This window comes from Ochotona princeps, chromosome 17, assembly GCF_030435755.1.
Source record: "Ochotona princeps isolate mOchPri1 chromosome 17, mOchPri1.hap1, whole genome shotgun sequence".
NCBI lineage: Eukaryota > Metazoa > Chordata > Mammalia > Lagomorpha > Ochotonidae > Ochotona > Ochotona princeps.
In genome coordinates this window covers 40692828-40836499 of record NC_080848.1, presented here as the reverse complement: position 1 = coordinate 40836499, position 143672 = coordinate 40692828, and the positions used below count along the sequence as shown (strand labels likewise).

Sequence of the window (143672 nt, the reverse complement as noted above, 5' to 3'; positions counted from 1 at the left end):
TATGGTTGCGTCCCATTTCTGTGATTCAAGGTGTTGTTGGATAATCACCCTTGACCTCTGCTACCACCTAGTGGGTGGACTGAGGTCTTGCTGGTCTAGGTTTTTGTTTTCCTTCTGGACCAGGAAGTTTTTATTTTTGTTGCCCTTCTGGGCTACAGGTTACAGTGCCTCAGGTTTCAGTGCAGAATTTGGCCGCAGTGTAGTTCCAACCCGTGCGCCTAGGTGTCTGGGTCTCGTCTCTTGGGTTTTTTTTAGTGTTTTTTGTTTTGTTTTCTTTTGTTTTGTTTTTTTGTCTGAGGCGCAGGATCTGGCAGCCCCCGTTCCACTGTCTCTTTTGCCTGGACTGGGTTGGCCCCAAATTTAGATTAGCTGTGATCCTGGGGATTTTACCGTCACCACAGCAGCCTCCGGCTACTGCATTTCAGGGTCCTAACGCCCTACCGGTACTGAGGCGTTTCGTTATGGGGGAGTGTGTGTTGGGTAGCCGTCCCTGTCTTTGCCTGGGTCCCCCCAAGGTTATTAATATCGCCACCAGTGCTAGGGGTTTCAGCGCTTCTGCAGTTTCTAGCCACCCCTGAAGGGGTTTTTTGTAAAGATTTCCAGCAGTTGCCTGTATTTCCTCTGGTTAAAATTCCCTCCGGCCTTTCTGGCAGCCTTTCCCCTGCTGGTATCGTGACTCACCCTTTTCGAGCTTCCGAGAGCTGCCGTGGCTTTTTGTTGTTGTTGTTGTTTTTGTTTTTGGTTGATTCTTCAGGTTGCATGGATCTTGTTGATTCCGCAGTGTCCTGGGAGGTTCGCACTCCTGTTTATACTATTTTTAACTATCCTTGCTCCTTCTTCTGGCACTTTTTGGCCCTCTCTTTCTGCCTTCCCCCTTACATCAACCCTCTCTGGTTGGCCATTTTTTCTCCTCCCGAAAGTCTGGTATCTTATTGTCAAGATATATTTCACAGCTTTCCGGTGACTGTATCGTGACACTATCATCTAGTCTGTGAAACTCACTAAATTAAATATGCATGATATTAAACAGTTGGATATTAGCTTGACTTTGAGATTCTACATTATATATGCATTTGCAAAACACCATCTCTAATAGCTATATTTAATTTAGCTCATTTGTGATATGCAAATATTTCAATTGATTTAAAAAGTTCCAATATGTTAATAAAAAGTGTTTTAAAAAATCCTGTGTTTCACTACATTTTCACCAGATTCTCACCTGCTATACAGCCATACCCATGTAAACCTCAGTCCCATACACTCAAGATTACCTCCTGGCTCCTCTGAGATCAACATTTTCCATGCCAGGCCCTGTGGGGAGAAAACACCAAGGAGAGCAGAGCTTGAGCCTCTCACCCTTTTTCTCTGTTATAGGAGCTCTTCTGTAAGCATGGATTCTTCTAGAATGCTAAGGCTGCAAAATTCTGAGGCATTATGACCATACATCTGCTGATTGGACAGTTTGTATGGCCATGAAGGTCCTGTGATGTCAAAAAGACACAGCCTACCAGAATATTCCCTGTCACCGTTACAGGCAAAATGTGATATGTGAGTGAAACAAGAGTGAGGGCGGAGTCAGGAGCTCAGGTTCAGAACATGTACCTCCTCCTGCTTGGTCCCAGCACTCCCAAGTTGATGTGCTGCCACCTTCCTATTGATCCCAACCATCAGTGATCCTCATACCCAACTGCGATCTGCAGCCTGACAGAATCTGTGGCAGTTAAGTTGCAATCCTCTAAGTGATGATTGTTTTAATGAATATTTACTAATATCACATTCATCCTTCCTCTTGATGTTCTTGCTCTTGTTGGAGTGTGGGTAAAATGTTATTATTGGACAGAATGAGGTTTCTTTGTGTGGAGAAAACTGCTACTTTGCTAGGCTAGGAGGCACCTGGACTTTGGGAGGATTCCACTTTAGTGATAAATCTGTTCTTTGTTGTCCTGTAACTTTGTGAATCCAGGTGTAGGGGGGAAGGTCACAATTCTTCTCCAGTCCCAGGAACAGGAGGAAGATAAGGGTATGAGAATGGGATGAGCCATACAGATAATGGGTATGGGAACAGAACAGGCTGCCTGTGCCTGAAGGCCATAAAAATTAACATGACTAAGAGTGTTACTTTTGATGTATTTCCCAGCCCAAAAGGCCTATATAAGCTTCTGTCACGCTGTTCCAGGTCCGACCACTCTGCTTGGCTGGCCTGTGTGCCCCAAGTGCGGTCTGGCCACAGCATGCTGGCACAATAAACTCTGTTTGCTGTTTACTGCAGGCCCCGGTCTCCCAAGGATTAACTCCACAGCTTAGCTTGTTTCTCAGAGCATAACAGGATTGGTAATTTTGGCCTGATACATATAGCCACTGGCTTAACCGCAAGTTCCTGCTTCCTATTTGTCAAGTTATCTGCCAGGGGATTGGATAAAACTCAAGGGATTTAGGGTGGCCACTAGAGGATTGGATAAACACTGGGAGGAACTGAAGGGATTTAGGGTGGCCACTACTGGGAGGAGCTAAGCAGAGTATAAAAGAAAGTCTGGAGTTGCAATAAAGATCAATCAATCTGTCATCGATCGGCATTCGGTGTACTGCGTGTTGCCTTGTCTTGTCTCTCTGCGTTGTCTGCGTTGCAACCCTAGTCCCTCCGCTCAGCTCGGATTACGTGGCGACGCGGGCGTTGCCAACATCTGGAGGTTCCCACCGAGATTGAGAAAGAGAGGATACGACGAAGGGTCGTCCCAAGAGGCTGGCCAGCTGATCCAGGTAAGTGGGACGTATTGTAAGTCTCTGCTAAACTGGTAGGAGAGGGAGTTTCATTTTGAAATAGAGTCAGGTTTTAGTCTTATTTTGAAATATAGTTAGGTTTTAGACTTATTTTGAAATATAACTAGGTTTTGGATTTATTTTGTAAGTTTTCGATTAATTTAGAAGTATAGTCAGGTTTTAGATTTATTTTGAAGTATAGTGAGGTCTTGGTGTTTAATTTATCCGTTGAAAAGGACGATAAAATGGGTTCTGCCTTCTCGCGGAATAAATTGGCCACCGAGCTTGAAGAACTTCTACGTCAACTGGGGATGCCAGTTAAATTTAAAATGATTAGAAATTTTGTTAAAGCCATTCAATCTAGCAGTCCTTGGTTTATTGTTTCAGGCAACTTCAATATTCCCGATTGGGAACAGGTTAAGGCCAATTTACAATCCTGTTTACAAAAAGACCCAGATAATTTCCCCATTGTTAACTTTTCTTTGTGGCGCTTAGTCCGTGATTCATTATTTACTGATAAAGTGAAAGTTGAGAGACAGTTAAGAGAAGTACAGACTACTTTTGAAGCAATCCAGGGGTGGGAAGTTCTACGGTCCTTGGAAGCCTGGAACGAGGCGGCCTCGAGTGAAACCACCCCGAGTGAGACCTCTTCTTTAGAGGAGAGTGAGGTCTCTTCTTTAGAGGAGAGTGAAGCCTCTTCTTCAGATGAGAACGAGGCCTCTTCCTCGGAAGAGAGTGAGGACAAACGAGATGAGGAGGTTTTCTTAAAGCGGAAAATTAAGGATAAGCAGAAGGTTTTCTTAAAGCGGGAAATTAGGGACATTAAAAGAAAGTTAAAGAAAGCAGGAATAGGTGCATGTTCCTCTGGCAAACTGTCCAGTTCCAGACCACCACCATATGTCCCTAATTTTGTGACCCCTACCGCTCCTCCTGAGGAGGAAACCGCAGGCCATTCACGCAATAATTACCCCACGCGGCCATGGAGTGACGGCCTCACTGATCAGCCGGTGGGTGGGGTTCGATGCTTCCCTGTAATAGAGGTCCCAGTTCGAGGGGGTCCCCCTCGCCGGGAGCATCAGCCCCTTCAATTTAAAGACCTCAAAAATGTAAAGCAGGCTGTTAAAGATTATGGTGCCCAGGCACCCTTTACTCTTGCACTCATAGAATCCTTTTTGAGTTTGAATCTTACTCCTAGTGATTGGATGCAATTGTGCCGCTCTGCTCTCGATGGTGGTGACTTTCTCCTATGGAAAGGGGATTTTCAAGATAGGTGCAGATTTTTTGCTGAGCAGAACGCGGCTGGGGGACACGCAGATCGAAGCCTTGAAATGCTTACTGGCACTGGACCTTTTGAGGGCATCCAACAACAAGTTAATTATGACCTAGGAGTTTATGCACAGATAGCAAATGCAACCCTTGGAGCCTGGAAGGCCTTGCCTAATGCTAATACAGGAGACCAGCTTTCCAAGGTCTTGCAAGGCCCTACAGAACCTTTTCAAGAATTTGTGGACCGTATTATGCAGGTTGCTACTAAGATCTTTGGTAACGTGGAACCAGCAATGCCAGTAATTAAGCATATAGCCTTTGAGAATGCTAATAAATATTGTCAGGATGCTCTCAGGTTCCACAGAGATAAGTCCCTGCATGATTATCTCAAAATCTGCAGACATATTGACTCCACCCATGCCCTTGGGCAAGTGATAGCAGCAGCTGTTCAACACCCTCAGCCCCACCCTAGGGCGCCTCCCAAAACCTGTTTCAGATGTGGACAGCCTGGACATTTTAAAAAACAGTGCCCCAAAATTCTGCGACAAGGAAGATCACCCCCACAATCCTTGCAGGCCCCAGATCTTTGTCCAAGATGCCATAAAGGCTATCATTGGAGCAGTGATTGTAGGTCCAGATATGATGCCCAAGGCAATCCCCTATCGGGAAACGGGGTCAGGGGCCCGCTCCGGGCCCCCCAACCTCAGGTGTACGGAGCCCAGCAGACACCTGTAACTTCCGGAACAGCGCAGACTCCTTCCAGAGTCCCTCTCCCACGGCGAGGAGCACAGATATTTCAACCCTCCTCAGAGCAACACCAGGTAGCGCAGGACTGGACCTCTGTGCCACCTCTGGAGAGGTATTGACCCCGCTCCTGGGACCCCAACGGATAAAAACAGGAGTCAGGGGCCCCTTACCTAAGAATACCTTGGGCCTGATCCTAGGAAGAAGTAGTGCTACTATGGATGGAATCAGGGTACTACCAGGAGTGATAGATGAGGATACCCCTGCAGAAATAGAAGTCATGGCAGAATCAGCCAAAGGCACTATAATCATTCCACCAGGAGCTAGATTTGCCCAGCTGATCTTGATCCCCAAGGTTCCAACTGACAACCCCATTCTTAAGAGAGATAGACAAGGAGGATTTGGACATTCTGGCCCCTTGGCATGTTGGGTCTCCGACATGCAAACCCGACCCACCTTACAGTTAGAGATAGAAGGGAGAAAATTCACAGGTTTACTTGATACCGGAGCTGACAGTACAGTTATATCCCAGGCACAGTGGCCAAGTTCCTGGCCATTAGAGGCCACCCCAACCGTTCTCCAAGGGATAGGAACTTCTCAGCCACAGAAAAGTGCCAGGTTGTTAAGGTGGAAGGATCAAGAAGGGCATTCAGGAGTTTTCCAGCCGTATGTCTTACCACATATTCCTATCAACCTGTGGGGACGAGATTTGTTGAGTGCCATGAATGTTGTATTGACCTCTCAGCCTGTGCCAAATATGCTTAATAGACAGGGATACTTTCCTGGAAAAGGTTTGGGCAGACATCTTCAAGGTGACCCCCAACCAGTCTGTGACAGGGTTAAAAATTAGAGGCTGCAATTGAATTGGTAAAGGAACAGCTTGAGAGAAATTAAAAGAAGCCCATTGTTTACAGGCCTTTGCCTATATTTTAATATAACTCACAAAACAGGCATTCCTTATAATCCTCAGGGTCAAGCCATTGTCGAACGTGCCCTGGAAAGTTCAGCTTGCTCAGCTGACCCTTCAACTCCTGTGTGTCTGTGAAGTCAGTTTAAAGATAACTGGGGAATGCTCATCTTTCATTCGCCTTTTATGTAGCTCCTACAGAGCGCCATTGGCTTCGCCCTGCTAATGAGAATAAAGGCCAAGTAAAATGGAAAGATCTGGCCACAAATAAATGGCGAGGACCAGATCCAGTACTAACGTGGGGGCGAGGCTCTGTTTGTGTTTTTCCCCAGGATGAAGAAACACCTAGATGGGTTCCCGAGAGACTTACACGGCAAATCTCCTTGGCTCCAACTCAACATGATCCCACTCCTAATGATGTTCTTGCAGGATAGGAGACCCTGACAGCAGTGGTGCAACTTCCTGATATCCTGCCCATGGGATCTCCAGCTGCTCCCCGATTTACCATCATATATGTGTTACCCCTGTGAAATGGCATTTAACTGGCAGCATGGATGTTTTAGGAACAAAGCGGAATCTTGGCCATGAGGCTGATGGTCATAGCCATGATTGCAGTACTGTTTAGTCTTCTTTGCCGCCTATGCAGGCAACAAGCCTGGGAGCAGGTCATTATTTGACAAACCATGATGGTTTTGGCTGTGGAAAACCCTAACGCTCAAGTTTGGTGAACTTGGTGTGATGGGCAGCCAGAGACGGGTAAGATCTGGCAGCGCTGATGACCAACCTAAGACAGGGATTCCCCAGGTGGGGCTCCCCATGACGGGTAAGGCGTCAACTGACTGCTAGACAACCTAAGACAGGCGTCCATTAAAAAAACAAAAAAAGGGGGACATGCAGGCCCCGGTCTCCCAAGGATTAACTCCACAGCTTAGCTTGTTTCTCAGAGCATAACAGGATTGGTAATTTTGGCCTGATACATATAGCCACTGGCTTAACCGCAAGTTCCTGCTTCCTATTTGTCAAGTTATCTGCCAGGGGATTGGATAAAACTCAAGGGATTTAGGGTGGCCACTAGAGGATTGGATAAACACTGGGAGGAACTGAAGGGATTTAGGGTGGCCACTACTGGGAGGAGCTAAGCAGAGTATAAAAGAAAGTCTGGAGTTGCAATAAAGATCAATCAATCTGTCATCGATCGGCATTCGGTGTACTGCGTGTTGCCTTGTCTTGTCTCTCTGCGTTGTCTGCGTTGCAACCCTAGTCCCTCCGCTCAGCTCGGATTACGTGGCGACGCGGGCGTTGCCAACAGTTTACATTACCAGTGAGACTCTTTGTCATTCTCTGGGGGTTGACTAGCTCGCACCCTGATATCCGGGGGCTTTAATCCGGACTCATCCCTTAGTTGTTAAAAAATCATCTTGTGCTTGCTTTCTGGTGCTATGTGACCATTCTGTGGATTTTATTTATAACTCTTGGATCTGGGAAAGTCCTCTGCTGCATTTAAGTTTGGATTATATTGATATACTTTGCATGGAATATTGTGTGAGTTATATCTAACATATATTACATAATATATAGTAGTACATAGACATTGTGTATTATACATGTGCAATATACATGTGTAATGTATGTATATTATGTATTTATACCACATATACTGGAATAATGATCATTATATACATGATACACTACATATTGAATAATGTGTATTTATTTTTAAATTTTACTTCTTTTTATTATTATTATTTTATGATACAGTTCCATAGGCGCTGTGACTTTCCTTATCCCGTTCCAAATTACCTTCTCCCTCACTGAGTTTCCCTATATCAGTACTATAGTGTATATAGTTCTTCATACACAGTCATATGTCCATCATTGCAGGCATGCACAATGACATATAGTAAACAGTTTCATTGGGAATCCAACTTTAGTCTGGAAGCAGAGATGCATATTGTATTTTATCCTCACATCTGGATATGATACTCTCCATTATACAGTTACTGTATATCCCCTTAAATAAAGAGCCACAATACAAAACCAACAACAGGAAGAAAAAGAGAAATTTACAACGCCATGAAGTTAAATAACTTGCTGCTAGATATGATAGTCTCCATTACAGTTACTTAAATCCCCTTAAATGAAAAGCCACAAAACAAAATAAACAGCAGGAATAAGAAAGGAAATTAACAACACCATGAAGTTAAATAACATGCTACTGAATGACTCATCTGTCACAAAAGAAAAAATCAAGAACCTTCTTGAAGAAAGTAATACTACTGTATGATCTTACGTAATTGAAGAATCTAATAAGAAAGTGTTTTGAAGAGATGAAACTAACAAAACAAAATCAAAATCCACAAGATAATGTTTCTGATGATCTTTGTTGGTGAAGTATGTCTCCTGCAGGCAACAAATAGATGGGTTTTGTTTTTCAATCCAGTCTACTACCTATGATGCTTTAATGAAGAGTTTAAGTCATTTACATTCAGAGTTAATATATATGGGTGGCAAATTGTTCCTGTCATTTTAGCAATGGGTTGTTCATTCATCCAGTCTTCTGTTGTTATTTTACTGGGATGTTATTCATATTTGCCTTTCATTTTGATGGGTGCTATTCCTTTACTCTGTCAAGAGAACATCTTGAAGTATCATTTGTAGGGCAGTTGTGGAAGAGGCATATTCTTTGAAATTTTCTTTACTGTGGGAGAATTTTATTTCATTTTCATAGATAAAGAAAAACTTTACTGGGTATGTTATCCTGGGTCGACAATCTTTGCTTTTAGAACCAGGAATATGTTGCTCCATTCTCTTCTTGCCTGTAGAGTTTCCTATGAGAGGTCTCCTGTGATTTTGTCATTCCTTTATATGTCAGTTGATTTTTGTTTCATGTGAACATTTAAGCATCTTTACCTTATGTTTGATGAAGAACACTTGATTATCATATGTCTTGGTGAAGATCGCTTTTGGTCCTATTATGAGTTCTGTTCCATTCCTAGATGTTGTTTCCCAATTCTTTCTCTAGATTAGGGAACTTTTCCCTTATCATTTCATTAAATACATTTTAAACCCAGCTTCTCTTTCTGCACCTTCTGGGACTCCCATAACTCTTCTATTTGGCCTTTTATTACTATCTTTCAGATCTTGTATACATTTTGGCGTGATTCAGCTCTGCTTCCAGCTCTTTGTCCCCCCCTGGTGACAGGGATATCTTCTAATTTTGAGATTCTTTCTTCTGCTTCCTTCATTCTATTTTGCAGACTCTCCACTGTACTTTTAGTTTGCTCCACCATATTCTTCATTTCTGATATATCAGCTTTCACTGGATTAATTTCCAGTGTGACATATTGCTCGAATGCCTACTTTAGGTGCTGCACATTGTTGATAAGTTTTATACCAAGCATTTTGAATTCTGTGTCCCCCATTTTCTTGATGTCTTCTTCAGTGAAATCTGAGGGTGGCAAAGTGTTTTGCTGCTTTGCAGGGGAGTCTTCAGTACTATTCATTGTGCATTTGTCTCTTCTTTTGCTCTTGTTCATTTTACTTCTAATTATCACATTCTTTTTCTTGGGGCAGATAAATAGGCTGTTACACCCACAGGTCTACAGATTGATTTTACTTATTGCAGTTGGTACATGGCTCTTTGTTTGCAGTTGTTTGCCACTCCCTCCAGCAAGTTCCAGGTCTGGGTTCTAATTTTAGATTTCCACCATGGTTTCCATAGCCCCATCTCCTGACTCACAAATCTTCACCTCCTGTGATAATGTGCTGAGGCTGCAACATTGTCTGTACAACCTTTCTCCCACTTGTGGTTGGAGCAGGTCCCAGGTTTAGCAAGACACCAGGTATTCTATTAGCTAGGTTGTTGGTGGTATTGATCTTGCTGAAACCTGTTGGCCATTCGGTCTGTGGTCCACAAAAAACAGTACAATGTCATAGCCGGTATTGTTTTCCTTTGGAGCCAACACAACACATTGAGCTCAGTCAGTTCTTGCAAGCTCAGCACTTGCGCAGCTCACTGTATTCCCTGTAGTCTTAATGCTTTTCCACACTGTAAGAAATGTCACCTGATGTGCCACTACTAAGTTCTTGATCTTCTGGTTTTCAGGTCCTAGGGCTCCCCCTACCTATCTTGGATGGAACCTGAAGGATGCCATGCTGCTGCAGTTTGCTGAGTCAGAAATGACTTCACACCCAGCTCAGTGCAGGTGCAGTATTGCTCCATAATCCTTGCCTCTTTAAACAAAATGGTGCCCAACACAGCTCTAGGAGTAGGCGTGGGTTATGAAATCCACCCTGTTCCTGAACTGCCTGCCTTGGATCTGCTGTTCGTCTCTGCTCCTGGTCAAATCATACAGACTAGCAGAACAAGCAGTTCTTTGTCTGGGTTCACCTCTGAATATTCCGGGTAACGTCCCTTCCCACATTGTTGCTGGTGGAGTTCCTGCTGCCAGTGTAGTTCAGATCGCCAATTGCTGAATGCTGCTGGGGTATTAGTCACTGCAATATCACAGCATTGTGTCTGCTGCTTTCGTGTGTCTGTCCAGATACTTCTCTGCTGTTCTGTCATCTCGTATTTCCTGGAATGTGCTCTCTCTGCTTCACACTGTCAAATATTTCCCTGTCTGCTTAAATGTGTCCTTACCCTATTCCACCACCTTAATTCTCTGTATAATGCATATTTATTTATAATTACCATATATACATATATGCAATATATAGTGTATATGTGGCATATGATATGTGGCATGTGGTATATAATATATGATACGTGATATATGATTTAGGCCGTGGGTTTTGTTTCTTGATTGCTACTGTGACCACATTTCCACAATCAAAATGGAGATTGGACATAAGAAGTACCAGTTTTTCTGGGTCCATCTCATGGAAAACCTTTTCAGTAATCCGGTGTTAATTTGTGCTGTACATTGTTGGCTTATTTTAGACAGTCTGCATCATATTAAGGAAGTTACTTTTTATTTTTTCTGTTCAGTGTGTTCTATAGGTAAATATTAGAATTTATTAGATACTTCATGATATTTCTTAATTTTTCATGACAGTTTTCCATAGATACAAAGATTCTCCCTTTCCTTCCCTAATCTCCCACACCCCTACCACCCCAGCACTGGTTTTCCCCATATTGTTACAGTGCCTAGTCCTTCACACAGATGCATACGATTGCTGTTAAGTGTATAATGGCATTGTAGGCATAAAAATGATTTTTTAAAAATATAGTATCCTCTTCTTGAGAGATATTTAATGATTTCCTTGGGAGTCCTCCTTTTTTTTAGAATAGTGATGCATACTGAAGTGTATCTTCATTTCCCAGTATGTCAGTCTCCATTCTACAGTTTAGCTATGAGAATATATTTATATACATGTTAATCTATATATTTACCTTTTATTTTGCATGAAGCTTGTCTTGTAGCTAAGGAATATATGGCATTGGCTTCTTGGAGGTACATTTTTGCTTGTTATTACCTTATATTTTATTCTCTTTTTAAAGTTTTATTTATTCTTATCATTAAGTCATATATACAGAAGGGAGGAGAGAGAATGGAAGATCCTCTGTCTGATGACTCACTCCTCACATGGTTGCAATGGTCAGAGTTGAGCTAATCAGAAATCAGGGACCCAGAGCCTCCTCTGTGTCTCCCTCATGGGCGCAGGGTACCAAGACCTTGGACCACCCTCAATTGGCCTTCCAGGCCATGAGCAGGGAGTGGACAATAAGTAAGCCCACAGGGATTAGAAATGGCACCCATATGGGATCCCAGTATGCCCAAGGCGAGAATTTTAGTTGCTAAATTGCTTCATCAGGCCCTTATTATCCTTTTCTAGGAATGATTTAGGAAAATTTTAAAACATCAATTATAGGAAACCTTGTTTTTAGCCAATTCATTTTTTTTTCTCTTTTTAAAATGTAAATACACTATAAATAAATTGAAGGCTATTTTGGGTTATTTAAATAAGTAACCCTTACTCACCCTTCTCTCCTAAATTTTGTTGATAAGGGAATTATTAATGGAAGAATCAGTTAGGAGCGAAAAGAAAATGCAGTTGCCTATGCTACTGGTTTGTGAAAGAAGCAAATTCAGGGACTTATCTAAACCTTAGTCATGTCAGTTACTCAAATAAAGGACTAACAGGCTACCTTCCAAGACTTTGACAAATGTGTCAGCAGGCAAAGCAGACCATATTAACGCAATCCCAATCAAATTGCCCAAAACATTCTTCATGGAACTGGAAACAATGATCCAAAGGTTCATCTGGAAGCACAAAAAACCACGGATAGCTAGAACTATCCTGAAGAACAGGAAGTTAGCAGGGGGAATCACAGTTCCGGACCTCTGGACATACTATAGGGCAGTGGTTATCAAAACAGCGTGGTACTGGCACAAAGATAGAGAGGAAGATCAATGGAGCAGAATAGAAACGCCAGAAGGAAACCCACACAGATACAGCCAAATAATCTTTGACAAAAAGACAAACGACAACCCAGGCAAATGGGAAGGTCTGTTCAATAAATCCTGTTGGGACAACTGGTTGATAGCCTGCAGAAACAAAAAAATAGATCCACATCTCTCACCATATACTAAGATCAGATCTAAATGGATAACAGATCTAAACCTACATCCAGAAACCTTCAAACTTTTGGAAGAAAATGTTGGAAACACACTGCAACACTTAGGGGTAGGCCCTCACTTCCTAAAAAAGACTCCAAAAGCAGTAGATATCAAGACCAAAATAAACAATTGGGACCTCATCAAACTAAGAAGCTTCTGTACAGCTAGAGAAACAATCAACAAAGTAAAAAGGCAACCCACAGAATGGGAGAAGATCTTCGCACACGACATAGGTGATAGAGGGCTAATATCCAGAATATACAAAGAGCTACAAAACAACCAAAATGTCAAAACAAGCAACCCACTCAAGAAATGGGCACGGGAAATGGGCAGACACTTCACAAAGGAACAAACCCAAATGGCAAATAAACATATGAAAAAATGCTCAAGTTCCCTGGCAATAAGGGAAATCCAAATTAAAACATCAATGAGGTACCACCTAACACCAGTAAGACTGGCCCACATGAATAAAAGCACCAACGACACTTGTTGGCGAGGTTGCGGGGAAAAGGGAACCCTACTCCACTGCTGGTGGGGCTGCAGGCTGGTACAGCCTCTATGGAAATCAGTATGGAGAATATTCAAACAACTCAAATTCAACATACCGTATGATCCAGCAATAGCACTCCTAGGAATATATCCAGAACACTTGTTCTATGAGAAACCAACATGCACTCCTATGTTCATAGCAGCACAATCAGTAATTGCAAAAACATGGAAACAACCAAAATGCCCATCAACAGAGGATTGGATAAGAAAGCTATGGTTCATCTACTCCATGGAATACTACTCAGCTATTAAAGGAAACAAAAGGCAGTTCTTTGTGGCCAAATGGGCCAAACTGGAAACCATAATGCTAAGGGAAATGAGCCAATCCCAAAAGGTTAAATACCACATGTTTGCCTTAATTTAAGATGATATGATGTTATGTATAACATGTTATGTTTTGAATGTTATATGTTGTGTATAAACTAAAATTGAAGTATAGGTGAGGTGGTCACAGAAGGTGGCTGGGAACCCGCATTTACTTTTAACATATTGGTTACTCATTACTATGTCAATTAATTCCATAATGATGGAAATTTTTGCTGATGGTATGTTGGAGCTTTCAATTGACTGGGATGATACTCTGCTGGCTCTGTCATCAGACCAGAGAGGGTATACCTAAGAAGCCGTTGAACTTGACGGGACAATAAGATGCTGGACTCTATGTTTGGTATACGCTTGCAATGGGGAAATCTCAACTGAACTTGAGCTGTGGTTATGCAATAAGGTGGAGGAATCCACCATGCTGGGAGGGTTTGGGGAGGGGTGGGGAGAATCCAAGTATCTATGTAACTGTGTCACATAATACAATGTAATTACTGAAGTTAAATAATAAATAATTAAAAAATAAAAAAAATAAAAAAAATAAAAACAGGTGGTCCCAACTAGAAACCATTATGCTCAGTGAAATGAGTCAATCATAAAAGAACAAATACCACATATTCTCTCTCATATAAGGAAGCCAACATGGAAAGGGTAACTCCAACAGTCCAATCTATACTGTTTTTTGAGTGTCTGTTTGCTCTTTTGGCTGTATCTCATACGTTTTGATGTTTTTATGTTGGTTTGCTTGCTTCCAAATAATCTCTTTTCTCTTAATAGAATTCATCAAATGCCCATGAAGTATACGATGACATCATAGTTCCTAAGAGACTTCTGTGTTTCCTTTTAGTTAAGCATGTGTTGATTACTGAGTGGCACATTATTTTATCAGGGTGCTACAATTTGTTCTTGATGTTGTTGTTGTTGTTATTGTTGCTGTGATTGATGTGCCTGATATGAAATGATGTCAATCCAAAAAATAGTAAAAAAAAAAAAAAGTAATTTTCTTTGATGGTTTAATCATATTATGTCCCATTAATAGGAGTATTTTCTTTTTTAAAAATGATGTGTTCAACTTGTATGAAAGGCCCTTTCTTTGATGATGATGCTCATGGTTTTTGTTTGCCAATTTGTTATGATAATATTTTTGTTGATTAGATAGGTATTATAAGATGAACTAACCTTCCATTCAAGGGATATAAAATACATTGTCTTGATGTATTATCATTTTAAGTTTTCCCAGGCAAGACTTAACAACATTTTGTAAAGAATCTTTCTATCTTTATTTATGTGTTAAGCTGCTTTATAAGTTTACTTTGTATGTTGCTTCTATCATTTTTGGTATTTGAGGCATAATAATAAAATATGTTAAATAAAAAAAAAGAAACTAAAGTGGAATTAAAAACAAATTGCAGTTTTGTGAGCAAAATATGTAATGCCCACAGACACTTGCAGACGTCTAAGATATTTTTCAAAAACAGTATCTGTGACATCTTGAAGATTTAAAAACTCTGAAACTTAACAAACATTTCAACAAGATCTGTGTTTGAATAAATGAATACGCATTTTCCTTATTGTGAGGATGATTTAAATTCATCATTTTTCTACTTAGCATCTTTACTGAATGTGCTACGTGTCTGGCAAATTTTGAATTAAAAACAATTATCTGGCAGTATAATGTTTATCTAAAAGTGGAACTATTTCTATAAGATTTAATTCATTGTGATGAGGTGCCTAAATGGATAGGAATTAGTTTTCTGAAAAACATGTGCCCAAATGTTTTTTAAAATGGCATTAGAGGGCACTATTGTATGCTGTATAGAATTTGCAAGCTTGAATGTATAGTCAGGGTAAGAGATAATACCCTAAAAAACTACTTCTGCAGCGAGTCTTGACATCTTAAACCAAGTAGCATACAAAATTAGAGAAGAGAAGGAAGGTAAAGAGATGAAGGGAAGGCAAGTCAAGAACTGGGTTGACTAACCCTTCAAAACTGAGGAAGATAAAAGAAAACTAGATGTATAATTCAAAAGCATACACTTTAGAAATATCAAAATGTCTAAGAAATGAAATTTAAGATGGAGAGAAAATGTCATAGACTCACTCTCTCTCTTAAGATAATCTGCTTTGGATTAGAATCGGAATGTTCCATGCAGGGTGAGTCAATCCCTGTCAAATGATCTCCTTGAATCTGCAGAAACAACAGAGGCTTATAAAGGAACCTGTGTACCATTCATTAAGAAAAATATTAACTCACATATTTAGTCAGGCAGCATTTACATATTTACGTGGTATTATACTAGATGTAGAGAGATTTTAAGTTTCATAGCTCTTGGACCCAGCCTTTAAAGCAAATAGATCTTTTTTGTTCATTTGTTCACTTAGGATTATTAATTAGAACAACTGCAAGAAACAATCAGGCTAGTGTGTACAATTTTCTCTATTAAATAAATACATATACTTTGATAATGAGTACAATCTTTAAAGCTGTGTAATGTGATAGTGTTCCTAAAGAGCAGTAGCAAGTAGAATTTTCTTGTAGAGGTTTAGGTAAAGTTTCACTTTTCTGCTTTTTCAGAGCAAAGTTACATAACTATAATCTTATCAAGAAAACATTGAAATGCAATCTATAATACTGTAAATAGATTAAGTATATACAAGAAAAACATGGAAAAGTGACAACTTAAGTGTTTCTATCACAGAGTCACTCCATGGATGGTACAACTTAGTAATTTATCCATAGATGTCACCTGCTGATCTACCAAGCCTCTTTTTTGTAGAGAGATGCACCTTTGATTAAAATACACCTTTTAAATATAATTCTAATTATTGAAAAAAATAGAAAAGAGAGAAAGAAAGAACTAAAAAAAAGAAAGAAAAAAACCATTGGACAAGTGTAGAGACGGATGGAATTAAGATTCCTTAGGAAGGATTATGCCACTGCAGTAAAATGGGAAAAATCTGTGCGGGGTGGGAGTTGGGGGGTGGGGAAGAAAACAAGAAAGTCAGTTAACATTGAACATCCAAATGGGGTGGGAGGAGAAGCGGTGCAGAAATGGCAAGGAGGGAGCCAAGAGAGCGGGGGGGGGGGGGGGGGTGGGGGAGGGAAGGTAAGTTTGAGGAAGACTGAGAGGATACAGAAAACAAATAGGTAAACAGTGACACCTGGTGGCAAATGGCGCATGTCAATTGCAGCCAGACAGCTGGTCGACCACTGCCCAGACTCTAAGTGCAATCCAGCAACTGGTCGACTGCCCTCCTTGGAAAAGAAAGGGTTAGGGTGGGAAGGAGAGAGAGAAGTAGGGATGGAGGCAAGGAGGGAGAGGGAGAAAGAGGGGAGAGAGAGAGGGGGGGAGGTAGGGAAGAAAGAAGGGAGCGAGAGAGAGAGAGAGAGAGAGAGAGAATCTTCCACCACTTCACCAGTCAGTTCAGGACATTTTTCCCCAAATGCAGGCCTAAAAATCTCAGAACGTTGGTGAACACAACATTCCAGAAAGTCTGGAATCCTGGTTCTCAGTGCCACACAACTCTGTTTAGGATACAAACAGGTTTTTCAACAGCTTTTGCCTCAAACCTGTGTCAGTGCGTGTGTGTGTGTGTGTGTGTGTGTGTGTGTGTGTGTGAAAACCTGAGCGTTTCTGACTTAATGTGCACAAAACCTCAACATCAACAACTAAACCAATGGGCATCGAAGTCTCATCCAGAGGTGTTCGCATGGCATTTTGACAAGATACTGAGCCAAAGCTCAGAGAGAGAAGTGAGGAGAAAATAAAAAAGTACATAAATGAATAAAAAAATAATACAAACCTAGGTGTAGGAAATCACGAATGTAAATTCGAATGATCTGTATTTTGGGAGTGAGTGGAATTTACCAAGAGTGTCTGGTACACCTGTATCAGGATGGACAATCATGGAGAGCAGTGGTGGTGGTGGTGATGGTGGAGGAGGGTGGGGGAGGGGGAGAAATGTCATTTCCAGTGTTCTCTAACCTATGGGAAGCTTGTAGGGAAAGTAGCATGCTCCCTAACACTAACCCTAACCCTAACCTAACCACTAACCCTAACACTAACTCTAACCCTAACACTAACTACTAATCCTACCATAACCCTAACCCTAACCCTACCCTAACCATAACCCCACCCTAAACCTAACCCTAAGCCTAAAACTAACCCTAACACCACCCTAACCCGTGAATTAACCCAAACCCTAACCCTAATCCCAGCCCCACCGTTTCTCCTGGATACCTTTTCTAGTTTGGGATGTGACGTGGCATACCTCACCGTCTAGGTGGTTTAGTGTTGGAATAATTAGCAAGCAGACCGGGTGGGGAAGAGCTGTGGGCAGCACTGTACTGCCCCAGGTGGGAAAGGCAGAAGCAGGCAATCACTCAACGTTGAGCCCAGCTTCCCATGGTGGAATGAGTGTTCCTTTCTCTCTGAAGCAATGGGAAACATAAATGTATAATTCAATGAAATACGAAATTTACAGTTCAAAAATTTTTAGAAAGGCTCCCCAAGAATAGAGAAAGAAGAAAGAAAGAAAGGAAGAAAGAGAGAAAGAAAGAACTAAAAAAAGAAAAAACTGTTGCACAAATGTAGAGACGGATGAAATTAAGATTCCTTAGGAAGGATTATACCACTGCAGTAAAATGGGAAAAATCTGTGCAGGGGTGGGAGTTGGGGGGTGGGGAAGAAAAGAAGAAAGTCAGTTAACATTGAACATCTGAACGGGGTGGGGAGGGAGAAGCGGTGCAGAGATGGCAAGGAGGGAGCAAAGGGAGAGGGGGGAGGGGTAGGAAAGGTAAGTTTGAGGAAGACTGAGAGGATACAGAAAACACATAGGTAAACAGTGACACCTGGTGGCAAATGGCGCGTGTCAACTGCCGCCAGACCGCTGGTCGACCACTGCCCAGACTCTAAGTGCAATCCAGCAACTGGTCGACTGCCCTCCTTGGAAAAGAAAGTTTTAGGGTGGGAAGGAGAGAGAGAAAGAGAGAGGGAGGGAGGAAAGAAGAGAGGGAGAGAGAGAGAGAGAGAGAATCTTCCACCACTTCACCAGTCAATTCAGGACATTTTTCCCCAAATGCAGGCCTAAAAATCTCAGAACGTTGGTGAATACAACATTCCAGAAAGTCTGGAATCCTGGTTCTCAGTGCCACACAACTCTGTTTAGGATACAAACAGGTTTTTCAACAGCTTTTGCCTCAAACCTGTGTCAGTGCGTGTGTGTGTGTGTGTGTGTGTGTGTGTGAAAACCTGAGCGTTTCTGACTTCATGTGCACAAAACCTCAACATCAACAACTAAACCAATGGGCATCGGAGTCTCATCCAGAGGTGTTCACATGGCATTTTGACAAGATATTGAGCCAAAGCTCAGAGAGAGAAGTGAGGAAAAAATAAAAAGTAAATAAATGAATAAAAAAATAATACAAACCTAGGTGTAGGAAATCACGAATGTAAATTCGAATGATCTGTATTTTTGGAGTGAGTGGAATTTACCAAGAGTGTCTGGTACACCTGTATCAGGATAGACAATCATGGAGAGCAGTGGTGGTGGTGGTGATGGTGGTGGGGGGTGGGGGGAGAAATGTCATTTCCAGTGTTCTCTAACCTATGGGAAGCTTGTAGGGAAAGTAGCATGCTCCCTAACCCTAATCCTAAACCTAACCCTAACCCTAACACCTAACACTAACCCTAACCCTACCCTAACCCTAACCCTAACCCTAACCCGAACCCGAACCCGAACCCTAACCCTCACTATAACCTACTTTCAGACTTTTCTGACTTCGCGAATGCAAATGTCCGGTCCACTCCGGTCCACTCCGGTCACCACCGGGCCTCATTGAATATGCAAATCAACATAAGACCGACCAGTCTGCAGTGTTGTGGGGGCAGGGCTATGCTAATGAGGTACAAATGAGGCCCCGCCTCCCCTGCAGGTTCTGCATCCCTAGGCAGGTTGGGTCGGGGGTCGCGGGGGTCACAGTGTCGCAGTGTTGGGGGTCAAGGGGAATGAGTGGGAGCTCTAGCCAGGGTGGGTGTGGCCAAGGCTGAAGGGGTTGACCAGGCCCTGTGGGGTGGAGCCTGCTCGCCCCTGCCCACTTGCGGTCAATCCCCTGCAAGACCCCGACAACCCTACATCCTGTCCGTCCCAGCATTGTTCCTTTTTTGCCACTTCCAGTCCATCCCCACACTTCCTGTTCACCTCTAACTTCCTGTTGGCTGCCCTGATGTCTCCACCTCCTGTGCATCCCCACTTCCTGTCCACTTTTCTACTTCCTCTTTGTTCCCACTTCCTGTCCTCCCACTTCCGGTCTGATGCCTGCTTCCTGCTTCCCCATATCTTCTTTGTCGCCACTTCCGGTCCATTCGGCAACTCCCTGTCAGTCAGCCTAATTTCTCCTGCACTTCCGGTCCGTCCCCACTTCCTGCCCCACACCCTGCCCCACACCCTGCCCCACTTCCGGCCCCACTTCTGGCCCTTTCCTGTCCTCCCCAGTACCCGGCCTACGCCTAAGAGCTGGTCGGCAGCTGGCTGCACCACCAGGTCATCCCTGCATAGCCCGTCAGCCACGGCCACCTGGCCGCAGACCCCGCCCACCTCCTGCCCGTGGCTCCACCTCCTCCCGCCCTGTTGTCGCCCACGTCACCTTATGCACCGCTGGCCCCACCCACCCACTTCCTTCTGGGGGGCGTTGCCACTTACCATGGACGCCTGTCCTTGGCCACGCCCCCACCACGCTCCCCCGCCCCTTGTGCTGGCCCAATCCCCGCTGGGCTTGGGCGGCCATGCCCACCTGCTCCCGCTGGCCCCGCCCCCCACGCAGAGCCCGCTGCTCCCAGTCTTACCCATGCAGCTGCTTACATCATGCTCACCCCCGACCTCACTCCGCTCGAGGTTGGCCCACCACCACCAAGACCAAGCGTGAGGAGGTGGTACGTCGGGGCGGGGTCAGGGTTCACGGGTGGGATCACAGGGTCAGGGGTCATGAGGAGTGGTGAGGGGGCAGGGACATGGAGTTGCAATCACAGTGTCATCGTAAGGGTCACGGGGTCACAGACAGGATCAGGGCAGTGGTGAGGGTCACGGGGTGGGGTCACAGCGTCACTCTTTTAGGTCATGGGCAGGGTCATGGGGTCAGGGGGTGGTGTCACAGAGCAGGCTCGGGGTCCAAGTCACGGAGTTAGTGTAAGTGTCACAGGGTCATGGGTCCTGGTCAGGGATGGGATCACAGGGTCACAGAGTTGGAGTCAAAGGGTCACAGGGTCAGGGTCACGGGGTCACGGGTCCAGGTCAGAGGCATGATCGGTGGGGGTTATGGGTCGGGGTTATGAAGTGATGGCTCGGGGTGACGCGGTCACGAGGTCACAGGGTCAGGGTGACGGAGTTACAGGTTGGGGTCACGGGGTCAAGTGTCAGGGTGGGGTCACAAACACAGGACGAACAGGAAGTGGGACTGGAAATGAAGACAAACAGTAAGTGCAAGGGCAGACAGGCGATGACATGAAGTGACGTTACGCGGCCCCACCCACCAGACTGACGAAGGTCTCCTCATGATCTCCAGGACTGAAGACCGCCTCGCCGGGCTCTGCCACCTGCTCGGCCATGCCCAAGCCCACGCCTGTGGCCCAGCCACTTCCCACGTAGTCCTGCCCCTCACACCTGGCCACGTCCCCTCCACGCACACGCAATAAAACTGAAAAAATATCACGACTTCCGTGTTTCTGTTGTCACTTACTGTAGACGCATCAGGACAAAGAGAAACCCAGGAAACGCGCACAGGAAGTAACCGTGCCCCTAGCGGAGACAGGAAGGAAGTGCCTCCAGACAGCTACTGGCCCTGTAATCCAAAGGAAGTGCCCTCAGAGTCACCGGAAGCTGCCCTCCATCAAGCAGTGTGTGGCCTCACCCCTAGCTGAGACAGGAAGTGCCACCTAAGCCACAGGAAGTGGCCCTGGAACCCACAGGAAGTGGTCCAGAAACAAACAGGAAGTGGCTGTTTCAATAACTGAGAAAGGAATTGCCTCTAATGCAGCCGGGAAGCAACCCTAGAGGAAGACAGGAAATAACCGTGCCCCTAGTGACACAGGAAGCTCCTCCCAAGACCACACAGGAAGTGTTCCTGGGACAGATAGGAAACGGTTTTTACTACAGGAAGTGGATGTGCCCTTAGAGACACAGGAAGTGGCCCCCAAAACGACACAGGAAGTGTTTTGAACAACAGGGAGTGCCTTGGCCCAGTTATGCCTAAGCAGGAAGTGTGTCTGCCTGCTGTACAGACAGGAAGCTCACATGTAACCACACAGGAAGCGCTCGCGTGCTCAGGTCAGAAATGACATCCCCCGAGGACCCACACAGGAAGGGTCTGATCCCCTAGCAGAGACAAGAACTGTGTCTCATGCCCATAGAAAGGGCTGTAAGTCCCCGTAGAGCAGACCAGACGTGCCTCTGAAACCCATACAGGAAGTGGCTGTGCCCGTAGTGGCCCACAGGAAGTGTCCACAGAGCCACAGGAAGTGGCCATGGAACCAACAGGAAGTGGCTGTAGAATCACAGAGGAAGTGTCTGTGCTCCTAACCGAGATAGGAAATGCTTGGAAGGGCAAAAGGAAGGGACCAATCCCCTCGTACAGACAGGAAGTGCCTCTGAAACCTACACTGGAATTGTCCCTGAGACACACAGGAAACAGTTCGAGCTACAGGAAGTGGCTTTGCCTCTTCTCCACCGGAAGTGTCCTCAAGCCCCACAGGAAGTGCTCATAAAATCCACACAGGAAGTGTGTCGAGTCACACGGGAAGCGACTCTGCCCCTACCAACACAGGAAGTGCCACTGATAAAGGCAGGAAGTGCATGTAGACCAAAACAGGAAGTGCCCGTGCCCCTAGCGACATGGGAACTGCCTCAAACGCTGCCCGGAAGTGCCTGTCAACCGAAACAGAGAATGACCTTGCACGTAGCGCCACAGGAAACGACTCTGGCAGCAACTGGAAGTGCTCGAGTCCGGACAGGAAGCGTGTCTGCCCCTAACCGGGACGGGAAGTGCGTGGGTCGCTTAAAATACAATAATCATGACATTTGCAAACCACGAATCAAATCACATGCAAAACACACTCATAAAATATGCAAAATGGAAACAAAATCACATGCAAATCATGATCTTAAATATTAAATATCGGACTTTAAACATCGGATATTAACCGAAGACCAAATATCGAATCTGGAGTATTAAATATAGAATATTAATCGAAGCTTAAACATCAAATATTCAATTTCATATTTTAAATAATCAAAGAATCCAACATAAATATTAAACATGGAACATCAAATGTCAAACATCAAACATTAAATAACGCAAATCGCTTAAAAAGGCGACATGCAAAAATACAAACAAAATTGGAAAACCGAATCTAAAAATAGAGAATCAATATCAAATATCAAACATAAAAACATATTAAAAATTCACATCAAATCAAATAAAATGACATCAATATAATAGAATAAAATAATAATAATAAAATTGATAAAACAGGAAACTTGATAAAAGCGAAACAAGAAAAATGTTAAAAAGGAGAATTAAAACAAATATTACAAAACAGATGGAAATTGTAGGAAATGCGCGTGAATCGAATACGAAAAACACGCAAAATATAAAAACGCAAAAACTGTGAATCGATAAATAAAATAAGAATAAACAAAGTAAAATGGAGATAAAATGGAAAGAAATTAAATCGAAAAATCAAAATCCAAACAAAGAAATAAGAAAAATTAAGGAAAGAAAGAAAATCAAAATAAAGAAATAAAATTAAAAGAAAAGGATTAAATAAATTCAGTCAAGATAAATAAAACTAAAAAAATTAATTTAAAAACTTAAATTAAATCAAAATAAATAAAATAATATAAGAAAATAATTAAAGAAATAAAATCAAATCAAAATAAATAAAATTGAAACAAATACATTAAATAAATCCAATCAAAATAAATTAAACTGAAAGAAATTAATTTTAAAAAGACAAACGACAACCCAGCCAAATGGGAAGGTCTGTTCAATAAATCTTGTTGGGACAACTGGTTGATAGCCTGTAGAAACAAAGATAGACCCACATCTCTCACCATATACTAAGATCAAATCCAAATTGATAAAAGATTTAAACCTACATCCAGAAACCTTCAAACTTTTGGAAGAAAATGTTGGAAACACACTGCAACACTTAGGGGTAGGCCCTCACTTCCTAAAAAAGACTCCAAAAGCAGTAGAAATTGAGACCAAAATAAACACTTGGGACCTCATCAAACTAAGAAGCTTCTGTACAGCTAGAGAAACAATCAACAAAGTAAAAAGGCAACCCACAGAATGGGAGAAGATCTTCGCACACGACATAGGTGATAGAGGGCTGATCTCCAGAATATACAAAGAGCTACAAAACAGCCAAAATGTCAAAACAAACAAGCCACTCAAGAAATGGGCATGGGAAATGGGCAAACACTTCACAAAGGAACAAACCCAAATGGCAAATAAACATATGAAAAAATGTTCAAGTTCCCTGGCAATAAGGGAAATCCAAATGAAGACAACAATGAGGTACCACCTAACGCCAGTAAGACTGGCCCACATGAATAAAAGCACCAACAGCACTTGGCGAGGTTGTGGGGAAAAGGGAACCCTACTCCACTGCTGGTGGGGCTGCAGGCTGGTACAGCTTCTATGGAAATCAATATGGAGAATATTCAAACAACTCAAATTCAACATACCGTATGATCCGGCAATAGCACTCCTAGGAATATATCCAGAACACTTGTTTTATGAGAAACCAACATGCACTCCTATGCTCATAGCAGCACAATCAGTAATTGCAAAAACATGGAAGCAGCCAAAATGCCCATCAACAGAGGATTGGATAAGAAAGCTATGGTTCATCTACTCCATGGAATACTACTCAGCTATTAAAAAAAACAAAATGCAGTTCTTTGTGGCCAAATGGGCCAAACTGGAAACCATAATGCTAAGGGAAATGAGCCAATCCCAAAAGGTTAAATACCACATGTTTGCCTTAATTTAAGATGACACGATGTTATGTATAACAAGTTATGTTATGAATGTTATATGTTGTGTATAAACTAAAATGGAAATGTCAATGAGGTGGTCACAGAAGGTGGTTAAGAACTCGCATTTACTTTTACCATATTGGTTACTCATTACTATGTCAATTAATTCCATAATGATGTAAATTTTTGCTGATGGTATGTTGGAGCTTTTAATTGATCGGGATGATACTCTGCTGGCTCTGTCATCAGACCAGAGAGGGTATACCTAAGAAGCCGTTGAACTTGACTAGATAATAAGATGCTGGACTCTATGTTTGGTATACGCTTGCAATGGAGGAATCTCAACTGAACTTGAGCTGTGGTTATGCAACAAGGTGGAGGAATCCACCATGGTGGGAGGTTGGGGGAGGGGTGGGGAGAACCCAAGTATCTATGAAACTGTGTCACATAATGCAATGTAATTAAAATAAAATTTAAAATAATTTAAATTTAAAATAAAATTTAAAAAAATCAAATCAAATCAAAAGGAATAAATGAGAAGAAATTACTTAAAGAAAATCAAATCAAAATAGTGAAATAAAATTAAAACAAATTCATTCAATAAACCAAAGTAAATAAAATAAGAGATTAAGTAAATAAATAAAATTAAATCAAAATAAATAAATTACAGCAAATACATTAAATAAATCCTTTCAAAATAAATAAAAGGAATTAATTAAATAAAACAATAAAATACAATCAAAATAAATGGATGAACTTAAATAAACAAGAAACAAAAGCGCAGCAAAAGAGGAAGAAAAAACAGCAACGAAAACCAAACGAAAATTAAACAAAAACCAAACATAAAATGTAATAAAAACAAAACGAAAATGAATCAAATCGAAATTAAAATGAGGCGAGTTTCCCTTTCTAGCCGATTAGACGGCGTGGTGGGATATGCTAATGAGCTCATGCATATGTGTCACGGGCTCCCCTTCCGACCAATGAAAATCACCAGGAATCGCTAAGAATCGTTGCTAATAACGACTAATAACCGCTAATAATCACTAATAGTAATCATAAAGATTGACTAAAAATTATTAATAATCATGGGTAATGACTAATAGTCACTAATAACTACTAATAACCGCTAATAATCACTAATAGTAATCATAAAGATTGACTTAGAATAACTAACAATCACCAAGAATCACTAATAATGATGACTAATAATCACTAATAGCCACTAATAACCACTAATAACCACAAATAATCACTTATAATCACCAATGGCAATCATAAGGGTTGACTAATGACTAATAATCGGTAATAATCATGGTTAATGACTGAGAATCACCAAGAATCACTAATAATAATGGCTAATAACCACTAATAGCCAGTAATAATCAGTAATAATCACTAATGGCAATCATAAAGATTTACTAATATCACTAAGAGTCGCTAATAATCACGATTACTGACTAATAATGACTAATAATCACTAATAATCATGGTAATGACTAATAGTCACTAATAACAACTAATAACCGCTATTAATCACTAATATTAATCATAAGGATTGACTGATAGTGACTAATAATCGCTAATAATCACGATGTCTGGCTAATGATCACTAATAATGTCTAATAATGACGGAGACCTACTAATTATAGTCCCTGTTTGCGCCTAATCATCCCTGACAGTGCCTGATGAGAGAAACTACAGTTCCCTCGAAGCATCGGGCGCACTTCCGCCATCCACTTCCTGTTTGGACCGCGTTCGTATCAACTACGTGTCCCAGCATGCTGATCGGGCACTTCTGCCGATAACTTCTTGTTGAGATCGCGATCCTGCAAACTAAACTTCCCAGGAGGCCGAGCGGCCACTTCCGACAGCCACTTCCTCTTTTGATAGCGTGGGTTAAATACTTCTTGTACCAGAATGCCTGCGGCAACTTCCCTCGTTCACTTCCGGTTCCACGCCCACAACTGAAGCTACACTTCCCAGGAGACACTGGGCGCACTTCCGTTTCCACTTCCTGTTTTGATCGCAACCGTGGAAACTACGCGTCCCAGTATGCCCAGCGGGCACTTCCGCCGTCCACTTCCTGTATGCGTTTGTTTCGATGCTGAACTACATTTCCCAGCAGTCCGCGCAAGACATCTGAGTCCAATTCCGTCGTCCACTTCCTGTGTGACGCCTACAAGCGAAACTATGCTTCGCAGCAGGCCGCGCGCTGTGCACTGGGTGGGAGGGACTTCCTGCTCCGGCTCCCTAGGGACGGTTCATCCTCCAATCGCGTCCCCGGAGGTGCTCGTGACGTCACTCCGCGCCGGAACAACGAATATTCATGACGCGGCTCACTTCCCCCCCCCCGGTTGTTTTTCCGGAAAAACTTTTTTAAAAAAATGATAAAAAAGTGGTATTATCTCTTATCAATTATCTATTATTTATAATCTATTATTGATCACTTGTAATTTATTATCTGTTATTTATTATTCATCATCTATTCTTTGTTATCATCTATTGTCTGTATTCACCATCTAGCATGTGTTTATCTTTTAATTATTATTTATATTATTTATCATTCTTCATTATTATTTATTTATTTATTATTTATTATCTTTCATCTATTCCTTTTGTATAATGTATTATTGCTCTTATTTTTTTATTCTTTATTTTCTGTTATTTTCTGTTTTGTGTTATTTTATAAACTAGTATTTATCGTCTATTATGTATCATCTGTTTATTATGTGTCTTGTATTATCTTTATTATCTATTAGTTATTCATTATCATCTATCATCTTTATTATTATCTATCATTTATTATTAATCATATCTTCATTGTGTTTTTAATTCTTACCTTTTATTTATTAATTTTCTGTTATGTATTATTTATAATCAATTATGTCTTATCTATTATTTCTTATCAATTCTTTCTTATAATCAATTATTTCTTATTAGTAATCACCTATCATCTTTATTCTCTAGGGTTTTAATTATTATGTATTATTTATTGCTTATTTTCTGTTATGTTACTTATAATCAATTATTTCTCATTAATTATTTCTTGTCAATTATTTCTTATCATCAGTTATTTATTATTTATAAGCAATTATTTCTTATCAATTATTTCTTATTGTTTTGAATCAATTATTTCTTTTCAATTATTTCTTATCAATTATTTCTTATTATTCATAATCAATTTCTCTTATCAATTATTTCTTATCAATTATTTCTAATAAGCAATTGTTTCTTATTATTTAAAAGCAATTACTTTGGGGCACAAGGAGTTAACCCGCAGCCCCGCCTATCACCGTCTCATTTGCATAGCGTGACGCGCTCTCGTTTGCATAACACAACATCATCTCGTTTGCAAAGTGCGCCCCTTCTCGGCCCCGCCCCCGCCCCGCCCCGCCCCACCGCGCGTGCTGGCCCCGCCCCCGCCCCGCCCCGCCCCACCGCGGCCCGCCGCCATGTTGAGGCCTGCGCTCGGGCCCACAAGCGCCGAATCCTAACCTGGGGCTGCAACCGAGCGCGGGCGCACCGCCCCCGCTGACTCCTGCGCGGTGAGTCCCCGGGCCTCTGCGGCCGTGTCCGCTCCTGGGCCTGCCTGCCGAGGGCCGCGGGGGTCCTCAGGGCCGCGGGTTCAGGGCGAGCTCAGGGCTCGGGGTTCCCCTCGGGGCTCTTGGCCACGGGTTCGGGGCTCCCCTCGAGGCTCAGGGGTCCGGGCCACGGGTTCAGGGCTCAGGGCTCCCCTCAGCGCTCAGGGTTCCCCTCGGGGCTCAGGGCTCAGGGTCACGGGTTCAGGGCTCAGGGCTCAGGGTCACGGGTTCAGGGCTCAGGTCTCAGGGCCGCGGGTTCGGGGCACCCCTCGGGGCCCAGGGCTCAGGGCCACGGGTTCGGGGCTCCCCTCGGGGCTCAGGGCCACGGGCTCGCGGCTCCCCTCGAAGCTCAGGGCTCAGGGCCACGGGTTCAGGGCTCCCCTCAGCGCTCAGGGCTCCCCTCGGGGCTCAGGGCTCAGGGTCACGGGTTCGGGGCTCAGGGCTCAGGGCTCAGGGCCACGGGTTCGGGGCACCCCTCGGGGCTCAGGGCTCAGGGCCACGGGTTCGGGGCTCCCCTCGGGGCTCAGGGCTCAGGGCCGCGGGTTCGGGGCTCCCCTCGGGGCTCAGGGCGCCCCTCAGCGCTCAGGTGCAGCTTTGGAAGGGAAAGCCAGGCCTGGGGACTGCAGGAGGCCAGTGCTTTGTCTGATTCACATCCTGGCCAAGGTTTCCGAACCTCGTTCCTTCGTTGCTTTCATCTTAGCAAACAAAAAAGGGCCAGATGAAAATATGAAACGCTGACCAAATGGTTGGTGGCGAAGCTAGATTTTTTTAAAGGGATGACACATCCCGTGATCAGAGTTCTTTGAGGAATCACTTTTGTACTACTTTCTAAGCAGGTGCGTGACCGCACTGAACTTTCTGTGGGATTCCACCCTCCTGAGAGCGATCGATGGGTCCACGGCCTGTTTGCTTTTCCATGTCTGCCTGTCCGTCTCTGGCCCCACTGCGATGGAAAATCCCTACATGCTCTGTAATCTTAAAAACTGTTCCCAGCAGAGCCAAAGAGATGAAGGCAATCCAGAGCTCACTTCTACTTCAGAAGCTTCTTTGGGCGACATCACTGTTTGTCTTGAACTCTCAGCATCTTGTAGAGGTGTCCAGGTCCGAGATGACAGTGTGACAGTCTCCTGATGCCAACGTAGTGTATCTAATGGTGAAAACTGTTCTTACACTTGAAAGTTTGTGGTTTGATGTCTTGCTGCTTGTGGAGATTTGTGTGACTTGTGGGAGCTTTCTGCATCTTGGGGAGTTGGCATAGATGAGAGCTGACTAGTCTCGCCCGCCTGGGCTTCAGTTCTTGGAGACTAGGGAAATAGCTCCGTGCTGTTCCCTTTTTTCTGACTTCTCCTTTTGTTTCTATCTCCACTGCTTCTTCCATCTAGACTACAGTACGCTGGAGACCCTGACAATAAATCCCTTTGGTTCTAGAAATGAACCTTTTTCTTCTCATTTCTGTGCATTTATTGGGCACCGACTGTGGTACTGGCTGTGCGTGCAGGTCCTGTGAACACGTCATTTCCCTTGCTTTCCCCCAGCATTTGATCATACTAGATGTGTTTCACCTCAGAGGTGTTTGCGGGAGAGTGGGAAGGCTGGGACGACCAGGTCACACAGCTAGTGTGGAGCACAAGCAGGGATCAAAGCAGCTCATATGGGTTAATGTTGCTTTTGCTTTTGGTTTTTCACTTTTTTAAATACTTGGTTATTTTATTGGAAAGTCAAATTTACACAGAGGAGACACAGAAAGATCTTCCGTCTGCTGGTTCACTCCCCAGGTGGCCACAAAGTCCAAAGCTGAGCTGATCTGAAGCCAGGAGCCAGGAGCCTCTTCTGGGTCTCCCACACGGGTGCAGAGTCCCAAGGCTTTGGGCTGTCCTCAACTGCTTTCCCAGGCCACAGCAGGGAGCTGGATGGGAGGTGGGGCCACTGGGATATGAACAAGTGCCTATGTTGGATCCTGGGGCATGCAAGGCAAGAACTTTAGCCACGAGGCTATCATTGCTAGCCCTGGTTTTCATTTTGTGAATCATTTTTGAGATGAAGGTCATGTGGTTTAGAGTAATCCAGCCGGAGCATGTGTTTGCCTCACACCCCCGCCTCAGGGGCCAGTGGACAGGCCTGGAGGTAGTGGTGGTTCCCATTTGGGCTGGAGTGGAAGCGATGAGGATGGTCAGCCTTACCCCTGCGAAGAATTGTCTGGCCCCAAATGGCCCACTCAGACGGGGCTGTGTAACTGCTTCAGAGCGCGCCAGCCTCCCGCCTCGCTTTCCACCTGCTGCCTCTGTTGTCTTCAAGTTCAGTCTCATTTTCCTATTATAGATACGTCATTATTTCAAGTGAGCTGGGGCGGGGGATTCATTTGCAAGATTAAGGAGTAAGCAAGTAATGTCTGGTAAAAGCATCCATTTTTTAAGGCAAAAGCAACAAGTCCTCCAGTGTTTTCAGAGCAGCCTAAAGGGCAGCAGGGAGCTTCAGCCTTCCTGAAACTTACAGGCTCGTCAGTAATAACAGCAGGTTCTGACATCATCTTCAACAGGGCTATTGCCAGGAGTAGCTGGGCCAGGACATTTCCTCTACTGTGGACAGATGGGATGAAATGGAGGGAAAGTTGATGCTTCGTTTATAGCTTTGTATAGTTGACCACATGTGTTTACAAGAATCAAATTAAAAAGCTACTGCTGTTGAACATAACATTCTTTTAATTTAGTCTGAGTAGGCCAAAGTTACACATGTGTTTTTTATCATAAAAATAAAAAACTGTATCATGTGATTTTTTTAAACGGCTTGAATAACCTTTGTGGAGTCTTCTAGACTAAGACCAGAACTTTCGAAAGATGGATGACCTCATCGTGGTGGTCGATGTATGTGTTGGGTGAACTTTGGGAGCGATTGAGAAAATGAGTCCAAAGGGTTGGATCTTTTGTCAGTAGCTTTGCACCGGGTTCTGTGCCCCTTCCCAGGAGTCATCTGCTTGAAGATCAGGGGTGCGCTGAGGAACCCACAAGTGACTGTACAGCCGGGGACTGGGTTGTTGTATCCTGGGAAGAGTTGAGAGGAGTTGGTGCCGGAGGAATCTCACTTGATCATTGGTTGACTTGCTACTCTTTATGAAATGAGGGGGTTGTACCTTATGATCTAGGAGATGGCGTGACCCCACAGGGAAGGCACGTCATTAGCGTCCATGTAGCTTTGCCCCAGGCGACTTGTTGGTTAAGCAGCAGGAGGAAATAAGCCAAACTAAAATAGGTTCAGTGTTTGCCCAGTGCATCTAGCTTGAAAGCTCTCTGGATAAAAATGTGTTCATCAAAACCGCACATTAAAAGACAGGGCTGTGACTAAGTAGGTCGTGTGAACTGAGAGCATTTTTTAAGAATTTGGGGAGGGGCAGGTAACTTACAAAATGCCCAAGGGAGTTTGGTGAGCAGTTATGCATATAAAAGGTCTGGATTCCTGAGGGAGGAGAGCCAGAGCCAGGAAGGTGTGTAGGCAGGGGAGGCTGGAGGCCATCCTAGCCTGGCGTTGCCAGGGAGCCCAGCGGTGCTTGGGCCGGTTAGATCACTTGGAGGAAAAACCTGTTTCCCAGCATAACTCTGATATTGCACATGTAGTGAAGGTGGGCGTTTCCGTGTTGTTTCTTCCATTGCTTTTTGTTACTTTTTGGCCATGGTGAATTTAGGCTCTCAGGCCATCCTAAAAATGTTACTGCTTCCCATGAACCTAGAGAGGATGACTAGATGCAAATGAATGGAAAGTAGCAGCTAGAATCTACATGGAACGGAGAGAAACAGGTGTGTGTATTGTGGAACCATATGGAAGTGACGCAGGCAGCCAGCGTTTGGCTCGCTTGAGCCGCTGCTTTAGACGGCCACAGCACCTGTCGGGGAGCCTGGGTTTCACCCTGGCTCCAGTGTCCATTGTGGCTGTGTGCTAATGGACACCCTGGGAGGCAGCAGGCGTTGGCTCAAGCAGTTGTTTCACTGTTAGTCACTCAGAGACCTGGAAGGAGTTGTGTACTCCTGGCTTCGGCTTTACCTGACTTGGCTAGGGCAGGCATTCAAGGAATGATCTAGCAGCTGGAAGATCTTTCTGACTTTCAAGAAAATGCAATTTTTAAAAAATAAAAGTAAAGCAAGCAGTCACGGTGGGTGGCCATGGACTTCATTCACTGTCTTGTTAGGCCTGATGAATCGCCTGTGTGTAATGGCATGGATAAATAAACAATATAGAACAACAGCATACAATCCACTCCATTGTCATGTTCTGTGAATCGAACTGATAATTTTGTGAAGATTCATTTGTTTTTATCGGAAAGTCAGATTTACAGAGTGAAGGAGAGACAGAGAGAAAGATCTTCCATCCACTGGTTCACTCCCCAAGTAACCACAACAGTTGGTGCTGAGCTGATCTGAAGCCAGGAGCCAGGAGCTTCTTCTGGGTCTCCCAAGGCCCTGGGCTGTCCTCTACTGCTTTCCCAGGCCACAAGCAGGGAGCTGCATGGGAAGCGGGGCTGCCAGGATAGGAACTGGTACCCATATGGGATCCTGGGCGTTGCAAGGCAAGGACTTTAGCCTTTAGGTTATTATGCCAGGAGCTGAGCTAATCATTTTGATTCCAAATTCTTGTGAATTGGATTAGGATTGGGGGTACAGAAGTTAAGGCAGGCTTCAGAGGCTTGTTCTCCTGAGTTACTGTGTTATCAGTGTTGCAAACTCTGTTTCAAGAACTTGGTGTGTAGAATTTTACCAGGGCTGTCTCAGTGACAGACAGCGTTGGGCTTCTAGTTGGGCAGTGCTCACTGATGTCTGTCCAGGTTGACATGTTTGAACATACACACGAAATGTTCTTGGAGGCCAGAACAGACCTGCGGGAGGACCACAGGCAGAGTATGTTCTGCGGCGAACTCTAGTAGTCCCCAAGGAAACTGTGAGGATTGTTGCGTTAGGGCAAACAGCTGCCACCCTCATCATACACAGTAACTATTGCAACAGTGGTTGATTTTTATCAGGGCAACCCAGTTTCACAAAGCTTTTAAGTCATCAACAAGAAGATGCTGCAGTCTAAATGGTAAAACTGAATTCCCTAAAGCCTGGTACCCTGCAAATGCCAAGTGTCTTTGTGTTGTCTTCAGATATTTAAAATAGCTTGGTTGACCTCTGACAGCTTGGTGCGATGCTCTGGCCCATCTCAGCCTGGTGTGGGAACTGCAGGATTAGAAGTGACTGTTTTCAGGTACAGGCAATGGACTGAGGAGATGGTGTTATCAGAGTCCCCTTTTCACCCTCCTCTCCCTCTCTTGATGTCTACAAGCTTTTCCTTTGGACCCTGGTTCCCCCAGAACTCACTGTGCGCTTTGCAGCTGCTAAGCTTTTGGTGGCTGCCGTAGGGGAGGGAGGAGAGGAGCAGGGAGTACCTTGAGGTTCCTTTGCAGACTGGCTCCTTGCTTGCCTGGGTGTTGTTCTGTGGCACCTGCTGGAGAGGAGCTCACAGGCAGGCCTGTCTCCGCAAGTGGCTGTGTGCTGCTCAGTTCTTCGGCAGTTCTCTCTCCTAGTGTTGGCTGCTCCTTGCTTGCCTGGGTGTGGAGTAGAGACAACACAGAGTTGACGTGTAGTGTTTAATTAGATGGGGGATGCAATAGCCCAATGGCTAAATCTTCCCCTTGCACGTACCTGGATCCCCTGTGCGCACCCATTCGTGTCCCAACTGCTCCACTTCCCAACCAGCTTCCACCTTGTGGTCTGGGAAAGCAATAGGGGACAGCCTTGGGATCCTGCACCCGCGTGGAAGATCCAGAAGAAGCTCCTGGCTCCTGGCTTTGGATCAGCTCAGCTCTGGTTATTATGGCCATTTAGGGAGTGAACCAGCAGGTAGATCTTTGTCTTTCTTTCTGTAAGTCTGACTTTCCAATAAAAATAAATGTTTAACAAAATAAACCTGGGGAAGTTATTTTATCTTTGTAAACCTCTGTTGAGTGATCAATAGGACATGGGTGGCAGTGGCTTGTGGATGGTTTAAGGTGCTGTATCCTCAGTCCCTAGGAGATACTCAGCCTATGGTGGCTGCTAATAATATAGTTGTGGCATGTGTTATTTGAGCAAGCAAGATGATGGCAATGGGTAGGAAGGGAGTAAACAACATTTGCTGGGTGGACAAATGAGGTGGGTTAAACACAAGGAGATTTTGGAAATATGGATGTAATTAACTTGGTATTACATATGGTTGAATTGGAAATGCTGTCAGGTTTCCATATGAACATAATTTAAAAGAAGTTGAAAAAAATTTTTTAAAGATTTATTTATTTTTCTTGCAAAGGCAGATTGATAGAGAAGAGACAGAGAGGAAGATCTTCCATCCACTGGTTCACTCCCCACGTGGCCACAACAGCCAGAGCTGAGCCGATCCGAAGCCAGGAACTACGAGCCACAGGCAGGGAGCCGGCTGGGATGTGGAGCAGCCAGGATACAAATTGGCACCCATATGGGGTCCTGGCACATGCGAAGTGAGGACTTTAGCCCCTAGGGTCTGCGCCAGGCCCAGAAGTTGACAATTCTTGCCTCAACCCAGGGTGTGAGAGGGTGGAGGTGGACTTTAGTAGTTAGGAAATCACTGGTTTTTATGGCTTAGGAAGCTGTCATTTGGGAAGAGGTATAAACTTCAGCCTTGCGAAATGCCTTCATTAAGAGCTCTTTAGGAAAGGGACCTGGCTGAGTTGAAGAAAGCTAAGGAGATGAGATGTGTGCCTTAGGACATTCAGATGAAAACTGAGAAGATGTTGGATTGCCCAGGAGGTGGTCCCCAAGTGACTTATGCTGATTTTCAAGGACACACATGGCCTGGGAACCCATATGTAGCAAGAGTGGAGTTTTAGGGCCCAGCCTGATGGTTCAATTGACTAATCAGTTCTCCCCTTGCAGGCACCAGAATCCCATTTGAGAGTAAATTCGTGTCCTTGGCAGCTTCACTTCCCATCCAGCTCCCTGCTTGTGGCCTGGGAAAGCAGTCGAGGGAGGCCCAAAGCCTTGGGACCCTGCACCCGTGTGGGAGACCTGGAAGAATCTCCTGGCTCCTGGCTGTGGGTCGGCTCAGCTTTGGCCCTTGTGGCCACCTGGGGAGTGAACCAGCAGATGCAAGATCTTTCTTTAGTTGTTTCCTCTCTATAAATCTGCTTTTCCAATAAAAGTAAATCTTTTAAAAAAGAGTGGAATTGCAATCAGGTATGAAGGCAGATGGAGAAAGGGGCAGCAGTGGGCAGAGTTGGGGCCCTGTGATGGGGTTCGGAAAGCTTCCAGTGAGAAGAAGTAGTTTAAAGACCTCATTATGGCAAACGGGCATGCTCGATGAGGTGGCAGCAACGTCTGAAGAGTAAGCTAAGCCTGCCAGCCCTCTCTGCTTGAAGAGGAGCTTCACCAGCAACGTTGCGTTTTGCTAGTTTGGCGAATTTTTCCAGCGTGTAATCCGTCATTTCTTCCATAATTTTTCTTTGCCGAACACCTCACCATGCTTGCCAGTATTCTTCTGCCTATTTCTTTACCTTTTAAATCGTCTTCCAGAGCGCAACCATGATGTGTCCTACTCTTAATTCCGCCAGAAGCATTTTAAATGCTTTTGAACGGTCAGTGCCTTATTACGAGTGTATTTATGCTTGGCCCTTGAATATGAAACAGAATAAAACAGAACGAAGCATTAACCTTACTTCCCTGAGTTAGCAGTTTGCTGTGGGTAAGGCTGTTTGTTCACTAAATTAACACAGCTTCCTGTCAAAATATAGTAATAATCTTACAGCCCAGAGGAAAAAAGAGGAAATAGTCGTGCCAAGTAGAAATGAAACATCTTGAGCATGTTATGAACTGTTCAGTTGAACCACATGTCACATAACAGTGATGCAAACCTGTGTCATAGATCGTTTCTTTTTACAATTTTACTTTTTTTTGGAAAGGCAGATGAGATTGTATCGAGAGAAGGAGAATCAAAGATCCTTTATCTGCTAGTTCACTCCCCAAGTGACCACAAACAGCCAGAGCTGAGCTGATCAGGAGCCAGGAACCTCTTCCGGGTCTCCCACGTGGGTGCAGGGTCCCAAGGCTTTGGGCCGTCCTCGACTGCTTTCCCAGGCCACAGGCAGGGAGCTGGATGGGAAGTGGAGCTGCCGGGATTAGAACCGGTGCCCATATGGGATCCTAGTGTGTGCAAAACAAGGATTTAGCCACTAGGCCATCTGCGCCAGGCTCTACTTTTTTGCTCTTATGAAAATAATGCAGCTATGAACATTCATGTATATCTTTTTGAAAGATTTATTTATATGAAGGAGCGACAGGGTGGTGTTTCATGTACTGGTTAGATGGCTGCAACAACCAGGGCTGTGCCAAGCCCGTTCCAGGGCCAGGAATTCCATCCTGGTCACCCACCTTAGTGGCAGGGGTCCAAGTACTTGGGCCGTCTCCCACCACTTCCCCAGATGACTTAACAGGAAGCTGGATCAGGAGTGAACTCGCAGGGACTCATTGCAGCACTGCCATGCGGGAAATACTTGATTTTATGCCGTGAATTAACTCTGATAAAACACACTTTAGTTTTCTTCTGCGGCTTGTGATGTAGGTATCACTGAACCTTTTAAAATTAACAAAGTTAATGAAAAACTGAAGTCGCTGTCTTTGAGGTCTGCTGGTATCAGTATTTGAATTTTAGAAAAAAGGCTTTTTCATCTCCAGTGCAGCAGGCGTCAGTCAAGCTAGGCTTTCAATGACAAATGAAGCTTTCAGAAACGCTTTCGATATTTTAAATTAAAAGCAGGGTTGCAACCAAAGCAGAATGCTGGCAGTTGAGCCTAATATTAACTTCTCCTTGGGTTTCTGGTAGACATCTCCTTTCCCCAGTGTGATTTCCGTGCGTGTGCTGTTTGCTTTCATCACATCGCGGTGTGGTCGTGTCGTCCCGTGTTTCCCCCGGGTTCTTGGGTCATTCAGAGACTCCCCTAGGCGTGATCCTCTGAGGGGGGAAGATGGCTTTTGTTTTGAGCTCCGTTTCTTTTTTTTTTTTTTTTTTTTTTACATTTTATTATTATTATCATTTTTTACATTGGTAATATAATATACATTTTTTTTCCCGTACACTCTTAAAGGGACTCTGCTCTTTTCCTAACCATTCTGTTCCCTCCTTCTCCCTATACCAACACAGCTGGTCACCATCTCCCCTTGAAGCATCCTTTTCCATGTTGAATGTTTCCAACATACCTAAGGTGCTAGATTTGCCAATTATCTCTATCTCATCACTCCACGCTCTGTGTGTTGAAATGTACAGCCATTAAATGTCAATTTAAAAAAAAGAAAAAATTAAGGCAGCCTCTTCTTCCAACCTCGTCACCCAGGTTTCTTTCCATCTCTGCCTGTCCCATCCTCTTTCATTGGCTCATCTGCATTCCAGCTACAGGAACTTAATGTCCAGTCCTCTTATATGCCTCGACTCAAGCTGATCTCATCCATCTCCTTAGTTTTAGAATCCTTTTCTACGTAGTAAGTTGTAAGTGATTTATCTGTACTAAGATTTCACATCTGAGCTTTGGACTTCTGTGTCCGAGAGCTTGCTTGGACACTTCTATCAGAAGTATGGACATGTCCAGAACTTACTGCCTCCATGTGTAACAACCCCTCATTCTCCCCCACCTGAGCCAGGACAGGCACCTATCTCTACCCTATTGCTCAATCCCCAAATCTGATAGCTATTCTTTTTTTCCTTTTTGAAAAAAAAAAAAGAGATTATACAGTTGTAATCAATGGATCCCCAAATCAAACATTTTGAGATGACATTTGGATAGAGTAAATTTATAATGTTGGAAGCTAGATGCATGTAGCGCTGATACAACATTATAAATTTACTCTATCCAAATGTCATCTCTTCCCCCGCTCTTGACCAGCCTTGGCATGCGTTGATCCCTCTTCCGGCTCCCTCCTCTTCTCTCCATTTTTCTCCTGCTCCCATTGAGTTTGGCTTTTGGTTAGACCACGTGCTTCCGGGGCCGGATTCCCCCCAGTGATGTCGGACATTGCTGAGCACTGTGCTCCAGGGCGCCTGCAGGTGCAGGAACGTAGTGTAACACAAGCCAGGTTCCCTCCAGCCTTGGACATTTTCCTCCACGGCAGCTCAGCAGATAAAATACTTGGCTAGTTGGCTTTTGATATAGGATCTTTGTTATACATATTTTTTTAAAAAGATTTTATTTTTATTACAAAGTCAGAGATACTGAGAGGAGGAGAGACAGAGAGGAAGATCTTCCGTCCAATGATTCACTCCCCAAGTGAGCCGCAACAGGCTGGTGCTGCACCGATCCGAAGCCAGGAACCAGGAACCTCTTCCAGGTCTCCCACGCGGGTGCAGTGTCCCAATGCATTGGGCCGTCCTCAACTGCTTTCCCAGGCCACAAGCAGGGAGCTGGATGGGAAGTGGAGCTTCCGGGATTAGAACCGGCGCCCATATGGGATCCCGGGGCGTTCAAGGCGAGGACTTTAGCCGCTAGGCCACGCTGCCGGGCCCTTGTTATACATATTTTTTTAAGATTTATTCATTTTTATTGGAAAGCCGGTTATACAGAGAGGAGGAGAGACAGAGAGGAAGATCTTCCATCCGATGATTCACTCCCCAAGTGAGCCGCAACGGCCGGTGCTGCACTGATCCGAAGCCAGGAACCAGGAACCTCTTCCGGGTCTCCCACGCGGGTGCAGGGTCCCAAAGCCCTGGGCCGTCCTCCTCTGCTTTCCCAGGGCACAAGCAGGGAGCTGGATGGGAAGTGGAGCTGCCGGGATTAGATCCGGCGCCCATATGGGATCCCTGTGTGTTCAAGGCGAGGACTTTAGCCGCCAGGCCACTTCTCTGGACACGATTCATAAAATTTTTAAGAAATACCTGGCTTAGCACTGATCTTTTGAGTGGGAGCTTTTATAAATCATCCCTTATCCCCCGTTTTCACTTAAAAAAAAAATCCACCGTTAAATTCTTGCAAAACTACATATTGTTTGCTCTGTCCATGCATGAAGTAATGTTGAAATGTCATCATGTGCAGCTAGCTTTAACAAAACCTGAATCTACGTCTTAGCACCTAGGATTCAGACTTGACTTGACTTTCTGCCAGTGTATACCATAGGAGGTAGAACCAATATTTCAAGTTGTAAACAAGTGAATTCTGCCTTTGTTTGAACTGGACAAAACAGTGTTGCAGATATTAATCTAACAGTAACTGTCGAATATCAATCGAAGATTCGATATCAAGTATTCAATTTCAGATTTTAAATCATTAAAGAATCCAATATAAATATTAAATATCGAATATAAAATATTAAATGTCCCTTAAAAAGGCGACACGTAAAAATACGAAAAATTGGAAAACACTGCAGTCTGGGCAGAGAATGAGCAGATGAAAGATACAATCTTGCTCTCCCTCTCAAATAAATCTAAGCAGCTTCATTTAAAGCATATAAAAATCTCCAGTAGCATTCGATGAAAACTCTCAGCAAAAATCATATGACAGATTCCAAGAACAGTTCAAATGCTTTAGTCGTTGTAGTAGAAAATCCACATGGGGTTACTACGTATCAAAAGCAATAATAATGTTCAACTAGTATTGATTTGTTCATATGCAATAAAGGTATTCATTTAAAGCTTACTTGTGAAAGAAAATTTGAATACCTTTTATTTTATTTTGACAATCTTTACATAGTTAATTACGGTAAAAAGGTTCAGGGGCTGTAGGAAAGTGGGTAAGACTATTATTTCCATATTGTTTCCTTCATGTTTAAAGGGGGATATTGAGGGAGAAGCCCCACCCAGTCTCCCGCCCACCCCAGTCCCGGATGTGGGGCATGCTCCGAGATACGTACACCATTTCTGAGTACCATGTATTTTCTAAACTCAAGGTCATCATTTTTTTAATACTTTATAATTAAAAACTCTGAATCAGAAATAAGATTTATCAAATCCATTTCTACAGTTAATAGTTTTGCTAGCAAATATCCCTTGGCTTTTTCTGTAACAACTCATGTCAGTAAGTCAGATGAAAAGACAGTTCAAAAAATAGCGTTCTTTTGTATTAAAGCAATGCTTCACAATAGGCATCCAAAAAACTATCACAAATGTAAAAAAATTAGAATTGTTTTATAGTTATATAATTACATGTTGAAATTTCTATATATTATACATGTGTTAATATACACCTATAAAAAAACATGTAATCACGAAACTGGAAAATGAACAAAAACTAGCTCTGTACAAAGAAGTCTTTTAAAGACTAAAACCAGTGGAAAACTTCAAAATTAAACAATGGAAGTTTCTAAACAAGGAGAAATGATTTTATTCACATGCAGAAAATGTAGGAGTACTATTTAAAAATACAGAACTCCTTAGTAATCTTATGGGCAATAAAATCAGAAAAAAATTAACATTCCATTCACCAGTATTTTCAAGTAAGAAATATGTATTAGTACATAAATTTGTAAATCTGAAGCTTATTCTGTAGTTTTTTGTGTAATCTATTAACTTTGGTAACTTTGTTAATGGATTGCTAAATTGGTGATTCATTTGGTGATCAATTTGTTAACCTCGTTATAGTTTTTAAAATTTTATTTCAGAACCACTGATGTAATTCTTATGGCCTTAAATCAATATAGAGCAACACAAAGAAAGGAAAAACTTTCACACTTAATATTTTACCACACCAGCAACAAAAAACCACACACAAAAGTTGGTCAAACATTTATACTTTGCCACTACCCTACAAAGACAAGAATAGGACAGTGTTGTCATTCATTCCCCCTTAGGGAAATTCTGCAGATGTAAAATATAGAAGCAAATTGAGCCACAGGTCTAGAAATAGGCATTAAAAAAAAAACTTCTCTTTAAGTCAATCATCTGCAATAGTGACGATTTGCTGGCTAAACATAAGATCAATATTTTTTCTTTTCTGAAATATACAGTTTTTCCAGTTGCTTGACACTCTATTCTTGAAGGATTGCATAGAGTAGCTTTAAGTCAACAGTTTTTCTGAAATAGTGACAAAATCAGTGGCACAGGTTTTTGCTGAAAAGCAGAAAAATGTCACACCATATTCATAGAACTCTGATGAGGATGATAATGGAGGCACCTAAAACAAAAGGCAGATTATTTTTTTAATGATATAAATCCTAAAGAACTTTTTGTTGTTCATGGCTCAAAACACTTATGAATTAATTTCAAAGGAAACACAAAACTAAGTAACTTTAGCTGATTAATTTTTATTAACTTAGCTTATTGATTTTTCCCTGATAACCAGTTTGCTAAGATTCCTAATGTTATCTTGATTTTTTTTGTGATTCATCATCTATTAAAATCATGTCTCTAAATGGCAATGTCCATGAATTTTCATGCATGAATATTTCATACGTTAATATCACATATTCCCATAAGATTAATTCGAGGCAAAACTGCATTTAACAAATACAATCAGCTATAGAAGCAATACATTACAAAAACATTTATTTTTCCCAGTAATTACTGCAAAATCAAAATAAGTTCACTTTTATAAAATTTATTGGTGAGGTCAAACATCATAAATGTTATGACAACATTTTAAAAGTGAACCGTGATGTTAATGTAGGGATTCTAACCGATAGTGTCCTCACAGATGTGACTTACTAGTGTAAACTGTTCATAGACTTGCATCAGGTCCTCCATTTTGTACTTTTCTAGCACCACAAAGTTTTCCAGATTTCAACTTATTTTTCGTGCACAGTCTTGGCAATGTACAGCATGGGTCTTTTGAGCATGGCTTTCATCAGTGACAAAAAGCAGATTAAACACTTCCACCTATTTTATAAGAGAAAAAGCACTGACCGTAAATGGCTGATTTCACACCACCATTTTAGTAAAACCATGAAAGAAAAGTTTGAATAAATGTAGTGTGACTGCTTAAAAAAAAAATCTGGGGCCCAGCAGCGTGGCCTAGCGGCTAAAGTCCTCGCCCTGAAAGCCCCGGGATCCCTTATGGGCGCCGGTTCTAATCCCGGAAGCTCCACTTCCCATCCAGCTCCCTGCTTGTGGCCTGGGAAAGCAGTTGAGGACGGCCCAATGCATTGGGACACTGCACCCACGTGGGAGACCCGGAAGAGGTTCCTGGCCTCAGCATCGGATCGGTGCGCATCAGCCCATTGCGGCTCACTTGGGGAGTGAATCATTGGACGGAAGATCTTCCTCTCTGTCTCTCCTCCTCTCTGTATATCTGGCTGTAATAAAAAAAATGAATAAATCTTTTAAAAAAAATCTGGAAACTGATATGAAATAAGAAAACTGTCCTATTTCAGGAACAAAAAAAAATGTAAGTATATTTATGAACATTAACCTAGTGACAAGCAGTAGGCACCTCCTATAAACAGAGAGATTGAAGAATTGCAAAATTCATGCAGGATTGTAGACACAACTGTAGAATATCCTAGGTACTTTTAAATATACACACACTTCTTTATAGCAGAATAACCTAATCAAAATCTATTTGATCTGATAGTAAAACATTCTCTTGAGTTCATATAATATCAAAACAGTGAACTTCAAAATTTATGATTAACATTTAATCTCTCAGTTAACGTTATCTAGCAATTTTTTATTTTGTCCAATATAATTATCTGAAGTTATCTGTGAACAGTGTCGTTAAACTACAGACTTCATAAGGTTTTCAATAATATTATAGTGAACAAAAAAATTAGGAGTTTTATGTTGCAGGCTAGAGTTGATTAGTACTCGCTAGTGTAGTGTTTAATTAAAATCTTTGAAGACTATTTGAGTAACATCTAAATCTAATTTTTCACTCCCATCACTAATTTAGATAAATCTCTTTCTCTTCCTTTAAAACCGTAAGTGTTTTTGGTTTTTAAGCATTCAGAATTTGGAGATATTTAAATGTATGTAATGAGAAATTCTGGGGGAAAGACCCAAATTTACACATGAGATTCACGTTTGTTTTATGTAAATGACCTACAATTTTAAACAATTTAAACAAGTGTTGCTTTGGCTACAATCTATGAGTGGAGATCACCTATGGAATTCTCCAGTTGTGACATCATGTAGCTGCTCAGTTTGATTTCAACATACTAGATTCAGAGAACATATACTCAGCAGTACATTATGAAATTAACTTAAACTGTTTAACATACTGATCCAGCTGGCCTCAAATAAGCTAAATAAAGTATGCTGGCATTTGTGTACACATGAAATTTTACTCACCTAAAATTAAAAATCATTATCATCTGGTAAAAATACACTACATGAAAACCTCCGTAATAAATTTCTGGTCTAACAGCAAAAAAACATTACAGAAATGAGCAAGTAAACTAATCGTAAAAAACTACCTCTCAGTAACAGTAGTTACTTGCCTCACAGATGCTGCAGTAATGAGCTGGTTTGTCATCTGTCCGCCTGTGCCGTTTAACCTCCTTTCCTGCTGCAGTAAGAGCTTCTCTCAACACCTGACATTGCTTTAAAACTTTCAGAAGACAGTATCTGTTGGGGAGGGGGGGAGAACTATGATAATTAAACTAGGCATTCCAAACATGAGAGATACATAATTATGACTGAGGGCCATATTCATAGTACAGTTAAATTGCAGCCTGAAAGGTGAACATGCGATATAATCTTGAGTCATCAGTGCCTCAGTTTCCATGCAGCACCCTACCAGGGCACCTGAAAGGAAGTGGAAAACAGCTCATGTCCTGGCATCCTTGTAAATTACGTTGGGAAACCGTGATAAAGTTCTAGGCTCCTGACTTCAACCTGGCCCTACCTCAGCCATTGTCACCATTTACAAAGTGGACAAGTAAATGCATTACCTCTTTGTTCGTCCCTCTTTTTAAGTCTATCCTTAACATAAACAGCCATTATTTTCTTTTTTAACAGAGAGCAATAACTTGGAATTAGCGCAAAGTGTCAATTGGTTAGACCCCTGGCTACAAGCACTGGGAACCCACATGGGCGCCAGTTCATGTCCCAGCTGCTCCACTTCCCATCCAGCTCCCTTGCTACCAGGAAAGCAGTCGAGGACAGCCCAAGTCCTTGGGACCCTGAACCCTCATGGGAGACCTGGAAGAGCTCCTGGCTCCTGGCTCTGGATTGGAGCAGCACCAGCCGTTGCGGTCACTTGGGGGAGTGAATGATTGAACTGAAGATCTTCCTCTCTGTCTTTCCTCCTCCTCTCTGTATATATTTAACTTAGTAATAAAAATAAATAAATCTTTAAAAAAATAAAGATTTTTCCTGTTTTTTCTTCCACTATTTTCCTTTTCCTAGAAGGCTAACTAGAACATTCATTCATTGAAAAGTTACAGTGGCAGAAACAGACAGCTGGTCAACTGCCCAAAAGTCTTTGTCACATTGGGTCGGGCTGAGGTCAGGAGCCAGAAACTTAAGCTCAGTGTCCAATAGGAGTGAGAGGTGTATGAGCAAAATGACTGTCATCTTCTGCTTTGCTCTGTACATTGGCGGGAAGCTGGAATAGAACCGCAGTACAGTAGTTCAAAGTAATAGATCCACCAACTACTCCTACACCAGAAGTAGTAACCTTTCTGATATTTGGCGGCTAAACTTATTGCATATAGATCAACCTAAAAGTAGAATTAAGAACCTGAAGGCTTTCTTACAAAAATTGAAGCAAGAGAAAAAAAAACATGCTTTACCCAAAAAATCTGATGACAAACTGCAATCAAACAATGGTTAACAAGAAGTAAAACAGGTTCATTCAAAGCAAACCATAATAATTTAAAAAAGGGCAAAAACAGTTTGAGACAGTCAAATCTTTTTGCTCTTGGCTTTATGGAGGATCAAAGAACGATGACATCTCATGATTCCAGCGTTCTGAAAAACTGAGCTGACATTTTATTCGTAGAAAAAGAAACGGGTCAGCACTGTGGAGAAGCAGCTTAAAGCACCCACCTGCAACAATGATATTCAATGTGGGTATTAATTCATGTTGAGCTTGCTGCACTTCTGATTCAATACCTGCTAATCTGTGTCAGCTTGTATTTCTGCACCAATTTTGTGGAATACTTGAATAAAGCTGAGACAGCACATCATTATTTCATGATAAAAAAAAAAATCACCTTAGGAAAGTGGGTATTGAAGGGGCAATAACAAACAAGGCAGTATGTGATAAACTCACAGTCGGCATTATACTGAATGGGGAAAAGTTGGAAGCATTGAAACTAAGATTCACAATGGACAAGCACAACACAGTCGTGGGAATTTTACATTGACCCATGTGGTGTGAAAAAACAAATCAAAAGTAAACAATTTGGATATAAGTAAATCAAATTATTATTGTAGATACTATGATTTAGATATAGGAAAACCTACAGACTCCACTAACAAACTACTAGAATTCACAAGAACTTCGTAAAGTTAGAGGATACAAGCTCAAGCTGCAAATATTAACAGCTTTTGTCTACACAAATAATTCCATGGCTGAGACGTAACTTGTAAGATCACTACTATTCACAACAGACACAAAAACTCTTAAGTACTTTAGGATAAATTTATGCAAGGATGTGCAATATTCCTACAATCAAAATTACAAATGTTAAAGAAATAGAAGATACACAAAAAAGGGAAGAACTAGTATTACAGTGTGCAAACTAAACAAAGCTAATTGCTGAATGAATGCAATCGCAATGAAGACATCAAGAACATTTTGCTTAAATCTGGAAAAAATGAATATAAAAGACACTGAATGGGCAAAGGAATCTTGAACAAAAAAAAGAGAGTGGCACCTCACTATCAAGATTTCAAAATACACAACAAGGCACTTTTTATTAACAGTCTGTCTGATACTGCTACACCAATAGAACAGGCTATAAATCCCATATGCCAATTCATTTGCAACCAACTAATCTTTGACAACAAAGCTCAAATTAATCCCCAGATAAAGGATGATCTCCAATAAATGGTGCTGGGAAAATTGGATCTGCATGTGTAGAAGTATTCTAAATTATTTACTACATTAGAATCTTCACCTTCCATCCATGAGGATCCCATATGGGCACCATTTTGTATCCCAGCGGCCCCGCTTCCCATCCAGCTCCCTGGCTTCGGATTGGCTCAGTTCTGACCACTTGGGAAGTGAATCAGTGGATAGATGATATTTCCCTCAGTATCTCTTGCTCTCCGTGAATCACCCCTTCCAACAAAAATACACAAACAAATAAGTAAAACTTTTTATTTGTTTTTGCGGGAAACTCAGATATACTGGGAAGGGCAGAGAAAGACCTTTCATCCGTTGATTCACTCCCCAAGTACCAGGCCAGACCCCAAAAGACATAAATCTTGAAAAAAAAAATCCCCTGCTGGGGGAAAGGGGGGCAAAAATAAACAAGTTTGCAGAGGTTAAAGATAACAATAGAAAACAAAAAAAGGAAAAGAAAAGAAGAACTCTAATGTAGACTGAAAACAAATATTAAACCAGGGACTGGCACTGTGGCAAAACAGATAAAAGCCACTGACTGTGATGCATGGTGCCAGTTCGGGATGCTGCAGTTGGAATCCAACTTTCTGCTAATGTGCCTGGAAAAGCAGTGAAGAGGACCACATTATTAGGGTCCTGTGCCCACATAGCAAACTTCTGAACCTTTAACTCATGCTTCAAATTCTCTCTGCTCCAGGCATTTGAAGGGTAAAATGATGGTAGAAGATCTTTCTTGCCCTTTCTCTATGTAATTGTGCTTTCAAATGAATGTCCAAATATCAATGTACACGAGACAAGATAGGAAATGAACCCCTATCTCCAACTGGTGATGAGTACAAATGAAAATATGCCATATATACTTCATGGACTGATACTCAGCCGTGAAAAACAATGAAACATTGCCTTTTTTTCAAAAAGATAAATATCATGTTTTCCCTGATACGTAGTAATTCATTTAGAATACAGAAAAACTAAAGGAATGAAACAGATATCTTGTGAAATAATTATCATTTTAGCTATTGTTCATACTCTTGTGGTTCTGTGGTCTTCCTAGTGTGGTGATTATTATGGCTGTGGTGAATTAAGCCTGTCATTACAGAGTACATAAAAGTTGATGAAAAGAAGGTAGGTAATGGACACAGACTTTGGGAGAGTGTTGGCAGGATAAGGAACTACACCAAGGAAATAAATGAAATCTATTCTGTTAATATTTGTAAGAACAAAAAAGAAAGCAGTTGCCCTCCCAAATATCACAGCTAGCCATTCTTAGTAAAAAGCAGAAAGCTTTTTTCATTTTTTTCCTTAAAATTAAGAGTCATCAAATTGAAATGAAAACTCAGTCAACAATAAAACAAATGCGTACATTACTCTCGTGAATATAAGCATATGAACATACATTATGTTTCACTGTAATTAATGATGGTGCACAATATAATATTACAAAGATTACAATTTTTTTTAAAAAATGCACAACTTAAAAAGATGAAAAATGTGAGTATGAAAATATCAAGGAAAAGTGTAGTAGCTTCACATTCCTCAAACAGGAAAGATTAAGTTCAAGATATTTTATGAATGGGAACCACAATGAAATTCCTAGCAGTAACATAAGCAAGATAAAGAAAATCAAATAACTTTAAAAAAAAAAGTAACAAAGTAAAAACAAATTCATACACTAAATATATTAAACTAGATAAGATATCTAAGCAAATAGGTCCCTGTGCAATGGCTCAGTGGCTAAATCCTCACCTTGCACATGTTGGGATCCCATATGGGCGCCGGTTCTAATCCCGGCAGCTCCACTTCCCATCCAGCTCCCTGCCTGTGGCCTGGGAAAGCAGTCGAGGATGGCCCAGAGCCTTGGGACCCTGCACCCATGTGAGAGACCCGAAAGACACCCCAGTCTCCTAGCTTCGTATTGGCGCAGCTCCAGTTGTTACAGCTGCTTGAAGAATGAATGATCTGATGGAAGATCTTCCTTCCTGTCTCTCCTCTCTGTAAACCTGCTTTCCAATAAAAATAAATATATTTTTTAAAAGATGACCATAATAATCAGAAGCTGAGCTGATCCAAAGCCAGGAGCCAGGAGCTTCTTCTGTCTCCCAAATGGGTTTAGAGTCCTAAGACCCTGGGCTGTCCCTGACTGCCACTGTCCCAGGCCACAAGCAGGGAGCTGGATGGGAAGTAGACAGCTGAGACAAACCAGCACCCATATGGGATTCTGACGCATGCAAGATGAGGAATTCAGCTGATGGCTTATTGCTCAGGACCCAAGAAAAATACATGTTTACAAAAAATAGTAAAGAAGTGGAAATTTAAATTGCTCAATTGCCAAGAATTTCCTTAAAAATAAATGCACTGGGCCCGGCTGCATGGCCTGGCGGCTAAAGTCTTCGCCTTGAACGCGCCGGGATCCCATGTGGGTGCCTGTTCTAATCCTGGCTGCTCCACTTCCCATCCAGCTCCCTGCTTGTGCTCTGGGAAAGCAGTCAAGGACGGCCCAAAGCTTTGGGACCCTGTACCCATGTGGGAGACCCGGAAGAGGTTCCTGGTTCCTGGCTCCAGATCAGCGCAGCACCGGCCGTTGCGGCTCACTTGGGGAGTGAATCATCGGATGGATAATCTTCCTCTCTGTCTCTTCTCCTCTTTGTATATCTGACTTTGTAATAAAACAAATAAATCTTTTTTAAAAAAATACATATAGCTGCTAATAGGAAGCACCTTGAAAAACATGAGAAATCCACATTATAAAAATATGTGTGGGGCCCGGCGGCGTGGCCTAGCTGCTTAAGTCCTCGCCTTGAAAGCCCCGGATCCCATATGGGCGTCGGTTCTAATCCTGGCAGCTCCACTTCCCGTCCGGCTCCCTGCTTGTGGCCTGGGAAAGCAGTTGAGGACGGCCCAAAGCTTTGGGACCCTGCACCCGTGTGGGAGACCCGGAGGAGGTTCCTGGTTCCCGGCTTCGGATCGGCGCGTACCGGCCCGTTGCGGCTCACTTGGGGAGTGAACCATCGGACAGAAGATCTTCCTCTCTGTCTCTCCTCCTCTCTGTATATATGACTTTGTAATAAAATAAATAAATCTTAAAAAAAAAAATTAGTTGAGTGACTAATGGGATTTTTTTTAAGGTTTATTTATTTGAAAGATTTCCCCAGACAGAGGAAGACTGGGGTGGGGGTATCTTTCCATGCACTGACCCACTCTCCCGTTGCCTGCATCTTCTGATCCCCCGTGTACAGGGCTCGCCTTCCGCCGATCGCCCAGGTGCACTCTTAGCCGGATGAGGAATGGAGCCGTCGAGTCTTGTACTGGTGCCCACATGGGATGCCAACGTTGCAGGCGGCCACTTCACCGACTGTGCCGCAACACCGTTTCCTGAACGAATGTTTCGACGTCACTGAGCATTTTTGACAGTCACTCAAGCTGGAGTAGAAAAGACTGCCTATAAAACATTTTCAGGTCCATTTTGAAAATAACATAGTCAATACCTTGATTCCTCTAACTTACCTTAAAAAGGTTCAAAAAATCGTACTGCTTTCAGGGAAGAGAAAGGAAATATTTTTAATGTCCTCTAGTTGTGGTTTTGTGAAATTACAGATTGAAGTTGGCTTTTTGTTAGCTTTCAGCGGCAAGAAAGATGGTTTGCGTACTAACTCTGCTCTTGGAATCAGAAGTATCCACGTGTATCTGTTTTTTAAGGTTTGTTTATTTTTACTTGAAAGTCAGAGCTTCCATGCACTGGTTCATTCTCCAGATAGCCATGACAGCCAGAGCTGAGCCGGTCCGAAGCCAGGAGCCAGGGGCTTCTAGATGTCCTTTGTAGGTGGGGGTCCAAGGATTGGGCCATCTTTTGCTGCTTTCCCAATTAGCAGGAAGCTGCATTGGAAATGGAGCAGCTGGGACACAAACCAACACCTTTATGGGATGCTGGCTCCACAGGCAGAAGATTAGCATGCTATGTTACCACACCGGCCCCCATTGATATTTGTTACATCCAGTGAATGCGGATGTGTTCCCAAACAGGACTGTCTAGGCGACCCTAAGCTGGTGATGGGAAATGTGAAGATTGTTTCCCATTGAGTACTACTTTTTTTTTTAAGGTTTTTTTTTATTATTGGAAAGTCAGATATACAGAGAGGAAGATCTTCCATCTGTTGATTCACTCCCCAAGTGGTCACAACGACCGGGTCTGAGCCAATCCGAAGCCGGGAACCAGGAACTTCCTCCAGATCTCCCACACGGGTGCAGGGTCCCAAGGCCCTGGGCCATCCTCGACTGCTTTCCCATGCCACAAGCAGGGAGCTGGATGGGAATCAGGGACGCTGAGATTAGAACTGGCGCCCATATGAGATCCCAGTACACGCAAGGTGAGGACTTTAGCTGCTTGGCTACCGTGCCAGGCCCAAGAGTACATCTTACATATCTTAAATTTGCTTGATTGCGATGACAAATTAGGAAATTCCACCTTCTTGAAAAAGTAACTATTCAAGCTTCATGGTAAAATTACACATCTTCTGGAATTCATAATATTTATTTAGTGGATGTGTATAGCCAGTAATTTGTTAGCAGGGTTTTATGGGCTGTGTTAATTTGTATGAACTAGCTTTTAAGTTGCAGAGTTCAAAAATTCAGTGGTAGACAATAAAACTGTCTGAGACTTATTAAAGTACTGAACTAAATGATAGAATTATGCACATTTGTTATACCCTCATGAAACAGCACAGAGCTTTTGTGTTAAAAGTTGTGTGGGAGGAGTAGCATTGGAAGGGGTTGCTAAGATATTCACTGTGATAACCATGCTGAGTATGATGTGCCGGATGATTATATTGTGTTAAAAGTTCCATTGTACCTTGGCACTAATTATAGCAGATACAAAATAATGTTGCTACTAAAGATTAAAAAGTCCGCGTCCTCATTGGTTGGTTTCAGTGGTTTCCCATCCAAACCCAGTCAGATCGTCACGTGCTTGTCTCTGGCTTTCGTGGTCCACAGTGCTGGTTTGTGTCCAGAGAAGAGCAAGCGGGCTTGTTCCTGTTCCTGGCAGTGTGCACCGCATGTAATGGCACCTTTTTGTTTTACAGGGTTCTGAAGTCAGCCCGTGAGTGTAACGATGGCAGGGAGATCGTCACTTTTTAAAGTCATTCTCCTTGGAGATGGTGGCGTTGGGAAGAGTTCTCTGATGAACAGATATGTAACTAATAAGTTTGATGCCCAGCTGTTCCATACAATAGGTGTGGAATTTTTAAATAAAGATTTGGAGGTGGATGGACATTTTGTTACCATGCAGATTTGGGACACAGCTGGCCAAGAGCGATTCCGGAGCCTGAGGACGCCATTTTACAGGGGTTCTGACTGTTGCCTGCTCACTTTCAGTGTCGATGATTCACAAAGCTTCCAGAACCTGAGTAACTGGAAGAAAGAATTCATATACTATGCAGACGTGAAAGAGCCAGAAAGCTTTCCTTTTGTGATTTTGGGCAACAAGATTGACATAAGTGAGCGACAGGTGTCCACACAAGAGGCCCAGGCCTGGTGCAGGGACAACGGTGACCATCCTTACTTTGAAACGAGTGCGAAAGATGCCACCAATGTCGCGGCCGCCTTCGAGGAAGCGGTTCGGAGAGTTCTTGCTACAGAGGATAGGTCGGATCACCTGATTCAGACAGACACAGTCAATCTCCACCGAAAGCCCACACCTAGCTCATCTTGCTGTTGACCGTACGGACGGTTGGTGCATTCTAACCCACTCACATGCATAACCACGAGAGTGGATAAGCAAATTAGTCTTCGCAGCGGTGAGCCATGGAGAGAGATCAGCAGACAGGACTCGCAGCTGCTCCGGGAGTCGGCGGGAGAAGGGATGTGTCCACTCTAGAGGAATCTGTTTAAGCAATAATGGCACTTGCATTTAGAAATTATAACGGTTGTCTAATGTTCCTTTAATTTAAGTACATAAGTTGGAACTAATAAATCAGATGACCAGGACTTTAATTATAATAAAATACTTGACTATTCTAGAAATTATACTTGGATTGTTCTTTCCCGCAAAAAAATGCAGAGTGGCTTTTTATATGTGTATATTTTTATGTAATTAGCATTCGTGGTTCAGGGAAAACATTTCCTAGAGCAATAATGTTAAATACTGAAGATTAATGTGTTTGTAATGCATTGTTGCTCAATTCCTCCTTTTAAAAACGATTTCAACCTTTCACAGTCTACATTTCATTAGTGTTGGAATCACTCCCCAGTTCCTGGTACTTTAATTGTATCACTCTGGATAGGAATCCCTAAGAAGGATTGCACTTGATTTGTTATCTCCTGTGTCACTGATAACTATTCCGTGATTGATTTCAAGGGCACTTGCTGTGATGAGCAGATTGAATAAAGCAAACGGTGGGGTTTGGTGGACTCTGTTCCGTCGGTGATCTAGCCCCGCGCTGCTTGTGCTGGGGCTGGCCAGCGACAAGCTGTGGTTGGGAGCGTGTCCCACAAGGAGGGGAAGGTTCTCACTCTAGCTGCCCACTGGGAACATCGGAAGGGACGTGACTTGAGCAAGCCAAGCCTTTGCCAAGCCTCATTTCCTGACCACAGGGGCAGTTCTGTCACCCAGGAACATTTTAACTTGGTCCGATTGAGTCATGTTCTCATTTTAAATATTTACAGTCAGATTCCTCCAAACTAACCCTCCATGAAAGAAAAAACACAAAAATCCATCATTACCAAACTGCTGTATTTTATGTAATCCTCCTTTTCTTTCGTCAGTGGGCTTGCTATAGGACTTGGTTGAAATCAAAAGTGTACCTGCTTTTACAAGTTGTCCTTTAATGGGTGTGGACATACTTCCGCTGTAGTAGACCTACCTCATTTATTAGGTGTGTAGATGTCTAACTATTTATTGATTTATTTTTAAAGATTTACTTATTTTTATTGTAAAGTCAGATACACAGAGGAGAGACAGAGAGGAAGATCTTCTGTCCGATGATTCACTTCCCAAGTGACTGCAACAGCCAGAGCTGAGCCGATCCGGAGCCAGGAACCAGGAACCTCTTCCGGGTCTCCCACACGGGTGCAGGGTCCCAAGGCTTTGGGCCGTCCTCTTCTGCTTTCCCAGACCACAGGCAGAGAGCTGGATGGGAAGTGGAGCAGCCGGGATTAGAACCGGCACCCACATGGGATCCTAGTGTGTTCAAGGCGAGGACCTTAGCCGCTAGGCCACGCCACCAGGGCCCGATGTCTAACAATTTATTCAAAACATTGTTGATACTGACCTAGCAGCAGTAGTGAGTCACAGTACCAGTTTCTTACACCCGGATCAACAATGGGCATTAGGAGTAATTTTTATTGTAGTTAATTTAACAGGTAATAGTCACACAATTCACAATCATAAAGCACAAGGACGAAATGTACCTTTGTCACTCAGAGCTTATCTCTGAGGCAACCATTTCTTAGTTTCCTAGGTATATTTAATAAAGGAAAGCATGCTGTATCCATTTACTAAAGCAGGCTCAACAAAAGGCAGACTGGGGAGCTTAGACACCAAGTTTCCCAGTTCTGGAGTTAGAAGTCCAATCAAGGTGTCAGCAGCTTTGCTCTTTCTGGAAACTCTCCTGGGCTCCCAGATAGCCATATCTCTTTAAAGACCCTGTCTCCACCTGGAAGAGGTTCCTGTTTCCTGGCATCGGATCGGCGCGCAGTGGCCCGTTGTGCTCACTTGGGGAGTGAAACATCGGATGGAAGATCTTCCTCTCTGTCTCTCCTCCTCTCTCTGTATATCCGGCTTTCCAATAAAAATAAATAAATCTTTAAAAAAAAAAAAAAAAAAGACCCTGTCTCCAAACACAGTTACATTGCTAGGGCTACAACATGACTGGGCTGGTTGTTTGCTGTTTGCTGCTTGGAATGGCAGATTTATAGAGAAAGATCTTTCATCCTCTGGCTCACCAAATAGCCACAAAAGCCAGAGCTGAGCTGATCCAAACCCAGAGCTGCTTCCAGGTCTGCCAAATGGGTGCAGGATCCCAAGGCTTGGGGCCATCCTCCACGGCTTTCCCAGGCCACAGGCAGGGAGTACATGGGATGTGGAAAATCTGGGATATAAACCAGCACCCATATGGGATCCCGGCACTTGCAAGGTGGAGGATTAGCCAACAGAGCCATCGCACCGGGCCCTACAACGTGAATTTTAGGGAGACACAGTTCATTCCATAATGTATGTGTGTGATCTTTATTGTTATTTGTTTAGATTTCCATTTCTTAGTAGCTACATTACTTTGAAGCATTTTTGATTAAACTTCTCAGTGATTGGATAGTTTTAACATCAAAGAAACGTGTCTGTATAAACAAAGGCTGAAGGAATGGAGAATATGCTTGCTCCGTACTTGGTCTCCAAGGGTTGTGGTGAATGTTGGCTAGTGTATCAAGAATTACACTGAAATATCAGAACCAAGAGAGGAATAAAACCTTATGGACTAGCTTTGGCCTTCAGTGAAACCGCAACTAGTTTTGGGGGAAAAGCTCTTCAGCCAGCAGCAAAAGGTAGCTGAAAAGCTGGCAGTTTGTTGTCTGAACAAAGTCAGAGGTGCTTTGATTGGCTGGTGTTCGCTAACGCACAGATGGGGAACGATGCAGTGGCCCCTGTGGCAGCCGGGAAGTGAGAAGCTGCTGCTGCGCCTCCAGGAAGCGAGCAAAAACCAGAGGAAGAATGGACTCGGGCCTGCCCACCAGGGGAGACGGCAGAGCCCTCCCGGTGCAGGTCACACCCCACAGTGACATCACGTGAGGCACACATCCAGTGAGGTTCGAGCTGCCATGAATGGAAAGCTGGGATAGTGCTCAATGTCAAGGCAAACTACATGGAAGACAAATGTGCAATTACAGTATGCTGAGTGCAAGGTGCAACATTCAAATTCTGTCCGTTTTTGTTGCTTTCTTTACCGTAGTTGAAACACTCAAAACCTTGAAGACATTCATTTGGCACAGCAGGTAAGGTGCTGCTTGGGCTACTTATAACCAAAGTCAGAGAACTAATGCACCCTGGGAAGCAGGTGAAGGCACAGGGATTTGCTCCCTGCCATCCACACGGGAGGCCTAGATTGGAATTCCCAGGCCTGGCTGTTGCAGGCACTTGGGGAGTGAAGCAGAGGATGGGAGATCTCTCAGAAGACCTGGTTTACATTTCTGTGTGAACTTGAGCTTTTACTTTAATAAGACACCATGATACAAGTTTTCACCCGATAGTAGCGTCTTATAGGGAAGTTAAATGTTAAATTGAAAACTGATAAATATGGCTACCCAGAAAAAGGTAGAGCCTGCAGTTTGTGGTTTGTTTGAGGGGCAGGCAGAGTTGGCGGACGTTTGTAGAAGGCGCATATCTAGGGAAACAGGGACACTGAAGCTCCCTAGGAAGGTTGCTATAGAATAAGGTCAAATTTGATGTGCACAGTATCTGCACAACTTTGGGAGCTCTTAACTTACAAACTCAGTGCTCAGTGGAGCCTGGTTTCGTTGACTGGTTTCACCCCCACTACTCTGTGTTCAGGCACTTGACTGCTTACCAAGTTTTGTGAGCTTAGCTTTCCCCTTCGACGCCAGGCCTATCCAGTCCTATCAGCTGTTGGTCCTGCGCACGTGTCCTGGTGCTTTCTTCCACACCTCCATTCCTGGTATGCTTCGCCGTACAGCTTATCTCTGAGGTAGGTCCCGTTCATTGCTGGATTGACCCTCAAGCTCCTTCACACAGCAGTGGCACACAAGCTGTGGTGCTTTAGTAATAAAGTGACACAAGGCATGGATAAGCAGTGTCTCCTCAGAAGCCTAGAGAAAAGCACGGCTGTTCATTCTTCCCAGCCCTGCTGGAATAGTCCCTGCTGCTCTGGGCTGCCCTGCATGAGCCCCTTTGCATGATCTGCTCCTGAGGGTGGAGCCACCTCCCGTATATACACATGGGGCTCCCTGTCAGCACGGATTGGGCTACTCCCCGATTGGTAGACAAGTAGCTCTTTCCTAAAGCTCAGGCAGGTATTCCTGGCAATCTGAGCACCAACAGGCCAAGACAGCATATTCATTTGCAGGCTTGCAATAGGGGAAAAAAGGACTCCAGTAGTGCTGGTGGTGGGCAGCACTTTAGAATTAGGTAATAGAGCTGAGTGTTGGCCCGGCAGTCAGGACACAGGTCAAGGTGCCCATGTCCCATATGGAAGTGCTTGGGTTCTACTCCAGCAGAGGAGGACTCCAGTAGCTGGCTTCCTGTGCCTGTGTGGGAGACCTGGGTCATAGTGGAGGTGTGAACCAGCAGAGTGCTCATTTTCCTTCTCTCTGCCCCTCAAAAAATTGTTTTAATTTATTTGAAAGGCAAGAGTTACAGAAAAAGGGAGAAATCTTCCATGCCACCGGTTCACTCTCCAAGTGGACACAAGAAATTTCAGGAGTTTCTTCCACGTCCCGCACAATGAGTTCAAGGGCCCAAGCACTTGGGCCATCTTCTACTGCCTTCCCAGGTTCATTAGCAGGCAGCTGGAACAGCCAGGATTTGAACTGGCACCCATATGAGATGCTGGTGCTGCAGGCGATGGTTTAACTTGCTATGCCACAGCACCAGCCCCTCAGGGATCTGTAATCTTATATTCACAGCAGCACAATCTACAATAGCAAAGACAGGGCAACAACCCAGATGCCTGTCAATAGAGGAGTGGACAAAGCCATTAAAAAGAATGGATTTCTATCATTTGCAACCAACTGGTCCCAGCTTGGCTCAGTGAAATAAGCCAATCCCCAAAGGACAAATATCATATGTTCTCTCTGATATCAGACGACCTTCATGCGAAACACAAGATTGACATATAGGTAAACATGCATGTACATATAGCCATCTAGAGGAACTGTGTAAGCCTGTCGTTGAGATGGGAAGATACAATGCAGTGTTCATCTCTACTTCTAAATCAAAGACGGACTCCCAATAAAACTGTCACGTATCTTTTTTTTTTTTTTTTTTTTTTTTTTTTTTTGCTGGTCAGTGTCTTTTATTGACTCCTCATACAGTTACTTGTCTTCAGGTTTGCTGAGGCAGTAGGTCAGACAGCACCTGCTGCAGCAATGCCTGTCGAAGCGGCTGGCCACGAACGCCAGCCCCGCACTCATCAGAAGGGCACCTGCGAGGCAGGTGGCTGACTTGACCGTTCTCATCCACCTTGTGGTACTTGAGGAGAGCCAGCTTAACCTTTTTCCTCTTATGCTGCTTCTTGCTTTTCTTGGCACCACCACGGAGTCTCAGCACCAGATGCAGAGTAAACTCCTTCTGAATGTTGTAGTCCGATAAAGTTCAGCCATCTTCCAGCTGCTTGCCAGCAAAGATCGGTCTTTGCTGATCCAGAGGAATTCCTTCCTTATCCTGGACTTTGGCTTTTACATTTTCTATCGTATCCGAGGGCTCAACCTCGAGGGTGATGGTCTTGCCTGTAAGGGTCTTGACAAAGACCTGCATCTTGGCGGTGGCCCCACCACAGAGAGCGGATCAAAAAGCTGTCAAACATATCCTAACACTAGAATGCTGGACTACTTGTCACTTTCTATACCACCAATATCAGAATAGACTTAAATAGGAGAATAATGGAGTTATGACTGTTTTTGAAGGACTATATTTGTGTAAAAAACAGGGGAAATCAGTGGGGGGAAGGGAAATTCTAAAACCTTTGGAACTGTATCATAAAAATTTTTACAGCAGCAAAATAAAATTAGATACTATCAGAGTCTTGGAGCAGGCATGGATTGCCTATATCCCTTCCCCAGCTAGCTACCTGGGTTAGTCCTGGCCCACCTTGTGATTACAGATTCCTGTTCATGCATACTGGAAGACGTGATGATGGTGCAAGTATTGGTGTCCGTGCAGTCCATGTGGGAGACCCAGCCCTAACCCTCAGCCCCCAGCCTCAGCCGGCCCACCCCCACATGGTGCAGCTCCTGGGGAGCTGAGCCAGCAACTGGGACATCGATCTTTGCCTCTCAAATAAGATAAATTTAACCATTTTAACAAGAAATGACCAAAATCTTGGACAAGCATCTTTATTTAAGAAATCAAATTACTAAGGTAAAAAAAGGATGGTAGCAACTTTATTCAAAGATAAGATCAAGCTTAGAATTGCTTTAAAGTTTTTCCAAAACAAAATTCTTCAAGTGCTCACAACTGGCACATTAAACAATCTGATTGTATTACTTGATTGATTTTCAATGGACACATACTTGAGTAAGATCACAGGTTGAATTACAAATCAGAAGAGACTGCTCCCAGCCCCCGCAAATGGAAAAAGGCTGGGAGTACAAATACCGGAGTAATTCCACTTTTTGTCTAATCATAACTCTCTAACTGCCTTACAACTTTTATTGAATCCAGATTCACTTGATATAGGGTACTAGGAGCAAGTGGAAATACCTGGACATACAAAGGGAAGAAGCAACACATTTCCTCTGGACCTAGAACTCTGGGGCCAGCCTCCATTTTACAAACAGGGACTCCAGACTCAAGCATTCTAGCAAGATATCTAACTACAGCCTGACGAAGGCAGGGAGCCGGTGCCACTGAGCACTTGACAAAGCCTGTTTTCTTCAGCTTCTTGGGTAGAGGGGGACATGTGGCCTTTAAATGTTCAAGTCAACATACATGTTATCAGCTTCGTTCCGATTGCATAGTCATGGTGTTTTAAGTCTCCCAAACGTTGATATTTGTTTTTGTACTAGTACATCCAGATCTACTTATCTGAAGTAGGCAAAAAAAAAAAAAAAAGCTTACTCTCAAGTTTCAAAATAAAATTTTTCCAGGTTATTGACAAAGAGCTCTTCAACGTAATTTGTTCACATGCCAAGATGATATGTTGATAAGTGACATGAAACAATACACTGCTTTTAAAGATAAAGGGAATTCGATTCCATTACGCTTAGACACAGACTGCAGGTGTACCTTTGCCAGTCAATTTCACCAGGTTACCCACAACGTACACGTTCCTGAGCAGACCCATCGCAGCGGCATTGTTTATTTTGGAATTTTTCTGCATTCAGCTTAAAAGGTGTTTCTTCCCGAGAAACTGAACTTTTCTGTCAAATGCACTTGATCGAATAGGAGAATTGGGCTCATAAAATGGGTTCATCGCAAACTAGGAAAGAAGAAGGTGTTTATTAATGAGTTTATCAAAGTGAAAAGGCTGACCAGTCAAACATCTCTAAAAGGAATTAGTTTTTAATTAAAAACAAAAGTCTGAAGACAGTATTTTTAAGTTTTCCTGAAAATGCTCCACTGCTAATTACTAACATCTCCTTAAGGAAATTTCGTTTTTGTTTTGAGAAGTACCGTGTCAAAACTAATTGTAGTGTGCTATCTAAGTCAATGTTGAGGTTTTACCATATGCGGAAGACTAATCTACTTCAATTCATTACAGAGATATGGTTTGGGGGTAAGTGATGTGGTGCTGCAGGGCCAGCTCCTCTGCTCTGCTGGGAGGAGACGGAGATGGGGTTTCGGGCCCTGGCTGTTGGAGGCACTTGGAGGAGGGAACCAGTGGCCAGAGCTTCTCTCCCTCTGCCTTTCAAGGTGACGGAAAAATACAGACTTTTTTCACAATCTTTAAAAAAATATGAATGTACAAAGTCCTTTGATTGGCTATGGAAAACAAATGAAAAGTCTGTTGTATCCTCAGAATTGAGGAAAAGTTATGTCACATTTCTAGTACGTTACTCTGGTATATGTTTTTAGTAATTAGTCTTTCACTACTGTTTGAACACAAAGCTAAGGTGATCAGTTTACTCACTGTGTAGGGAGAGCATGGTGCTAAGTGCAGTCAATACTGACAGAGGCAGTTACGTATTTATTTCCCTTAATCACTTGATACCGTCTTTGTGAGGGCTAAACATTCTTACCTGCTCCCTCAGGTCAGGGGTATTTGTACATATTGTACTACTATCTAAGAAATCCCATCCAGATACAAAATAGTCAAATTAAGAATATGCTGTTGTGACTTTCTACTGTTTAATTCAATAGCAAAAATGCAGGTTGCAAAATTTTCCCTAAGTAACTAGTTGTTACTAATCACTTTCTCCCAGTGCACTGCACTGTAACTGATTTGCAAATGATTACATTAGGAAGCAATTTTCCATTATGTAGAATCTTTCTTGCTCTCTTTAGGCCTCCCAAATACACTATGTGCACCAAAAGAATGAAAGACCTTCTCAGTCACCTAAAGCTAACTACCATGGTTAGTTTTCCTAAACACACGCTGACTTGGCAATGAAGTCTTGCCTGCCGAGAGTTGACAGTTGTGATTCGGGAAAAGCTAGTGTGCACTGTGACCTGCAGGATGGGGGAATTACTGGAACAAACCAGTTTCCAGTCAACAGTAGAGCCTGTTTGAATCAGAGTTTTAAAAGTATGCAACATACCATACCTTTATATATAAATCATAGACATCAGTAAAGAAGTTCTTTATTCCATCTTCTTGCCTTATATCATGAAGCATAATAAATCTCATATGTGAAATAATTAAGGTATATCTTTTTTAGAAATGAAAATGAAAAGCAATCATTGATCCCGTATTCTTTAGTCGCATGTGGTATATTCTGAAAAGACCACATAAACCAGGTTGAAAGTTAGCTTAGTTCTAAAGTTGGCAAATAACTATAGCAAAGTGAAATCACCTTGATATGGTTCAGAAAACACTTGGTTTTCTATCTGAGATTATTTCAAAATTTTCTCTTAAACTTTGTTTCCTAAAATATTAAAGTAGTGCCATAAACCCAAGTGTTTCTACTTGACTCCTCGAAGTCTACAGATTCAGAAGCTGGGGATCTTTGTTCCCAGTTCTTCTAGTCAGCTGTCTGTAGGTGACAGGTAAGGATATGCCCTGCAGTGACGAAGGCCGACACAAACCACTCGTTGAACTTGTCCACGGTTTTCAAGTACATGTTGTTCGACAGCCACATGTTCTCGTCTACCAGATCCAGGGCCGCATGCGCTATGAACTGGTTCAGATGGCGATGATCATCCTAAATACAGATTGCAGCAGCAGATGAACATTCCACCAGGCAGTGAGAACACTGATATTTCATTCTGTAATTCCACGTATGGGGGGCAAACAGTCTACTTTTACTTCATTTATGACACCTGAGAGATCGTTGTTGTCGTAAGTATTCTTAAATTTGATATCTGAAATTCAACACAAAGGACAGAAACTAACTGAAATGTGCTTACTAAACTCTACAGAAAAGTATTTTAATATTCTAAGAGGATAAAAATCTTTATACCCTTTTAAATACATGAAAAAAAAAATTCTTAAGTTGGGTGTGGTGGTTAAAACTGTTCTGTATTGGGCCCGGTGTGGTAGCTTAGTGGATAAAGTCCCCACCCTGCATCTGCCAGGATTCAATATGCACACTGGTTCATATCCCGGCAGCTCCACTTCCCATCCAGCTCCCTGCTTGTGGCCTGGGTAAGCAGCAGAGGACGGCCTAAAGCCTTGGGACCCTGCACCCACATGGGAGACCCAGAAGATCTTTCTCTGTCTCCTTCTCTCTGTAAATCTTTCTAATAAAAATAAATAAATCTTAAAAAATAAAAAAAAGATTGTTCCGTATTCCGATACCTGGCTTCTGTACCTGCCTCTGGCTTGAGGCTCCAGCTTTCTGCTAATATATCCCCTGGAAATAAATGGCTCAAGTCACTAGGTTCCTACAACCCTGTGGAAGACCCACATTTAGCTCCTGGTGCCAACCTCAGCCCCTAGCCCAGAACCATTGCAGGCGTCTCTCTCTATCCCTGTTTCCCTCCATTTCTCTGCCATCCAAAGAAATTCTAAACAACAAGAAAACTTTTTTTAAAAAGTTCACATTTTATCAGAGAACATAAAAAAATGTGCATGAGGGCGTGGATGAAGAAGAGTACTCGACGTTGAGTAGTGGTTGAGGAGCTGGGGCGGGATGGCGAAGGGAACAGCCTCTCTGTTCGCACAGGAGCTCTAGGGCAAGGCTTCCCACGCACAGCAGACGCAGCTGGGGAGCGGTCGGCCAGCGCGGCCTGCCAGAGGCCTTTCTCGGGTGAGCAGCACTTACATGGTGAGGGGCCTTAAAGAAAGATGTATTGATTTTACTTGAAAGTATCAGAGAGGGAGAAAGATCTATCATCTGCTTGTTCACTTTCCAAATGGCCGCTATGGCCAGACCTGGGCTAGTCTGAAGCCAGTAGCCAGGAGCTTCTTCTGGGTCTCTGATGTGGGTGCAGGGGGCTAAGGACTTGGGTCGTCCTCCACTGCTTCCCCAGGCCATTATCAGGGAGCTGGATAGGTGGAGCAGCTGGGACACCAACTGGCACCCATGTAGGATTCCAGCACCACAGGTGGAGGACTGACCTGTACTAGCCTCTGGAATTCTCTTTTGAAATGCATTTTTCAAAGATCACTGTTATGAGTTAAACTGTATACTTTTCAGAATTCATATGTTGAAGTCCTAAGGCCCAGGGCCCTGGAATGTAACCCTATAGAGTCACTACTGATGTGGTGAGAATGAGGTCATGCTAGAGGATGGCAGGCCCTCTAGCCAAGAAGACTGATGTATTTACCAAGCGGAGATCTGTAAGCACATGTGCACCTGCAGATCAGAGTCCGAGTGGAAAGGGCCACGGAGCTAGCAGCGGCCAAAGAGGTCGCTCCGTGAGTGGCCGGGCCAGGCTGGCAGTTGCCTGGAGTCCCTCCTCTGCTTGAAGCATGCTCACTATACTGCTGCCCTGACAAAGCTAAGTAAGTCCTTCGAGCAATGGATGTATTTTGTGTCTGGCTCACAGCAGCATTTCCATGACTTTGTACTGTTAACTAATCTGGAAAGAACTGGACCAAAGTGGAGAAATGCTTTCAGGAAGTGTGACAGCAGGGCAAAGAGCTAAGGTGAAGTTATGCACGAAAGCAGTCTTAATCGGTGCTTCTTTGTCTACCACAAACTCACCAGAAACTATGTATGAATAGCTGTGTCCCCAAATGCAACTACTGCTGCAGATATATCTCGAAACAAGGCTTGAATAAATAGTGTTCACATCAGAATATGGGAAAATAACCTAGCAACAATGCCTTAAACTAATGTTTACCATATTTTGGTGGTAAGATCTGAATAGCTAAAAAGCTAGCTATACTGAAAATTATTGAGCAAGTCAATTCCTTATCTACAAGGACATTAAAGCGTGCTTGTGGAGGCTGGGAGAGACAGTGTGTCAGGATCACGGAGCGGTGCAATGCAGCAGAAGTGAGCAGGCTAGTCTCTCGCAGCACGCGATGGCTCTGTTAACTCTGAAAGCTAACAGGGTCTTGAGCAGAGTTTATTTTTAGGGGCTCTGTTAACTCTGAATGCTAACAGGGTCTTGAGCAGAGTTTATTTTTCTGGAACCATTCTTAACAAGAGTCGAACGGCATCACCCCTGATGAAGTTTTTGCATTTTCTGTGCAACACAGGCCAAGAGAGCATGGGTGCACAGTTGGCTGGGGCACATGATAGAAGGCTGCTGAAAATGAGGCACTGCCAATCCAGTGCTGCGGAAAGACAGAAACAAGGGTTTCTTTCAATATGAACTGATTCTGTCTGTCTTGATGACAAATGGGACTCACTAGAACAGAAGGGACTTTGATGGCCTTCCGAGGCAACGACGACTATTCTCCCGACTCCTCTCTAGGTGCACCGCTGCTACATGCATAGAAGGAGCATTTCACAGCACGTAACACAGCAAAGCGACTATCCTGGGACAGGGACTCAGTGCCTCAGGGCAGCAGGAAGTGTAAGAGTGGGTGCCACATCAAAGGATGAATGAACAACTGAGGACACTCCCTGACTGGCTCTGCGGGACTCCACGGTAAGGTGGATTTCACTTCCTCAGTTGTCAGATGTCTTCCAGTTGTAACAGTCTACTATACCACGTCATTGCAACAGCACAGACACTGACAGGATGTAACGTTCCATACATACTCTGGATTCTGCTTTCCCAGCTGGCAAAAACTCCATTTCAAAAACTGGATTATCATGGTGGCCAACAATGACGAAGTAGAAGCTTCCAGACATTGTCTTCAATGTACGGCTTCTGAGTAAATGAAACGCAACATAGATTTTTAGTTTTCAAAACAGAGATAAAAAAAATAACAGGAAGTAAAACACTGTTTTAACTCAAACCGATACTGGTATACCACAGACACAGGGCAGCTGCTCTAACAGCCTGTGTACTGGGATAAGCTCAGTACAGTCCCAAAAATATTTTCATAGAACTGCGATGTGGACGCCTGGCAGACATTCCAGGAGAGACGTAAAGCAGAGGACACTCTACATGCACGGCTGAACGCAGGCCTGGAGTCACGGAAGGCGTCATCACGGTGTCTCATGCCTGCGATGTTGCCTGATGCTTTTCTTCCCACAGGAGAGCTACTTACTTACGCTGTGCCTGGACCTTGTGGAGACTCAGCTCATCTGCCCCATGCACCTGCTTTCCCACCATTTGCAAAAGTGTAAACACTCTCACTTTGTCTCAGTGTGTCATCCTAGGAGATGATGGCCGCCCTGCTACAATAATAAAAATTCAGTTTTGCATGACCTCTCATGTGCTCTGCTAATTCATCTCTGACAAAACTGGAAGATCTTGGGCCCAGCACAGTAGCCTAGTGGCTAAAGTCCTCTCCTTGAACGTGCCAGGATCCCATATGGGCGCCAGTTCTAATCCCGGCAGCTCCACTTCCGATCCAGCTCCCTGCTTGTGGCCTGGGAAAGCAGAAGAGGACGGCCCAAAACTTTGGGACCCTGTACCTATGTGGGAAACCTGGAAGAAGCTCCTGGCTCCTGGCTTTGGATCAGCGCAGCACCAGCCATTGTGGCCACTCAGGCAGTGAATCAGCGAATGGAAGATCTTCCTCTCTGTCTCTCCTCTAAATATATCTAACTTTTCAATAAAAGTAAATCATTTTCAAAAACCTGGAAGAACTCTGATATGAAATCATAAAAATAATACTATTATAATCCAAAAGTCTGGTACATTCAGTTAAAGGCTCCCTATATGTTTGGTAGATTAAGCCAGACTTAACTTAGACAAACTGACACTGTCACTAACATTTGGAAGTTAGTTAAGAACGTTAGAGAATAGAAAAAAGGCAGAGGAAAAGATTAGCTCGCCATCAAAATTCCCGGAAGCTATCCTGCATGGAGGTGACGGACAAGGCGCCCTGTGTCCTTTCCGGAGGAGGGATGGCTGCCGTCCGCCTACCTGCAGACTGTGTGATGTGCTGCTCCTTTTCACCTGGAGTCTATGCGAGCCTTTGACATGCAGTGTCATACTGTTTTGTTGGAAAGAAAAAGTTTTATATTCCAGCAAAGATGGAAGAAATCATGCAAACAGGAAGGCATGCTGAAGAACCGGGAGATCTTGGGACTAAGGCTGGCCAGAGAAAAACACGCAGGCACTGAGGGCTGTCCTTCAGCACAAACTGGAAGATGGATGGCTTTACGTGCGTACATTTACACAGCTGTGCGTTAGCAAAAGAGCTTTGGAGTCAGACAAGACCAAGTCCAAGGCTAGCTATGCACCAGCAGGCAGTGTCCTCGCCGGGTATCAGGAGTACACAATGGAACACAAGGCGAGCAGGCAGGCTGCGTGGCTCCCACGACATGCCTACGACAGGTGGCCTGTGCACACCAGGCTGTGGGGACCAGGAACTCCACCAGCTACCGGGAGCAGAGTCGGGCTTCTGAAACATACTTCAGAGGTTATGTCAGAGCCCAAAACTTGGCAGGATTTCCGCTGCTGTGCACAGAGTATGCAGTGAAAAGAAATCTCAAAGTGTTTCCTACTGAATGGCGCACCTGTAAATGAACGAATACACACACACACTCTCCCTTCCCGCCCTCCCCCATGACTGCAATCTCGAAGGGCACTGGCAATTCCATCAGCATGGGAAACTAGGATGCTCAGTCATTTGGGGCACGGACCAGCATAGTCACACAGCAGGCCGCCCATGGCCCTGAGCACCCACTTCCTATCATCCAAGGCTGTCACCCTTCAACAACAGTCGGGCAACACCAACAGAATCCATCCAGCCCACATTGCTGAAACGATCTACCACTTGGCTCTTTCCAGAAAAAGTCTGCCTCTATTTTAGGGGGTAAAAAGAAGGAAAAATTTTCTTAATCCCAAATAGTAAAACTAGAAAACAAACAGGAATGAGGCAACAAGCTATGCAGCGATTCTACAGACACAGTGAGGCCAGGGGATGGGAACGTGAAAGCTGAGCCAACCGCACCATGGGCAGGAGCTGTGGCCGTAGCAGGCTGCCGCACCGGGGTCGGCCAAGGGAAGGGCCTACTTTCTGCAAGCCTAAGAAACACAGTGTCCCAGTGCACTTTCCCTGGCCCTTCTCACACCTAGCCAGAAGTCCATGCGTGGGAGGAAGCAGAGTGCAGAGCAGAGCCTGAAGTAAACGGGAAGGGAACTGAGGCGTGCTAAGGGTTCTGTCCAACCAGCCAGCTGGGCTGAGGAGACAGAGCCTTCTTTGTACGTTCTGGCTTCCCTTGCGCTGCCAATTGCCTTTCATGAACAACTGAAGCACAAGGAGCCTGTTAATTCTGCCAAGAAAAACTGACAGGCGAAGTAGCTAAACTGAAAACGAGGGGAAAACGACCTCACCGTGTCAGGATGATCAGCTGCAACCACTCAGCAAGTATCTGCAGGCTTGCTACACCTGCACGTGCGGCCAGGGTGAGCTACACGTCACGATGCTGTGCTGTGTGGTGGCTCTCACCAATCCGGGAGCAAGAAAGCATGGGAAATGTGGCTAGTGTGACTTCAAAACCAAATTTTTAATTAACTGAACTAGCCATATGTAGCTACTGGATGCATTACTGCACAGCACATAGCTCAATGATTAACCCGCTTCCCTAAAAGCACGCACCTTCCCCCACCTGCCGTCCAGCTAGAAGCAAGTGTTACTGGGAACGCGACATCAGATGCAAACAGAGCCAGTGCTATGGGGGAAGTGGCCGTGTCGGCCTGAGTGCTACCACCTGACACTGGGGCCTTGTATGCTTTTCCCACAAAGGCTTGCTCTTGAGGCACTGAAAAACAGAGGCGCATGGAAGTTGAGAAGAAATTCAACCGGGGGATTGAGGAAGAAGGAATTGAAGACATTTTCCTGATGGAAGTGAACAAGAGAAACAGTACCGCATCTCATCTAACCTCTGGCACCTGGGACTGTGTTGGGGTTCACCGGAAGTCCTAAGGAGCTGACCTCGAGACGAGAGGAGCCTGGATCACCCAGGTGGACCCAGTGTAGCTGCAGCAGTCCTTAAGAAAGGAAGGAGAGCCTAGAGCTGTGACCCGGATAGCTTCCGGCAGCAAGGAGCCAGAGCCCCACCAGCGGCCTGGCTGAAAAGCCCGAAGGACAAGGAAGCCCGTTCTCCCCCAGAGCCCCTGAAGGAACACAGCCCTGGCAAACACTGGGATTTTAGCCTGGGAAGACAGACTTCTGTGCTACAAAAAAAAGGGTAAATTTGTGTTTTAACTAGCAGAGTTGGGCCCGGCGGCATGGCCTAGCGGTTAAAGTCCTCGCCTTAAACGCACCGGGATCCCATATGGGCGCCGGTTCTAATCCCGGAAGCTCCACTTCCCATCCAGCTCCCTGCTTGTGGCCTGGGAAAGCAGTTGAGGATGGCCCAATGCATTGGGACCCTGCACCCGTGTGGGAGACCCGGAAGAGGTTCCAGGTTCCCGGCTTCGGATCGGCGCGCATCGGCCCATTGCGGCTCACTTGGGGAGTGAATCATCGGACGGAAGATCTTCCTCTCTGTCTCTCCTCCTCTGTGTATATCTGGCTGTAATAAAATGAATAAATCTTAAAAAAAAAAAAAAACCTAGCAGAGTTGTGGCAGTTTGTCACAACAGCTATGTCAAAATGGGACAACTTGGGATCTGAGGGGGAAAGGAGATGGTCATGGGAATGACCCAGGTGGGTAAAAGGCTGTGGTTCATTTACCATTGGCTTTCAAAGTATTGGGGAGAAGGAAGTCGGGAGGCAGCAGGGTTTATTCAACAGCAGCGGGGGTACCAAGGGCTGAACAGCGCAGAGAACAGCGACAGAGTCTTGTCCAGTGCATCTCCTGCTTGGCCCGGCAGACGGGTTTCAGTGCCGCGGACTGCAGGTGCCGGGGAGCTGGGAGGCGTCACTCAGGTGGGCTGCACTGCAGGAAGGCTGGGGCAGGCCTTCCGCGGGAGGGGGTTCTCGACGGTGGCCGGAAATGGAGCGCTCCAGTGCTGAGGCCCAACAAGTCTCAACGGCCTCAGGGGGACAAATTGGTGAAGTGTAAGGTACCTCTGAAGAAATCCTGCAATACGAGGGCCCACCGGTGCGGGGGGCTGGGGGCTGCAGGAAAGGGAGCCGGGACTCGGATAGCAGCTAGCTCGGCTGGCCACAGTGCCTGGGGCTGCTTTGTTTTTCAAGAACTTATCTGAAAGAGAGACAGAGGGAGTCCATCCATCTGGCGGCTCAGCCCCAGATGGCCGCAGTGGCTCAGGCTGAGCCGGGCTGAGCCGGACTGAGCCGGGCTTCACCTGGGTTCCCTACACGTGTAGGAAAAACCCAGGCATTTGGGCTGTCTTCTGCTCTCTCCAGGCAATCAGAGGGGAACTGGAGAAGTAGAGACACCTACAGGCACCCTTATGGCATGCAGCTGTTGCAGGTAGCCACTTAACCCACTAGGCCACAACACTGGCCTCTGATTTCTCCTTTTGAAATGGAGACAACTAAAGAAATGGACACGAGGAGCACGCCACCTTAAAGAAAACACATACAGGAGATAAGAGATAGGCCAAGTAGCAGCCCAGGAGCTCGGCCTCAGGAGGGCAAAGCCCTACGAGAAGCTGAAGCTTGTGAAGCGTGTTGAAAACCAAAAGCCTGCATGTGCTCGCCTTGGCACAGTCAGTGTGGGCAGCTTCAAGCAGCTGCTGAGAGGATGGAGAGCTGCTTAGGCAGGATGCAAGCCTTGAGAGGACTACAACAGAATAGTCCTGCAAGCTCAATCAAGGCAAGTCTTCAGGTTCTGGCAAATGACATGCTTCAAATTAACATGGGACTGTAGAGCTGCGAACCAGTGATGTTGGAGAAACTAGAAATAAAGCACCATGCCAACAGAGCTGGGCAAATGTTAACCCTTTTTCCTGTTTCAGAAACTTGAGATACTCTCCTTGTCTGTAACAGGTTTCATTCAAAGCCTAAAATACCAAGAGAGAAACGTATTAAGTGTCCTTTTCAGTCGCACACAATCCTCGGAGCTGTCAGAACTAGCCTACGTACCATGTGTGCCTCCGTAAGAATAGCATATACTGTTACCCTTGACATACTCATGGGCATACTGGGAACGAGGCGTTCCAAGCTAATGCTTCCTGTTAGCGAAGGATGCTAGGGCAGGCAGACAGTAATCCCATTTCTGAAGCCGAGTTTTGGCCAAAAATGCCTAATCGTCCTGAATTTTGAAGACCCTTCACCCAGTCCTATTAGATGCTACGCTCCATGAGGGCAGACTCCGTGGTGTCCACTGTGGTACTGCTGTGTCTACAGCCCTGCCAGGGGTCCAGGCAGTGCGAAAGAAGCAATGCCTCCTAGTAGACTTGTGACATGTAGCCTGAGAAACCACCTACTGCATCCTCGGGGCCTGCTGTGGTTTTGACGGTGTACAGTGCTCACAGGAAAGGCAAGCACTTGCTAACTCTACACTAGACTTACTGCAAAACAGCTCCCTAGGCAGGCCCAAGGCTGCTTAGCTCACGAGGAAACCAGAAGTGTGTGAGAAGCATCTGGAAAACCAGCTCCATTCTGAACTTTCGGAACTCTTAAGGATTTTATGCTTCAGGCAAACACAAGACAAAGACACAAACTCCTTGCAAAAGTACGGAGTTTTGACTGCAGACTTCTGTAACAGGGGCTTTTTGTTTAAACTGTGCTGTGCTCCTGACAGTGGTGGTTTCAGTTGCAGAGACCTAAGGCTGCAACAGCAACCTTGTGTGACACCAGACATGCCTTCTGTGATAAGCAGGCAGCAGTGGGAATACTGGGCTCTGATGGCAACCGGCCCTATTAGAAGCAATTCCCACACATGAAGTTTTGCTGACTTCAGAGACCAGCTTATTTAACTGTTCAATCGTGGGGGTGGGTGTGAGGAGCGTGTGCAGGTGGATAACTTTCTTTCTAGTTTGTGACAGTGTTCCCCACATAGTGCCATGTTTTCAGAACGCTGCTTTCAGCACCTCACTGCGGAACGGAAGCTCCGATATGTCCTGGCTGCAGGATCAGGCTGTCCTGTAGCCCAGCTCTCCTAGCCACTGGCTTATTACTGTTTTCCTGCCTCCAAACTCGCTTTGCTGTCCACTTCCGAGTTGCTGTTCTCATTTTTCCATGTCCACAGTTCCGTCCCGATTCTCTCTGCAACCCTCAATTCGCCCCTTAAGGTCCAACTCGGACCCTCCTTTTGCCAAACACTATAGGCTCTCTTCCCTCCAATAAGGTTGAGGCACTCTGCTGCTGCTTTAATACTGACATGTTTCGGTGCCAGCGATCAAAACTCACATACTGTTCATCGGGGCTGTGACCGGAACTGATCCCCCCATTTTGTTTTCCCAGGCCTCAGATGCCTTCCATCCCCAAAGCACAAGTCCTGAGTCACGCTGGCTGCACACTTTGCCCAGGAAAGTGCAGTGAGTGTGTGTGTTAACTTCTTACTCATTTTCTCCCTCCTATTCCTGCAGCTATTTGCGTCCACTCCAAATCCTGCTGATAGCGGTCTCAAGCTTCCCAGACATGGCCTTGGGCACTTCCTTTTAAACCACCTGTCTATCCTTTTTCTTAGGGTTGCGCAGTTACGGTGCATCCCAGCGCTGTTCCCATTTGTGCCCTGTCATCTCCTTGTTTCCGAGAGATTTGGTTCCTCTCCTTATCAGACCTCAACACCTTGGGGGATGGCACACAATGGGAGCAATGCAATTTAGCGCTGCAGTTCTCAATATTTTGTCTCCCAGGGGACGTTTAGCAATGTCTAAAGGCTCATCAAGGCGGCACACTCGGGGAGGGGTGGCTACCAGCAGTTAGCAGATCGAGACCAGGATGCTGCAAAACTTGGTACAATGCACAACAAAGCATTTTCCAGGCTCCAAATGGGACCGGTTCCATTGTTAAAGAAACCCTAGGTTAGATGCACGATGTAATGAAAGCCCAAAGAAGCTTGAGGTTCAAAACACAGCGCGGATTGGTCGGGTGCGCCGGCGGAGGGCAGGGGGTGGGGTCCAGGGCAACAGCCACGTCCTGCGGAGCCTGGGATGCCCCCCAGGGACCCCCGGGATGCCCCCCAGGGACCGCCGGGATGTCCCCCAGGGACCCGCAGAGCCCCGCAGCCTCCCGCCGCGACTCGCTCCATCCCCTACCTGATGCAGACAGCCTCTGCCGCAACACCCGGCTCCAGCACTCAGGCAGGGACTCCGGAGCTGTCCTCGCGAGAACCCGTGGATTCATCCTCGCGAGATGGGGGCGGGGCCTCCGGTCGGCATTGTCGGCGCAGGACGCGTGCGCGGTGCCGCGGCAGACCTGGGGCGCTGTGCTGTGCCAGCCTCCGGAAGAGGCGGCGCAGGGCCGGGGGACGGTGAACTGGTCCGGTCTCGGACCTTCTGCGCCGGTTGGTTGTCGTCGCCGTCCGCACGTTGTGCAGAGAGAGTGGCGCGCGTGGGGTTCGGCTTTCAGAATCGTGGAGGAAGGAATTTCGCGTTTTGGCCAGAGTTCCGAGTTCTAAGTGCTGTGCCGAGTGTTTGGCTCCCGCGTTCCTTCTGGGCCCCCCGGGACACAGCAGGGCTTGAACCTGGGATCCGGGACAGAGCAGGGCTTGAGCCTGGAATCCGAGTCGAGCCCTTTCCTCGGACCACGGCAGGCCGGGAGAGAGCAGAGACTTGATGGAGGGAGCTACACCTGCTGCTCCGGGACAGGTGGAAATGAAGTCTGTTGTTTGTGTTCGTTATGGGCGTGTTGGGACTAAACAGGCGGCTCCTTGTGTGTGTCGCAGGTTCGTGTTCTGCCTACCCGTCGAATAACTCTTTACCATTTTCTGTTCCAGTCTGCCATGCCCCCCAAGTGTGAGGTGTTGACTCAAGAGGATTTACGGAAAAAGCTGTACCAAACATTTAAGGATCGGGGTATCCTGGACACCCTCAAGGTATCCGCTTTAAACAAATTTGTGTCGTAAGTTTCACTACTGTAACCTGTGACAGGTAGCCCATATTTATAATTTCGTGCAGAGATTTATTTTGTTTGTTCAGAAAGGACCAGTGAGCTCTTTGACCGGCTGGTTGACTGCCCAGGTGAAGATAGTGGCCAGGGCTGCAGAAGGCCCAAGTCAGGGTCCAGAGAGGTGCGGCATCTTCCCACTGCTGCTGATCACTGGCCGGTAACAGGGAGCTGGATCAGAGGTGGAGCGGCCAAGAAATGTACCAATGGCCACATGGAATGACTGGGTAGCAGGTGCTGGCTTTACCCACCGGCTTCAACAGGGGTGTCTTGTTTAGGTTTTAAGAGTGATGTGATATTACGTTGTATTGTGAGCTATGTTTTCTTCTTTCTTATGTGATAAGTCTCAAACAGTTTAGAAAATTGTTGAGTCTCAGTGCCCTTATTTGGGTAACATCTGTGTAGTGGACAGTTTTAGTAAGATGAACCTTTGCGAATCTGTGAGGCTCCTGCGTTAGGAGCTTGTATGGTTCACTTGGCTGAACTGACACTAATACTGTGGAAAAGGCTGAGCTGATTTAACGGTAGTTGAAGCAGTAAGACATTTCTTTAGGAGGGCCCGTGAAAACATCTGAAGATTGGAGCAGCAAGACGCTCGTCGGTGCACTTTCCAGGAAGAGCCAGGCCAGGCAGTAGCTCAGTGTGTTCTCTTTCCTGTGTACATTTCACAAGCGCTAATGCTTTAGAAAAGGAACGGTGAGTCGACTCGTGCTTGTTGTCTTGCTCGCTGGCTTTGTAATTTCACCAAAGCATTTGCTACTCGATCTGAAAGGACAGAAAACCGTAAGGGAGAAAAATCCTCGGCTATAACCACTAACTGCCATGGGGTGTACGTGGGGGTATGTATGTAGCTTTTCAAATATGAACTCTATGGCGAGCATTTTCTTGTACCTCGGAAGTTTTCCTGAAACCCTGCCCTTTCTTGAGATCTGTTTGAAAGGAGGTTAGATATTCCATGCACTGGTTCACTCCTCATCCATGACTCTACTGTGGAGTGGGGGGGTCCAGCTAGTTGGGCCCTCTTCCCTGCCTTCCCAACCTCCTTAACAGGAAAGGAGTTGCGAAGAGGAGCTTCTGGGACTTCAGTGGACACTCCGATACGTGTCGCTTAGCCCAGTGTGCCATCATGCCAAGCCCTGAGACCTCCACTAGCAGTGGTAACAGGCTCATCTTTGCATGTATGGGTGGCTTGTACAGCAATCCACTGTTGAATGTTCAGGCTGTATCATCTAGGTCTACACATACCTTCGGTTTCATGTCTCATTTTTAAGATAATTTTCATTTAAAAGGCAGACTTACAAAAAGAAAGGGAATGAGATCTTTCATCTGCTGGTTCACTTCCCTTTGAGTATTTTTAAGGTTCTTGGTGTATGTCTTATTCTACAAAGATTGTACTAGTTCTTTGTTTTTATTTTCCATGATAGAGTTTCATAGGTGTAAGGATTCTCCCACTCGCTCAACTTCCTCCCTCCCCATTCTGTCCCCCCCACCATTTTTCCCCATATTGTCACACTAGGATGGTCCTTTGGTAAGTTACAAGTTTACCACTCTGCTATTTAAGTGTATCATGGCATTGTAGATATAGGCAAAGGTAGGAAATGCAGTATCATATTGAATTGATTCATTGAGGGTCCCCCTTTTATTCAGGAGTATAGCTAGCTATTACAGTGTATCATCACTGCCTGCTAGTCTCCATTGTACAGTTCATTTTTGAGAATGTATGTATGTATTTGCTTACCTCGTTTTGCTTTGTATTTGCATGAAAGCTGTCTTGATTATCAGAACATTTGTCCTTTTGGAATTGGCTTATTTCACTGAGGGGTCGTTTTATTGCAAAGGGTAGAATTTCCTCCCTTTTAATGGCTGTGTAGTGGAAAAGATGTGCCAGGTTTGTTTATCCAGTCATCTGTTGACGGGCGTGTTGGTTGTTTCTGTGTCTTCACTATTGTGTGTGGTGCTGCTGTAAAGGGTTGCTAATTGTGCTTTGCTCGCGTGCAGGTTTCGCTTCATTTACGCATAGGGTGGGGTAGCTGGCTCATACAGTAGATTGATTTTTCAGTTGTCTGAGCACTCTGCATGCTTCCATTGTGACTGTACTGGTCTACAGTCCCACCAACAGTGGATGGGTGTGTTAGTTCTTATTCTACCTGAACTTTGAGAATGTGTGGTTTACAACTTTAATGGCGATATTGCAGTCTTTGGGGGCTGGTGTTGTGGCCTCATGGATTAAGCTGCTCTCTGCTCTCCACTTTGGACACAGCTTCCTGCTAGAGTGTCTGGGACAATAGCACAAGATAGCCTGAGTATTGGGTCTCTTCCGCCTGGCCTGGCCTGGCCCTGGTCCTGTGAGCCATTTGGGAAGTGAACCAGCACATGAAAGATCTGTCTGCTTCACAATAACTGCCGTACGAGTAACTAGGTAAATCTTAAAAAGGAAAAAAAAAAACAAATCTAATTCAATTGATACTTTATTGTTTGGTTACTAAAGAGGTTGCATGTCTTTTCTGCCCATGTGTATTTTTCCTTGACATTTCACTTTCCTTTGTAGTTCCCTCCCACCCAAGGTGGTGATGGTCTTTTATTCCAGTGTAAAAACACTGTTTCAGTGGGAACATTTTTTTTTTCCATTTGACTCCGTAACTCGTCTGGAATTGTATGGTTTTAACCCACCTAGATTAATTGGATTTCATTAAATATACTTTGATGTTGACGGGTGTGTGCATTCCTGGCCCTCTCCTGCTCTGGTTAGATTTGATGGTGTTTTTCTTTGGCCTGTCCTTTGTGGCGCTCTCCTCTGCTGGTCTGTCTCTGTCTCGCTGTGGAATGGCCCTGGGGAGGTGTTCTTTCTGTTCCTTCGGCAACTGCTCCATTGCTATTTGCCCCTGTTGTGTGTGTAGATGGGCACATCTCTGTTTCTCAGAACAAGTGGGTTTTTAGTTTCTCAGCTCAATTATTCCTGAGTCCTAACTTTTAAAACGTGCTGAAATTTTTAGTGCTGTAGCTCACATTCAGTTTGGATGTTTAGAAAGCATATTTACAGTAGAGCACAGAGTCACGTGGCTGCTCTGAATCTGTCCGTTTGGGATGTTTGCCGAGCACCCGTAAGTTGTCTTTTCTGTCTTGTCTCACGATAAATTCCTCCTTTTACAACTTGGGTTTGATAATAAAACTCATTGCAAAATTTAATTTGGATACATTCGTGCTTACCTGATGGAGGGAAGCTCGAAGGCAGTTTTCTGATACCTTCTAGCAAGTACTAGGTGGCATGCTGTTCGTGTTCACCAAGATGGGAATTCATCCATGTCTTAGCATATTTTTCCTAGTTCTGGTTCTCTTTCGTTCTGCTCATATCTAGCACCTAACTTTGTCCTGTTCCAGTACCATTGTGTATCCTTTCATTAAACTATAGCACAGTACTTATTTCCTTACTCTGTTACCAATGTAATTACATCACCTGTGTGCATGAGTGGACCCTTTTCTTTGTTATTTCCCGTACTGAGTTGTGTTAGACGAAGCTGAGTGTGTTGATTGCTTTCAGTCTGTCTGAATCTGGGGCTCTTGGGGATTGTGACACAGGAAGTTCAATGGCAGTTGGCAGTGCCAGTGTCCTATACTGCAGTGCGAGTCGAATCTCGACTTTGTTTCCAGTGTAGCTTTCTGCTAATGCACTTGGGAAGACAACAGAAAATGGCCCAAGTACCTGGGACCCTGCCACTATGGGAGAGATGGAGTTCTTGTCGTGTGGCTTGACCTCTGCCTTTCAAATAAAAATAAATCTTTCAAAAATTCATTTTTTTAAAGATTTATTCATTTTTAGTACAAAGATATATAGAGAGGAGGAGAGATAGAAAGATCTTCCATCTGATGATTCACCCCCCAAGTGAGTGCAATGGCCGGTGCTGTGCCAATCTGGAGCCAGGAGCCAGGAACTTCCTCCAGGTCTCCCACACGGGTGCAGGGTCCCAAGGCTTTGGGGTCGTCCTCGACTGCTTTCCCAGGCCACAAGCAGGGAGCTGGATGGGAAGTGGAGCCACAGGGACTAGAACCGGCGCCCATATGGGATCCCGGCACATTCAAGGCGAGGACTTTAGCCGCTAGGCCACGCGGCCGGGCCCTAAAAATTCATTTTAAAGACTTACGTTGATTTTATAAAGCAGATTTACAGAGAGGAGAGACATCAGGATCTTGCAGCTGTTGGTTGGCTCCCCCAGATAAGTGCAGTGGCTGGAGCTGGGCTTGTATGAAGCCAGGAGCTTCTTCCATGTGGTTCTCCCATGTGGGTGTTAGGGCCTAAGGACCAGAGTGGCCCTCTGCTGTCCCAGGCCATAAGCAGCTGGATAGGAAGAACAGCCATGACACAAACTGGTGCCCATGTGATATGTCAGCATTGAAGGCAGAGGACTAGCCTGTTGAAATGTGCCAGCCCCCAAAATACTTGATAGCAGAGTGACAGAGAGGAGAGACACATCCTCCAGCTACCGGTTCACTCCCCTAGATGGCTACAGCAGCCAGCATATGGGCCAGTCCAGAGCCAAGGGTTTCTTCCGGATCTCCCGTGTGGGTACAGAGACTCAATCACTGCAGCAATCCTCCACTGCTTTTCCAGGCCACTATCTTGGAGCTGAATCGGAAGTATCCAGGGCTCCAACTGGCACCCTTATGGATGCTGACACCACAGGAAAGAGGCTTAACCTATTATACCACGACACTGGCCACAAAAGGAAATAAGTCTTTTGAGACATTTTATTTTTATATTGGAAAGGTAGATACACAGAAGGAGAGACAGAAATATCTTCCATCTGCTGGTTCACCCCCCAAGTGGCCACAAAAGCTGAAACTGAGCCAATCCAAAGCCAGGAGCCAGGAGCTTCTTCCAGGTCTCCCATGTGGGTGCAGAGACCCAAGGGTTTGCGCCATTTTCTACTGCTTTTCCAGGACACAAGCAGGGAGATGGATGGGAAGTGGGGCTGCCAGGATTAGAACTGGTGCCCATATGGAATCCCAGCAGATGCAGGGCGAAGATTTAGGCACTAGGCTGTTGCACCAGGCCCATCTGGATGGCCATTCTTAATACATACTTCTACTGTATGATAAGTGTCATTTACTGTGGGAAGTGCAGCAGCCGGGATACAAAGTGGGATCCTGGGGCATGCAAGGTGAGGATTTAGCCACTAGGCTATCACATTGGCCCAGGCAATAAATCTTTGAAAAAGGAGATTTACATATGTAAGTCTTGCTCTGTCCTAGCAATTACATAGCATTCCACTCTGATTATAAGATACGAAAAGGGAGGCCCTGCGCTGTAGCCTAGCGGCTAAGGTCCTCGCCTTGCACACACCGGGATCCCATATGGGTGCCGGTTCTAATCCCGGCAGCCCCACTTCCCATCCAGCTCCCTGCTTGTGTCCTGGAAAAGCAGTCGAGGTCGGCCCAATGCCCTGGGACCCTGCACCTGTGTGGGACATCCAGAGAGTGCTCCAGGCTCCTAGTTTTGAATCAGCTCAGCACCGGCCATTGCGGCCACCTGGGGAGTGAACCATCGGACGGAAGAACTTCCTCTCTCTCTCCTCCTCTCTGTATATCTGACTTCCCAATATAAATAAATAAAAAATACGAAAAAGATGATAGCCCTATATTTTACTTTCATTTTAATAACAGGAATTACTGGGTATTTTCTGCTATATCCCATGATTTGAAACATACTCTTAAGCTGAGCTCCATTGTGCATATATGTAAAACAGATTAAAACAATTATATGGTAGTCAAGTAATTCAGAGACTTTATTTTTTTCCAGCCCAAATGAAAGATAATGCAAGTGTTGTAACCTTGACGCAGTTTTATCCATTTAGGGCCTAAATTTGTTCGCTTACGAAATTTGAAGATTACTTCACAATAACCTTTCTAGAAGGACGTTCTTGTAAAGCCGGTGGGTTAACTCATTTCTCTTGCATGTGTTGCTATCCTCTCGCTGCGCCTTCAGTTTTTGAAGACCTGGCTTATGTTGAAGTCAGGATTATGGAAATCTTCACTCCCAGCTAGCCTCAGCAGCCAGGAGCTTCATCCTGGTCTCTCACAGGGGTGCTAGAGGCCCAAACAGTTGGACCATCTTCTAGTACGTTTCCCAGGTCATTAGCAAAGAGCTGGATCAGAAGTGAAGTAGCTAGGGGCCAAAGCTGTTGTGTAGCAGGTAAAGCTGCCACCTGCAGTGCCGGCATCCATACAGCGGCTGGTTTGAGACCTGGTTGTTCCACCTGTGACCCAGCTCCCTGTTCGTGTGCTCAGGAAAGGCAGGAGAGCAAGGGCCAGGTACTTAGGCTCCTACCCACCTGCAAAGGAGACCCCGATGAAGCTCCTGGCTTCTGCCTGGTCTAGCCCAGGCCTTGCAGCTACCTGGTGAGTGAACCAGTAGATGGAAGATCTCTCCCTGGCTTTCAGAATTACAAGTAAATCTTTAAAAAAAAAAAAGAAAGACAAAAAGCCAGTCCGCTGGAACACAAAGTAGTGCCTCCATGGAATGCCAGTGTCGTGTAAACCTGTGCCACAACAGAAGCCCACCACCTTCACTTTGATATGCCCAATAAGTTGGTTTGAGTTGATGTTATTTTCATCTCCTGCAGCAAGCCACAGAGGTATGACCAAGTGGCGGATTTTTCTCCTTGCTGCCCCAACCTTAAGCTGCTCAAGTGGACTCAGAGAAACCAAGTGAGGCTGTGTAAAAGTGCGGGATTCTCATTAATTGCTGAATCTGTGTACTTCTAGTGAAATCATGAAAGTTTTGCCTTGTGTTTTTCTTTTTCCTTTGTGATTGTTTTTGTCTTGAACTAGACACAACTCCGAAACCTGCTGATTCACGAGTTGATGCACCCTGTATTGAGTGGAGAGCTGCAACCGCGCTCCATTTCGGTGGAAGGAAGTGCCCTCCTGATCGGCGCGTCTAACTCCCTAGTGGCAGATCACTTACAAAGATGTGGCTATGAGTATACGCTTTCTGTTTTCTTTCCAGAAAGTGGCTTGGCCAAAGAGAAGGTAAAATCTTTGTTTTATGGATTTTCTGTTAAGTTTCTTCCTTTGATAATTGGGAGGTGTTAATTTCACTGAACATATTAGTCACACTGTATCACGTTTTCCTCCCATTCAACATGTATCTTTGGGCTACTGATTCATTTCCTCCAGTGGCTCTGACAGCCAGTCTGGGCCAGGCTGATGCCAGGAGCTAGGAGTGCATTGTAGGTCCCCCCAGGTGGGCCACAGAGTCCAAATCGGTCCTTCCTCCATTACCTTCCCGGGCACAGCATGATGCTGCATTGAAGCAGAGCGTTAACGCTTGGCCTGACACCCTGCAAGTTCTGAGGCTGCCAGAAGCAGCACGTGCTGTGCCACGAGGGTGGCCCTTCTGTCATTTTAGAGGCAGGTGTAGCAAGCTCACTGTACTGTTTTAAATGGACTTGTTAGTATAGAGCAGCTTGAGATTCATAGCAAGATGAAGTGAGAAGTACAGAGCTTCATATACCCCGCCTCTACCCTCAGTTCACTTTCCCGTATCACCCCGTGTCTTGGCTTGACTTTGGGGTTCTCGCACAGTTTGTTGTCCCTGTGTTTTTACTCTTTGTAACTGTTCTGAAGTTCCTAAACATGCCACATATCTTCATTAACAATGAAATTTTGTTAGCACTAGGAATTCATTTATGCTCCATCATTCTTAGTCTCTGATGATACAACTCAGTTTGGTTTATTAATCCAGCAGTAGTCAGTAATAAAATTATTGTAGCAATAATTAAGTTTCTGCTAATATAAAAAGCCACGTTGAATCATTTCCTTAAAGGAAAACCATTTGAAAACAAACAGTTGTCCCCAGGGGGACATAGTAGGACACATATCATACACAAGTGTGTATTAAAAATGGCCATCCAGATGGGCTTGGTGCAATAGCCTAGTGCCTAAATCCTTGTCCTGTATCTGCCAGGTTCCCGTATAGATACTGGTTCATATACCAGCTGCTCCGCTTCCTATTTAGCTCCCTGCTTGTGTCCTGGGAAAGCGGTAGAAGATGGCGCAAAGCCTTGGGACCCTGCACCTACATGGGAGACCTGGAAGAAGCTCCTGGCTCCGGGCTCCTGGCTTTGGATTGGTTCGGCTCCAGCTTTTGTGGCCACTTGGGGCGTGAACCAGCGGATGGAAGATATTTCTGTCTCTCCTCTCTGTATGTCTACCTTTCCAATTAAAAGAATAAAATGACCACCCAGAATATCCGTTTAAAGTTGAAGTACATTTTAGTCATTTATGGTTGTAAGAAGACTAACAATTTATTTGTATTTTCAAACAGGAAGTACTTTATAAAAAATTATTATAATGAAAGATACCTTGAAATTCAGCCCTGGGGTCATCAGATTCTGAGTTTGCTGTAAGAGGAATTAACCACTTTTGACACTGTAATTTCTATTAGGATTTCATCTTTACTATATGACATCTTTGTACGTTGATTACATAAGGAAAGAATGTTCTATTCTTTTCACCTCAATTTGTTTATTTCCTTAACGGTGTGAGTTTCAATTTTGCATTGTTAGCATAGTTACCTTTAATCTTATAGCATGATTGTTAATTTCAAAATTTAGTCAGGAATAAGCTAATGTATCAACTTTGTTTTAAAACTGCTTAATTCTTTTTTTTTTTTTTTTTTTAAGGTATTTACTATGCAGGATCTGTTCCAACTCATTAAAATCAACCCCGCATCTAGCATCTACAAATCGCTGGTAGGGGTTCTCCACTTTGATGGCCTCCTTTGGTTTGCTGTGTGTAGATGAGTCGCAGAATAAAAGCAAAATATTTTCTTTTCACAGGTTTCAGGACCTGACAAAGAAAATCAAAAAGGTAAGAACCTTCAGTTTTCAGAAAGTAACATTTTTATGTGTCATATTTCCTGTGTAATTGTGAAGCTAGTGTTTGGGGAGGAGGTGGAGACTCTGACCTTGGAATCAAATGAGTGGATTTTCCTTGCTGATAACACCTTGCCTTTTAAATGAACATGAGTTTGATTTGTTGTTCGGACCAGTATGGTCATTTCTCCCAAGCTTATCTCTTTAATAATGCTTAACTGTTCAAATAAGAAAATTGCAAGAGTGTGAAGAACCTTGGCAACATATTCAAAGGAAGTCTGTGAAAGCACCACTGTTTAGAACATTGACGCGCACAGAAACACAGCCATGGTTTGAACACGAAAACTAACATTTAGGCCAAGTATCTTTGTATATTGTGTCCCCCTCAAATACAGTTTAAAGAAGATGAAATGTCTTAATATGTAGTTTAGGAATAAAAAATGTTTAATATAAGTGAAGTTTTTTTAAGTAAGCATTTATACACATCTGCCAAACTGTCTAAATTTTGGCCTTGATGGTAACGTTGAGAGAGTTGCTAACTCCTGTGGGAGCCAGACCATAGGTGAGATTTGACTGCACTTGTCTTTCCTGCGTAATGATCTTTTATGTTTTCTTTTTTTTTTTTTTTTAAAGATTTATTTTATTTTTATTACAAAGTCATATATATTGAGAGGAGGAGAGATAGAGAGGAAGTGGAGCCGCCGGGATTAGAACCAGGGGCCATATGGGATCAAGGCGGGGACCTTAGCCACTAGGCCACGCCGCCAAGCCCCTTTTATGTTTTCTTTTTTTTTTTTTTTTTTTTCCTTTTATGTTTTCTTAAGCAGTGGTGTGTAGTGGTTCTCTTTTGCTGTTGGTGCTGTTGTGCTTCCGGCTTTCTTGGTTGCTCTTCCTGCTCCCCTGCCCGCTAGGTCCTGCACTGACTGGCGACTCAGTTATTGCTTCAGTGCCTGCTCTGCACCCGCCGCTGAGCTGGGCCTTGGCAGTGAGTGCAGGGCTGCTCAGGGACCAGGCTCCCTAGATGCTTTGCACTGCCTGTCAGAGCAGGGGAAAGGCTCCTGTGTCCAGTACTCAGGTGTGAGTTTATAATGCTGGTTATGTTTGTGTCTGTGCTGAGGTAGCCCCACTAGCCTCAAGTTGGCAGTGTGACTAGTGTGACTGAACAACTGGATTTTTCATCTAGTTAGGTTGAAGCTTCACTGGTTGTACATAAATAGTGGCTGCCAGACAACACGAGCCTCAGGTGTATGGCTAGCATGTATGGCTTAACTGTAATTTCAGAATGAAATTTTGGCCTTGGAGAGACATTGCGTAAAAATCTTCTTACTATAGATATTTATATTAGCCTTGAACAGTTTTTTCCACCTACATACAGTTGATTTATTCACTTTGGATTCAGAGATCTAGCTTGCAGACCTTACCAGCTTCACCTGGCATCCCAGTAACTTTTTGGAAGTTGGACAAAACTGTGTCCTAGACATGTTAGCCATCTCACCGTTAAAATGTGGGTGGAATTCTTCAATAACAACAAAATGACTACTGTTAGGATGATTTTAAAACGGACTGAGACCATCCAAAAAACCTGTTGCACCTGACTGGTGTGTGAGCCAGAAACCTGGTCTGGTCTTACAGTGTCTGCACTCTGCATTTGCTGGTCTTCGGGCCAGCCATGTTGCTGTTTCCCTACGTACCCATTCCTCTGACCCTTCATATTGTGTTCCAGGGATCATGACCCCTGGCAAAAGAGGAGTAGAAAACTTATGAGTGTAGGAAGTTTGCACATTACCCCTCAAAGTGCTTACCAGTAACTGGCAGAAGAAGAGATCTGTAGATAGATGAAATGCGGAAGCCAGAAAGAGCTGTACGCATACTGTCAGCTGGGGGTTTCTGTAGGTGCGGAGGCAGTCTGGTGGAGGGATTCTTCGTCAATAAAGGGTGCTGGAATGCTCATGTGTGAACGTGAACCTTTAGACATAGACTTTGGACCTCATGCAACAGTTAACACAAGATGCGTCTAGACACAAATGGAAAATACCAGACTCTAAAACCTGTCATTGAAAACAGGAGAAAATAGTTTCTGACTTTGGATTTTGGATTGAGATGTGACAGCAAATGTATAGTATGTGAAAGAAAACAGATTCCTGGGACTTTATGAAAGTTTAAAACATGCCTTCTGTGAAAGTCCCTGTTGAAAGAATGAAAAGCAGGCAGGTGCTGGCAGGGCTATGGAGTAGGATGAACTGTTACCCAGTGCTGGTGGGAATTCTAAATGATACAAGCCACTTGGCAGACAGCTTGTCAGTTTATCCAAGGCAACTTGCCATTGCTTCTAGGTATTTGTCCAGCTGATTTGAAAACTAATGTCCACACATGCACCTGTATATGAATGTTTGTAGCAGCTGTATTTATGATTGCTACAGATTAAGAATGAGGCATCCATCAGTGGGTGAATGCGTAAAGAAGCTGCCCAGTGGTCCATCCCGATAATGGGATATCTTCCATCTCACAGAAATGTACTGTTGACCATGCAAAAGCATAAATGGTTCTTAAAAGTAATGCTGTTGAAAGAAGGCAGTCTGAAAAGCTATGTATGATCCCATTTTTAGCATTTTGGAAATGGGAAATCTATAAAGGTGGGTAACAGATCAAATCAGTCATTACCAGGACTGGAGGATGGGTACTGGGAAATTGAATAAACCCAGGGGTTTTTCAGTGTGATGAAGGTGTCGACAGCACAATCGTTTGCAGTTGCCAGGTGTCTATAACGTTCTATGAATTTTTGAAGAGATTTAAAATATAAGAGGTCAGTCAGAATATAGACTGTGACGACACAGTCTCCATCGTTCTTTGGAGGGGATAGAGCTTGAGGTGCTGTGCTAAGTTTGGAATGGAAAGCAAAAGAAACTCACCATCCCTGTATTCCAGGTAACTTTCCCATGATGAGGGGGCTGATTATCTCTTGAGGCTACCTAAGCATATTTTCTGTAATTGAATAGCTAAGTCAATGGGTGATGGCTGGTAGGAGCTAGATTTCAAACTGTTGGAATAGGAATTCTCCAGTAAGTGAAAGGAGACTCAAAGGGCCCATGTGGCAGTGGACCAGTTGGAGATACCATTATGAACTCAGCTTAATCTAGATGCAGTTGCCCTGTTTCGAGATTTGTATACATTGCTTGGAATACATTGCAAGTATTTCCTTGTTCCATGAGCTGGGAGCCCAGGAGCAGGCATGCCAGTGGCAGTGAGCACACCAGTGGCCAGTCTGAGGCACTAAGTATTGATTTCTTCTTATACCATTCAATAGTCAAAAAAGGGCTCCTCAAAAGAAATGGCTGGTTCTAGGACCGGAGCCAAGAACATGCAAGATGAAGCTGTGGCCTCTTACAGTGCTAGATTGTAAGGAAGCAGCGTTTGCAAATCGACAGTATAGGAGCTCTCAAAGACCAAAGCTGAAACAATTTGTGCAGCAAATTATTAGATGATATGGAAGTGTGAATTCTGGTGTATATTAAATACCTGAGTTCATAGTAAAAGAAATGGGAGGCGGAGCCCCAACTCTGCCATTGAAACCCTGCTGAGGCCCCTTTCTTGTCGGAGTGCCTGGGTTTGAGTCCAGAGATGAGTACTGGGTTTGTGTCCTACGTCATCTGGGTAGTGAGCCATTAGAGAGAAGATCTCTTGTGTGTCATTCTCTCTCCCTTTCAAGTAGAATAAAGAAAAGAGATGGAAGAATATGGAAATCTTGTGAGATGTGGTTTCTGTGTGTGTCGGGGATACAGTGGGAGTGGATCTGGTCAGTGTTTTTGTAAAAAGCCCTGAGCCGAGGTAATAGCTGTGGAAATGAGATGATGACCCACTGCAGATTCTCGAATATTTCTGAAAAATGGCTAAGCTTTCCCATAAGATAGAGCCAGGTAAGTAAATGCAGCCAGAAAGTGTAAGGGGCAAACGGACTAACGTTAGAAGGTAGAAATGAAGATGGATAGATGAAACAGAAGGGTCACATGAAAATTATGGAACAGATTATCTGCATTAGAAGTAAAACTATTGGTACTACATGAAATGCCATAAAGGATGTTAGTGATAACTAGCAGGGTATATAAAAATATGAGGAGAAACTGAGAAAGATTCATCTGGAAACGGTTGGTAAAGGCTAAGAATATGCTGATTATCATTGTTTTTTTACTGATTTATTTTACTTTTATTGGAAAGTCATACAGAGAGGAGGAGAGACAGAGAGGAAGATCTTGCATCCGATGATTCACTTCCCAAGCGGCCGCAACAGCCAGAGCTGAGCCGATCCGAAGCCAGGAGCCAGGAACCTCTTCCAGGTCTCCCACACGGGTGCAGGGTCCCAAAGCCTTGGGCCGTCCTCGACTGCCTTCCCAGGCCACAAGTAGGGAGCTGGATGGGAAGTAGAGCAGCCAGGATTAGAACTTGTGCTCATATGGGATCCTGGCACAGGCAAGGTGAGGACTTCAGCTGCTAGGCTACTGCACTGGGCCCCATCTTTTTAATTAGGCCAGTTTGCTGCACTGAAGAAAGATCTGTGTTTGTGATGGGAGCTCAGAGTGTTTGCTTTGGGCCAAAACCGGTGCACATAGGTACGTTCTTGAAATTTGGGTTACTAGAATTAAAAAAAAGTTTGCTGTGGGGAAGTTGTGAGTTTTCTGTGTGAATCTGCCCGTGCAAGGGAAGCTACAATTGTCTGAGTACCCTTTTGGAATCTCCAGATCAAGAAAGGCCTTGCTTTGCCTTTGCTGCTGCAGAAGCTGGAAGCCTAGTGGGTACCTTCAGGAAACTAGTCCTCTAGAACACTTCCTGCTCAGTGGGGTTTTATTCCGTTTTGAAGAACAGTTCAAACTGTCCTGAAGGTTAGGACGTGAAGTAGTATTTTCCCATGTTCTTGCATCAGTTTCTGTTGATAACTAGACTAGGTTTTTGATTAACTTTCTAGAATTTTGTGTATGAATGAAAAATCTGTAATTAAAATATACACTGTCATAAATGGGATCATATTATAGAAACCGATTTCCCTTTTCTGTCCACCAGTGTATTTAGGGCTGTCTGTTTAGACTTTAAGATTTTTATCTGAAAGACAGATTTGTCTACAGGCATACTGCCCAGCACATGTAAGAGCTCGTCTGAAGGGCAGAAACAGCAGAGAGAGCTAGAGATCTTGCATCCACCTGTTGGCACTGCAAATGGCTACAATGACTGGTTCAGAACCGCAAGCCTGGAATGGGACTCACATGTGGATACGGTGGCCCAAAGGTCATCTATCCCTGGTTTTGCAGGCACATCAGGGAGCTGGGTTGTACGTGGAACAGCCAGGACTTGAACTAGTGCCCGCATGGGATTTCGGCACCGTACCACAGGCAGAGGCTTAACTTACTAGGTCACAGCACCAGCCCCTGGACTGTGTAATGAATGTATTTAGACCACTATTGATGAAGCTTTAGGGTTTTTTTTTTGGGGGGGGGGGTTGGGAAGGGGGCTGTCCTTTGGCTTTAAAATACATGTGTACCCTTTGTGCCCTTCTGGAAGCAGAGGTGTGGAATGCGTAGGGAAGGAATGACTAAGCTGAATGGCGCGTGGCACTGTAAAGCATACCTCAGCGCTGATTCTCTTCCCGAGTGAATAAGGCAGCCTGTTTCCACTGCGTTGCCAGTGCTTAGCGTTACCAAAGCTGCGCAAGCGGTGCCGGCATCTCCTGTGAGCAGCAGCGTGAGTCCCAGTTGCCCTCCTTCCAATCCAGCTTCTTGCTAATGCACCTGTAAAAACAGCTGAAGATGGCCCAAGTGCGTGGGCACCTACACTCAACGCGGGAGACTTGGAGGGGACTCCTGGCTCTGGCCTGGCCAGCTCTGGCTGTTGTGGCCATTTGGGGAGTGAACCAGTGGATGAAAGGTTGTATCTCTTTGTTTCTGTATGGTAACTCTGCCTTTCAAATTGAACCCTTTTTAAAAGAATTACCAGGGGTGTTATGGGGAAAGTATAGCCTGTTGTAGTAATTTGCATCTCTTTATGATTCTGTTCATGTTTGCTTAATGTTAAAAGTTGGCATTTGTTTCTGTGAACTGTTCATGTCTTCCCCATTTTTGTTTTACTGCGCAGATGTGTAAGAGCTGTTAGCTATTACGAAAATTAGATCTGGTTTGACATTATTATATTTTTCTTTGTATTTGTCCTTTATTTTATGCCATGTAAGTTCTTATTTTTTATGCAGTAAGCACGATAAATGCTTTGAAAAGACCTTTGCTCTAAAATTACTTACAAAAGCAAAAACAGAATAAAAAGAACTAGAAAACCAAGATCGTACAGTTGTCGAGTCGTAGTTGACTCAAGTTCTGAACTGTTGTCTACCCTGGTTTTGTAGGTTTCCTCATGCGGTTCTTACAAGAATTGGCAGAGTACCATGAGGCTAAGGACACTTGTGATATGGAGACACAGACAAGTGTCACAGTTCCCAACAAAGACTCTCTCGGTAACTGTAGCTGCCTTTCTTCATTTCGGTGCTGCTGACTTGTTTGCTGATTTTGAAAGAAAGAAATGGTCCTGTAATTATTTCTTGCTCTGGAGGAATGCCACCTGCAGGCGGCAAGGGAATTGATTGCTTCTGGAATCATGTTTCTGGAAGGGATCAGGAATTGCTCTTCATTTTCCCTACCCTCGTGAGTGCTTGACCTCCATTGGCCAAATTATGCATGGATCTGATTTACAGAGAGAAGTAGAGAGAGAGAAAGATCTTCCATCTGCTGGGTCATTCCCTAAATGGTCTCAGTGGCTGGAGCTGAACCAGTCCGAAGCCAAGAGCTTTTTCTAGGTCTCCTGCATGGGTGCAGGGTCCCAAGGCTTTGGTACCACCTCTGCTGCTTTCCCAGGCCACAAGCAGGGAGCTGGATGGGAAGTGGAGCAGCCAGGACACGAGCCAGCATCCGTATTGGGATGCCAGCACTTGTAGGCAGGAGATTAGCCAGTTGAGCCGTCAAGCCAGCCCCTTAAGGTGCATTCTTAAAGAGATTTTAAGTTCACCTTCTGTACCAAGTCTTTGGAATCTGGTATGTTTTTACACTTAAAACCCATTTCAGTTTACACGAATCACATTTGATCACTTGGATGTCTGAAACTAGGCCTGGGCTAGAGGAAAACGCTACTGATATTCTAATCTACCTCTGCCAGCCTTTCTTTGTTTATGTATACCTTTTGCACATGTGTTGGTGTTATGAGAGGGTTTCAGAAAGCTCACTGGAAATGGAAATTAAATCAAACACACTCTTTTTTTAAAAAAAAAAAATAAGCTTGAATTCCATGCATGTGAAGGGTCTTTATAAAATCCATGGGAAATGCACATTATAAAAAATTGAACGGATAACAAGTGTTCTTTTATATCAGAGCATACATGTTTTAATTGTGTTGTCCGTGAACTTCTTGAGTAAAGCTCCTACAGGTTATGTTCAGCATATGGCTGATCCTGCCTCCCAGTTGGAGGACACCTGGCACGAGCGTCATCTTGGTTTGAAAGAGGGAGAAACCTCCTGAGCCCTGGGTAGGCCGTTAGATAAGGGTTCCAGTCTCAGGAAGTCACTGCCACAGTGTGTGAAAGGGTGGCTGAAATACCTCATCTGGGATTTTATTTGTTTTTGATTCTTTTAAAGTCATTGTTTTGAACATAGATATCAAAGTGCCGTGAAAGAGTTCCATGCCTAGGCACTTAAAAACTGTAGAGATTGCAGCAGCTTGGGACATAAATTGCTTTCTTCTCCACCTCAAGCTTTAAGATGAAGCTTTTCAAACATAAAAGTTGAAACAATCTTGCAGTGACCTCTTCTCACCTGTTGCCTAGATCCCACCTTGGCAGTCAGTCCACTGGCTTTGTCACTTCTCTGTAGATGCATTGACCCATCCTGGTTTCTTGATGTATTTCAAAGTAAGTTACAGCTGTTCTTCCATGTGTCCCTATGTATAGTCTTTGTTTTGGAATGGAGGACTGCTTGCACACCTACCCAGGTTTATATTTTCTGATTGAATGTGTTGTTTTCTCACAGCTGAGAAACTGCGGCTTATTGATGATGCGTTTGCAGATGCCTGCTCTCAGCGTCCAAAGATAGAGTCTTTAGAAGTAAAGTTAAATGAATATAAGAGAGACATAGAACAGCAGCTTCAGAAAGAAATGTGTCAGAGGGTAAGTACCATCGTGGGGCTGTTAATAAGTCATGATTTTGCTTGTACCCTAGTATCTTAAGTGTGTTAGAAAATATCTAGAACGTTTATAAAGAGCCACAATACTGTTGAGTGTGTTTTTATTTCTGATTGTTTTTTCATGCCTTTTGAGTGACTCGTATAGGTACAATCAATAAGCTAAAACTAAACTTTATATTTGGACAGAGCATTAACATTGAACTCAACCCTGGAGAGAGAATTTGTTGCTGTTTCTCTAGTAATTGACAAAAATCTTTTGTGATCACTTTGCAGTTGAAGTATCTTAAAGACACCGAAATAATGAAAATTAAAATGGAAGAAAAAAGGAAGTTTGAGAAAGAATTAGCTGAATTTCGAAATGAATTTGAGAAAGTTTGCCAAGCAAAATCTGAAGCCCTTATTTCTCGAGAAAGGGATACCATGGAGAGAATCAAAAAGCACCAGGAGGTAATTTTTAAAACTTGATGGATATTTCCTATAGTTGTTACCTGAAGATCCTGGTATGGGACTGGGTGTGTGATGGAACAAGGCCCCCAGAGCAGCAGTAGGAGCTGGGCAGGAACAAAGCTGTGCACACTACACGGTGAGGAAAGAACTGCCAAGTGCGTGTCTGTGGGGGGCTTTCCAGGTGCCCTCCAAAGCTCGATCTTCCCAGCAGATAGCATGACCAAGGATGGGGATCCAAGGAGAAACGCCGCTGTGTAGCTAAAATGGGTGGGGTCACCGGTGGGCATAGAGCAGCACTTTGAAACGGAGACGACTAGCCACTGGCCTGCAGGGCCTGGCTGACAGGGAGCCTGGAGATGGAGACAGAACCACATGGTTGTGAGCGATTTTCCTGTTGCGGTCAGTATTGCAGAGTAACAGCTTACTCAGCATCAGGGTAAATTTTTGTGCCAGGAGTCTTTCTGCAGCTAAACTAGGCAAAAAGTATGCCTTGAATTTTGATCTCTTAAAGGTGAAATGGTTGCCCTAAATGGCTGTTACTTTGTTTTCTGGAGTCTCACAAGCACCGTTGTCAGTCCCAGTCTCTTGGGGTTCCTTGCTGAAAGTTAGTGTTTTCCAATACAGGTTGAAGCAAAAGAAATCTATGCTCAGAGGCAGCTTCTACTTAAAGACATAGATTTGCTGAGAGGAAGGGAAGCAGAGCTGAAACAAAGAGTTGAAGCTTTTGAACTGTAAGTAATGCATGTTCTTACTGGATATTCAGAATGAATGAGATTTAAAGAATTAGCAGGATAAATCTGAAAACTGTCATTAATTGTCAAGTGGTATCCTTGCTTTTTAAAAGCTGACAGCATTTAGCTTTAACAGGTACAAGGTTTGGAAGTAATAGTTAAAATGGAAACCAGAATGCCATGTTACCCTTGGATACGGTGAGACCAGGTGAGAATTTGGGAAGCTGCTAATGCTTTCAGCGAGCCGCACGTTGTTTCTGTTGACTCCATCAGATCTGGTATTGTGCATGCGTAGTAACTGGACCTGAGCTAGCCTTGCCCACCACGTTTACCTGCTGTGTGTTCACACAAGGTGGTATAGTCGTCTGCTTTGCCTTGTGCTGGGACGAACTATTTCTTGTCATGTTTGTTCTGATTTCCTGGTGCTTACAAGCACTTGGTGCTTGTTGCCTGGGGTTGCTAGAAACTCATACCTCCGTAGCTTATGCAAGAAGACGCCTTGCCCATATGGAATCTGCCATCAACTGATACCCATAGGGCCTCCAGGAATTTAGTTCATTGAAGAATTTTTTTGTCTGAATTGATGTTGTTTTTTCACTTCTGTAGGCTTGATGAGTTTGATTCCTTCTCTCTGTCTACCTTATTCTCTTTTTGGCAATACTGAAGAGGTAAATTGATGGAGCAAAACGGAAAAAATGAAATTTGGAAAGAGTTTATGGTTATAGAGTCACTGCAGTAGTCCTGGCCAAGCATGTCCGTGGAATCCTCCCAGCTGATGGCTCTGGGGCCTTCCAGATGAGCCAGCAGAAGGAGCAGAGAGGAGAGTCCTGGCGTGGGAGCCCCAAGTTCTGGCCCTGAGCTTGTGCGTCTGACCTGCCCGGGGCAGCAGCGCTTGCGATGATTGCTCTGAAGTCTCACTGGGAAGGCGTTCTGTGCTTCAGGCTTTGAAGCCCTGACGGATCCATGCACCAGTGTCTCGTTTGGCTCTATTTTCAGCATCTTAGCAATAGATTATTAAATAACCAGAAATGAGTCTTGTGCTTCTGCCATCCGCGGGCTCGTGGCTTAGATCGCACGGGTGGCAGGGGAGCACAGAGATTAGATATGTTTGTATTCTTTCCCTGCACATGGCTTGGAGCACTCAGTTCCCATGGACAGACTCTGAAGGCCTTCTGTGAGAACACACACAGGCCACAGGCCTGCACTGCTGGGCACTGCTCACAACGCCCTGTGCTGGCTCCCATACATGCTGCCTGGGTCAGCTCCCAAGGTGCCAGGAGGACTGTTGGCCCTTGACTTTCACTTTGCAGTGGTGACAGTCCACTCAGTTTTCATCCAGCTCAGTCAGGTTATTGCTTTGCCTCAGTTTGTTCCTTCAGGTACTGAAGTTGACTGCCTTTGTGTATTGTTGCTAATTGCAGAAACCAGAGGCTCCATGAAGAGAAAACTAAAAGTATGGCTGAGGCACTCCGGAGGCGGGAGCAGAATGTGAAGAGCATTGAGGAGACCTATGACCAAAAGCTCAAGAATGCACTGCTGAAGTAACTGGCCTTTTTAAAGAAGCAGTAGGCTTGAATTCAGTTGGTGGAAAGTGGACAGAAGCCATAAAGTGATTATAATGGGCCATCTTTGGTACAGTTTAGTGTTGAAAATCTGCATAATGATTTTCAGTCCCTTCCCTTGCCTGTCCCTGAGTCCGGTTGGTTGTGCAAAAGTCTCCCCTGGAGCATTGCTGCCTGTGCCTGTGTGGCCCGTGGCGTCTCTGACAGCCGCACAGGGCTTGGCACATGCTGCAGCTCTCAGGGCACCCGAGCAGCTACAAGGTCGCCGTTAGCACGCACTCACCTTTGCCTCTGTCCCTCTCACCCTGCCACTTGGGAATATCTGACAATGTATGAATAACTCGACTTGCTCGATTGTCGTGTTTGGAAACCCATGCCTTGTGTTCAAGAGCCTGCAAAGCCACAATACAATGAAGTCATAAGCTTAACTGTGCATGGGGCAGAAGTGATACGAGGAAGTGGGAACTGGACAGCTAAGATGACTTCTGGCCTTATTGCAGTCCAAGTTTTGTGTTCCAGTGGCTCAGTGCAAAGACGTCCCGCCTGTATGGTGGTCTTCCTGGCCGTAATGCACTGTGGCGGCTGGCACACAGCTAGTCCTCAGTTTGGTGTCTGTGGACTAAATGTCCAGTGAGGCTAGGAATCGACTCAGCTGCTCAGGGTAATTTTTTTTTTTCACTAGACTCTTTTCAGTCCCTTGCTCATTATATATCACTAACACTCCATGACGTTGGACCTGCCAAAATTTGTTGGTGGGAATCTTGAAATATATTCTGTCAAGAAGTAGGGCAGCTTTTCCATCAATCTGTTAATGAAGTGGATTTTATCCATGTTTTTTTATGTGCACCAAAAAGGGAAACACTATGGTTAAAGTTTCCTGCCCAGATAGGTAGGTGTGTGTGTGTGTGTGGCATTTACCCAGTTGTGGAGCTAGTGGACTGTTGGATATCAGTTTGCCATGTTTTATGGCCTGGGAGCTACCTGGCTTTGGGGATGTGCGCGTAACTGTGGCACATGGCGGGGAGTTGGAGGGCTTCTTAGCCCTGGCTGCCCTGACACGCCGCGCAGGAGAGGTGCTGCTGAGCTGCTGGGAAGGCTGACTCCAGTGGAAAAGTGCCTTTTGATACTGCTCCTGCAGGTAGAACGTCTTAGGTGGTTGGCTCAGATCTGCACCAGCACCGGAGGGCAGAAGTTTCTATCCCAGCTGAGGACCTGGGACTGGTGCATTCAAAGTGACGGTTTTGCTATCATTTGAGTCTTAGAATATGTTGTGTCTTCTGTGGTAATTTGCTTTTCTGCTGCTCTTTGCACCAGTTGAAGCCATTACTTTTTGTAATTTCACAATCACGCCCTTCATTTCCTGAGATGTGGCATGGGGGTCGAGGCGATGTTTCATTATCCTTTCATGTTCTTTCTTAGGCATCAGCTGGAGCTGAAGGATGACTACATCGTTAGGACTAATAAACTGCTTGAAGATGAAAAGAAGATTAAAGGTGATTCCAAGTGGGGGATGTCCTTTTCCAGTTTATTTTTGTTTAAGAGTTCCAGAGAAAATGGAGGTCTTCCGATTACTGGTTTATTCTCCAATGCCTGCAACAGCCAGGACTAGGCTGAGCCTGGCTGCCATCAGAAGCTGGGAACTGCATGTGAGTGTGCCCGAGGATGGAAGCCATCCCTTGCTGCCTTCCATGGTGCACATTAGCAGGAAAGCTGTAGGTGGCCCACAAGCGGCAGCTTAACCCACTGCACCACAGTGCTCGTTCCTGTACTGAAAAGGTCTGATTGAGGTTATTCGCTTCCTGAGGAAGGTCTGCTCTATACTCCTAAAATTATAGAGCTTACACTGGGGCCTCTTTCGATATGTTTCTAAGAACTTGTCTGTAACAAGAAGTTGTACTTCAGATCCTGTGAGTATATTGAAGGCTTGGTACTTGGTACTAACTGGACACCGAGTATGGTGGCTGATAGGTGGCTATTTGGTTACTGTCTTGTGGAATTATGAATTGTTTCTGTTGCACATTTCATATATTATGTTTCCATGATATATTTATGTAAGCATGTGTTAGATGAACTGAAAACCACAAAGTACCGAGTCCGAAACAGTCATGGATGTTTAGCTTTAGGAGTTGCAGCGCTGTCAGCCTTGCACTGTGATCAGCAGGTGGTGTGACCAATTAGCACGTGTAGCAGATGAGAGAACGTTACATCACTTGTTGGGTGATGCAATTTCTTTCCCACTGAACCTTTGACACATACCTGTTACTTACGACATATTGGTCATTAGGTCTGACATATTGGCCATAAATTATGTTGCATTCATATTCACTAGGGACGCACTGTGATCTGTAATTGGTGGGCTATTTTTTCGTTTGTTTTCAGAAAAGGGTATTCGTTTACAAGAGGAACTTGCAGCTGTTACTTCAAAACAGGAAGAATTCAGTCAGTCTATAAATCGTGTGAAAGAACTTGAGGTAATTGGTCAGCTTTTTTTTTTTTTTCAATAGTGTGCAGTATGTGAACTTCAGTGTTAATCACGCCTAGTTTGTTTTCCACGTGACGGCTGTAGTTCTTCATTTAGGTCAGAGTCACAAAGGGGTATGTAGAAAGGGCTCTGTGTCCTGCAGTTCCGTTCCAGCCTGTCCCCCTCATTGCTTATGACTTTGAGTTCTGTGACTGCAGACCTCTGATATGTAAACTCTGGCATTGTTTTGTTTTCTGTTTTTTAAGATTTATTTTTGTAGGTGGTACAGTGGCACATCAGGCTAATCCTCTACCCTGTGGTGCCAACTCTTCCACTTCCCACCTAGCTGTGTGCATACACTTTGGGAAAACAGAGGCAGATTGCCCAAGTCCTTGGGATCCTGCACATTCTGTAAGATCTAGAAAAAGCTTCTGGCTTCAAACTCCAGCTGTTGCAGCCATCTGAGGAATGAACCAATGGAGGAAAGACCTTCTTTTAAAAATCTGCCTTTCAAATTAACAAAAAATCATTAAAAATTGTATTTTTATTTGAAAGGTAGAGTTACAGAGAGATCTTCATCGGCTGGTCCCCGCTCTAAATGGCCGGAGCTGGGCTGATCCAAAAGTTGGAGTTTCTGGACCCGACATGATGGCTCAATGGCTAAATCCTCACCTTATAAGTGCCAGCATCCCATATGGGTCCCGGGTTGTGTCCTAGCTGCCCCACTTCCTGTCTAGCTCCCTGCCTGTGGCCTGGGGAAGTAGTTGAGGACGGCCCAAAGCCGTGGGAGACCCGGAAGAGGCTTCAGGCTCGTTGCTTAGGATCGGCTCAGCTCCAGCCATTGTAGATATTTGGAGAATAAGCCAGAAGGTGGAAAATCTTTCCCTCTGACTCTCTTCTCTGTAAGTCTGCCTTTCCAATTACAAAAAAAGTGGAGCAGCTGGGGCACGAAGCAGCACCCTTATGGGATGCTGACACCGCAGGTGGAAGCTTAGCACACTACTGGACACAAACTGGCCTGCTTGTTACGTGGTGTAGAGGGAATACAGTGAGGTGACTTGAAGAACTCGGTCTGCCGCACGCAAACACGCATACTGTGGTGACTTATTGAGATACCCTGCTTCCATCATTGTCTTACAGCCCTTTTCACATGCTGCTGCTTATTGCTGTTCACTGGCGTGTTGGCTGTCTAAAAGAACAGGCATTTTTAGGAACTTTAATTTTATATGCAGAATATATTTTATCTTTATAACTGATACTTTATGTATTTGAGAATTTGTGAGCTTCCGTACCCTAATATGAGAAAGTATGCTATAGGAGGCATTTCATAGTGGAGCAGCTGCCGTTTGTCTCCCTTTTCACATATGTGTGCTTGCTGTTGCATGCTTGGCTGCATCTGCAAAATGGGGTACAGAAGCTGTAGCTTTAAAGACAGGTGGCTACAAATTCGCATAGAATTAAGTTCTCCTGCCCCATTTCGGACAAAAGGGCACTTTACCTACTGTAGCAAGAGGTTGAGGTGGAGAGAAGCTGACCTCCTTCCTGTGACTGTAACCATGGTGTGGTGACAGCAAATAAATAAGTAAATAAATAAAACTTGCCAGCTTGTATTACTGCAGTGCTGTGATGTCATTATTGAAATGTCGGTTTTTCTTTGACAATTTCAGCTTGAGCTAGAATCTCTGAAAGCCCAATTGCTGACAATGACAGAGCAAAACCGTATGCTGAATGAAAAAATGAAAGAGATGGGTGATTACTCGCTACTTAAAGAAGAGAAACTGGAGCTTCAGGCACAAAACAAAGCACTTAAACAACAACTGGAAGAGAGTAAAAGTGAAAACTTGGGTCTCCTGAACCGTATGTCTTCTCTCATTTGCCTGTTTGCATTATTCTCGTTAGGTCATTATCATGAAACCCTCCTCTGTGCCTGTGAGAGGCTTACATTGGATTTTGTAATAAGATTCCTTTGTGTTTTTGTATAATCAATTAGGGAACTAAGAAGGGCTATTTTGCCACTGTGCCATGTCCTCCTCTGGTGTGGTATCGGGGCTTGCCTGACCTCTGTTCATTGCTTGGGTTCAGCCGTTAGGGACAGCGTGGCGACGGGGCCTCTCTGGGCAAGCCAGGTCACCTCTGGGTGGCTTTTCACTAGCATCCTTTGTTTCTGGGACTGTCTCTCCTGCTTCTCCTAGCCAGGGAGTAGAAACGGCAGGGCTGCCCCCGGAGCTGTCTTTTGTGATGACCCTGTGTGAGTCATCCTCACTGGAGGGTTGAGTGGCCCGAGTGTGTGAGGCTGGACCTCAGCTCACTCATCCACGGATGGATGGGCGGAGTGCCTGGCAGAGGAGAGGGCAGCTTTCAAGTGAAACTAAGGCTCTAACCTGATTTTACTTAGGACTCCGAGAGTAGTGAAGATCACATTCAGTCTGTTTGTTCTGAAATTTGTAACAATTGCTTTCGGTCCCTTTAATAGAAGTGCAATGCTACTGTTGCAATTACACAGAAAAATAAGAATTTTAAACCTCTTCAGCTGCTTCTGGTAAGTGAAATAATAATTTAAGTTTGATAATGATCGGGATGTTTCTTTACCTTCTTAGGCATAGCTCAGCCAGCTCCCGAGCTTGTGATTTTCCAGAAAGAATTAAAGAAAGCAGAAAATGCTATTGCATTTGAGCATAAGGAGTTTGAAACCCACAAGCAGGCTCTCCAGAAACAGCTGCAAAGGGAGGTGAGGACCATTTGTCTCTATTAATAATTGGCAAAGCTAAAGAGCAGCAGCACAATAAAAGCATGTTCCCTGTTGAAGTGAGCTGTGCGTGGTCTTCCCCTGCCTTTTCTTTGAATCTTTCCAGATTGAGCACTCCACACAGCTAAAGGCCCAGATCTTAGATTACGACGCTTCTGTGAAGAGCTTAACCATTCAGGTTGCCGATTTGAAATTGCAGCTGAAACAGACCCAGACAGGTTAGACACATTGTTAACCCTTACATTGTGTGTGTGCGTGTGCTAACTTAACGATGTTTATGAAAAATCGTTGGCATTTAGCAAATATTTAGTCACTTTTATATTAAGGAAAAGCAATAGAAATACAAGGAGGTATCAAAGACTTGATTGGAAAGTCCCATTTCCTTTCAGTTGTATTTTTCCACAAATTCTCTGAAGCCCGCAGACATGAATCATTTTCATCACTGAAGGACCACGGGGGTTCTCACTGAAGCAGCTTGGCTCTGTGGGTGCTCCCCAGAGGAGCACCCAGTGTGCTAGTGACGCAGAAGGCCGTGGACTCATCAGCTGTTCCCTTTCCTATCCAGCTGATAAGGCCCAGTAGACACTCAGCTGTGTTACATATTCCTTGACATTATGTGTAAATGCATGGCAGAAGCATGGTGGCTTCACGAAATGTCCTTTGTGGTCAGAGGAATGTGTTTTGTCTTGAACCCTAGCCCTCCTCACCATGTGGCTCCATTTCCCTACCTGCAGGATGGGAGCACCAGGAGTTTGCTGGCCACAGGGACACCCATGCAGGTGTTCATCTGCCTGTCTGTGGAATGGAACTTGGGCCCTATACTGGGTTTCACGACAGCCTGGGGGCAGCATCCTGTAGTACAGTGCATGAGTTATTTTCGATTAAAGAGTATAAAGAAATGTTCATTGATTTCAGTGGTGCTTTTCAACCAAATGGGTTCGAGTCTGATTAGGCTTTGCCACCAAATCACGCACAGATTTTCAGCTGTCAGCATTTTGGGTTTCAAGATTATGCTTGATGGATTGTACATTACGGAGGAAGGTATATGAGGAGTATTCAGGAAGTTCATGGGTTGCAAATGTTTTTTGCACCAAAATAAACATCTTTAAATGCCTCTTTTTGAAGTCCTCTTGTATAAAACAGTATGTCTCAATAACTGTTAAATCTTACAGTGGTTTCAGAAAATAGTTAATGTGCATGTTTATTTTTCTCTTGAAAGAAATTTCCAATCCGTGATAATGTTGTTGGCTGCATTCGCTGACTTTCCCAATGATCTTTCTGTAATCCACAGCCCTAGAGAATGAAGTGTACCGCAACCCGAAGCAGTCTGTGATCGAGTGTTCTATGAGCACATTAAAAGATGGCAAAATGGTGCCTCAGAATGGTGACATCAGTGGGCATTTCTTGAGTAATCGTCTTGAACAAGAAAAACTTATGGCCGTGACACCAAGGGTCATACGTCATTCAAGTGCAGTCTCGGAGGGGAGTTCCCCGGATTCTGATCTTGAGTTTGTAGCCAACACCAAGGCAAGGGTCAAAGAGCTGGAGCAGGAGGCCGAGCGTCTGGAAAAGGCCTTCCGAAATTACCATCAGAGAATTTTGAAAAGCCCCTCTAGGAGCCCTGTCCCAGCCAGGAGCCCTCCCGCTCTCTACGTGGTGGGAACTGTGGAGAATAACCCTTGCACTTTCCTGGAAGGACATATTGCTGCAAAGGACAGAGCTGTCCCAGAGCAGCCTGAGGTGGACACAGCAGAAGAGGAGCAGAGCAGGGCCTCAGAGGGGCTGACAGGCAGCACAACGTCCCGGCCACTACGGGGTGCCCCCTCCAGACGCCTCTCCTCTACGCCCCTTCCAAAAGTCAGGAGAAGCCTGCATGAAGAAATGTACCTGGAAGGTAAGCGCACAGGGTGGCGGAGTGCTGCCTTCAGCCGGAGCTCCCATGAGGCTGGCGGGAAGGCCAGCTGGGCCACTTCACAGCTGTTGCTGCAGCCTGTGGCCTGCAGGGTGGCGTGTCCTGCTCGAGGGTGTTCAGGCAGTGACAGTGCCCTTGCATGTGCCACCACAGCTCAGCTGTGGGGATTTTATGAGAGCCACGAAGCCTGGCGGAGGGCTGGGGTCATTGCTTCTGTGGATCTTAAGCATCACGCAGAACTATTTAAAAAGAAAGCAAGTCACTTTTTTTGAGTGATTTACTTTTTTCATGAGGAAGCCCGTGGGTTAGTCCTGCTCTCACCCTGACTCCTTGCCCTCGGTAGGTCAGAGCAGATCTGCTGCTGCCTCCCCTGGGCCAGGTCTGCAGAGCGGGCCCCAGCCCTGGCCAGCGGAGCTGCAGCCCAGCCTCTCGTCCTGTCCCTTCCCGAGCCGTGAGGGAGAGGAGGAAGTGAGGTGAGTGCCATATTCTGCTCTCCAGCTCTGTCAAGTCACCTGTGCGGAGCTGGGATTTGGGGGTGGTTTTTCTTCTTGGGGGCTCGGGGCATGGTTTGAGTGGTGGTTGTTCAGGTGATATTAAAGATATCACATAGCAATGTACATTTGCATTCAGATTGTCAAATGCTGTGTGCTCTGATAAAGTCATGAATTATTATCTGGCAGAAATGTGGGTGCAGGGTCCCAAGGCTTTGAACCATCCTCTACTCATTTCCCAGGCCAAGAGCACAGAGCTGGATAGGAAACCGGGGCGCGAACCAGCACCCATATGGGATCCTGGTGCTTGTAGGCAGAGGATTGAGCCATTGAGCCATTGTGCCAGGCCTGCTAGTAATAATAGCCGTCTTCACAATCTGGCCTATAGACTCTGTGTGCAGATTAAAAACATAATGGAGTTTGTGAAAGCAAATAAATTGAGGTGATTTTTAACCAAATGATTTTACACATTATTAAAAAGTCATTTTAGAGATCATTTTGGCATTTAAATGAGTAGATGTGGTTTTGATTTGCATCATATTAAAATAAGTGTTGACGTGAATAGTGGGTACTAGGGTACAGATGTTGCAACAGAATGGAACAGATGTTTTTAGGGGTTTGGTCTCCATGGCAGGTAGCCCCAGCTCCTTAGTTTGGGACTCGGTCCGGACATCTGCTTGCAGACGTGTGCTCACCGTGGTCCTAAAGCTTTGACATTTTTTACATCTTGTACAATATTGTGAAGGGAACACACACACATGTACCAACTTGGTAATTGTTGGTGTGAACTTGGCCTGTGCTATTGTATCTTGAGCTGACTGATGCTGATGGTGGGTGGAATTTATTTTCTCCAAAAATGCATTGTGGCTGTTGACAAACCGAACTCCTCAGCAGGCCGTGCAGTACTTACGTCTGTGCAGCCCGAGGTGGCTGCGTGGAGCCCCAGAAGCCAGGGAAGTAGTTGTTGCTGAGCGCGGTGCCCAGGGCCTGCCAAGCACCTCTGGCTCAGCCCGAGGAGGGGCAGCTTTGTGTGGCAGGTTTGCGTGACTCACAGAAGGCTTTTGTCCTCTTGTCCTTTCACATTGAATTCTTCCATTCTCCAGTGCTTATCGAAGACAGACTGAACTTCAGGAGCAAGGTGAAATTTCCGATATGGACAAGAAAATTTCTAAGGATGATAAGGAATTGGAGTCCTCTGGATGTAAGTTCAAAAGTGAAATGTGCCCTTTATGTTTATTTTCAGCTCCTTGAAAGATCAGCTGAGGACCAGAGAGCTCTTCGTTCCTTGCAGCATTCCTCAAATGCCCACACTCTGAAGCCAGGAGCTGGCACTCTGTCCAGCATTTCTGTAGGGGTGCTGTGAGCCACCCAAGGTGCCGGATCGGAAGTATAGAAGCCACGATTCAAACTGCCATTCCAGGATGGGATATAGGCATTCCAAGCGGCAGCTTAATTTGCCCTGCCACAATTCCCACCCCTGTTGAAAGTTGACAAATGGACAAAGTTCAGTTAGGTATACAGAGCCAACCAGTTTCAAATTGAGGCACTTTGGGTCTGACATGGTAGCACAACCCGCTAATCTCCCCCTTGTGGTACTGGCATCCCATATGAGCACTGGTTCATGTCCTGACTGCTGCACTTCCCATCCAGCTCCCTGCTTGTGACCTGGGAAAGCACAGGAGGACGGCCCAAGGCTTTGGGACTCTGCACCCGTGTGGGAGACCTGGAAGAAGCTCCCGGCTTCAGATCAGGCCAGCTCTGGCCATTGTGGCCACCTGGGAAGTGAACCAAGGATGGGTGATTTCTCTGTCTCTGCAAACTCTTCCTTTCAAAGGAAAATATATAGATCTTAAAATGTTGACCTTTTGTGATAATACCACAAATGATGACTTCTTTTTTTTCTTTTTAAGATTTATTTATTTTATTACAAAGTCAGATATACGGAGAGGAGGAGAGACAGAGAGGAAGATCTTCCGTCCGATGATTCACTCCCCAAATGAGCCGCAACGGGCTGGTGCTGCGCCCTTCTGAAGCCGGGAACCAGGAACCTCCTCTGGGTCTCCCACATGGGTGCAGGGTCCCAATGCATTGGGCCGTCCTCAACTGCTTTCCCAGGCCACAAGCAGGGAGCTGGATGGGAAGTGGAGCTGCCGGGTTTGGAACCGGCACCCATATGGGATCCCGGGGCATTCAAGGCGAGGACTTTAGCTGCTAGGCCATGCCGCCGGGCCCAAATGATGACTTCTTGCACCATTTTTCAATCATAACAATATTCAGAGATGGTTCTGAATTCTCTCTAAAATTTCAGTCCCTGAAAGGGACTCCTTAGTTAATGATTTTGGGAATATCTTGCATTTAAAAATCAGTCATTTTTCTTAAAGTCTCATCCATTATGTGGAATATAAAGATAAAACTTTTCTGTCAGATACAGATTCTGTATCTGTATCTGATTCTGTTGATTGTCTTTTCTTAAAAACCCCATTTGCAGTCAAAGAATGCTGTTAAGAAACCTATCAGGAATCTAGGAACAGGTCTGCTTGTGGCCCTGCCAGTGTAAAACCCAAATGTGGCACCAGTCATTTCCAAGACGGCTCTGTCAAGCTGCAAAAACCTTGGTTTTGTGCGTAACTTGTCATTTGGCCTTGTAGATTTCATCTTCAAATATGCAGCTGCCCTGCTTTGAGCAGCTCAGTGGGAGGGCTAGGTGAGTTCCATGCTTTTGAAGTACAGGGAAATCACTGCTATTTAACTAGAATCTAGATCAATCAGCAGCACACCTGGTGAATTCTCTCTCACTGGCTTGACTTTCCTGTTCGGAATTGGAAACAATTTGGTAAATATATTGAATTTTTTCAAGTTGACAGAACACTGAGAGGACACTTTGTTGGCAAGTGGTTCTACCAAGGATTTCTTAAGACTCATCCAGTTCCTCCGAGTGCAGGTCCCTGCTTCGCTGGCTATTAGTAAGGGATTCATGGAACGCTTGTTTGCCCCTCGTGCAGATGCAAGGAACATGCCAAGGCAGTTTGAAGTGGATGCCCTCCATCCTGCCGGTGACATGCCACGCAGGGATGCTGCCCTAGCCGCTGCAACCCTTGGAGCCAGCCCATATCACTACCCAGGTAAGTCCCCTTTCAAAGTGTCAGTTACCATAGCCGTGTGTGCTGAATAGCAGCCACTGTGCTTTGTAATCTACGTCAGATTAGCGTGGAAGGACTTCACTCTGTGGAGCTGGGCTTTCGGCTGTGACATTCCTGAGAAAACTCGGCGTGAATATGTGAACACGGCGCTGCGGGAAAGGCTGCCGGGAGGCGCTCTGGTTGAGTCTTGCCGGTTGTTTGTTCTGGATGATTTCACTGTAGCAGTCGAGATGGGACAGGACAGCTACTTTCTGTAAATCGGCCACCTCTGTCGCACAGGAGCCTCGCCTTGGGGCTCACGGTAAGACAGGCAGGTACTGCGGAGCTCTCATCTAGGGTTAGCTTAGCACATGTCTGAGGAAATGAGGACAGAAAGCCCTTCTGCCGTGGTTTTTGGAAAGGCTGAAGACACCGAGTTTACTTGACCCTTCTTATGACCTCTGTGCACAGGTAGGGCTTAGCCGGAACCAGAGCTGTGTGCAGTGTTTCTGCTGCATTCCTGGGCTTGGCCAAAAGCCAGGTCCGTTTCTCTTGGTAGCGAAACATTGAGGCGGGCGTCAAACTCGAAGCTTCTCAGGTCCAGTCCCTTCTTAGTCTCCCACAAACATTGGAAAAGCATTATTCCCAAAATGCACCAAGAGCTTCTTTCACTTCTAGGTTTAAGTTACAGCATTTGGGGGCCCGGCGTTTAGAGTGTAGTGGTTAAAGTCCTCGCTGGTTCTAATCCCAGCAGCCCTGCTTCCCATCCAGCTCCCTGCGTGTGGCCAGGGAAAGCAGTCAAGGATGGCCCAAAGCCTTGGGACCCTGCACCCATGTGGGAGACCTGGAGGAGGTTCCTGGCTCCTGGCTTCAGATTGACTAAGCTCCAGTCGTTGTGGTCACTTGGGGAGTGAATCATCGGATGGAAGATCTTCCTCTCTGTCTCTCCTCCTGTCTGTATATCTGCCTTTCCAATAAAAATAAATAAACCTTTTTTGTTTTAAAGATTTATGTTTATTTTTATTACAAAGTCAAAGGCAAGGTGCTGGGGCATCTACTTGATGCTTTGTGAATGAGGAAACTTAACAGGGAGATGGCATTAACGTTGGCTGTTCAATAGCATTTTGGTTCTTGTGGGAGAGAGTGGGAGACAGTGAAGGCTGGCCAAGCAGAGCTGTGGCCAGGTACCAGCAGTGGAGCTTGGCATAGATGGATTGTCTGTGGCACAAAGATATAGCAATCATATTGGAAATCGATCTGGAAGGAAAAAGGCCTGTAAAACCTGATGGCTGAGTAGGTGGGGATAGGAAAGGTGCCATTCCAGGGACCGTGTGAAAGTTAAGCTGCTGCGGTGGAATTTCCACCCGCCCGTGGCAGACTGGAGAGTGAACAGAACTAGGAGTAAAGTTGGTGTCTGGCATGCTGGCCTAGCAAGCTGATCCTCTACCTGCAGCGTTGATATCCCATATGGGCTCCAGTTCATGTTCCAGCTGCTCCACTTCCCAGGCAGCTCTCCGCACCCACAGGAGAGACTGGAGGAAGTTCGTGGCCCTCAGCCTCAGATTGGCTCAGCTGCAGCCATTGTGCTGTTTGGGCAGTGAACCAGGGGAGGGAAGAGTCAGTCTGTCCTCTAACCCTACTTCTCACATTAGAAAAAAAAAAAAAAAAGTGGGACTAATTGGGAGTGAATCCCACAAGCAGGAGGAACCGGGGAGTGAGCGGGGAGATGGTGGCAGCTGCTGGCCGAGGATGGGGCTGTGTTCTGTTGGTAGCAGAGGCTGGAGCTGCTTCCTAGGAACTAGTCAGGAAAGTGCAATGCAAAGCAGAGCTGATGGCTGCAAAGTCAAAGAGAAGCTAGCATGGGAGGACAGTGGAGTCATGCACAGAGAGGGTTGACGTGTGTTTGTCTTGGACTGTAAAAGGGGGGGTCTCTGCTGCCAGGGTCTGGGGACCTTGAAGACCTTGTGCAGCGGAGCCTCGAAAACCGGGCAGTCCTGGCTGACTGTTGGCAAGAGCTTCTGCTCTTTAGCTTTTGAATGAGCAATTTGATTCTGGAAGGTACTCAACTATTTTTGTCCTATTAGGTGTAGATCGGAAACCGATTGGAGAACAAAAGGAAGAAGATAAAATGCGGGAACAAAGACAGAGAGAAGAAAGAAGGCTTAGTGAGCGGCAAGGAGCTTTAGAAAGGGAGCAGAGAGAATTGGAGCGGCTGGATCAACAAAGGGTAACGTGTGTGACTCGGTTGCACGCTAGCCCCTCCAGTGCACACCTTCCAGAAGTAGCCTGAGCTCGGGGAGGGGAGCCGGTGGTGTCCCAAGATGAGAGGAGCAGCGGGTGCTTTAACAGCCAAGTCGCAGTTGGCAGCTGCTTCCGGGGATTGCACCAGCCTCTTAATCTGCTTACTGGGAGCCGAAGTGCCAAAACATTTTAGGTGAATTAATCCCTGAATCCCTTCTCTCATTGCGATGGTGCATCTGATCTTTCTTTGGGTTGTGCTGGGTTCACTTAAATTCTCTCTGTCCTCTCTCTCTCTCTCTCTGTACACACACAGTTCTTTAGCATTCGGGTTGCTAGCTGATATTAATGTATACTTTTAAATACTGAAACGTTTTTTGAAATGTATTTGTTGCTCATGTATTTTTTTAGAGGATGATTGAAGAGTCATTGAAAATCGAAATGAAAAAAGAATTAGAAACAAATATTGCAGAAATGAAAGACAAACCTGTTCACGGTGACAATCCTTTAGATAAATATATGAAACTCATCCAGCAGGAGCAAGACCAGGAGTTGAATGATGAGGTGCTGGGCCTGCAAGGGGGGCAGCCTGTTGGTGGGAGTGTAAGGCCAGGGGCTAGCAGGTATTCTTGTATATAACCCCTAGAGATGAGAATGTCTTCTGCATTGAAGGCAAAAACATTTTTACCTGCAGTTTTTGTTTGTTTGTTAATATTAACACTGTTGACAGAATGCCGTAACTTTGCTTACGCCAAAGAGGAGAATTGAATTTGGCAGTTTGTGAAGGTCAAGTTGTTTTAAGAACAAGAAAGAATGAAAGCCCTATTTTAATCAAATAATGAATGTGTTAATACTATGACATCAGTGTTTCCTGTATCTGAACTATTATGAGGGTTAAAACTATGTGCCATATAGTTTTCAATGTGATTCATAAATTATAGGTGTAAAAAGTCATCTTGTTAGAATCCGTGTATTTCAGAGATCCTAGAGAAGTCTTAAGTGTTTGCTAAAAGTACAGCATACCTAATTTCAGACTTCTTGTTTTTCTTTCAGAGTTTAAAAAAGACTTCCCAAGGTGACTCCCCAGCAGACACGGTGCCATGTACTGAGAAAGATGAAAGGTATTGCTTCCCAATGCACTATGTTTTTATTTGCGCTTGCACACCTAGTGCCCACAAGAAGCTGGGGGGGTGGGCAGGGCCAAAGCCTGAAGCCAGGAATTCAGTATCAGTTGGCCGTGTGGGCAGCAGGGATCCAAACAGGAGCCGCTGCTGCTGCCTCCAAGGGTAGGTGACAGTAGGAAGCTAGAATGGGAGCAGAAGCAGAACTTCAACCCAGGTGCCTGGAGAGTCCTGTTTCCAGATGCGGCATAAACCATTACTGCTCATGTTGTCAGCCAAGGCTATAGTCGGATATTTGAAATGGCCCGTAAGAAATTTCTGAATCGCTCAAAATTGATGATGGAATTAAAAGTTGTACTTTTTTTTTTCCAGCAGCAAAAACCCATAAGGAGGCAATTGCACTAACATTTGGAGTACATTTTAATATTTCTTTTCCTGATTTAGTTTCACAGGCTTTTCTCATGAAGAAACAGATGACTTTTGGTAATCTTGTTTGCTGCCCAGCTTCTTGGACACCACAAGGAGATGTTACTTAATACTTAGTCCTTTTGTGTTTGTCTGGAATCACACAAGATCCTCAATAAAACTGTTGTGTCCTGTAGTGTTTTTGCTCCCATCACTGTGTTTGGTACTGTGATTAGTGGCATGCCTTGTTCTGCCCTCCCAGCTTACTGGTCAACCCCCAGCCTATGATGTGAAAGAGAAGCTGGGAGCAGCCTTCTCCTCTTCTCTCCCCTCTCGCTCCAGATACAGGAAAAAAAAAAAAAAGGAAGCAATTGTCTCATCCATTTCCCCCCCATCCCCTTGACCCTTCCCACCCTGGTCCGTGGTCCACATGGGAGTACATCCTTCTCAATTCTGTAAACAAGATCAAAAATAAAATTATAAAGATTGGCCTCTTGGAAATCAATGAAACCTGTGGACAGAACCCTCAAGAATGGGATCAGTAGTGAGAGGGAACCAGGGGGCCCCTTTTGCCTTTGTGCTGTGTGAAGACAGAGCTCGTACCACCTTGGAGGAAGTAGTTTCCATCTGAGAACCTGGGCCTTGCTCCAGACGTGAAGCCTTCCAGCGCCGTGCTGTTGGACTTAGCAGCCTCCAGAGCTGGGAGAGAGATACTTTGGTTCCGTAAGAATTACCCAGTCTCGGGCCCGGCGGCGTGGCCTAGCGGCTAAAGTCCTCGCCTTGAAAGCCCCGGGATCCCATATGGGCGCCGGTTCTAATCCCAGAAGCTCCACTTCCCATCCAGCTCCCTGCTTGTGGCCTGGGGAAGCAGTCGAGGACGGCCCAAGGCTTTGGGACCCTGCACCCGCGTGGGAGACCTGGAAGAGGTTTCAGGTTCCCGGCATCGGATCGGCGCGTACCGGCCCATTGCGGCTCACTTGGGGAGTGAAACATCGGATGGAAGATCTTCCTCTCTGTCTCTCCTCCTCTCTGTATATCCGGCTTTCCAATAACAATAAAATCTTTAAAAAAAAAAAAAAAGAATTACCCAGTCTCAGGTACTTAACACGTGGTAGTAGAAATGGACTATGGTAAGTAGTCTCTTGATTTTTAAATGAATACACGTTGTAGCCCTGTGATTTTCATCTCCCTTTTGCCAGAGCCGCAACCAGGGCTGGGCTAGGCTGAAAGTAAGAACTCTGTCCAAATATCCTACGTTGGTGGCAGGGCTCAAATGCTGTAGCTACCATCTGGAGCTTCCCATTGTGTCCCTCAACAGGAAGCAGTATGGGACCTGATCCCCCAGCACGCCAGGCAACAGCTTAACCCACTCTGTAGCAGCTACCTCTCATTTTCATTTCTTAAAAATGTTTGACAAGGCCTGACACACTTTATGCTCTGCCCTCTACAGGTGCCAACATTTCTCTTAAGATCCTGCCTCTGCTTTTATGATCCTTTAGTTTTATCCAGGTGACTTGTGACTGAAATAGCTGCACCAAATACTACACGAAAAGGTACCAAAGAGTATGATGAGTCGCACACAAATCGAGTGCCTGATTATTCTTATGCTATGTGGACGTCAAGAGTGTGAATCCTGGCGCTTCCTTTAGAAATGTCACTTATAGATAATCACAGTTGGCCAGGCCTCACCGAGAAGACTCGGATGTGGGCAACCCAGGTGCCTGATCAGTGACAAGGAAATAGCTTAAACAGTGAAAGTCCAGCTCTGCTGCTCCGAGAGTATCCATCAAGGTGACTTTCGTATTAAGTTTTCCTTTAGTTTCTTGAGATTCAAAAAGAGCCGACAGTCCGTGGATCTTAATTGGGACTCCCCATTATTTTTGTTGTGCCCACAGCTAAGCCTGGTCATCTCATCAGTAGATGGCTTTTATTCCCCCTTAAGTTAGAAAACTTCTGTACTTGTCACAGTGAAACAAAGTGCTGATGAATTAGAACGTTTTCCCCAATAGCTCTTGCTGAAGTGATTTTTGACAAGCAGAACCCACAGTGGAAAATCTTGGATGCAGTATTTAAAAGTGACACCATAGCGAGGACAGTGAAAGATAAATGTATGGTAAAAAGGCAAGTGCGTGAAGCTATAATTTTATTTCATTACTCTTAGTACATCCACAACTGTTTCCATCTAAATCTTTAAAATAAGCATACACAAGTATTGACTATTATCTACAAATATTTCTTGTAACACTCAAATAGAACTACAGGAAGCCCTTGGCACTGTTAGAAAATATTGATTCACTGTCAGGTTACAAAAATCTATACATAGCAAAATTTAATGCTCTTTACATAAAAAATTAGACTACTTAAACAAAACTTTCAAAACGTCCTGGTAAGAGCTACCAGAATTAGAGAAGTAAAATTAGGCTTTAGACGCTGCCTCTTCTAGAACACTGGACTCTTAACAGCACCTCCACTGCTGGAAAGCAATATTTAAGTCTGTCGTGCAACAGGAGAATGGAACACTAAGCTAGTTTGGTACAATTGTTCTACACAGAAGAGAGCTCCCAATTGAAAATAAAATCCAAATAGGCACTTTTACGCATTAATGAAACAACCAAAAAAAAAAAAAACCCCAAATAAATATATGTAATGTTCAATTTTTATAGTATTTGAGAAGGTATGCTTCTTTTCATTTGAATACATTTCTGCACATATATATTTTAAAATCCAGGAAACAGCCAAACCACAATTGAACTCTTAGCATGAATATACATAGTTAACCTTATAATATGCAACCCCTTAGAAAAGCACTGAAGTACCCAACGGTTCTATGGATCATTGCGGAAAGGCGAACACAGAGTTTACCATCACTAATACCCAGTACCTATAGTCACTTAATGTTCTGGAACACAATGATGTAAGACGGCAAGTTTCTCTTAAATGGCTTAAACTCAAGCAGTTTTCTTCTTCCTGAACATCAAGCATTAATATTCCAGGAAACTAAGGTAAGCAAAAAGGAATTGAATACCAGCCGTACTTCAACTGACTGAATAATCAAGTCTATAAAATTAGGTTAGAGAGGTCTGTGGTCAGTTTGCAATTAGGTTTTAGACAGTTGGTAGGAAACTGTGAACTCACTATCCAGACCACTTAAATGGTTTAGAATGGTGGTGATTTTAATAAAGTAACACTTCTCAGTTAAAAACCTCAGTGGAATGAAACTGTGAGGGAGTTTTAGGTCTTTAGTGATTAAATATAAAGTCTTAGAAATGGAAAGCAAATTGTCATTAAGGCAGAGCTGACATAATTTCACTGCAAAAATGAATCCAGAAAGCTTGTTGAGGATTCAGAATGCAGCTGCCTGCCATAGCAGGTGCAGTGGAACGCAGGTAGCTAATTTAACGTTGGAAAGCAGATTTCTGATTGGCTCAGGAAATTGATGAGTCCTAGTTTGGGGGCAGAGTGCTAAGATGGAAAAAAAAAAAGTTAACACATGATCATTGAGCCAAAGTTGAATAAATGTCAGCTATCGGAAATGGAAATTCACAACAGTTGTTGAGGACAGATGGCATTAGGCGAACTTGCGACCACATCAACAGATGCTTGCGTGGCACAGGTCTCTATCATGGAATGGTAAGATTATTGCCAGGGCACATCTTGGCTAGAAGTGCCCAGCAGCAAGTGTAGACACGCCACAGCTTTCAGAGGGATGGACCGCCATTGTGTCAGAGTGTTGCCTTTTAAAATGGCTGACATGAAAACCTCTAATATTTGTCCTAAAGAAAAAAAATGTACCCACTGGAAGGTTCCCTAGCGATGCGTCAGGGAAGCTTGAGACGGGGAAGTGTTTGTACATCTACATTAGTTTGGTGGGATGCACATGTGTACTGCCGAGCAGCGGTCTGATGATTTGCAGAGCTGTGAAGTCGCCGGCTGAAGCTCTGGCAAACATGTACGTGTAAGAATTGAGTTGTTCTTTTGACCAAGACTGGATATCTTGCAGTTCCTGTTCTTCCTTTGCTTTGCTGTCCTGGTAAGCCTGCATTTTGCTTGCATCCTTTAAGTAAGCCCAGTTAGAAGACAGTATCATGAGGAAGTGGATCTGGAAAAGAAGGGTGAGCATGACGGCTAGTGAGCACGTGAGAAGTAAAAGCGAACTGTAGTCAGACGGAGTCGTCTTACAAGGCTCAAAGGTTATTGGGTATTAATAACTCATTCTGCTACCAGAGCTGTCAGACGGAGAGCATGCTCTACTAGTTGCGTCACATGAAAAGGTCAAAGAAAAGTAAACAGACACGATGAACTTCATGGCCACAGTTATTGTTAAAGACAATGCAGAAATGAAATAGGTGCTTTTTACCACTGAGGAATTTTCCAGACTCATGCAGAAGTGAAGAAGCAGAAGTGGTACATCTATTTTTAAAATCTTTTCAACCTGTGGATAAAAGTCAAGGCCCCTGAAAGGGAAGTGTGTAAGTAGCTTGGAAACTATTTGATAATTGTCAGAACCAGAGTGACGATCAACAGCAAAGTGTACAATCATAGTAAAACAGCATCACTTTATAACTGTTATTAGGTGGTTTTGTAAAATGGGAAAGGCTGTATTGTTGACCGTTGCTGCAGTAGACGCCTTCCTCGTGTTTCCTACACCACCTACACCTCAGGCTCCTTATGTTTTATTCTTCCTTCTCGACGTTTCCAGGACCTTCTGATCCAGGCCCAGCTTGCCTTTCCGTTTGAAATCTGAGAACTAGCTAGGAGAAGCCAGATACTGTTGACCCACACACAATTTAAGCTTACCAATCTTGTGCACTCTAAAGGAATGATTGTGGCATGGAAAGGAATCTGCGTAGAAATCCTGTTTTCCGAGAAAACCAGTGGGGAAACTATTTTCACGTCGCATGAGGGGACAGTTATTTAGTATTGAACTAGATCATTGTGAAAAAAAAATCCTCAAGTCAAATTTCAAGTATGTTTCCAAATGTTTTCCAGAACATTTGACAAGAAACAGTTCTCGTTTTCATTACTGAAAAGGGTTATAAAGCAAGCAAAACTAATGGACAGTACAGGTATGCCAAAGGTGTTAATACCTCCTTTCGGGGTACTGCTCAAAGTGTAAGTAAATTACTTTTTTAAAGGATGTTTCACAATCAGTAACTGAATCCTTTATGTAGAAGCAGTCCGATCTCACTACGGTAATTCATGTACAGTTCAGTCAGTCTATTAATCTATCATGCAAAATGAGTTTACCAAAGCTATTTACAAATGACTGTCACAAAACTGCAAAAACCTAGACTGCTTTAGTCTGGAGTGTCAGTGATGTTCACACTATAAGGTCTAGCCTCTCTAGAGCTCCTTATTGGCCTCATGTAACTTAGAATTTAGTGCAGCAATCTTCCCGACTCTTAAACTTCGAAACCTCATAGTTATATGTAGTAGCCATCATGTAGATCAGCTTATGGAAGAGAACAAAACAGGACGTAAGGTACAGGCAAGCGGGGGCCGATGGCCTGACGCTAGTTTCGGTGGAGATGGGAGCCAGCTGTTCCAGGTGTCTCTTTCTCCCCCACTTGCGGTCAACTAGACAGCTTTCATACACGGCACATGCAAACTTGGATCACACCCATACAAGTGCTGGACTCTGCTTTCAGTACCCTTATTAGAATGACACATCGGTGTATTTGAACAACGAGAGCTAAAAACAGCAGCATGAGGAAGATGAAACGGAATGCCTAACATCATCTCTCCAGAACTGCCTGTGCCGCGGCAAGGAGTCTTCAGGCTGGTCGCTCACCACTGGCACTGCACAGGTGCTGGTGCATGGGATCTCGTGGGACCAGCAACTTACAGGTTCCAAAAATTAGGGCAGTGGAGACCTGGTTGGGCTCTACCACTCCTGGGTCGTCTTCAGACCTACAACCAAGCCCCTGTCCCACCTGCCCCTGCCAAATTGTGTAGGTCTGCAAAGGTGCTTCAAAGACTCATGGGAAATGGAAGTTAAGAACACTGCTTTCGGTGCCGGAACACAGGCTTAAATGCTTGATTTGTACAAGTGTTATGAGAAACCTCCTGGGTTTCCAAGTTTTTGCATATATCTTACAATTGCATTTTCCATGACCTGTTTGAACTACCTAATATACACTTATAAATGCATGTGTCTACAGTGTATCCACGACATTTATCTTTCGTATCTGCCTACTTGCTCACGTCATCAGGCACAGAGCCAGCTAAGACGTGTGGCCCTCCGTGCACACATTCCTGGCTGAGGCTCTGCATTCTTACTTCAGCTTAGACTTTCACAAGTGTCCTGTGTAGGCGTTTGCTGCAGTGGTGGGTGGTTTCTCATGGTAGTGCCACCTAGCATTTCTAAGCACAGAAAGACTCGGGAGAGCTAATGTCTGCTACAAAAACTGGGTTCTGGTATCATCGGTGATCAGTATTAGTGTATTAAAAGTGTATATGAAATATGTCTTTGCACACAGAACTAGCATGGTTCTGTATTGATACTGTGGTAAAAAATGATGTAGCCAGAGGTTCACAGGAATTGTAGCTCTTCTATCCCCAAGAAGCAGTGATGCTTCGGTATTTGTGGCAGAAGCTCATACAAAAGACTTGTTACAAAAAAAAAAAAAAGAAAAGAAAAACTGTTGGTACACGTTTTGAAATTCCTGAATAAATGTGGGATACCCTCATGTATATATTTACATATGTGTATATATTTAGAAGTTAAGATTCCTGGGAAAACGTGGGACATTTCATGTGAACATTTATCCACAAATGAAGCCCTGAAACAAAGTAGTAGTTGCAGCAAGGCACTCTGAAACCTGTCGGCCAGAGTTGGTACCCTGTCAGCCCCAGACCCGGAACTGTAGCCCATCCTACCAGGACCAAGGCAATACATCCCACCAACCAGACAGAAGTCATATTTACAGTTCACCTAGGCTCATACTAGATGCACTGCTTCGGTTGGCCAACACGAGCTGGGAGGGAACTCTTTCAGTTCTGGATGGGAAGGGAGCTTGACTAGGGGTGGTCCTGGGACCATGACTCACCAGAGCAATGACAGTGGCACCCGCTGCAGCACAGGCCACAATGAACAGGTGATAGGACATGTAGAACTAGGAAAGAATAGGGCGCCGATGTAAGTATCTCCTGGAGAATGAAAGGACCTATATATCCTGTTCCAGAGGACTGCTTGGTCTTTGTCTGCAGCAGCTTTTGCCCCCAGATGTGTTAACTGTGCCTAGATCGGGGCTTGGCCCGAGCCATCCGAAGAGCCCCGATGCTCCCTTGGGTAAATGCAGCGGGCAACCTCAAGTGGGAATTGCAGCTGGGAGGCAGCGCATGGTGTGGCTATACACGGTGATGAGTGAGACAGGATGGGAGCTGAGTACTCAAAGTCCTTCTTTCCCGAAAGCCCATGGGGATTTTGCACTGAGAGGTTGCATATGGAAGAACTTTAGACAGTTGTAAATCAATGCCTAAAGACTTTGGGTGGCCACAGCACTTTAAATCAAAATGTTTTACAATATACTGTCAGTTAAGGACAAATGAGATGCACAGAACAGCAATCTACTCTAAAAACAAAGGGTTACCTGTGTCCTCATTAATTCCAAAGTTGGTTAATGTACAAAGCCAAGGGAATCTGCTATGAAGATTAACTTGTTGGGCCTGGCACTGTGGCCTAGCAGCTAAAGTCCTCACCTTGAACGCCCCAGGATCCCATGTGGGCACAGGTTCTAATCCCAGCAGCTCCACTTCCCATCCAGCTCCCTGCTTGTAGCCTGGGAAAGCAGTCGAGGACGGTCCAAAGCCTTGGGACCCTGCACCTGTGTGGGAGACCCAGAAGAGGCTCCTGGTTCCTGGCTTCAGATGGGCTCAACTCCAGCCAGTGTGGCCAATTGGGGAGTGAATCATCGGACGGAAGATCTTCCTCTCTGTCTGTCCTCCTCTCTATATCTGACTATAATAAAATAATCTTAAAAAAAAAAAAGAAAACTTGTTTATAAAGTACAACAGGTAATTGCACTAAAGTTTCTCAAAGGGGAGGAGTAATTATGAATCTACCTAAACTTGTAAATTTGGAAATAAGTTGTTCAAAAATTTGTTTTGTTGTGTGTATATATATATATATGTATATATATATAATTACATTGCATTATGTGACACAGTTTCATAGGCTCTGGGAATCCCCCACCCCCAAATTTTTTTCAACATCCTTGTCAGCAAGGTTAAACCATACTAAGCGGTCATTTGTGTAGGTCGGAAATGGCCCAGTCGTAAGGGTTATATGTACAGTTGATCTTGAAATGTCTACAACGTCTCGCGTGCCCACGTTTTCTAGGGGTGCCCTTCTGCTCAGCCTCCTTGGTGAGCTGGGCTGCGGGTTGGTGCTCACCTCCTTCGTGTTGCGGATGTTCTCCAGGGCAGAACTGCAGATCTTTCCTGGTAATGCATTCCAAGGAATGATACCTGCAAGGTGAACCCCAACAATGTTATTGTTAAGACTTGCAGCACGTTGTGTTCCACAGCCTGCACCAGTCTGGATGCCCGTTCAGATGCGATGGGAAGCCATATTCTTCATCAACCACTCATGTATCTGGTGGCTGCCAAAGGAGCATTCTGGAATAAATGTAAGTCTCATTGGGACAACAGGAGAAGAGAGTCCATTAGTTATTTAAGCAAACTTCACGTTTTGCTTTGTTCGGTGGCAATGTTTGTAAAGACAGGATTTCAAAGCCAGTTCCTTCCTACAATGACCTTATTAACACAAAGACGGTCACCTCAAAGAATGTTTCATTCTAGTGTCTGCTCTTAAGTTTTCAGATGATTTGTTTGTGAGAATCCAGTAAGGGTTTTGCCTTTTAATCTTCTTACATTCATGTTAATTTTGTACAACTGTTAGGGGTTTGTCCTTTGGCTTCCCATCCCTCGCCCCCGCATCAGTGGGGTCTCCCATCACACCAGAGGCCCCTCTGCAAGTAGCTCTTTACTTCCATTCTTAATGGGCCAAGAAAACCAGCAATTTCAAAGGTCCGAGCAGAAAAGACTGAAGACTTAGATGATCACTTGATTGGGTGAAAATATTTTTCAGGGACAGAAGAAATTATACACATTTAAATATTTCCCAAAATTTTTGTTTAAAGATTCTTTTATTTGAAAGAAAGATCTGAGAAGAGAGAGAGATCTTCCATCTGCTGGTTCACTCCCCAAACAGTCGCAACGGCAGAGGCTGAGCTAATCTCCCATTTGGGTACAGGGAGAGTGCGAGGACTTGAGCCATCCTCCACTGACTCGAGTAGGAAGTGCAGCAGCCAGGTTAAGAGCCAGTGCCCATGTGGGATGCCAGCACTGACTGGTGGAAGATCGGCCTATTGAACCACCATGCTGGCCCCCCTCATGTACCTTTAAAACCAATCTTAGAATCTGTTTTTAAATCCATCACAAAGAGCAGTGTTGTTGGGGCCAGAAATGTGGTATAACTGATTAATACAATATTTGTAGTTTCAACATCCCATATGTGCACCAGTTCAAGTCCTGGCTGCTCCACTTGCACTCCAACTCCCTGCTGTTGGGTTGGGAAAGTACAGATGATGACCCAAGTCCTTTGACTAGCCCAGTTCTGGCCACTGCAGTCATTTGGGGTGAACCAGTAGATGCAAAATCTCTGTGCCTCTCTCCTTCTCTAATTCTGCCTTTCAAATTTAAAAAAGAAAAAAAAAATCTTTGAAAAAAAATTTGAGAATAAACCACAGAAGAAAATTAAAGGGGCAAACAGGAAGCTGCTGGCTCCTGGCTTCAAACAGGCCCCGCTGCAGCCATTGTGGCCATTTGGGGAGTGAACCAGCAAGTGGAAAACCTCTCCTTCCTTGTTTTCTCTTCCCTGTTGCTCGTTCAAATAAAAATAATTTTTTTAGAAGATTAATTTTTGCAGAGCTTTGCTGGAAAGCTCTCCTGAGTTGTTTCTGCCCAGAACAAATAGACGGTTCCATGTGATAGGCAGGAGGTGTGGCCTGGTTTCCAGCTGTGGAAGCCAGCTTTGGGAGAGTAAATTCTAGTGAGTTGACACTAGATCTGGGTGGGATTTTTCAGTAACAGATGAAGTTTAAGCAACTGTTTGGAAAGACAGGATGAGAAGCAGACCTACAGACGGGAGAGTAGTGTTACACACAGAAGACGGAAGGTTAGATTTTAACATACGCTAGGATGTGGAACTCGACAAGATCCTGGAGGACTCTCTGGAAGTACAAGTTTTGCTGATGTTTTTCCTTCTAGAGAACAAGCCTATCCACTCGGCAGAGGTTTGTAGAGGGCACACCCCAAGGATTACCACTACATGTTCATAAGAGGATGACAAGTTCATAGAGGGAGGAGTATCAGCACCAAGGGAGTACCGTATTGCCAGACATCGACGCAGATCTGCTCCACGGCCGCTGTGCCATTGCTCTGGCGTTTTGATGACTTCACAGGCTGACCAGATGTTGTAGAACATGAACATAGGCACTGCCCAGAAACCGAACACGCCCAGCCAGGCAAACTCCGAGCACGTAGGTGAGGAAAACGAACTAGACCAGAAATAGGTAGAAGGAGAAACGATCCACAACCAGGCAGCCATGAGAGGAACAAGTGCGTATTTTCTGGCCTAGTGCATTGCAGGATACCTTCCGGGGACTCTGCCAGGCTAGGGCAGCAAGAAAGCAAAGCTGCATCGTAGTGGGGAAGCTACAGCTGGTTTGTATTCTCACTGGCGAGACTAGAAGGGCAGGGCAGCCGGTCCCATGGGGCTCATTCAGGTCCCTCTGAACCATTGAGCCCTGAAACTACCCGCCCAGCCACCCACCAGGGTAATCTGAGCTGTCAAAAGTCCTGGAACTTGGGCAGGTTGTCGCAGGAAGTGCTGTAATAAATGTCAACTGAAAATTCAGTGTGCCACTGGTTTCTACCTCCTTGGTCAAAAAAGGTAATACTTGAGAGCTAACAGCGACTGCTGCAGGAAGCCTTTTCTCAAAGAGCTTTGCTGGTTTCCTGCTACTCGGAACACAAGCTTAGTGCACAGCGAAATCTAGTAACCGTACTTGATTCTCTCGTCTTTTATGTGAGTAGGACACAGCATTGCAGGGCACCTGCAGGTAAAGCATGGCGTTCACCCAACATTGCCACAAGCCATTCCAGGAAGAACGTGCACCCATTGGGTCTGGGCGAGGGTTCACTGATGCCTTTTCTAAGTTGACAGGGAGTTAGGTAGACTCCTCAAGTCCTCCCCGCCACAGGTGCCAGTAGATAGTGCAAGGCCTGCCTGTGGGAGGCACCCACTGACACCCTAGGAAACTGCACCAACGAAATACTCCTTTAGACACTGACTCTTGCGTTAGTAACAATGTTTGAAGTAGCAGATCCCAGCCAAGCTGCTGAACTACTTAGTTATTGCAGACTAGGTTTTGTTTCCTTTTTAAGACAAGTGCAGCAACCAGAAAGGAAGCTGGTGGCTGTGGGCCAGCCGCTACCCTGAGGGCCATCTTGGCGAGGCAGCCGCCAGCTTTCTGGGTCCCTCAGTGACTCCTGACCTGGCTCAGAAGGTGGAGAACAATGTGCCTCACTGCGGGTGGAGCTCACATGTCCTTCCCAACTCCTACAGCTTTCGGCAGCTGGGCAGGGAACCCATAGATGGGAGCTCATGCCCTCTCAAGTGTGGGTTTTATAAACTGAGCTGGTAAGTAGGCCCAACACAGCGCACAGGCTCTAACTTGCGAGCCCTTGTCTTATAAGAGCTGTACTTTATTTTTGGACCTCCAGTGACACAACAAGTCTAGCTAGGAGTGGTGGTATCTTCCAAAAGAATTGTGATGATCTATCATTGTCTTTGAGCATTCACATCTTGATGGCCACAAGCCAAAATTTAGCTCTTTCTATAATGGGAAAGCTACCCCTGCCCTAAATTTATTCTTAGTACCATCAGAGGTTTTCTTATCACTGGTTCAAAAGTGGGGAGAACGAGTAATTGTATCAGGAACCCTCTCACTACTCTTGTGCTTTTTATCAGATACAAAGAACTACCCCCAAGAATTGGCCCTGGTTCATCCTCACCATGCCACTGATGCATCAGCCACAGGCAGTCATCTTAAATTTGCCATGCAGTTCTTTCACTGCCCTTGTGGTGTAAAAGCTTTCAGCTAGCAGGATGATGCCATACAAGAAGAAGGACGCGATCCCATAGATGACATACTGCATCAGTTGGATCCTGTGAGAGGAAGAGATGTTGAAATACCGAGTCCACTGCATTCCAGAGAGCAGACAGGAAAGGAATGGCCAGGTGATCATCTCAACATGAGGTGCTTCAATGGGCTTGGGGATTATCTTTCCTTACCCGTCTGCCCAGCAACTGAGGACTGCCTGCAGTTAGAGTGAATAACCTTCTCAGGCAAGGTCAGAATTCTTTCTCTCAATATTTTTATTGGAAAGCCACATTTACAGAAAGAAGGACAGAGAGAAAGATCTTCCATCCACTGGTTCACTCCCCAAGTGGCCACCAATGGCTGGAGCTGAGCCAATCCAAAGCCAGGAACTTCCTCCAGGTCTCCCATGTGGGTGCAGGGACCCAAGGCTTTAGGCCATCCTCTACTGTTTTCCCAGGCCACAGGTAGAGAGCTAAGAAAACAAGAGTGTGCTTCTTATGAACAAAGCACACTTTCAGGTAACATGAAGGCCAACCTTAACTTGTCTAGTCCCTTGACTGCCTTGCATTTACGGTGACCACACGGAGTGTCCTCTGGTAGGCACCGTGCTTTGGGCCAGGCAACATTCTCCTGCACTCCCCGCCCAATGGAGCCCAAACACTGGTTGCAGCTTCAGCCCTTTTTTCTTCACTGATAGACATTTTGCTGTCTTGCAGGTAAGCAAGCTATAATTAGAAGCCTCCATTTTCTTCCGGGAGAGCACCCCATAGACTCTGAAACTCCCATGAAGTAGCAGATACTTACACCTCACTCAGCAAGGCATGGTCACTGGTGTTGGTGGAGAAGTGTTGCTGCAGAATCGCCACAGTGCCTGTGAGAGCCACGTGCCCACAGCCACAGAACAGGGCAACTCCAGAGAAGCAGAGGACGGTGGCCACCAGGGAGGTGTAGGGGACTCCTCCCAGACACTTCATGCAGCATTCAAAGCACCCTGCACCCAGAGGAGAAACAAAGCAGCTGCTATGGGCAGGGCCCACACAAAGGCCAGCAGATGAGCAGAGAAGGCTCTCCTGCCATCCTCCCCCTCTTGCTGTGTGGCTGGTACCTCTACATCCCGACACTCAGAGAGCGCATGTGTTACGAGGCTTCGAGAGCACCATTGACTCAAACTCTAGAAGCAGAATGAGTGGCAGAGCAGTCAGCTGAGCAGCAGCCAGGCCGTCACAATGCTAGGGCTCCCTGATGGGTGGAGGATGAGGGACCCTGCCCAAGTGTCAGTGGGGAACACTCATTTTATTAGCGGGCTGCAGGGAAGAAAAAACAAGTTCTTCTCCAACCTCAACCCCTTAGCTGGCTCAAGTATATGTGGTGTTGTAGCAGCCAATGGCCTTTCCAGAGTCCTTGACTTCTGCGGGGAATTAGGAGAATGCAATACTGTTGCCACATTCAGCCAACTACCAGCATGCTCAATTTAGAAAGGTCCTATGTATCTTGGTTCCTAACAGTACAAAGTCAAAAAGAAGCACTCAAGTTCCATTGAATTGTGCCGGGGTCCGTGCAGTAGGTGTGGATGGCACGAAGGTGTGAAGAGAACAGCTCCCCTGCTTGGCAGGGCCCGGGGGAGCTTCCAGTTGTTTGGCAGGGCCCCGCGGATTTCTCTCTGACCACCTTGAAGCAGGCTCACCACCTTTTTGCATGGAAACTCAAGCGCCCCGCTAAGAATCCTGTAATCTATTGAGGCATTGTTTGCCCCTGTGAGATGGCTTTTGCCACCAACGTGAGCTTGAGAGTTAATGTCACTGAGAATGTCTTGGTGAGTGGGCCTTTGACAATTTACACACGGGAGTACAATTAAGCCCATGCCATTTTTGGACGCCTTATTGGGTACTTAACCATTGCCTCAGAATTTGGTCCAGACATGCAGCACTCCTTCTGGGAGGGGGCTTGAAAATATCCCAAATATTAACGCAAGTGATGAGAGTGAGAGCTGAAATTGCTATGGCAATAAATATAGTTGTTGTTATCTCATAGGCTAGCCTGTCTTTGCAATTTTTTGGAGCATAGAAAATGTAACTGTTTTAGCCGCTTTCATAATTTTTAGCTAGAGGAATTAAGAATGCTTTTATTGGGCCTGGCGGTGTAGCCTAGCAGCTAAAGTCCTCACCTTGAATGCCCCAGGATCCCATATGGGTGCCGGTTCTAATCCCAGAAGCTCCACTTCCCATCCAGCTCCCTGCTTGTGGCCTGGGAAAGCAGTCGAGGACGGCCCAATGCATTAGGACACTACACCCACATGGGAGACCCGGAGGAGGTTCCTGGTTTCTGGCTTCGGATCGGTGCGCACCAGCCATTGCGGTTCACTTGGGGAGTGAATCATCGGACGGAAGATCTTCCTCTCTGTCTCTCCTCCTCTCTGTATATCTGACTTTGTAATAAAAATAAGCAAATCTTTAAAAACAGAATGCTTTTATTAAAGAAAAATGTTTTTGATTATTGTTTCATTGTTTATGGGGTTGCAGGGTCTATAGTTGTAGAGGGATTTAATATTTGTAATTTTTGTTTTTAGAATTATATTTTTTCCCTTGTAAACTATTTTCCCATTGAATAATGGGCAAATTGTAGAAATAGAAATGTGGTAGGAATGTACTAATGATTAGCAGGTAATCGCATGTGCCTTGGCCTTGGAGTCCTGGCTGCCGCTCCATGGCTACTGTTGAAGAACGAATAATGGCTTGCTCTGAAGAATATGAATACAGTGTTTTAAGGAATTATCTCTGGGGACACCTGCTTAGCCCTGAAGTGCAGACAGAATGACCGAATGTCTGTACATGCCCCCTTAGTCTTGAAGTAAAAAATAGAACGATTAGTTGCTTCCGCAGAAGCTTGTGAGGTTTTGAGTAAATAAAAAGGACAGCTTTTTCTTGGGCTGTGGTGAGAACGCACCAAATGTCAGTGTCTGTGTCTTTCTTTATCGCCGACTCCACGCACCCTTCCCGAGCTCCGAACTCTCAGCTGGAGCTGGACTCCGGCATAATTGGATGTCAGAAATTACCTCAACTTATTACTAAAAATACTCCCCCCCAGCTCTGGCAGCACAAGGACTTCATTCATAATCCTCCTCCTCCTCCCCCTGCCCTCCCTCCGTCTCCTCCCCCTCATCCCTCCCAGCTGCCATCTGCCTCCTATGACACAAGTTGAGAGTCATAACCCAGAACTGGTGGGTGACATTTAAGTACTTAGAAGAGAAAACGGAACACGAAAGAGACACACACACACAATGAGCATCCATGAAGTGAAATGAAGGGAAGACAGCCATCATTCACTCTTCATCCTGAGGAAATGAGACTTTCCTTCATTTGTAAGGCACACTTTCACTTAAGATGTCCCTGAGGACTTCCTGAAGGGGGCAGAGTCCGGTGCGTTGACAGGCTGTCCACTTCTGCGCTGCAGTCGAGCGGGGCTGGCCTGGAAATCATGTCCAGCCTCTCCTGAGCTCCCGTTCTGGGAGCTGGACTCCGAAGTCCCTGCTTGCTGGGGAAAGGGCACTTCAAATGCCTCAGGAGACTGCCTGGCATTCGCCAGCACCTCATTCCCCTGGGGCCAGCATGCTCCTCCTGTTCACTGGCTTTCTGTCAAGATGTCTTTAGAGGCAGGGAGAAGACAACCCAACACAAAACACTGGCGTGACTTTTTCATTTTGATGAGTGCCTGTTCTAAACTTGCATTTGCTTAAAGTGACCGTGGAAAGCCACTAACCCTCACCAGCAGTTTTCTGTCAAGTTCATTGGGAAATAAATGTGCCAGGGATTAAAGAGAAAGCTGTGTTTCTCTTTAGTTCAAAAGACGCCCACTTGTTATAGGGAAGACCAGTCTCCTTGAAATGAGTTTCTTGAAGTACATAAAATGGGACAAGTGCACAACACAGTTCATGTTCGTTAGCAAGTTCATGAATAGACATGTGGGTGTGTTACTGCACTTGACTAAAGGGCTTTCTAGCAACTAGGGTGAGAAGAATACAGCTAAAATGCAAATTCATTCTAGCCTCCCAAACCAAGAAAAATGAAAAATCTTGGCCTTGATGGGTACCATGATACACAAGGAAAACAGACTCCGTGTCCTGTGTTGTAGGATTGGCAATCTCCAATTCTCAGACTCTGTGATGATAAAAAATAAAACAAAATCCTTGAGCTGTGGTTATGCAACAAGGTGGAGGAATCCACCATGGTGGGAGGGTTTGGGGAGGGGTGGGAGAACCCAAGTATCTATGTAACTGTGTCACATAACACAATGTAATTAATGAAGTTAAACAATAAATAATTTTTAAAAAATAAAAAAAAAAAAAACAAAAAAAACCAAAAACAAACAAACAAACAAAAAAAAAACAAAATCCTGTCTCCTTGATTCATGAAGTTGTGTCTGGTCTTTGTTAGAGATGTGTGGCCTTAGGATCGTGCTAATAGGATAGCTGCTGACACACAGGGCTACTTAAACAGAAGATATTTCAAATTAACTTTCTAACATTCAGGTTTTTTAGGTGTATCAGCCACATTTGTTAGGTGTAGCACCTACATGCTCAGTAGCTGCATGGGCCAGTGGCCACCGTATTCGATGACGCAGATACGGAACAAAATGTGTCATCACAGAGTACAACTTTAGAGCATCCATTGACGTACTCGTTTTGCAGACTGTGTGCAAAGTCCTAGCTAGGTTTGACTTTGGGTTTCATCCATTCCATTATAATGTATTCAGTTTTTGAAATGGGCACCCAGGACTGAGCTGGCCATGAGTACTTAACATATCAAATAAAGACACATTTGCCTTCAAGATCAGCCTCACTCATTTCTCAATATCTGGGGCATGTGTGTGTTTCCATAAAGCCATTTCCTTTCCTCGTCACCCAAAGTTAGGGTTGGATGCTACATGTTTAGTACACTCAACCTTTTCATGACCGAACTCAGCCTGAGTCCACAATTGCCTCTTGAAAAGGATCTTTGATCCAAAGGGCTAGAACATCGTCTTCCAGCTTCTCCCGGGCTTTAACAGGGGAAGTGAGGTTGCAAGGACGATGGGGTCCCATCCCCAGTTCAACACTTGTTCAAGCCTAACGTTTCCTTCTAATTTGTTTCTCAAGAACTCTATGTACCTCACACTGTGGATCTCATTTTGGAATAGCAGGGATCCAAGAGTCTGGGGAGAACTCTTGAATGAATCACACGTTCAGCAGAGGCCTTCGCTATTTAACGCTCTCCCAGGTGCCCTTATTTGTGGTCATCAAAACCACAGAACAGAAATCCTACGGGACAGAACTTGCCAAGTGGGTCATGCTTGTACCAAACACGGACCTTGGCAGCCAGGGTGACTAGAAGCTTGTGACAGGGCACATGGGGAAAACCAATAGGAAATAAAACAACTAGATGTAGAGTTCCATTCTAGCCTGGTTTTCAAGTTTGTTTCAGAGCTAAGATTGCATATGTGGTCAGTACTCAGCCTTCTGCAGAATGGACCACTCCTCATCAGGCTAGCCGTATCAGTCTAGAAGTTTCCTTAACACACAGGGCAATATGGTTGCATGGCATACACTCATACCTGAGACATCAAAACTGCTACCAACAATCAGTAAGGAAAAGCTTAACTACGTCTTCTCAAACAGGGTAGCAATACCGTTAGGTGTCTTCACATAAACAGAATCGGCATTCCTGACTTGAAACACAGCAGAGACCAAAGTGAAGGCCACCATACTGACATGTATTGAGACAAGCTCATGGTCCAGGACTTGTGCAATCCAGGAGGCACTTTATGCTTAGTTTTATGATTTTCTAGTATCACATTGAAATTGCTCATTTCTGATCAATGGGCCCACATTTTCACTTTATACCAGGCTGCAAATTACATCGTCAGTCCCAGATGTATATAAGTGTGTGTGTGTGGGGGGGGACAGAGTAAGAGGGATTGTTTTGGTCCTGTAAGTCTACAGTAATGCTCTGTTTTATCTCAGTGTTAGAAATACAGCTTCAAGGGCCCGGCAGCGTGGCCTAGTGGCTAAAGTCCTCGCCTTAAACGCCCCAGGATCCCATATGGGTGCTGGTTCTAATCCCGGAAGCTCCACTTCCCATCCAGCTCCCTGCTTGTGGCCTGGGAAAGCAGTCGAGGACGGCCCAATGCATTGGGACCCTGCACCCGCATGGGAGACCCGGAGGAGGTTCCAGGTTCCCGGCTTCGGATCGGCGCAGCACCGGCCGTTGCGGCTCACTTGGGGAGTGAATCATCAGACAGAAGATCTCCCTCTCTGTCTCTCCTCCTCTCTGTATATCTGACTTTGCAATAAAATAAATAAATCTTTTAAAAAAATGAACAAGAAATACAGCTTCAAAAGATAACACCTTGCCTATCATATCACCCTGCATACAAGCAAGGGAGCTGCCATGTGCAAAGCGCCATCTCTACCAGACAATTATTGACCTCCATTTCTCTCTGAAAGTGGTGAACAGTTACCCACCACAGCATCCAACACAGAGCTAATGGTCAGAGTTCTGAATCAGGAGTTGGCAACCCACACAGTTCTTATTTCTGTCCCTAAAGCTTTCCTGGCACACAGCTACTCATTCATTTACAAGTTGACAGTGCTGGCTTCTGAACTTTCCCAGCACTACTGATTGCCTGGCCTAGCTGAGTACTTGGCATCTTACTGAATCCTGGTATCTCTGCCATTGCAGCTCTTGGCATAAACAGTGTGCCCACTCACATCTGGAACACATCAGTGTCCAGGGGCTGGTCCCTGGGGCAGCAGCATCTACAGATAGTGGAAAGGCAAATTTCTCTGGTCCTTTTCCCCCCCAGGATGACTCACTTACAACCTCCAGAGTCACGCCTACTCTCAGAGTTCTAACAAGTTCTTTGGGTGATTCTTGTGGATGCTCCAGTTGCAGAGTTGCCAGTGTTACCAGTCATGTGGGTGCTTTATCAGATCCACCTACTTTTACATTAAAAAAAAGATTTATTTATTTATTTTTTAAAAGATTTATTTATTTTATTACAAAGTCAGATATACAGAGAGGAGGAGAGACAGAGAGGAAGATCTTCCGTCCGATGATTCACTCCCCAAGTGAACCGCAACGGCCAATGTGCGCCGATCCGAAGCCAGGAACCAGGAACCTCTTCCGGGTCTCCCATGCGGGTGCAGGGTCCCAATGCATTGGGCCATCCTTGACTGTTTTCCCAGGCCACAAGCAGGGAGCTGGATGGGAAGTGGAGCTGCCGGGATTAGAACAGGCACCCATATGGGATCCTGGGCGTTTAAGGCAAGGACTTTAGCTGCTAGGCCACGGCGCCAGGCCAAAAGATTTATTTTTATCAGAAAGGCAGAGTTGCAGAGAGAAGGAGAGACAGAGAGATTGATCTTCCATCCTTTGGCTCACTCTCCAAATGGCCACAACAGCCAGAGTTGATCTGATTTAAAATGAGGAGCTTCTTCCCAGGTTCCCCACATGGGTGCAGAATCCCAAGGGCTTGAGTTATCTTCTGCTGCTTTTCCAGGCCATCAGCAGAGCTGGATTGGACATCAAGTAGCCAAGACACAAACCAGCAACCTGATGGGACGCTGGTGCCACAGACAGAGGCTTAGCCTACTACACGACAGTGCTAGCGTACCTTTTAATATACATTTTAAATCAGCCAAGGCTTGGTGCCATGGTGTGGTGGGTTATACCATGGCCTAGAGTGTTAGTATCCCCTCTGGGCACTAACCGGTGTCCCTCCTGATGGCTGCTCCATTTCTGATCCAGCTGGAAAAGTAGTGGAGGAGCACAAGAACATGGATCCCTTGAAGCCATGTGAGAGACCTGGCAGATACTCTTGACTGGGGCCTGGTGAAGTTCCCAGCTGCAGACTGGCCCACTGCTGGGAGTTGCAGCCTTTTGGGTAATGGACAAGCAGATGAAAGATATCCATCTCTCTTTCTGCCTCTCTCCTTCTCTGTAATGTCGTGTTTCAAATAAATCTAAAAAAACCAAAAATACAAATTCCACTACAACAAAAACCTAACTCCACAAAATTAATCTTGGCTTCTGGGTGAGATATGCGAGAACAGGAATCAAATTTCCCTTCCTATCTGAAAACCCTGAAGAGCCGGACAGGATGGATGAAGCGGTGATCTTCAAGATAGCAGACACCAGGTGAAACATCCTTCTGGCCCATCCGAAAACAGCAGCCAGCATCGGTCAGCCCCCAGACAGAGCCAGGCGAAGCCAGCTTGCCCTGACTTGCCCCGTTGTCTCAGCGGCAGGGTCCAGTTTCCTCAAAGCTGCCAGGGAAGCAGAGTGGCAAGCAGAGGGAAGGAGGATGAGCGGGAGAGAAGGAGCGGCATCCAGGGCGCATCAGCAAGTAGGGCAGGTGCTGTCTGCACTCGAAGAATTCACGGAGAAAGAATTTGGAGGAGAGAGAAGAGGAGGAGCAAGATTAGCCTTGGTTTAGGGCTGAGAACTGCAAGGAGTGCCCACAATGGGAACCCGTTTGGGCCTCAGGGAAGGCTTCTAGACCTTCAGTCTAAAGGATGGAAATTCAAGTTAACTTGGTAAAGGGGGAGAGGAATGAGTAGGGACCATGTTGCTGGAAACAAGACAAGCAGAGACAAAAGCATGGTGGTGGGAAGGAGTAGAACGCATTCATAGGCCACCTGAACAGTGGTAGCAGCCAGATCGCATGGTAAAACAAGTCACAAGAGAGCGAGTTTCTCAGGGAGCGTGTAGCCAAGAACGCAGGAGGGTTCTAAAAACCCGATGAAGCAGGGCTTTCTGAGTCCCCTTAAAAATTCTGGATTTTTTTCCTAACAATCCTGGGAAGCCACTGAGCTTGCCCAGCAGGGGCACAGAGTGGTCCTGCAGGAGGTCACACTGGCTAAGGGTTCGTGGGGAGGGATTCGTGGGTCCGCAGCTCAGGCAGCAACACTTGGATGCGGGAAGCTCCTACCGCCCAGCATAGTCTTCGGACACAGGAGCAGCTCCAAGTGCTGTGCACAGTGCACTCCCGGGGCCAGCAGCAGGGGTGTGAGCAGGGGGTCCAGGAGAAATTCAGTCTTGGGCGCTGCCCCAGATCAGTCACTATCTGTGTTTGAAACAGTAGCTGCAGAAGCCTTGTCCTGCTCAACAGTCCATTTGTCAGTGTCAGCTACGACATCCTGAGTGCCCGTCAACTGCCTCCTTGCACGTTCAGAGGCACTTGGTGCTTTCTTCCAGAGGAGGGGTCCACTGGCTTTGGCCATGTAACACTTGGGTCATTTGCAAATCAAGTGGCAAAGCTCCCCGGGGCTGAGATGAGGAAAAACAAAATGTTCTGAACTGTTCAGCCAACTTTAAAAGAGTGTAATGGAGAGGGCTTTTATTCTGAGCCAAAGAAGTGCTGTTAACCTCAGAGCTTTTCACATCAAAGGTGCTTTAGTGCCTTGCACAGAGGGGGTCTGAGTAAACAGACCCAGAAGCACTTGTCAAAGCACACTTAAGGACACCCCTGCCCCTGATGGTGCTGGGCGTGGCTACTACACACAGGAAGTTGATCTCCACTTCCAGCTCTCCTCCCTTTAGGAGGGGTCAGAAAGGAGCTTATATTTTTTCAGTAAGGGGTTGGGTACTTCGTATTAGCACAGCAGAGTATCATGCTGTGAAAGGCTTCTGCTAGCTAAAGACCAAGGCATTTCTTAGATCCTCTTACAAACCCACAGACCTTTAAAAAACAAAACTTGAAGTAACGGGAAGATTATTTTAGTGAAAAGAAATGTTGAAACCCAAGCAGAGTTCTTTTCCAAGAGGCATTTTTATGAACTTTTTGAAGAGCCTTATGCATAGGGTTTGGTGTTTTCTGGTTTTTTTATATTTGTTTGTTTGTTTGTTTGTTTAATTAACCACAAAACAACCCTGTATTTGTTCATTCTACTCCACGGATTTGTTGAAGTCCATTCACATTTTGTGCAATGAACTTGGAGGAAGTATTCATAAAGTGCTTTAACTGCATCACCGACTTAGGATAGTGATCTTGAAGGCAGGTTCTTGCGCAAATAAGTGAAAAGCTGAACCAGCAGCTTTTCATGTAAAACATCACTGTGTCTTTTTTTTTTTTTAAAGATTTTATTATTATTGGAAAGCCGGATGTACAGAGAGGAGGAGAGACAGAGAAAGATCTTCCATCCGATGTTTCACTCCCCAAGTGAGCCGCAACGGGCCGGTACGCGCCGATCCGAAGCCGGGAACCAGAAACCTCTTTCCGGGTCTCCCACGCGGGTGCAGGGTCCCAAAGCTTTGGGCCATCCTCGACTGCTTTCCCAGGCCACAAGCAGGAAGCTGGATGGGAAGTGGAGCTTCTGGGATTAGAACCGGCGCCCATATGGGATCCTGGGCTTTCAAGGCGAGGACTTTAGCCGCTAGGCCACGCCGCCGGGCCCATCACTGTGTCTTAAAAGAATGACCAACCAGCCACAGTCACTCACAGCCAGCTATCTGGCAAACATCTTCTTGAAAATGAACCAAATGAGGCAGCAGATAGTTCAAAGGCAATAGGCGGCAGTGTCTGTTGACTGTCCATTTGGAACACTCCTATCTGTCCAGTGACAATAACACCTTCCCAGTGCTTCGACACATTCTGCCTGAAACTGCTGGGAATACTAACATCAGGACTGTCACTATGGTTTCATGAAGAGACCAACATTTAGCACAGCCACACCAGTCAGAGAAGCAATGTTTTCTAAATGAACAACACACAATGGTCATATGAAATCAGTGACTCTAAGAGCCAATCAAACTGCAAGACACAGCTTCAGATTCTGCGTCACAAGTAGTCCTAGGAAAGTACTACCAGCTTTTTTCGGTGGATTAGCAGAGAAGAATTCCAAAATTACTGAGATGGCTGCTAATAGCCTCCTAACGGGGCCTGCACTGAGGCTCCCTTCCCCAGCTACACAGCTGTCCAAGATGAAGTTTTTACATCAACTGAAACAACACACTGACAGCTAATAGGCCAGATACTAAAAGCCATTTGCAACAATATAAAACCACGCCACTCCTCTCACTAAAGTAGTCTCTTGTTTTGGGAAACGATTTTCCTCCTTGAACACTGTCTAGGCTAGCACAGAATGAAGTTATTGTACTTTTAAGTAAATACTAAGCAGTAACTGAATTTCTTAGTTACAATTTTTTAATACAGAATATACGTGCAAGTATAATCCGGGGTCTCAGTTATTCTCCAAAGCATAAAGGGCCCGCCCTCCCGGAGGCAGGGCAGGACTGCACTAAGGAGGACGAGGGAAACTTCCTGGAGATGCTCCACAGCATGCAGTCACAGGACTGGGCGCCTCTGTTCTCGTGCGGTGCGACTTTCACCCAATCCAAGATCTCAGACCTCATAGAATGCAACACTACAAACACTGCCGTCAGCCCTGATGCTGCCAGGGAAACCACTTTCCAGCAGCTCCTTTCAAACCTTATTCTCCTCTATTTAGTGCAGAATTTTTATTTCTGTGGCACACCACAAAGGCCCTCAGATACATTCACAGCAGAAGATAACTATGGATGAAAAAACTTAAGTCCAATGCGAGAAACAGGCTAGAGCCATGGATGCTTATTAGTCTCTTCCTTTGCCCTTCATGGGAACTGGCTTTGGTTTCTCCTAAAAACCATACCTTTGCCCTTGGCCTGGAGATGTGGGCAATTGGGAGACAGTGGGCCAGCAGGGGATACAGCACCAAGCCCTGACAGATTTTCACAGCAAGGCAAGTCATCATCAGCAAAGTTGAGCTTTAGTGGCGGCTCGGCTTTTTTCATAGTCTGGGCAATGGCATTTCCACTTTCCTGAATTCTGCTTCTCTCAATGAACATCTGGCACAGCAACCGTGTATGAGACAGGCATGGCACTGGGGCTGCAGGTGCATTCTCCTGGCACTGAGCCTTGGTGCCATGGTAAGGAATCGGCAAAACACAAGACCACTCAAATCTCTAAAAATGGAACAGAGAAGGATACAGGCTCATGGGACTGGGTGGGAGACAGATCACTCAGGCCATATGGGGAGGTGCCAGTGGGACCTATGGGCTGCAGGAGTGCCTATGGGCCCTGAAGAACTGAAGAGAAAGCAGGATAGAAACAGAGCAGGAGGCTTCAGAAGGCATGTGCACACAGAGAGCTTCTCAACGTCGCTGCCAAGACGACGAGCCAGAAAGCAGGTGCCACCTCTGTGCTCCTTTTGGCAGGCAGTGGGGGAGAGAGGGTAGGCTTGTGAGCAGGCGAATGACATGATGTAAGCTGCGCTATGAGATTCATCTGGCAGTGGCGTGTAGGCTAGATCTGAGTGGGTGCAAACGAAATTCATCAGCTGTAGGTGGTGGCAGAACGGGCCTTTTCTGAGTTTTCCTCAAAGGGGCAGGGCATCTTCCACAGAAGCAGAAAGGACACAAATCAAACAAAGCCATAGCACTGCTAAGTAGCAGTGAGGGCCACTCAGCTTTTCGGAGCCATTCATGAGAAAGGGTGAAGAATATACACAAACCAGCCTTCCCGTGGGGCATTTTACAGACGCAAACAAATGTAGGCACACAGAGAACAGCAGCTCAGTGCTCGCTGGGGGAGTGGGCAGTAGGGAGGAGAAACCCAAGGGCCTGAACAAACTCTGGGCATTGGCTCCAGGAAGTCCATGGTACCAATCTCTGGGGATGTTCAAGTGCCTTACCCCAAACAGTTCAGTATTTTCATAGCATATATGCACATCTTCAACTAGACCTCAGATCCTCTCTGCATGAATCATGATCCCTAACACAATGCAAATGTTAGTTATACTGTATTGTTTAGGAACTAATGACAAGATGTAGCTATTTCCTATTCTTGTCTGTGTTTGGTAGATGCAGGATTCTGCACGGATGCAGAACCTGAAGCTACGGGAGGGTGGTGCTACGATAGGGCTGTGATAGGGCTCCTGCGTGTAGACACACCTCAGTAAGGCACAGTGTTTGCTCATCAATTAAAACCCCCAAATAAAAGAGTTTCAAAGAGAACCAGTTTGTATTTCCACAAAAGATCCACGTAGCCTAAAAGGCTAAGTTATTCCTGGGGACAAAACTGTTGTCCATGGAAGTTTCCAGATACAATGCAACAGAAATGATCCTCAAAGAAAAACCAAGGGGATTTTCCCCTTGTAACACACTTCAAGTGTTTTAAGAAACTTAACGTTTACTGAGCTGCCACTGCAGGTTAGGAAAGACACAACAAAAAAACTAAAGGTTTTCCCACTTCGCCTTTGTCCACGAGTGTGCCTTTACACTCGAAGGTGTGAGGGAGAAATCCTGGGCTCAGCCAGGCAGGCCACAGGAGGATGCAGTCCTCAGGTGCCTACCCACTGGGCCCCTCCAGCTCACCATCCCCTCTCCATGGCTGTTCTCAGCAATGTGAATGGCAACCCACAGGCTTCCTGCTGCATGCCAACACTGCCCCCACATCCTCTTCCACAGCTCATATTTGGACTCTGAACTTTTGGAATCATCGATGAAAAACAGACTACATTTTGTAGTCTTGGAAAAACGACTTTTCCCGTTAACTACTTTCTCCTGGGCTCTCTGCCGCAAAGAAACATGTCCACACTCTTCGCTGCATTCCCCAGTTCCCTTCATGACACAAGCAGATAGCAGAAACAAAGCTCTATGGTTCTCACGCCCACTGAGACTGAGCACATTAGAAAGCACACCGGCAACTTCTACACAGGCTTCTCCAGAAACAGGCAGGAAAAAACCCACACCAAGCGCAGGCAGGTGGCGGTGGGGGCTCCCAGGGGATATGCCCCCTCTGCTGGCCTGGGGCCCACAGTGCAGTCTTTGATCTACCCCCACCCCCTGGCCTGTGCAACAATATCCACAGCAGCTGCAGCTTCCCAGACTCGAGGCACAGCATCCTGCCACATAGAGGCTGAACAGGAACAATTCCTCCTTTCAGCATCTGCCAGGTCTCCAGGACTCAGACCACAACCTCAGGATGAGGCCCCAAGGCAGTCTTAGGGCCAGTTGTCCGGACAACCATCCCTAGTTAGATCTCAGTGAGGCCAAGCCAACAGGTGCACACTGCCTGCCCAAAGTTGCTACAAAAGGAAAATAATTTTACAAATAAAAGCAGCAGGTAGTGAGAATACCCAAGCCATAAAACTGCAGTTCTAATGGGAAGGGAGGGAGGGAGGGAGTGACACAGAGAAAACACAAACCAAGAAAAAGTCAAGGCCAAGGACACTAGAACCAACTTACTCCTTCCAATGGTGAAAAGAAATTTGCATGGACAGGTAGTGATTTTGTTACGGAAACTGTATGGATGGGAAAGAGGCATTTTCCTTTGGCAAAGGTTTCCTGGTCCACCTGCACCAAAACCTCTTTAGCCCCACACAAAGAAATCAAAAACTCTGGGGAAAAAAAGAAAAGAGATTTAAAAATCGAAGAGATTAAAAGAAAAGATACAAGAGCCATATGGAATTCTCTATTTTTTTTCCCCCTGCACCATCTGCTTTAAGATCTAAGAACAGAATGGCAACTGTATTGATTCAGGAGCCAAGAAAATTGCTAAGCAACCAGGAAGGAGAGGACATGGCTGAGTTAAGACGTTTTGCTGTATGGCCAGTCTTTATCCAATCATGTAAGGTTTCTGAAGGCCCAGTCCCAAGTGGTCCCAGTATTTGCATCATAGAGGCATCTGTATAAGGATAGAAACCGTGCCAGATCCTGGCATAACATCCTATCAACTCAATACCTTTCTTTTTTCCTAGCTTAGAACTTGCTAGTTCATTCCATCCTCCCACTGTCAACAGCATGCTGACACCATGAGGGCTCCATCACCTCTCAGCAGACATTCCTGATTCTATAGCACCTTGCCAGCTAAGGAGCTCTTGTCCTCCCCTCCCCAACTTGCTGTCCTCACAGCCTCTTCTGACCTGAACTGACTTGGTACCAAAACCCAATCTGAATGGACCAGGTTGGGCTTGAGCTCTCCGGAAAAATGAATGAGTTCCCGTTTTAGGCACACTCCGTCCTTGCTGACGCTTGTGTAGTGCAGTGTGTGTAACCCATCACCTGTCAAAAACCCCCAAACCCAAATCATCTGATTTCAGTACACAACCAGCTTGGAAGAGATACTGGAACTTTGCATTTTTTTTCTCAGCTGCCACTATGGCTTAAAATGGCCACAGTGTGGTGTTTGATGGCACAAAAGCACACGAGTCTTCCTCCAATGCGTATGGGAGACTGCTCAGCGAGTGACAATGGATATAGGGAACCTCCCCCACCCCACAAGACATTGGTAGTTACTGCTGACACAGAGCTCAATCAACTAAAATCCAGGAAACACTAAGCGTATTCCCAAATTTCCACCGACATGGTGTCATCTAACACTTCAAATGAACACCATCATCTCCCTCGAGCAATGGTTTCTGATACCCTGGGGTCTTACTTGTTACATTAACAAATACCTTCCACTTCCCAAATTAAGTTATGCGTATCCTATGCCTTTTTTTTTTAAATGGAGGAGAGCTTAAAAAACTGTATTAATATAAAATTACATGCCATAGTTACGTATATAATGCAGTGGCTTTGACCAAGGTTAGAGTTGTGCAGATACCATCACAACTGAAATTTAGAACCGTTTCATCACTCAAAGCAAAATCTCCATGGCCACGTGTAGCTGCTCCCTAGCCCCACATCTCTGACGCCACCACTGACACAATCCTAGCACACCTGCATCTGCCTTCTTCCACTTGGCTTTATATTTTTGTAGCCTAGGTCAGCAGATCTCTTTTGCTGTTGCAGACCATCCCACTACACATATGTACAATGTCCAACACCAATTTTTGAAAATCAATATTGCAAATCTGCACACATTCAGTAAGGGAACTTTACCAGCATGAGGTCGGATGCTACCACTCGCTCATCTTTTTTAGCTGGTGTTGCACAGGTGCACAGAGAACCAGCATCCGATAGCTACACATCACATGAAAGAACACCTACTGCAAGGTTTAGAACTAAAGCTAAAGCCAGCAGATGTTGATTAACCTGACCAAGATTTTAATTAAAAAACACTTCATTAAACTATAGTAATTCTGAGTTGTATAACTTTGTAATTCAGTGATTTCTATTTTACATTGTATCTCATGATTGTTCCTGTTGGAGTTCCATGCACTACACTGCCATTTCTGATTTATTCCTGCAAGAATAAGCAACGATTCAGGAGAAAAGAAATAGTGAGAAGACACAAAATAATCACAGCAATATGATAAGCCTGCTTCCTTATTTATCTGACCCATCAGCAGCTCTTTGAGATCCACAATGGATGCAGTGGGAGGCACAGTTGGATTTCGGCTGTCGCTGGCTCAGCACTAAAGCACAGGTTGAAGGGGAGAGGTTCACGCCACCCAGCTGTTTCCCTACTGGGCCCCCAAAGCAGGTGGTGCACCTTTCACCCAACCCCAGCCATACAGAGTCACCAGTGCCCCTTGGGAGTGAGGAAGAGGGCCACCCAGCTCATTCAGTCCACTGAGTGGGACTCCAGGATGCAGACACAGGAGCTGATGTGCCATGCAGGGCTGCAAAACAATGGGCCTGGCAATGCTTGCAGAAGTACCTGCAAGTCTCTGGGAACCAAGAGGCCGTGAAGGTCCAGGTCTGGGCCCCATGATGGATTTGGCCGCCCCCTCCCCTGGTATTGGACTACACATCAGGAGGAAGTTCATGGGTAATCCAAAGGCAAAGCGGACTGTGCGCTGTTCCCTTAGAGAAGGCGGCATTAAGGTGAGGGAATAGGGAAAAGCGAGAACAAAGCAGAGAGACATGGGGTGAAAAATGGGGAGGACAAGAGAAAAGAAGGGTGATTTAAAACTGTGTCAAGGGCCAACTCCACCCAGGCCCATGTGAACAAATTAATGCAGCAAGCAAGACATAAAACGTCACCAAACTGAAAGCCGTTAAAAGTCACACGAAAGATAACAGTTGACTTGCTATTAGAATTCACCCCAAGGCTGTATTTACCTGGACTGCTCAAGTGGCTAGCCCTGTCCACCACGGGATGGCACGGGATGGTACTGGTGGTTCTTTGAGCCAGGGCACATCCAGTGGTACCTGCCAATTTCCATTTCAGCTCTGCTGTTCACTGCCAATTTCAGGTGGCAAAGAGTCAGCGTCTCTCTCTCCAGCAAAGATCTATATCCGCATTTTTATTATTGTTTCACCATACAGTTCCCGGCAATGGGGAGCTGCTCAGACCCGCTATGAAAACACAGCTCCTCAGTACCAGCTCATCAGCTCGACGTGATAAATTGAAAACGTCAGAGTTTCCTCTGTTGTTGAAGTTTGCATAAATCATCCAAATTCTCTCTTAATTTGTCCATCTCCTTCCACCACCCACCCCTTAAAATGTTCTTTAGTGAAAGATTCTACTTGTAGTAAAAATCAGCCTTCTCACCATATTTTTCTCTTTCCTGTTCAGACCAACAGAGCAGTGTAATCACTGCACACGCAAAGGTGAATGCGGGCTCAGCTCTCCACAGTGGGGCCCAGGCTTGGTGAGAAACACAGGGCAAATCAGCCCAGACTTGGCTGCTGCATGCTGGATGGAAAGCCTCCTGCCTGCTGTGTGCTGTATTCTCTGTCACCTCATCTTAGACTCGGCATGTCATGGTCTACCATGTGTTGGATTAAGTCCTATTCGTATCATCTCCCCGTGTTTTGCAAGCTGTTGGTCTTACAAGCTGCTGGCATCCACACAGGGTGACGTTTGGCCCCTGGGCACTCAGGCCTCGATCTGGCAATCACACTTGGTTTTCAACTTTGTAGGGAATTTGGAAGAAAAATAGCCTGCAATGTGCCTGGTACCGAGTAGGCTCCCAGATACTATAGGTTCAATTACAATCTGAAAATTCCAAAGAGATCATAAAGTCATCACAGCTAATTCGAGGCTTTCATAAAACCTAACAAAGGGGTTATGAATTGTTTTGTCTATTATGTCAGAATGATTCCACAGGAAGATCAGGTTCAAATGTTCTGCTTGGTACCTCCCATCACCGATGCTAAAGAGCCGATAAATCCTCACACCATAATGCAAACAAGCAAATAACCTGACCAAAAAAAAATTAAAACTTCACAAAGCCAGGACCAGTGCTGTGGCACAGCACATTAAGCCACTGCCTACAGTGCCAGCATTCCACATGGGTACAGGCTTGAGTCCTGGTGGCTCCACTTCCATTCCTGCTGATATGCCTAGGAAAGCATAAGAGAGTCCAAATCCCTGGCCCCTGCCATGCACTCGGGAGACCCAGGAAAAGCTCCAGCCTTTGGCCTGGCCTTTGTGGCTATCTGGGGTGTGAATCCGTGAAGAGAAGATGTCTCTTTTTTTGCAACCCTTTCAAATAAATGTCTTTTTAAAAAAACTTTCATAGGGCCCAGCATGGTAGCCTAGTCACTAAGGTCCTCACCTTGCATGCACCGGGATCCCATATGGGTACCGGTTCACATCCTGGCTGCTCCTCTTCCCATCCAGCTCCCTGCTTGTGGCCTGGGAAAGCAGTCAAGGACGACCCAAAGCCCTGGTACCCTGAACGCATGTGGGAGACCTGGAGGAGACTCCTGGCTCCTAGATTCAGATTGGCCCAGCTCTGGCCATTGTGTCTACTTGGGGAGTGAATCAGCAGATGAAAGATCTTTCTCTGTCTCTCCTTCTCTCTGTAAATCTGACTTTCCAATAATAATAAATAAATATTTTTTAAAAAACCCTTTAGCTTCTGCAAAATTCTAATATCACTCTTCCTAGTCTCCAAAAACTCTTAAAATGCTAGTTTACACTGCAACATAGAAACACACTTTTCTAGGTGTTACCTTAGGGAAAACATTTTTACCTTCAATGTAAGGTAAACATCTTATTTTTACAAAAGCAAAAAAAAAGATATTGGTAGATAAGATTATAACTACAAAACAAAGCTCTTGGCTGCAGATTTATTGTCAATAATAATAACAGCCTCAATCTACTAAGCACTTCTGACATGCTGGCCACCGTGCTACAGCCTATGGTTCCCATTTCCTCCTGTGTTATAACCACCCTGTGAAACGGGCACAATAAGATTCCAGCTTGGCAGGTGCAGAATTGAGGATGAAGATAAGGTGAGGGTCACCTATCCATGATCCTTTAGCACCAGGTGGAGAAGGCTGGATGTGTACCTGGGCAGTTACAACAGCTTGTTCACTCTACTCAAGTCATAGCACAGCAACAGTTCCCCTAAGGTGCACTCAGAGGTGAGCTACGCCTCTGTGTCTGCTAATCTACTGATGTGTTTTTAACTTACTTGTCCCTGGATTTCGATTCCTGCTTTATTGTTGAGGAGATTGCCTCTCAGACATGGGTTGTGCCCCATTCTCTGATAACAAGGAAACCTGGTTTTCATAATGTTTCCTGGAATAAATACTTCATTGAAAGCAAGAGAAGATACTGGGACTTTGTAGGCCAAGAAATGGACATCTGGGACCCTGCCATGCAGATTTCCACCCAAACGAGGTGAGGTAGTTCAGGGCCTCCTGCAGAGAATTTATCCAAGCTCTGCACCATCTCACATGGAACATGTGCAGACATCTAGGCAATGAAGCCCAAGCTGAGAAACAATAGAAGGCCATGGCCTGCCCAGTGCTACTGGGTTTTCTAAAAACAACACGGGGCAGCCATGCTGGAGAAAGTTATGCTGCTCTAGCTGACTCAGAACTAGGATCAGCAGCGGGCAGCCGTGTGCATGTTTCCTGCACTAACATCTCCCTAGGACACAGGAACATTTGAGGTCAGGTCCTGAAGTGGCACTGACCACGAAAGGGGATTCTCAGACACATTGCTATAGGCACCCTTGAGTCACACTGGGAAGGGCACAGTTGCCACAGGTGCCCCAACAAGCTCCAGCTTGGCATCATGTTCCCCTGGGAGCCCTAGCTCTTATTTCCTACCCGAATCGGCACAAACAGTCAAATCAGTCACTTCTGATGGGTCTGAAGGGAAACAAAACAACAATCCACCTGAGATTACTTGCATACAACACACCCAAAGTGACATCTGCAAACAGCAACACACAGGCTCACAGATCTTCCTGCCACCATCTTTGAGCTTGAGATGTGTGAGATGCCTGAAGTACGTTCGGAAAGAGTGTGTGCAATGCATCCTAGGTGAACAGGGTGGTTCCATGTCACCGAGACTGGGCGAAGGCACTTCTCCCGTTCAACTTCTTTTCCCAGATGGTATTCTCTATTGGGGGTTGCTTGAGTTTTAGGGAATAGTCTCCCATCACAGCCTTTCAAGCAGGACCAAGATTCAACTCCACCCCGGCATCACTCTCCTACCAGGGGCTTCTTGGCCTTTATGAGGCACCTTTAGGATAGCATTAGGCACTGACTGATGAGGAGACAGGGTGGGAAGAAAGCCTCAAGGATCAAGCTACACCACTGCTTCACGTCAACCTCTTCCTTGAGTGTGGGTCCTGACACTGGCTGCTGCTGCGTGTGTGGCTCTCCTGTTGCATGAGTATGAGGAGAGCAAAGGCTCCAGAATGGAGGGCAGTTCCTACTTGGTGTTCGTTCCTAGGGGAGCCAAGGAAACAGACCAGGATGCCAACCATCTGTTTTGGCCAGTGGCCACAAGGGCAATTCTACCCTATAAGTTGGGTCTCTACTGTCTCCTAATCTCCAATACAATACAAGGTAGGAAAGTCATGGAGACAGAATGGAACTTGGCAAGTTGTTATGCTGTGACATGAAGATATTCCTAAGGAAGCATGCCATGGCTGGCTCTCCTCAGTGCAAGAGTGCCACTCTGTGTTGCCATGGACACCCAGGACAAAACAAGACGACCCTTGTCTTGCTTTCTGGGACACACGGACTGCTCTTGAGCCACAGTATTTGTTCTGCCCTGCACAGTTCTTAGAGTTGTTTGGTCTGGTAATGAGCTCCTGTCTGAGCTCTTTTTCCATACCTTCTGGTGGTTCATCTTTGAGAGAATCAGGGTCAATATCTGTGGAAGGAGAAGCAGAGCAAAGTCATCTCAATATACTATTTGTCGCGGCTAGCTGAGCCGGCATAGTAGGCACGGCGAATGTCCGAGCGAAAAGCACCGACACACGGAGACCATGATGGTGTTAGAAGTGCTGGGAGCCGTCTCTCAGACTCTTTATGTCCTTGAAGGACAGTGCCAGGTGCTGTCTGATTCTCTGCCCCTGCAGATTCTCAACCTCAACTACCGGGAAGGTAAAGCGCCTAGCAAGGGTAGCTGCCTCAGAGTCTCCCTGCTCCTGTGCTTGCTTTACCGCACGTTCCACAGCTGAAAGAGAAGTTGAAAGCGGGGGTCCAGCGCAAGCCCCAACAGTGCATCCACTCTGTTCCTGCCTCAACTAAAGGGAGAGGCGCTGAAGCTGCTCTTGTAAATCTTTTACAACTGTGCTCAGACATGATGGCGCTAATGGCTCAGGCGGCGCAGAGGGCTCTGTGCCTGTCCAAGAGGGACGTTTGTTGGCACATGCTCTACAGGTGGAGGATCCTCGGCAAACTCACTTCCATCCTTTTCCTCCTCAGCCTCCTCAGAAGAGGACCGCGAATCTCCTTCGCGCACTTTCTCCAGACTTTGTCTTGTCTGGGGTTCCTTCTCCTTATTTACCCTGGTTTGCAGCTCTCTCCTACTTTTAACAGACAATTTCTTACGGCGGGCTTCCACCACTGCTTGACGGGATGACCAAGCAATATTTAGCAAGCGCCAGAGAAAAAGGATGACTACAGTGAAAGCAAACCATGGGAATATGTCGCAGACAGTTTCAAAAAAACTCTGCGAGGCCTTAAGCGTAGTGTCGGTGCCTAGTGACTGGAGCAGATCTCGGATTCCCTTAATTACCTGCATTTTAGAGAGTTCTTGCCCCATGATAAATTTTACTTATGCCCCTGCAAAAATTTTAAAACCACTAGATTTCCGGGGTCCCTCAGATTGTCCCTCGTGCCCTGGCACAGGTAGAGGGTCTGGGGATTAAATCAGTTATGCCCCTGCAAAATTCCAAAACTCCAAATTCTTAATTCAAAATTCCTTAATTCCTAATTCCTTAATTCCTCACCTTCGTAGTTCCAAGGGTTCCTCGGATGTCCTTTGCGCTGTGCCCCACGTTACAGCGCCCAATCATGTCGCAGCTAGCTGAGCCTGCATACTAGGCACGGCGAATGTCCGAGCGAAAAGCACCGACACACGGAGACCATGATGGAGTTAGAAGTGCTGGGAGCCGTCTCTCCAAGCCGTCTCTCCACAAGCCTCTTTATTACCATATTATATCCTCTTTCCCCCAAGCCCATCAACAGGACAATAGGACGCCAATGAGTCTGCAAAGGCTAGGTGCTACTGCCGTAGGCCCGATTCCTGAGTGCTCAGCTTAAGGAATATAAATCAACTCCTCAGCCCACAACACAATCATGTCTGGCAAATGGATGTGACACACATCCCAGAGTTTGGGACACTAAAGTATGCGCATGTTACTATCTGAACTTGTTCTGGATTTATTTTAGCTACTCCTCAGACAGGAGAACAAGTCAGACATACTCTAGCCCATTGCTATGCATGTTTTTCCATCTTGGGACCTCCTAAAGTTATCAAAACTGATAATGGTTCTTGCTATACTAGCAGTAAGTTTTGTGATTTTGCTGCCTCCCACCATATACAACTAATTACAGGTATTCCTTATAATCCTCAAGGACAAGGTATTGTGGAACATGCCAACCGTACTATTAAGGATTATCAGGTTAAAACCAAAAAGGGGAATATAGCACTCCCCGAGATCATTTGAACCTTGTATTATTTATCTTAAATTTCCTAACATTGGATGCTGAAGGACGGTCTGCTGCAGATCGTCATTGGAATCCATCTCAGAAGCAGAAAGGTTATGTAATGTGGAAGGATCCCTTGACTGGTAAGTGGCAAGGCCCAGATCCTGTCCTCATTTGGGGGCGAGGATCAGTTTGTGTTTTCCCAGAAAACGAAAATGGTCCTAGATGGATTCCTGAGAGGCTTGTCCGGCAAGCTCCTGCTGCTGAGTCTTGTGAAAGCTAGGATACTGGCCAAGATGATGGCATTTGAATCGGAAGATCGACGGGACAAGCAAGTATATTAGGCTTTTATAAGTACCCATCTCTTTATCTTTTCTTTCTCTATGAGCACCTAGGTCCTGACATTTCCTGCCAGTTTCTCCTTAAACCAGACTATCAGATTGTCTGGTGTGCGACCCCAGCTGTTGGGGGTCTGGCGCTCCTTTTATAAATAGCTCAATTTCTGCTCATGCTTTTTCTTATCATTCCCCTATTATTACCATGGGGAAAACACCCACCTTCTCTACATGTCAGCTTTGTGCGGTATGGACATGCACTGGCATGTGCCCCATTTTCCCTTCTTTAGGAATGCAATCATTCCTATGGAATTTTAATAGTTCCATCACTCCTCTGGACTTGAGGACTCGCTCACGTGGGTGAACCTCAGTTCCTTGAATTTGAAGTTTGTGTCCGCCTGTGTTATCCCTATGTTTCTCTCTTAAGTACAAAAAATGCCTCTGAAGTAAATGACACCAAGTTCCAGTGCACCCTGACAGCGTGATGGAATAGCAATTGTGATTCTGCTGTTATCCTGCAGCTGCCCTGAATCCTGCCTGTGCCTGTTGAGACTAACGGAGAGGCCTCTGTTGGCCTGATAAGCTTAAAAGAGACTTTGGCATCACGATGACCATCGTAGCCAGTACGTCAGCAACCACCACCACCAGCTACCATGGTGACAGTGAACGAGCTTGCATAACTGACTGCCTGAACTGTAGAACAACTGAACTTTATCTATGAACACAAGTGGGTGGGCATGCTTACGCTGTAACTGCAGGTTTATTTGTTGGCAAAGGAATAGCAGATGTTGTGAGATTTGGTCTAGGATTCTTGTACCCCATTGTATGCCTTTTTGTGTATATCACCTTTGCAATTGCAAAATGCTTCCCAAGCCTGGGAACTGCTGTCTGCTCATTTCTACTGAGCTAAAGTTACTCCTAAGATAATGACCTCTTGTCCCCTATTGTGCCTTTATATATGTTTCACCTGTGAAGTGCTTCCCCAAGCCAGGGAACTGCTGTTTGCTCATTGCTACAGAGCTGAAAACATTCCTAGCCATGGAACAGGGCTACCAGCCTCCCCAAGTATGGTTTGTGCAGCTGCAGCAGACAAGGCATTGAATGGCAGCCAGTGATGGGTAAGATGGACTGGGCACTGACCAACCTAAGACAGGGGCTCTGTCATGCTATGAAGATTCCCGATGATGGGTAAGGCTGTTAACCTGAGGGTCCACAGCCTAAGACAGGCGCATTCAAGTTTGCTTTAAAACAAAAGCGGGGACCTGTAGTGGGCTAATGAGTTGATTAACTCTCGGTAAGCTGAGCACTCAGGAATGGGTCCTGCGGCCATAGCACCTGGTCTAATCAGACTCTTTCACATCCTATTGTTCTGTTAATGGGCTTGGGGGAAAGAATATATAAGGGGTAATAAAGAGAGGTGGGAGAGACTTCTCCCACCATCACTGGTCTCCGTGTGTCGGTGCTTGACCCCCAGACGGACCTTCGCCATGCCCACATTACTGGCTCAGCTGGCCGCAACACATTCCTATGTCTCTGGCTGCAAGAGCTGGCCCTGCCCAGCCATGGGCCCTGGATGGCAGTGTCCCAAGGTTCTGTGCTGTTTCAGTGGGAACGCAGGCCATGGACACACACGCAAAGCAGACTCCAGTGTGGGTTTTGGAGATGGACAGGTTGGAGCATGGAAGCTGAGGACATGCAGACTGTAAGGGAGGGGACACAAGGCAACCTTCCCCCACTGCCCTGCGAGAGAGGACTGCAAAGGCCATCAACACCAGGAACCCCTTCCCTCCAGGCTCCCACTCTACTGAGCCCTGGGAAGCCTGCTCTTGGCATCTTCTTGGGGAAAGGGCTGGGGAATACAGCCATGGCTTGGGGTGCTTTTGCAGGCTCCCTTCCCCCATGTCTCCTCTCTTGAGCTGTTCTGGAAGCTGAGCAGTTTCAGGGTGCCTGTGACATGAGGGTGAATTGATGGGAAAAAAAAGCACACAATCAGTC

General features: G+C 45.1%; 4 protein-coding genes and 1 pseudogene across 4 annotated transcripts; 2 read left to right on the top strand and 3 right to left on the bottom strand.

The window, feature by feature from the left end:
* The first annotated feature begins 50832 nt into the window (after positions 1-50832).
* Positions 50833-51684, top strand: RAB9A (RAB9A, member RAS oncogene family). The gene has a single exon (XM_004593987.3). The coding sequence runs from the start codon at positions 50858-50860 to the stop codon at positions 51461-51463; it is 606 nt and encodes a 201-aa protein (XP_004594044.1). The 5' UTR covers positions 50833-50857; the 3' UTR covers positions 51464-51684.
* Positions 51685-56784: 5100 nt separating this feature from the next.
* LOC101535232 (ubiquitin-like) lies at positions 56785-57250 on the bottom strand (annotated as a pseudogene).
* A 1491-nt stretch (positions 57251-58741) lies between these two features.
* Positions 58742-63822, bottom strand: TRAPPC2 (trafficking protein particle complex subunit 2). Its single transcript, XM_004593986.3, has 4 exons — positions 63727-63822; positions 60627-60771; positions 60174-60259; positions 58742-58889 (listed from the first exon to the last, which is right to left on the bottom strand). Exons 1-4 carry the CDS (start codon positions 63817-63819, stop codon positions 58791-58793), a joined length of 423 nt encoding a protein of 140 aa, XP_004594043.1. The 5' UTR covers positions 63820-63822; the 3' UTR covers positions 58742-58790.
* A 15129-nt stretch (positions 63823-78951) lies between these two features.
* Positions 78952-108260, top strand: OFD1 (OFD1 centriole and centriolar satellite protein). The gene is made up of 21 exons (XM_058676458.1): positions 78952-79079; positions 80735-80803; positions 80891-80921; positions 87306-87413; positions 88975-89111; positions 89402-89575; positions 90200-90306; positions 91728-91847; positions 93288-93361; positions 94248-94339; positions 95997-96186; positions 96927-97057; positions 97182-97293; positions 98367-98969; positions 99331-99460; positions 100582-100691; positions 102481-102600; positions 104682-104824; positions 105247-105438; positions 105889-105956; positions 108257-108260. Exons 2-21 carry the CDS (start codon positions 80744-80746, stop codon positions 108258-108260), a joined length of 2706 nt encoding a protein of 901 aa, XP_058532441.1. The 5' UTR covers positions 78952-79079; positions 80735-80743.
* Positions 108261-110214: 1954 nt separating this feature from the next.
* On the bottom strand, positions 110215-143166 carry LOC101516049 (neuronal membrane glycoprotein M6-b). Its single transcript, XM_058676457.1, is given in 12 exon segments — positions 110215-110460; positions 113411-113476; positions 114757-114830; positions 116753-116802; positions 116804-116892; positions 116894-116923; positions 118443-118596; positions 119336-119522; positions 135553-135580; positions 135582-135673; positions 139520-139558; positions 143115-143166. Coding segments are annotated over 12 exon segments (1107 nt in total).
* Between the last annotated feature and the right edge of the window lie 506 nt (positions 143167-143672).

Bases quoted from the DNA above. Each gene is read 5' to 3' on its own strand.
- OFD1 (XM_058676458.1), top strand. From the start codon at position 80,744: ATGCAGGATCTGTTCCAACTCATTAAAATCAACCCCGCATCTAGCATC. The intron at 80,922-87,305 runs GTAAGAACCTTC...CTGGTTTTGTAG, and splicing joins TGACAAAGAAAATCAAAAAG to GTTTCCTCATGCGGTTCTTA. The intron at 90,307-91,727 runs GTAAGTAATGCA...TGCTAATTGCAG, and splicing joins AGAGTTGAAGCTTTTGAACT to AAACCAGAGGCTCCATGAAG.
- RAB9A (XM_004593987.3), top strand. From the start codon at position 50,858: ATGGCAGGGAGATCGTCACTTTTTAAAGTCATTCTCCTTGGAGATGGT.
- TRAPPC2 (XM_004593986.3), bottom strand. From the start codon at position 63,819: ATGTCTGGAAGCTTCTACTTCGTCATTGTTGGCCACCATGATAATCCA. The intron at 60,772-63,726 runs GTATGTATGGAA...ATCTGTATTTAG, and splicing joins CTGGGAAAGCAGAATCCAGA to GATGATCATCGCCATCTGAA. The intron at 60,260-60,626 runs ATATCCTTACCT...TAATTATTTCAC, and splicing joins GGCCTTCGTCACTGCAGGGC to ATATGAGATTTATTATGCTT.